Source organism: Schistocerca nitens, chromosome 5 (genome assembly GCF_023898315.1).
Source record: "Schistocerca nitens isolate TAMUIC-IGC-003100 chromosome 5, iqSchNite1.1, whole genome shotgun sequence".
In the NCBI taxonomy this organism is placed as follows: domain Eukaryota; kingdom Metazoa; phylum Arthropoda; class Insecta; order Orthoptera; family Acrididae; genus Schistocerca; species Schistocerca nitens.
Window position 1 is genome coordinate 678,398,660 of NC_064618.1, and position 144,179 is coordinate 678,542,838.

Genomic DNA, 144,179 nt, shown 5'->3' on the forward strand with positions numbered 1-144,179 from the left:
CGAACGTCTTCCTGTCGGGACACCTTCGTTGTGGAAATCTGTCTCGATACAAAATTACCCCGCCACGGCTATTGCCCCGTGCTAATCCATACATCAAATGGGCATCTGCCAACTCCGCATTTGTAAACATTGCACTGACTGCAAAACCACGTTCGTGATGAACACTAACCTGTTGATGCTACGTACTGATGTGCTTGATGCTAGTACTGTAGAGCAATGAGTCGCATGTCAACACAAGCACCGAAGTCAACATTACCTTCCTTCAGTTGGGCCAACTGGCGGTGAATCGAGGAAGTACAGTACATACTGACGAAACTAAAATAGCTCTAACATGGAAATTAAGCGTTTCCGGACACATGTCCACATAACATCCTTTCTTTATTTGTGTGTGAGGAATATTTCCTGAAAGTTTGGCCGTACCTTTTTGTAACACCCTGTATATATATCTTTTCCATTGTTTTTACTCTACGTAACGTCTTTGTTTCATGTGTGTTCGTTGAGCAATATAATTAAAGATGCATAATAAAGTGAAAGAATTTTTACTCTATGAGTCAATCTATGTGTTTCCCTTACAACAAGTTTGGTCACGCTGCGACAGCGCGTAGCAGCAACAGTGAATGCGGTAATTTCACACACGCTCCAAAAATGTATGGGACGATTCTGACATTTTGTGTGAGTCTTTCATGCATCCAACACAGTGAACATTTATGAAAGGTGAATGAAAACTCCGATCTGAAACGCGAAAAGTATCCCAACATATGTTTATGCATGTAAAATACAAGTGGCTTTCAATAAGTAATTCAGCACATTTTTTTCGGCCAATTGCGGTTTAAAAAATGCGAAATTTATTGTAAGACTTAGTGGAATAATCGCGATTCAGCTCCTATGGTTTAAGTTGCGATAGATGGCGGCGCGCCGGCCGAAGTGGCCGTGCGGTTAAAGGCGCTGCAGTCTGGAACCGCAAGACCGCTACGGTCGCAGGTTCGAATCCTGCCTCGGGCATGGATGTTTGTGATGTCCTTAGGTTAGTTAGGTTTAACTAGTTCTAAGTTCTAGGGGACTAATGACCTCAGCAGTTGAGTCCCATAGTGCTCAGAGCCATTTGAACCATTTGAACCATTTAGATGGCGGCGCCATACGCAGCCTTCAAAATGCCGTCTTCAACGGAGGTGCGTTCCAGGCAGAGAGCTGTCACTGAGTTTCTTTTGATGGAAAAACAGAGCATCGCAGATATTCACAGGCGCTTGCAGAATGTCTGAGGAGTCCTGGCAGTTCATAACAGCGAGGCGTCTGTCATCATCGTAACAACGCCGCGCAAACCTGTCCGGTTTCACACGTGGCCGACCGCCAGTCACAGCTGTGACTACTGCAATGTGGTACGTGGGGACACTTCCACAAGAGGTGATAGACGGATCACATTCAGACACCTAGCTGCTCAATTGGACTTGTTGGATCCGGGCTTTCAAATAACTATGCACTCTCCTACTCAGAGTTGCAAATATTAAAGGTTTTGGCTGGTTTCGTTGTCTAGGGGCTGCGATACGTTGTTGCCGCATTACATGCCAAATACTGCTGAGTCTACAGAATACGATAAGAATACACACATGGATCGAATGGTCAAAGGTTTGTATCACTCGGCAACTGCGAATTACGAATGTAACATGTAAATTTATTAATGAAAAACTGCAATTAAATAAAATCTGCAGGTACTATTTTAACGACTTTAACACTCTCTGTACCAGGCCTATTTTATGCACCCGTCCCTAGAAACCGGGCAATTTTACCAATATTAAAAAAATTACTGCATCAAATCTACTGTTTGGATTGTGGCAAATTTGGTACCATCTTGAAGCTGCACATTTCTACTTTAATTCTGAGTGAAAGAAACTACTTTACAATGCACAGCTTTAAGGTACAGTTATAGAAATCACTTAGATGTTTTAAGAATTTAGAAAAAGTCATACGAATAAGGGAATACAATTGTGATTTATTTTTAACCAAAATTGTGGCACTACATTACATGTTTCTGATAGTATACAGTATTACATATAAATTTCACACAGAATCATATTGTTTTTTAGTGTGGAAAATTTTAAAGCAAGGTTCCAGGCAGAGTGCAACGCCACACTGTTCACATTCGTATCGTGTCTCTTTGCGAGAAGCCTTGCCACTCTGTTTCTTGCTCCTGGAACTGCACACGTGACACACACGAGCAGCATACTTCTTAGTAGTTGCAGGTATGTGCTGCAAAAAATGTCTCTTTGTTAGCCGACCTACAGTTCCTTCATTTCTTGGAATGAATTCAAGTGTGTCGTCTTCAACAAGCTGAACTGCAAGCACTGTTATAAAGTCTGTTATTGTAATTTTCTTCCTGTGCACTGCATTGTACAGCCAAAATGCATTTGATACTCCCATAAGCAGCAAATGGAAATATAATTTTCGCCACCATTTCACAGTTCTGTGCTGGAACGGATTGTACTGCAGGCGTTGGTCTCCAATATCCACTCCAATTTTATTGAGGTTGTAATCAAGTACCTGAAGTGGTTTCAATACTACAGACCCATTTCTCTTAGTATGCGTACCAAATGTTGCTTGATGCCTTGTAGACAATGTATACACATCTCTCTTATCTTTCCACTTCATTGCCAATACATTATCTTTACGCCGAAAAGACATTTCGCCCTTTTTCAGCTTAGCAGATACTAAATCTTTAGGCAATCCTTTCCTGGATTTGTTCACAGTACCAACAGCTCCAGTGCCTTTCTCTGCCAGTTGCTGAAATAGCTCTGGACTGGAATAAAATCGATCTAAATACACAGTGTGGCCTTTGTTCAGCAAGCTGCTGTCAGACAACAATCGCAAAATAACCGCAGACGAAGAATTGTCAACAATATGCTTACCAGCATAAACTTCAAAATTTACAACATAGCCACTACTGGCTTCAGCAACAGCATATACTTTCAGTCCATACTTATGAGGCTTATTTTGCATGTAAACACGGAAACTCACACGACCTCGAAATGGGCAAATTCCTTCATCAATTGTCACTTTTTCTGAGGGACGATATGCCTGGATACATCGCTCCTTCAAATTATTATAATATGGCAAAACTTTGTAAAGTGGATGAAATCCATCTTCGCCTGGTTTTTTCTGATTTGAATTGTCAACAAGATGCAAGCATGACAGTATCTGAGTGAAACGCAAACGGCTCATGACATGGGGACAAAAGTTACAACTAAGAACAGGATTAGTGCTCCAATGGTCCGCAATTTTTGGCTTTTTCGAAACACACATGTGGAAAATAATACCCAAGAAACGCCTCATCTCACTTATAGTCACTGGCTTCCACGAACTCAAAACTGAATGGGGCTTCAGATTATTTCCTCTTCTTTTCTTCTGTATTGTCTGTGATGCATACAAATTTGTCTGTCTCTTGAGTTCATTTACGTCACTGTCAGTAAGGAACACTTTACTGCAATCCAGTACAGAACTCGACTCATCAATATCCACTAGTATCTGCCTGGGTGTCGTGTTGACAGGCAGAGGTCGGTAGGTGTCAACTGCAGTCCACTCACTGTTCAAATGGTTCAAATGGCTCTGAGCACTATGGGACTCAACTGCTGAGGTCATTAGTCCCCTAGAACTTAGAACTAGTTAAACCTAACTAACCTAAGGACATCACAAACACCCATGCCCGAGGCAGGATTCGAACCTGCGACCATAGCGGTCTTGCGGTTCCAGACTGCAGCGCCTTTAACCGCACGGCCACTTCGGCCGGCCCACTCACTGTCTTTCGGATACGGCACAGCTGCTGGATTTGAAGCAACACCTTCAACATCATTCTCGTCTTCATCTGAAGACAAACTGTCATCAATCTCGTCTTCTAAAAAGAATATCACATTATGTGTAACTACATACATCGTTTACACATGTTCAACAGATATGTGCGTACTGCACAATTACGTGGAAAATTCGGAAATACGTACCTTCAAACACACCATTGCATTCAGAATCGTCTGAATCACTCTCTACATTATCCAGAGTGTCGCTATGATTGATCAAATCCGCAATTTCTGCGTCTGATAAACCGCGCCGAAACATGATGACAAACAACTGAATGATATACAGACTGAGAACGCAAAGATAAGTTTTAACATGAATTACAGCGCTGCCGTGACATCTATGGACGCATTTTGTTAATAAACATCTGAAAAACGTATAGCGCTGGCCAAACCCGTAGAAATAACGTTGCAGTGTTTTGAATGAAATTAAATGTAGCGGCCCGTAAATTTTACGGGCTTGGTGATTTTCGCGCGATCCCAGGCCCGTAAATTTTACGGGCTTGGCGCTTAGAGTGTTAAACGATGAGTGCGATAGTAGAAGTACTTTTGAGAGTGCGGTATATTGCTGTGAAACACTTGTTGGTGTCGATGGTGCAGCAATTAAATAAAACGTAATTTGAATAACAGGGAAACAATAGATTCCTACAGCACATAATTAGTTATGAACAACAACACAGCTCGCGAGATATTCACTTCTAAACGCACATTACGTCTTTACTGCAGAAGCCACGCAAATCACACAAGAGCACAGGTCGGCACTCCGAAATCTTTCTATCCTGTGCGACCACGAGCCACTGTCCAGGTCTTTCCGCCGACTGTCAGAACTACCTCGTGTCCTCCCCGGAGACAATCGCTGTGATTGGCTAGAGCGCTCCCGCCCTGTCTTCAAGCCTACACGCACTCACAAATATAATGAAACATACGAAATACTCGAGTTACATTTAAATAACTTGAAATTAAATAAATATTCCGGCAGTTGGACCATAAACACGATCTAACACACATTATTAGATACATAAAAAAATTAAATAAACATATATTAAAAGAATAGAACAAAAAGTAGGCCAGTAGCTTAATGTCTCTGTGCTTTCTAAAACACAGTAAATATTTAACCAGTTTCTTCATGAATAGCATATATCGGATACAAACAAAGACATAGATGAATATGTATATTTATAAGCATGCTGCTACCGTTTTTTCATGTGACTGTGGAGTACTTATGGCCTGACGCGATCGATAATAGTCGACCACTTTGATCGCCAATATCTCATGTACTATTTAAGTTACATGTCTGTAATACATAGCCGGCCGCGGTGTCCGTGCGGTTCTAGGCGCTGCAGTCCGGAACCGCGGGACTGCTACGGTCGCAGGTTCGAATCCTGCCTCGGGCATGGATGTGTGTGATGTCCTTAGGTTAGTTAGGTTTAAGTAGTGCTAAGTTCTAGGGGACTGATGACCTAAGATGTTAAGTCCCATAGTGCTCAGAGCCATTTGAACCATTTTTTTGTAATTCATACCAATTTAGGTTTACAGTAATAGCTTTCTGAAGACACAGCGATCGACGAAACCGGACGATGATGAAGCGTTTAGATTTTGGAAATTCGTTGCTGGGTGTCACTTGTATAATTTACTGTCAAATACTAAACTTTAAATTAATAAAGATATTGGAAATCTGATTACAGCATCAGAATCGTTGTGCAAATAATGGTAATGTACATGTTTCGTTTTCAGGTATCGTGATTCATCTGACTACTATTAATTTCTATACGAACTGTGAAATGTCTGCCATTAAGGTTTCACAGAGTCCGCCATCTTCGGCGCCCCTGGCGCACAGCGTCACCAACGAATTCCCAGCCACGTGCTTGACGGACTTCGCGCTCCGGCCGTTGTGAGGCACCACGCGGATGCTAACGAGCTCTGGCCCCAGTGGTGGCCGCCAACTCCGAACTTCGAATAATTCCAGGGCGCCACAACTCGCCTGTTACCTCACGTGGTGGAGCTGACACACTGGTCCACCAATTGTGGTTATCAAAGGTGTGTGCGCACTGGGTTGTTCGCAGCATAAAGGGCCGTCTGTGCGGAAGTGCTTGTGCGTTACGAGGTTTATTGCGAAATTTTTTGTCGAATATCATCACAAGTGATGAAACATGGGTTCGTCATGCAGTGGTTACACACCACGTCTCCTCTGAAAAAAAAAAGTTCAAAGTAGATTAGATTTGATTAGATAGATTATGAATACGTCACTTCGTAATGATGTGGAACGTGTCAGGTTAATAAAAGGTGTCTATACAAGATATTACATTACACAAAATATTACATGACACAAAAATTTTTTTTTTTTGGGGGGGGGTGTTTGGGGAAATTACCCACTTACTATATACAAAAATTCATCGAATGAGTAGAAAACGTTGCCATTAAGAAATTCTTTTAATTTCCTTTTAAATGCTGTATGGCTATCTGTCAGACTTTTGATACTATTAGGTAAGTGACCAAAGAATTTTGTGGCAGCATCATTTACTCCCTTCTGAGCAAAGTTAGATTTAACCTTCAGTAGTGAAGATCATCCTTTCTCCTAGTGTTGTAGCCCTGTACACTGTTATTACTTTTGAATTCGTTCGGATTGTTAATAACAAATTTCATAAGTGAATATATATATTGTGAGGCTACAGTGAAGATCTCTAGCTCTTTAAATAAGTGTCTGCAGGATGATTTTGGATGAGCTCCAGCAATTATTCTGATTACACTCTTTTGTGCAATGAACACTCTTTTACTCAATGATGGGTTACCCCAGAATACGATGCCATACGAAAGCAGAGAATGAAAATAGGCGTGGTAAGCTAATTTACTGAGACGTATATCGCCAAAATTTGCAATGACCCTAATAGCATAAGTAGCTGAACTCAAACGTTTCACCAGATCCTCAGTGTGTTTTTTCCAGTTCAACCCCTCATCAATGCATACACCTAGAAATTTTGAATAGTCTACCTTAGCTACCGATTTCTGATCGAGGTCTATATTTATTAATGATGTCATTCCATTTACTGTGTGGAACTGTATATACTGTGTTTTGTCAATGTTTAATGAGAGCCCATTTGCAGGGAACCACTTAATGATTTTCTGAAAAACATCGTTTACAATTTCACCAGTTAATTATTGTCCGTTGGGTGCGATAGCTATACTTATATCATCGGCAAAAAGTACCAGCTTTGCATCTTCGTGAATATAGAATGGAAAGTCATTAACATATATGAAGAACAGCAGAGGACCCAAGACCGAACCTTGCGGCACCCCATTCTTGATTGATCCCCAGTTTGAGAAATTACCAGTTTTTTGCATTTTATGTGTGCTGCTTATTTCAACTTTCTGCACTCTTCCAGTTAGGTATGATTTAAATCATTTTAGCACTGTCCCATTCATACCACAGTACTTCAGCTCATCTAGAAGTATTCCATGACTAACACAATCAAAAGCCTTTGAGAGATCACAAAAAATCCTAACGGGTGACTTCCGGTTACTCAGAGCATTTAATATTTCATTAGTGAAAAACCCTTCTGGAAACCAAACTGACATTTTGTAGAAACTTTATTTTTACAAAACTGTAAAGCTACTGTACAATACATTACTTTTTCAAGAATTTTGGATAAGGCACTCAAGATAGATTGGGCGGTAGTTGTTGACATCCTTAGCCGGTAAAGTCATGGCGACCGTCTTCTGGGACTCTGAAGAGGTAATTCTGTTTGATGTCCTCCCTCAAGAAGGAACGATGAACTCTTAAGTGAATTGCGCTACCCTTAGCAAATTGAAGAAACGACCTCAGCGTATTGGTCGCTACAAAAATGCAAACAAACTTCTTCTCCGTAACAACGCAAGGTCTCACACAACGGTCTCACACAACACTCCACACGCAAGAGGAGCTCACAGAACTTCGTTGGACTCTTTTTCCTCGTGCACTCTATAGCCCCGACCTCGCACCTTCCGACTTCCATTTGTTTGGCCCAATGAAGGATGCACTCCATGGGAAGCAGTACGCGAATGATAGGGAGGTTATGGATGCAGCAAGAAGTTGACCAATAGAGTGGTACCATGCGGGCATACAGGTCCTCCCAGTAAGATGGCGTAGGGCCAACACATTGAAGATTATGTTGAAAAGTTTGGTTTTTGTAGCAGGAAGAGTGAGGAATATTATGTCGGAACTGTGAATAAAACCAACCTGCTTTCAGAAAATACATGTTGCATTAATTCTTGAACGCCCCTCATATATATAGTGATAAAACTGAGTAGTCGTTTTGAAAATAAAGACTTTGTAGTGCTACGCACAAGTTAAAATTCATATAAAGTCTTTACCTCCATTCATGTAGAAGATATGGTCTTATCAAATCAGACAACATTTTTTCATACGCGCCGTGTATCACCGCAAAAGATGTTTCCAAAAGAGTGAATAAAAGAAACATCACAGTCCTTTGTAACTACTGTTAGCAAACTACTGTACGCAGGATGCTGCGAAATGTCCCGTTCAGATAGAGGAGCTAATCCGGAAGCTAAGAGCGCCAGCTATCGGCCCGTAGCGGGCTGGCGGAGGTCCGGTTGCGCGCGGCCCGCGACTGTACGCAATAAAGCCATGTCACAGTCTGCCGCTTCCATTACTGAATAAATTAACCCGAGCGCGATCCGCCGGAGTGGAGAGCGGGCGCCTCGCCGCGCAGCGCCGGTGCTGCGCTCTGCGGCCGCTGCGCGTTTGTTCGCGTTTGTCGCTTGTTTTGTCACGTGACACTCGGATTGGGCGGCCTGCCGGCCGGCGGCCATCCACTGGCGCTCGATGCGGCGCGGCGCGGCGCAGCTTGACCGGGCGCGACCAATCAATAAATACAGTGACGCCGGCAACGGCAGGCGCCATAGCTCAGCCCCGCGCGCGTCTGCTTCTGGCGGCAGCGCGAGGTCTTACCGGCGCCGGCGCTCGCTGCCTCTGGTATGGTAGCCTTACTGCAGGGAGTGTGGGAAGGTCAAGCGCCACTGGAATAGCTACATCTGAGTCTCATTGTTCTCAACGCCCTTTAAGTATAGCGTGTCTACTCTGCTTCCGAATACAAAGAAAGGCCTTCGAGAGACTTCCCGCTGAAATATCCCCACGTGATTCTGTCCAAATGTTTGTCTATGCACCAGCACCTCTCTCAAATAGGTCCATTGTATAAAGTAAATTATAATCGTTCAATGACAGCAAGGAGATGCAGAAAGGCTTCACTTGGTGTTATGAATGGCAGTACTCATTAAATGTGAATAAATGCGAGGTAACGACTATAACACAGACAAAAAAAAAAACAGGTAGTGTCCGATTAGAACAATGGTTCCCCACGCAAAACCGCATCTCGTGGTCGTGCGGTAGCGTTCTCGCTTCCCACGCCCGGGTTCCCGGGTTCGATTCCCGGCGGGGTCAGGGATTTTCTCTGCCTCGTGATGGCTGGGTGTTGTGTGCTGTCCTTAGGTTAGTTAGGTTTAAGTAGTTCTAAGTTCTAGGGGACTTATGACCACAGCAGTTGAGTCCCATAGTGCTCAGAGCCATTTGAACCCACGCAAAAAAGGTAGATATTAGCTTGAATGGATAATGCAGGATAGTGACAGGCTGCATGAAACCAACCCCCATAGAAAATCTTCACAGCGCCGCAGGTTTCACAAACCCTGACTCACGTAGGAAAGCCCATGAACATACCGAGAAGCTAAAACAAACCTTTGACGTCCGTCACTTAATATGTGGCCTAGAGTGTGGCCCCAGCAGACTCAAATCCAGACGCCGTTTCCTAAGTTGCGCCTTAGATGAGCCCCCCATCTACTATCCACTAAGAGAGGACCCACCAAGCGGCGTTTCTGTTGATTGGAAAACCCGGAGAATGCTTAACCGCATCAGAACTGGGGTGGCTCCTGTGAAATCTAATCTGATCAAATGGGGTTTGTTGGACGAAAATGACGACAAATGCGACTGCGGCACTCGACAGGACATGGAACATCTTCTACAATGCCCTGCCTGCCCCCACAGATGCACCCTCGACGATCTATGGCTGGCTAAAGAAGAAGCATTGGACATTGTCCACTACTGGGCAAACAAAATGTAGTTTCCGGACACGAAAAAGTAAAAGTAAAGTAAGGTTCCTAACCCGGGCAGTAGTGAGCAAGTATGAGAATGATAAAGTTAAATGACTCTACGCAATGGTATGCAGACCATGAATTAAAGATTTGCCGCCGGAAGTACACGTCAAAAAAATGGTTCAAATGGCTCTGAGCACTATGGGACTTAACTTCTAAGGTCATCAGTCCCCTAGAACTTAGAACTACTTAAACCTAACTAACCTAAGGACATCACACACATCCATGCCCGAGGCAGGATTCGAACCTGCGACCGTAGCGGTCACGCGGTTCCAGACTGCAGCGCCTTTAACCGCTTGGCCACACCGGCCGGCCAGTACACATCAGAGAAGCGATAGCACGAGGTATTGGATATAGGTCCAAACATCTGAACTTGTTATCTCAATGAGTATTAATGCGAATTACTCCATGAAAAATTAAATCACTAATCGCTTACTGATTTGTGAGTGTATCAGGCCGTGAGTGCTGACGAAAAGCGGACTGGTAATGAAAAAAACTTACTTTAATTTTCACCTTAAATACAGGAAGCAAAACTGAATCGGACTTGGTATTTAAAGATGGTAGTCTTACTCGGAATACAATGCCCAAACAGCAACACATGATTCGCGATCGGTTTTACTGGTTTCGAACAATGTACGTTACCCTCCCTGACACATCGTCTCTAAAACAGATAACACACAGCATAAAAACGTACATGAGGAATCTTTATGTGACTACAGTAGCGGTAGACACTTTTGACAAATATGGCAAGTTATTATTCAGTACAATATAAAATGCAAGATTTGCCAGTTACTCATTTCTACGTGCGCTTTGCCAGACAGGACAAATGAGGGCTAGTAATGGTAAGGAGCTTCTTCTCCCACCACACTTCTACCGTTTAACTACTGTCAGTTTTCTATATATCGGTATGTTTGTCTAAATTTTATTCACTTACATAAATACTCCTTGCCTTTTTCCTATTATTGGAGCGCCTATTTTCTTTTAGTGTTGCGTTTGGATGAGCGTACATTTCATCATGGCAGAATGGAGAAATTAAAGAAAATGTTACTTTATTTTTATTTCTCTGAGGGTAATTCTCAGCTGAAGGTTTAAATGAAATTTTCTGAGCGATAAACGCAAAATGGTTCGACTGTGTTTCGGGCACGAAATTAAACCATTTTTAAAAGATCATTACCATATTTGTTATTTCGTAAGACTCATACTGAATACGTAAATTATCAATAATTAATTTTTTTTCGTTCTAGCGTTAACGTGTAACAGTAAAACTGATACGTACCGGACACCTGTTCTTAAATGTCTCACGAAAATGCTTTCTCGGAGTTGTAGATAATGCCCCAACTTGACCAGAAATTGCTCCATTGTTCATTTTGCAGCAGATAAACAAACTAATTGACATCACAACACAAGAGCAACTGTATACGTCCAGCATGCTGTTTTTTTTGAGACAGCAACTCTTACTGAATTATGACGCAGAAAGATAGCCAGAGTTAAGAATAAACATCTATTTTATTCGAAACGCTGGTTGTCTTTTTGCATCATAACAGCTACTGTTTAGTGGTTACTTACATTAATATGGGGCCCTCACCGTATTAGTCGACCACAATGCACCTGAAAACGAGGGGGCTTCGGTCGACCCATGTGTTTTCATGTGCACTTGAAAACCATCGGAATGTGTTCTGTTGTTATGATAACCAGATAACTTGCTCGTGAAGCTATCCGATATTCCACAGTGTACACGAGAGTCGAAAAAACTGCTGTGATTTTTATTTACTGTGACGTCACTGCGTGTGTCCGACAACGGCCACGGAAGGCGAAGTGCAATACAGTAACATAGTGCTTGGGTAGTACTATCATTAATGTTGTTGCTGCTGTTAGTGACAGTGGTCAGACACAAGGCATTGGCAGCTTCAAGGCTTCTACTTTCTGTCGGCTCAGAAAAATGAAGTCCAGAAACTATCTATAGTGTACACGTTCTGATTTGGTCGATTTTAAATGGGGTTGCAGGGTTTAGGTGGAGCAAGCGTAACTGCAGAAAGGATGATGAAGAGAAAGCTTGTTTTGCAACAAGTGTCCACCCTCAATGCGGATAGTTAGCTTCCTTTTTTGAGAAGGAGCTGTAGGTAACACTATGCACTGAGAATTGCTTAAACATTCTGTTAAAAAGGTAATTACAAAGAAGAATTATCAGTTGGCTCTATGACTCACTAGTTCTTGACTTAATAAATTACCTATAAAAATTAAATATTTATACGTTGTTATATTAAAAGTAAGTGTTCAAATAAACCTATTTTTCATTCTGAAGTTTATGATGCTGTGGAGAGGAGGGGGGCGGGGGGTCACTAGCTAATATCATATCCTATTACAGTCAGGGTGAATGGGCTTAGGTTAGGAACGACATTAGGAGATTAGTTCTGAACACCTGGAGGACACCATTTGGTTTAATTATTTAGAGGGAATATTATGAAGCGATTTGAAATGAGACGAAAACGGATATTCACATATAGGAATGCATGTAGAAGTCAGTTTGATACAAGAGGTTTGGGGAAGTGCAGCTGTTAAGGAAAGCCCACATAAAACATAGTGCAACCAGTTCTCAGAATACTGATCCATTGTTTCTGAAGTTCGTACGAAGTCAGAATGGCAGCAGACATCGAATGAATTCAGCGGCGCGCTTCTAGGATGGTAACACCGCAGCGTACTCGACATGAAAGTGTAACAGTAATGCTTGGGGAAATTAAGTGGAAATCACTGGAAGAAAGGCGGCGTTACTCTCGAGAACCCCTGTTAGGTAGATTTAGAGATCCAGTGAGTCTGAGGGATGTTTCTGCTACCACCACAGAATATTTCGCATTGCGATAATGAGAATAATACACGTATAGAAAGTCACAGAGTCCCTCACTTTTGTGGGCTGGGCTGCCGGAGTATTCACATAATGATGTCTAGGCTTCCAGGCTTACGACACTGACACACGCGCTGTTACACTTCTCTCTCTCTCTCTCTCTTTTTTTTTTATAGGAAACTTGTAATTACGACCAGAACCAACTGACAAGAAAACGTACTGACATATGCTCTCGCTCTCTCCCAATGCAAACCAATAACGTGCACACCTGTCATCTCGCTCTTCTCGTTAATTCATTCCCATCTTTTTCGATCGAACTGTTAATATCGCCCTATGCTCTGCATCTACCAGCTTGCTCAACTCTACGGACACAACAGAATTGCGGGTCTATTTCCGTTTCATTTGCAGCACACACTGATCGTTTCTGCTCCATCCTCCATCTTTCACTAGCAGGTAACGTCATCCATACAATTTTGTTACCATCAAACTCTTGTTTCTTCATTCCAACTTCAGAACCACGTACGTGAAACGTTGTATGACAGTACAAAACTGACTCGCCCTTAGTCCCTCTCGCTAGCACGAAACTCTCCTGGGATACCTTTGTAACAGAGCATTAAGTAGAAGGGCTTGGGGGTGAGGAGGTAGGCGTAATACAACCGTTCTAAGCATAATTTTATTGTAACTAACCATCCAGTAAAATCCAGTGATACTCTTAAAAACAACACGAAATATTTGATTTAAAACAATATGTCGAAAAAACTTTACAATGAAACGTTTAATTTAATTTAATGTGGTACCTAGGCCAAGAAAATCTTTACAACCAGAGGTGAATATAACACATGCGCTCATCCTATCAAATTGCTGCAGTCCCTCATTCGTCTATCTTTGCTCAATGCAAACAGTTACAAATATCAGAATCTATCTCCGGAAGGGACACGAAAATAACAATCTGAATACAGTACATATGAGTAGCATGACAAGTTTTCGGACTCCCCCTCCCGCAGGGTTCTCTTAGTATTCAATGTACTAGTCTCTTTAACATAACGCGGCTCAGAGTCTCTATTCGAATTTCCACTCATATATCTGGAATGATTTGTAGCATAGCTGAATTACTCCAGTTTACCATTGGATGTATCTGACACATTCTGAGACTCTAGTACATTCAAAGTTGTGTCGCCTTCCACGGTGCATCATTCCCAGTCTTCTTTCTTCTGATTCTTCCTCCTCTTGCAGACTTCTCCTCTTGTGAATTTACCTTCGTCTCTAAATTGTTGGTTATTACAAGCCACACAATAGATATGCACATCAAAAAAGTTTTGCATCACCTCGGTTGCGAGAGTTCCGGAACCTGTACAGAGTATTGGAACAGAAATCAACATAAACATCATTTCCGCTCTTTTTATTGCCCATGAAAAACACACATAGCATGTTGTATCACCATACAGCGAGACCTTCAGAGGTGCTGATCCAGAATTCTGAACACACCGATACCTCTAATACTCAGTAGCACGTCCTCTTGCATTGATGCATCCCTGCATTCGTCGTGGCATACTATTCACAAGTTCAAGGCACTGTTGGTCCAAATTGTCCACTCCACAACGGCGATTCGCCGTAGATATCTCAGAGTGGTTGGTGGGTCACGTCGTCTATAAACAACCCTTTTCAGTCTATCCCAGGCATGTACGATAGGGTTCATGTCTGGAGAACATGCTGGCCACTCTAGTCGAGCGATGTCGTCATCCTGAAGGAAGTCATTCACAAGATATGAACTATGGGAGTGCGAATTGTCGTCCATAAAGACGAATGTCTCGCCAGTATGCTGCCGATATGGTTGCACTATCGGTCAGAAAATGGCATCCACGTATCGTGCAGCAGTTACGGCGCCTTCCATGACCACCAGCGGCGTACGTCGGCCCCACATAATGCCACCCCAAAACAGCAGGAAACCTCCACCTTGCTGCACTCTCTGGAGGTGTCTCTAAGGCGTTCAGCCTGACCAGGTTGCCTCCAAACAGGTCTCCGACTATTGTCTGGTTAAAGGCATATGCGACACTCATCGGTGAAGAGAACGTGATGCCAATCCTGAGCGGTCCATTCGGCATATTGTCGGTCCCATCTGTACCGCGCAGCATGGTGTCGTGGTTGCAAAGATGGACCTCCCCTTGGATGTCGGGAGTGAAGTTGCGCACCATGCAGCCTACTGCGCATAGTTTGAGTCGTAACACGACGTCCTGTGGCTGCACGGAAAGCATTATTCAAAATGGTGGCGTTGCTGTCAGGGTTCCTCGAAGCCATAATCCGTAGGTAGCGGTCATCCACTGCAGTAGTAGCCCTGGGGCGGCCTGAGCGACGCATGTCATCGACAGTTCCTGTCTCTCTATATCTTCTCCATGTCCGAACAACATCGCTTTGGTTCACTCCGAGACGCCTGGACACTTCCCTTGTTGAGAGCCCTTCCTGGCACAAAGTAATAATGCGGGAGCGATCGAACCGTGGTATTCACCGTCTAAACATGGTTGAACTACAGACACCACGAGCCGTGTGCCTCCTTTCTGGTGGAATGACTGGAACTGATCGACTGTCGGACCAAATGGCTGAAATGGTTCAAATGGCTCTGAGCACTATGCGACTAAACTTCTGAGGTCATCAGTCGCCTAGAACTTAGAACTACTTAAACCTAACTAACCTAAGGACATCACACACATCCATGCCCGAGGCAGGATTCGAACCTGCGACCGTAGCGGTCGCTCGGTTCCGGATTGTAGCGCCTAGAACCGCACGGCCACTCCGTCCGGCTGACTGTCGGACCCCTCTGTCTAATAGGCGCTGCTCATGCATGGTTGTTTACATCTTTTGGTCGGGCTTAGTGACATCTCTGTACATTCAAAGGGACTGTGTCTGTGATACAATATCCACAGTCAACGTCTGTCTTCAGGAACTCTGGGGACTTGGGTGATGCAAAGCTTTTTTTGGTGTGTGTATATCGGGAATACAAATGTCTCTTTATTTCTCAGTAGCACTGTTCTCGTCTTATATCTTCAACAAACCACATTGATCAAATCTCTTCCTTCTTCTCTTTCCAATAAACAGTTCTCTTCTCAATAAAATTGGAAAGTTTTTTCCTTAATATAATTACGTCTTACTCCTTCGCTGAACTCCCTACTCTGCCCTTCACTGTCTATCTCTCTGTTATGGGTATTAAGCACTGATATTAATTCTTCTGTGGGGTTGAGGTCTAGAATTACAGTGAAATTACATGTACATGTAAAATACCCAGATATACATTACACAAAATTATCAACACGGGAAATACGTAATGTAAAGAAAAACAATACAGATATGATGACACTAAAAAAAAGATAAGAAACACTAGAGAGGCACGCACAAATCCTCGGTAAAAATTGGCCCTTCGCACCACGAACTTCATAGTTGTTAGCAGGGTGTGGTTGCAGACGTAAGTCACAGTGCAAAATTTCGTTAACAGTGAAAACACAAATACCCGAACATGTTAATTTGAGGAAAATCTGTATTTTCATTATTGGGTATGGATATTTTACGCAGAAAGTGAAGAAGGAATACAGTAGCATTATAAACATTTCATACGAATTCCAGATCCTGAAGCAATTATTTACATCCTTCGGCTACTAATTAAACGAAGAGGTAGCATCCAAAATGTGTTTTGATGGAATATCGATAAACTGAATTCCTACCTGTTGGGAATATTTTAATGATATGAACCAATGCTTGATATTTTTTCAGAGAAGTCGACTCAAACACAGGATTGAAACCGAACAATCGATCAGTGCGATCTTTTCTCTTAACTGACGCCTGAAAACGCCTATTGCAGGCAGCGCTGTCATGTTTACTAATGAGAGTATAAAACCGAGCCGTTTCTTGTTTCTTAAAAATCTCAGGCAATGCTGTTTACGTTCCATTAGCAACTTCGTTTTTGAGGAGATCAAACTTGAATAGAAACGTATATAAGAATTGGAATATCTTGTAATTTTTGTGTGGTAATAACGAAGTTAATGTATACGGCAAGTGTGAGTTCTGATTAATTGTATCTCGAAACAAGGTACTTCTCCTCCCAGGCCGATATAAATATCGTTGATGACACAGTAAAGCACAAAAAAAAAATATGGTATAGGCATGCGTATTCAAATAGAGAGATATGTAAAGATGGAGAATACGGCGCTGCGGTCGGCAGCGCCTATATAAGACAACAAGTGACTGGCGCAGTTGTTAGACGGGTTACTGCTGCTACAATTGCAGGTCGTCAAGATTTAAGTAAATTTCAACATGGCGTTATAGTCAGCGAGCGAGCCATGGGACACAGCATCCCCGAGGTAGCGATGCAGTGGGATTTGGCCATACGATCACTTCATGAGTGCACCTGAATGTCAGGAACCCAATAAAAGATCAAATCTCCGACATCTCTGCGGCCGGAAAAATATCCTGCAAGAGCGGGACCAACGACGACTGAAGACAAGCACTCAGCATGACAGAAGTGCAACCATTCAGCAAATTGCTATGGATTTCGATGCTGGGCCATCAACAAATGTCATCGTGCGAACCATTCAACGAAACATCATCCACACGGGCTGTCGGAGCCGACGGCCTACTCATGCACCCTTGATGACTGGACGAGACAAAGCTTTACGCCTCGGCTGGGCCAGTCAACACCGACAGTGGGTTGTTGACGACTGGAAACATGCTGCCTGGTCGGACGAGTCTCGTTTCAAATTGTATCTAGCGGATGGACGTGTACGGGTATGGAGACAACCTAATGAATCCATGGACCCTGCATAGCAAGGGACTGTTCAAGCTGAGTCTCTGTAAAGGTGTGGGGCGCGGACAGTTGGAGTGATATGGGACCCCTGATACGTTTAGATACTACTCTGACAGGTGACACATACGTAAGCATCCTATCTGGACACCTGCATCCATTCATGTCCATTCTGTATTCCGACGGATGTCGGCAATTCCAGCAGGACAATGCGACACCCCACACGACCAGAATTGCCTCTGAGTTTAAACACTTCTGCCGGCCACCAAACTGTCCAGACATGAACATTATTGAGCAAATCTAGGATGCCTTGCAACGTGCTGTTCGGAAGAGATCTCCACCGCTCGTACTCTTAATGATTTATGGACAGCTCCGCAGTATTCAAGGTGTCAGTTGCCTCCGGTACTACTTCAGACATTAGTCGAGTTCATGCCACGGGGTTGTTGCGGTACTTCTGCGTGTTCGCGGGGGCCCTACGCGGTATTGGGGAGGTGCAGCAGATTCTTTGTCTCTTCAGTTTATGAGCGGTGATTTGTCCGTCATATGCACATAACGCGAAAGATTTAAGTTCTATGCGGTGGAGATCTTTCCTGAAGCAGTCGTAATCGAAACTCAGGTGTGTGAAAGCGGTTCTGGATCTTCTTGAACATGGCTTCTTGCAATACCTGTAAGCAATTATGGACGTCCGAACGTCTTCTATAATATAACAGATCGAGGATGGAAGATGGATACTGTAAAGACGCACAGTCCGAATCTTGTTATAAATCAATATACCAACAGCATACACGCTGACACACGTATATGCATGTGAGAAAGAGTATTTAACACAAAAAGTGAACAACGGTAACAACAATAGCAGAAACAATAACAAGAAGATAACAACGTTAATAGCTAAACGTACCTTTGAATCTGTTTGGTACAGGAATACTTCGTCTGCGCAGATGCTTCCTTATGGTTCTCTTTTCCTTTGCTGTAACACTACGCTTGGCCTGTGACCTCTTAGGCTTTCCCAGCGTAATAAGTCTTGAAAGTGTACTCGGGTTCGCTGCCGGGTCTTAAAATCAATGTGATTTAATATTTCGGTGATTTAACTGCCCGTCGACCTCAGGAGAATGCTGCTGCTTCTGATACGCACATATAACTGATGTCAAGGCTGCAAATCGTCGTCTTAAATTGGCCTCTGGCAAGCACACGGCGCATGCGCCGCCCATCACAGTTGCTGCCCCCCAAAGACGGGGCTGGTGAAGCCGTCCGCAGCAGAACACCGGCGGGAACGATATATCGCACTCAGAGACTATTTTCAAACACCGCACAGAGGAACGATCTATTTTCATGCGGGATAGTGCAAGATACCACGTCCTGATAAGAGAAAAACTAATGTCTCTTAAACGACACGCCTCCAGTACAGCCGGCCGCTGTGGCCGTCGGTTCTAGGTGCTTCAGTTCGGATCCGCGGTGCTGCTACGGTCGCAGGTTGTAATCCTGCCTCGGGCATGGATATGGGTGATGTCCTTAGGTTAGTTAGGTTTAAATAGTTCTAAGTCTAGGGGACTGATGACCTCAGATGTTAAGTCCCATAGTGCTTGGAGCCATTTGAACCTCCAGTACATGGAATGAAGGTCACAGATTTATGTGCCTCTTATGACTGGAAGAACTTGAAGGAGTTTTAACTTTAAGAGTGTGTTCCGTCCATCTTCCGAGATTAGAGCAGTACTCGGCTCTATGAATGATGATTTGGGGCTTAGGAAGCTTGGCTTATATAAAATTTCGTATCAGTGTGGGAAGGTTAACACTGGCCGTTCTATTCGCACTTTTCAGGACAGTGGCGTGGAACATTGTCGTCATACGAGGCTACAGCAGCTGCAACAATCGGCGGTAGCAGAACATTGGTTACACAAGTTCTTCCGTGCGGCCGGCCAGAGTGTTTACAAATAGTCTTTGATCGCGATATATAGTTGTCGCCAATGTTCCACGCGGGGCGGAGCCACCAGTCCAGTCTTGGAGAGTAGCAGCGGCGGTGGGCGGCGCAAACGCTGTGTACGGTATGGAGACATACACTGATCAGGCAGGACATTATCACCACCTGCCTAGTGGCCGGTACGTCCACCTTTGGCACGGATAACAGCGGCGACGCGTCGTGGCACGGAAGAAATCAGGCTTTTATACGTGGCTGGAGGGAGTTGGCACTGTATCTGCACGCAAAACTCACCTAATGCCCGTAAATTCCGGAGGGGCGGAAGTCCATGTCCATGTGAATGTTCCCCAGAGCACAATGGAGCCACCGCCTGTCTGTCTCCGTACCGCAGCTCAGGTGTCAAAGGGTTGGGTTGTTTGGGGGAAGACGCCAAACAGATGGGTCATCGGCCTCATTGGATAAGGGAAGGACTGGGAAGGAAGTCGGCCGTGCCCTTTCAAAGGAACCATCCCGGAATTTGCGTGGAGCGATTTAGGGAAATCACGGAAAACCTAAATCAGGATGGGCGGACGCAGGATTGAACCGTCCATGCGAGGCCAGTGTGCTAGCCACTGCGCCACCTCGCTCGGTCAGATGACAAGGAGCTGTTCCCTGGGAAGATGACGGATTCGCGGCCTCCCATCTGCATGATCGACCACTGAACGCTCTGCCACTGCGCCAACTTCCGACGCCGATGGTCACATGCCAATTTCAGTCGTAGCTGCTAATGTGGTGGTGGCACATGCTTTGGATCGTCGGCTGCGAAGGCCCATCGTTAGGAGTATTCGGTGCAATGTATGTTCGGACGCACACGTACTCTGCACAGCATGAAAGTTTGATGTTAGTTCCGCCACAGTTCGCCACCTGTCCCGTTTTACCAGTCATCCCAGTCTACGACGTCCGACATCTGTAATGACGGGTGGCCACCCAACCCCACGACGTCTGGACGTGGTTTCACTCCTCGAATACCCGGCAAGTCGTGCAGTTTCTGAAATGCTCGTCCTGAGCCTCCGGCCCACCACGAACTGCTCTCGGCCAAACTGAGGCACACAGGGTCAGCACGCTCACTGATAGAACATCCACTGTGCATGTGACTCACTAGCAGTCGTTCCTCCTGAGGTGACACTGCTATCGCCTGGACGGGTTTACATTGACAGTAGGTCGGTGGCCATAATGTTCTGACTGGACAGTTTATATAGGACGATGATTTGCAGCCTTTTCATCAGTTTTCAGTGGGACTCAGCCGCAGCAGCGTACTTCTGTTGATGGTGGACAGATGGATCGCTGAAATCCTGGATCATGTTGACTTTAGCGTCCGGTAGCAAACTCGAGTAGACTTTCTGTACATAGCCTATGTCCCAACTTCTAGAGAAAATTTTATCTCCAGCTGCTTCCTTATTCTCTTGTTCTACTTCGCAGTAATATATGCCTTCACGCTGTGTCTCCGATCACGTTTCACCCGTTAACAATAATAGACAGCTTACAAAGTAAGGCAAGAGCACTAGTTCAGTAATGAAAAATACCTCAGAGAAACAAGTTACAATATTTCAGTTCCGTTCCATTTGAAAAACTGTATTTCAGCGAAATGCGATTTCTTGCGGTGTCGGGAAATAATGGGTGGCCTTAGAAGAAATAGATTTATGCACGAGAGTGGTTTCTCTGCTACAGTGTTGTACCATTTCCAATGAAGAACCTTTCATGGATTCAGCAGCATATAGTGTACACTCCAGGGGAAGTCAGCTCTAATGTGTCGTTCATCTCTTACCAGTTCTCTAGTGTACAGTTTCCGTTTGTTTGCAATGAACTGAATTTGTATAAACTTATAGGCGGATCAGTTCATAAAACGAGACGTAATTTGTTATTTTAACTTACGTTAATACAGTATCCAGTTATTCTGTGAGTGAGTGTGTGTGTGTGTGTGTGTGTGTGTGCTTGTGTGTGGCGTGTGTGCGTGTGGATTTGTCATTAATTTGAAAGAATGCATGTGTGGTGTCTGTTCTTTATTCCTTGCGGATGCACAACACGCGAGAACTCTTATGGGCCTCGGCGAAATGCCTCTGGCAATGAGGGCAATGGGAATGGGAAACTTCATCTCTAGTGTGTGGAGAAGTTGAGAATTTGGGTCTGACGGAAGGGGTGCCAGGGTAATCCGTGCTGTTGCAGTGACTTCTGTGTCGAGATGGGACAGAGGTCAGAGCATTTGTGTGCAAGCAAGAGACCTGGGTGGAACACCGGTCCGGCACAGATTTTCAACTTTCACTATCGATTTAATCAGTGTCCACTGGCAGCTAATGTCCTTAATCGCTTTGTGTCTTAATCTGAATAAAGTTAGAAGAAAAGTATGTAGTCACATTTATTCTGCATTAAATTAATGAAATACACTGCAGGCAGGCTCGTAAACTCGTGATAAATAAGCACTTTACCAATATATGCGTCATACCTTACCTTCGTAAATAATAATTCCTAAGCTAACGATGTAATACCAGCGAAATGAAATAGCTGAATATATCCGGAATGAAATGGTAGGAGACGAGGTACTTGCAGAATTAAAGGTGTGGCGTGTCGTTAGTCGTGCTTGGGTAGCTCACTCGGTAGAGCACCTGCTCCCGGAAGCCGTAGGTCCCGAGTTCGAGTCTCAGTTTGGCACACAGTTTTAGTCTGCAAGGAAGATTCATACCAGCTGAATATGTATTTAACGTTAAAATAGTTATATAAATTCGTTAATTACATTTACAGCAATCTACCGTTGTTCGTACTGTACATTTTATTTTATTTATTTTTTCCAAATCCAACGATGACGAAATACTTTCTGTAACAGTAAGGCTTTCAAATAATGGATTATAGACATATTTTTAAAAATCTTCTGTAATCAACAATGAATGAATACGCTATAATAATACTTCTTAGCATTTCAGCAGAGCAATATTTTCTTTCTGAAACAAAATATGCTAAATACGCCTAATTTTGTGTTAATGATACATTACCTATTATCCCCACAACGTTTGCCACGTTAAAGTTTTGTCATTGGTACAGTATATTGCTTTGAAGGAATGTACACGTGCCGTAGAAAAAAATATCATCGTGCTAGTGTTTCCCAACTTCTGTAACAGACAAGGTAAATTTCGATTTTCTTTCCAAGCAAGCAATTACTGGTATTTTTTAACGACTGTAAAATGTGTCGAATAGACAGGGAAGCTACATATGTCACTTTTAATTTAACATATATAAGTAATTATTAATTTTTAAAACCTATTAATGATGAAAGACAGTTTCAAAATTAATTGTGTACTGCTTGCAGATGATGTTGGAATTCTGACAAACACTGTAGATAAAGCATAAAACAAATATAAATACGTAACCAAGTACGAAGAGAAGGCGACTACAAATCTCCTTCTGTAAAAGTTGAGTAAAAGTGTATTATTGAGATTGCAGCATCAAAATTAAAAAAAAAAAAAATACTGGAGTACCATTAGAACAGATAATGTGAAATATCTGGGAGATAGCATGCAAGATATTGAAAGGAAATAGTCTATCATAATAGCATTACATAAATGGATTTTGCATTGTATGTAGTATAACAATTTTTAAACAAATCTCCCGATGAAGACATGCATTTTCATCACTAACAGACAGTAATTTAGCTGGAATGCACATACGCGTAAATAACATTACCTTTATCATCGATAAAAGAAAGTGAAGAAATCAGGAAAAGAAAGATTTATTGGAAAGATGATGTTGGAATTCTGACAAACACTGTAGATAAAGCATAAAACAAATATAAATACGTAACCAAGTACGAAGAGAAGGCGACTACAAATCTCCTTCTGTAAAAGTTGAGTAAAAGTGTATTATTGAGATTGCAGCATCAAAATTAAAAAAAAAAAAATACTGGAGTACCATTAGAACAGATAATGTGAAATATCTGGGAGATAGCATGCAAGATATTGAAAGGAAATAGTCTATCATAATAGCATTACATAAATGGATTTTGCATTGTATGTAGTATAACAATTTTTAAACAAATCTCCCGATGAAGACATGCATTTTCATCACTAACAGACAGTAATTTAGCTGGAATGCACATACGCGTAAATAACATTACCTTTATCATCGATAAAAGAAAGTGAAGAAATCAGGAAAAGAAAGATTTATTGGAAAGATATTAGGAAAAACAGCAAGAGAAGATATATTTAAATCGAAAATAAGAATATATAAATATTATGTCGAAATATCTGCAAAGGAATTTAAGAAGAGAGGATTAATATTCTACAGGCAGATCCAAAGAATGACTTCTAGCAGAAAAAATATTGTACAAGATTTTGGAAAACTAAAAGGCAGACAAAGGTGGCTGAAGAAATAACACGAAAATGTAGAATGAATTAGCATAATTAAGCTAGTTGTTGAAAACAGTATAAAACATAGAAAGAAAATTCAATAGGAGGTTTTTCAAGACAAAACAGTTCCTAGAAGACAGTGAAAAAAATTGATAGCAGAAGAATGAAAAAAGAAAAGAGTTTTGGAAAAAGCGTGAAGCTGACTTAGGAGTTGAAACCCGTCGTGTAGGTGGCCTATAACGAAAAAAAAAAAGAAGAATGATATCAACGTTAAATAGAATTTTTAGTGTACCCTTTACTGCCAGAAGCGTTTCATTTTTGAATGAATTTCCTTTAAGTGACCACATACCAATATCATGACGACCCTTTGCCACAGAAAATGTCACTTTACAAGAGACATACGGAACTGGGATTTCCTTTGTATTTAGATGACTACAGTTGTTTGCGCTTCTGTCAGAGTGCAAAATTTCGGTGTTTTATGTGAGCAGGGGCTGGCGCAGTAGAACTTATGACGATGAAAGCGGATTTGTGGTTTCGAATTTGACGATTTGGTAGTCGTTACTGCAGTTCTCGAGCGATTGTGTACACATTTTTCAACCGGTCGACACTGGCACGGCAATATATCATCATAGACACACGCCGCAAAGCAGCTGAAGTAAACAATGAACTGAACGTCATTTTGCCGCGCACCGCTTAGCAAGATTAAACAGATGGTGTCACAGATTAAAAGAAATAAGCGACACCACACCACCACTCCCGTTCGCAGCGTGTCACGTTTTTATTCCAGTTTTGTTTTTCTTTTTTTTTTTCCACTGTAACAAAACACGGTGTGGCGGACAAGCAGCAGCGGCCGGCGCGTGCGCGCGCTCGTCATATATTAACAGGCGAGCGGCGATTAATCACGCTCATTGTCTGTTTACGCGTTTTAAAAACGCTCAGAGGCGGCGGCAGCGCGCATGCGCCAACAGAGCCCGGCTGGCTGGCGCGCGTCTGCGTGCACGGCGCCGAGCGGCGCGATACGCTAAGCCGATTGACGGGCGGACGTGATCAATACGCGCATTAGGCAGGTCACGCCGCCAGCTAATCGTCCCACATTACTGCCGATGCCGCATCACGCAACAATTACGCTCTGCATCATCCGCCGCGACGTGCTGCTGCTGCTGCGAAGCCCGTGGCGAATGATTTTTAACTTTGCGAACGTTTACTGTACCATTCCTTGCAAGTGGTACTAAACAACTCTGTTAATCAAAAAATTTGGCGTCCACCACTCTTAACAGCAACGGCCTTGCCGCAGTGGATACACAGGTTCGCGCCAGATCACCGACGTTAAGCGCTGTCGGGCATGGCCGCACTTGGATGGGTGAATGGAGGTAAAAATAAGAGGAGTTGTCATGACGTCACAAGCTTGAAGCCGACCCAAGTGAAGATCCGCCATGTTAGCTACCGCAAAACATTCGCTTCTGGTGGTTTGATTCCGTGAAGTCGTGAAGTGTTTTGATAAGAAATGCTGGCTTGCGTCACTTACGGGTGTACTAATCGTTCTGATTGTAGTCTAAACTTTAAACAAATCCCATTTCATTCGTAAGTGGGATTATTTAAGCGCTATTTTCTTATATATACTTGAAATTCTGATGCACTGTAAAGCTTTACAGTATGATCTTATTTCTGTGATTTGACTTTAGATTTCATATCAATCCAACGCGAAGAGCTCTCTGGAGGTGAGCAATACACTTGGTTTTCATTGGTTATTCCCAAGTAACCGAAAAGTCCTGGCAAGAAATACCCTGGAAATGGGAACTAATGTCTTAAAATGCAAGAATTTAATATAAAAGTAATGTAACTACATTTAGTTAATTAAATTTTCAGTAAAATGTGTAGAACACCTGTAACAGTGGTTAACTTATAAGTACTTAAAGGGTTACATATTTGTTAAAGCAAAGTTCCCTATCTAATTCCAGGCTATTTGGAGCATTACATTAGACACTGTGTTGTCGTGTTCCCCTGTAAACTGCTGTTATCTGCCACACTGAACGTCACTTGGTAGCTACAACTTAAAAACAAAGCAGATGTGTAAACTAGAATGGGTCTGACAATCTTAAATTCAGTTCTTTTTCTTCGTAATTTAGCGAATCTTTTACTTTGTTGACATGACAGCTGGCTTGTTTGTATCATCCCTGCATACATCTATGGGACACCAAAGGAAACGAGGTAAGTTTCTTGCAAACAGGAACATTTAAAATTTGCATTTGACTTGAAAATACAACGAATTCAAATCGGTGCCTCTAAACTAACAATCATTGCGTTTGGAGTTCTGGCTTTATCAATTATCGACACAAACACGATGAAAGTGAGTAAAATGGATTACGAAACCACGCTTTTCATAGCACACACTTCTCTTCTCGGTTATTCGAAGTGTATAAACAAAAAGGAATTACAGTCCTGAGGCCAGAAGCGTCATACTTTCGTGTCGTATTGCTGTATCGAATGCGCATTTAAGACCAGAAAAACGTTTGAACTTGCGTTCCTTATGCTTTGTTGTTCACTCAAACAGTGTAACATTTTCTATATAACACGAATATCGCGTGCACACGACAGAAATAGCGAACAAGATGCAATTTTAAACACTTGTCTGCTAATGTTTTGGGGGACCCAAGACGGCGGCAGGCCCCGCCCGCTGGCTTCAAAACATCGTACAGTGTAAGTCTGTAGCGCCATCTCCCCTTATTCTACCTCCATGGATGGGTGACCATCCGGGCTACCATGCGCTGTTGCCATTTTTCGGGGTACACTCAGACTCGTGATGCCAGCTGACGAGCTACTCGACCGAATAGTAGCGGCTTCGGTCAACGAAAACCATCGTCACGAACGGGAGAGCGGTGTGCTGACCACACACGCCTCCTATCCGCATCCTTACTGAGGATGGCACGGCGGTCGGATGGCCTCGGTGGACCACTTTCGGCCTGAAGAAGGCGTGCCATCACTCTTAACGCAAATTTGTTCAGGACCACAAGCAAAGCCATTGTCACTCACCCGTCCGACTTGCTTTTACCCAGTTCTTTTGCGGTGGTTCTGCTGCGTCTTCTAACTTCTTGGATACTTCGATTGTTCTCTCGAAATTTTCCCGTCAGTTGGTTTCTCGTGCAGTGAGCGTTAGGCTATTTTCCCTCGTACTCTTTGCTGTGGATGTATCTTTGAGAGCACGCCGTGGGTTGTGTGGTGGCTCTCCTCGGGGTGTCGCGATTGACGCGATCGGTGACGAAAGGCGTCGGGGCGGTAGGACATAGTTTGTAAGGTGGCTGTTACTTGTGTGGCTTGCCGTTGCTAGAGCCACATGTATCTCGAAGAGCTTTATTAGCATCCTGAAGACCAGATCAGGAATCTATGTGCTACGAGGGTACTCCCAAAAGTAAGGTCTCCTATTTTTAAAAGTACACAGACCTGTTTATTTCTACAATGGTTTACATCAGTCTACAGCTTGAACATTTAGCTATTTTTCGACATAATCACCATTTCTGTCGATGCACTTTTGTAGACGCTGTGACATTTTTTGTATGCCCATGTCATACCATCTCGCCGCCATGCTGTTTAGAAATTTATGAACCTCTTCTTTCACCTCGTCGTTGGAACAGAATCGCTTTCCTGCCAAATGCTCTTTTAAGCTAGGGAACAGGTGACAGTCACTGGGCGCCAGGTCAGGACTATAGGGTGAGTGGGTGATTATGTTCCACTGAAACTGTTGCAGGAGAGCAACGGTTTGTCGAGCGATGTGTGGGCGAGCGTTATGGAGAATGTGTACGCCCTTGCTCAACATTCCTCTTCTCCGATTCTGAATTGCCGATTTGAGTTTTTTCAGGGTCTCGCAGTGCCTGTAAGAATTATTTGAGGCCCCAGCAATTCAGCTCCGACGACGAGGTGAAAGAAGAGGTTCATAAATTTCTAAACAGCGTGGCGGCGAGATGGTATGACATGGGCATACGAAAACTGTCACAGCGTCTACAAAAATGCATAGACAGAAATGGTGATTATGTCGAAAAATAGCTAAATGTTCAAGCTGTAAACTGATGTAAACCAATATAGAAATAAACAGGTCTATGTAGTTATAAAAAAAATAGGAGACCTTACTTTTGGGATTACCCTAGTATTTTAGAGTTCTATGCACCTTGTCCTTGAGGAGTCAGTAATGAGTTGGTCGCATTGTTCAAATGTGTGTGAATTCCAACCGAATCAAACTGCTGAGGCCATCGGTCCCTAGACTTCAATACTCCTTAAACTAACGTATGCTAAGAATAACACACACACACACAAACATTCCCAAGGGAGAACTCGAACGTCCGGCAGGAGGGACCGCGCAGTCCGTGATATGGTGACTCTAACCACGCGGCGACTCCGCGCGGCTTGGTCGCATTGACGCAGCCTATTGTGGAAGTCTTGTCAATTGTTCTTACTCTGGTATCTTGTCACCATTGTGTTAATCCTAATTGGTAGGCATAACTAAGCTATTTGCCGGTGTTTTCCATCTAACGACTCCTCCAAAAACCGGGAGAATATTTGTACTACTTATGTTGTTCCTGCGGCCTGGTTACATTTGAAAGCCGAGTTATGTTTATTCTCATGTCAACATCTGAATAGAGCTGTGACCTCTGGTTGCTCACATTCTAATTAATAGCTATTACATGTAATAAGTGGGTATGTTTTACAATGAAGTGGCAAAAAAAACTGGTATAAGCATGCGTATTTAAATACAGAGATATACATATAAACATTCAGAATACGGCGCTGCAGTGGACAACGCCTATATAAGGCAACAAGTGTCTGGCGCAGTTGTTAGATTAATTATTCTGATACAGTGACAGGTTATCGAGATTTAAGCGAGTTCGAACGTGGTGTTATAGTCGGCTCACGAGCTATGGGACACACAGTCTACGAGCTAGCGATGAAGTGGGGATTCACCCGTACAACCATTTCTCGAGTGTATCGTGAATATCAGGAATCCGGTAAAACATCAAATCCCCCACATCGCTGCGGCCAGAAAAAGATCCTGCAAGAACGGGATCCACGACGAATGAAGAGAATCGTTCAACGTGACAGAAGTGTAACCCTTCCGCAAATTGCTGCACATTTCAATGCTGCGCCATTAACAAGCGTCAGCGTGCGAACCATTGAACGAAACATCATCCACATGGGCTTTCGGAGCCGAAGGACCTCTCGTGTAACATTGATGACTGCACAACACAAAGCTTAACGCCTTACCTGGGCCTGTTAACACCGACATTGGAATGTTGATGACTGGAAACATATTGCTTGGTCGGACGAGTCTCAAATCGTATCGAGCTAATGGACGCTTACGGTTATGGAGACAAGCTCATGAATCCATGGGCCCTGCATGTTACCAGCGGACTGTTCAAGCTGGTGGAGGGTCTGTAATGGTGTGGGTAATGTGCAGTTGGAGTGATATGGGACTGCTGATACGTCTAGATTTGATTCTGACATGTGACACGTACGTAAGCATCCTGTACGATCACCTGCATCCATTCATGTCAACTGTCCATTCCGACGGACTTGGGAAATTCCATCAGGACAATGCGACTCCACACTTGTCCAGAATTGCTACAGATTGGCCCCAGGAACAATCTTCTGAGTTTAAACACTTCCGCTGTCCACCAAACTCCCCAGACTCGAATATTGTTGAACATATCTTGGATGCCTTGCAACGTGATGTTCAGAAGAGATATCCACCCCATCGTACTGTAACGGATTTATGGACAGCCCTGCATGATTCATGATGTCAGTTCCCTCCAGCTCCAGACATTGGTTCAAATGGCTCTGAGCACTATGGGACTTAACATCTGTGGTCACCAGTCCCCGAGAACTTAGAACTACTTAAACCTAACTAACCTAAGGACATCACCCACATCCATCCTGCGACCGTAGCGGTCACGCGGTTCCAGACTGAGGCGCCTAGAACCGCACGGCCACACAGGCCGGCAGCTCCAGACATTAGTGGAGTCCATGCCACATCGTGTTGCGGCCCTTCTGGGAGTTCTCGGGGGCCCTACACGATGTTAGACAGGTGTATCAGTTTCTTCGGCTCTTCAGCGTAGTTATATTGTTTACTTGTGGTAACAGATCTATGGTTCAAATCGCTCTGAGCACTATGGGACTTAACAGCTGTGGTCATCAGTCCCCTAGAACTTAGAACTACTTAAACCTAACTAACCTAAGAACAACACACACATCCATGCCCGAGGCAGGATTCGAACCTGCGACCGTAGCGGTCGCGCGGTTCCAGACAGATCTATGTTTCGGGTATTCCCACACAATTGTTCTTCTTTTTTAATGGTTTGTAAAGGCCACCTTGGTAACTGATGTTTTGTTAAAAACGCAGGGAGCGGCAGTTTCACAGTAGGGCTTGCACCTGTGTGTTATTATTTGGAACCAGGCACTTAAGTTCAAATGGCTCTGAGCACTATGGGACTTAACATCTATGGTCATCAGTCCCCTAGCACTTAGAACTACTTAAACCTAACTAACCTAAGGACAGCACACAACACCCAGCCATCACGAGGCAGAGAAAATCCCTGACCCCGCAGGGAATCGAACCCGGGAACCCGGGCGCCAGGCACTTAAGTAACTTGGCTTTTAATTTGTCGTATTGTAAGACAGTCAATATTTTTTTTTTGAACTACAGATAGATAACGTTTGAAAAATCTGTGTGCCTGAGATTTACGTTGTTTGGTGTCTGTGTATTTAATCCTTAAATTTGAGAGTGTTCAGTGGCCGAAGTTATGTAATAACTGTTGCGCCTTTCAAAAGTGAACTTTGTGATAACGTCTTAATAATTTGTATTTTAACTGCAAGTTCATTCTTTTGGAATTAAATTAAGTCAGATTTCGCGAATGGGCCACTAAGTTTTGTAGCTCAGGCTTTAACTTGTATAGTTGTTACTTCAGCTCTTTGACATTTATGTTAGTTTTGAAACATTCTTTTCCTGAGCGATACGTAGCATGTAAAAATTGTGGTTTCATATGCGTCAGCATCACACTGTTCAGTGTTATTTCTTGTGGCAATATGTCATCATAAATTGTAATATAAAGTACATAGCATGTGTCATTCATCCTGTGAAAGTTAAAACAATGTTTCCGGGTTTTGATATAGAAGTTCGAATTGCTGTTTGTTAAATTATTTCAAGCAAAACGTGTAGTATAATTTCGGCACAGCGACTCACCACTTCCTTCCCGCTCTTACCACTACCGTCATCACGTTCCACAAACATCTACGTAACTACTACACAGTAACTGTATACATACAATATACCAAAAACATTTTCCCGATACCAGTTCCATTCAAGGTTGGTTAACGAAAAGACAAACTGTCAGTACCCCACCGTATAAAATGAGTCTCGTAAGCTGTTAACATCCCATATTTTCGGAACTGTGAACCTTCGTGTTTCATAACATCTACAGCACCTTGGGATACAGAGCCTACATGGCGACGCACATGTGTTTCTATCAGCAATGAGGCAGCTGCCACTATCCACAGCAGACAAGTGACGTCTACATCTACATCTACACATAAACTCCGTTGGTCACGGTAGGGTAGCTGGCGGGGGTACCCCATACCACAACCAGTCATTTTCTTTCCTATTCCACTCGCATATAGAGCGAGGGAAAAATATTCTCTGTATGCCTCAGCAAGAGCCGCAATTTCTCATCTTCGTGGTCCTTACTCTAAACTTACGTTGGCGACATTAAGATCGTTCTGCAGCCAAGTTCAAATTACAGTTCCCTAAATTTTTTTCAATAGTGTTCCTCGAAAAGAATTTCGCATTTCCTCCATCGATTTCTATCTGAGTTCACGAAACATATCCGTAGTACTTGCGTGTTGTTCCAACTTCCGGTAACAAATCGAGCAGCCCTCTTCTGAATTGCTTCCATGTCTTCCTTTAATTCGACCTGGTACGAATCCCAAACATTCGAACGGTATTCAACAATGGTTCACAGCAGTGTCCTATATGCAGTCTCCTTTACACATGTCACGCTTTCCCAAAATTCTCCCGATAAACCTTAGTCGACCATTCGCCTCTCTACTACAGTCCGTATATGCTCGTTCCATCTCATATCGCTTTACAGCGTTACTCCTGGACATTTAATCGACTTGACTGTATCAAGCGGCACACTAGCAATACTCTATTCGTTTTTTACAGGTTTGTTTTTCCTACTTATCTGTATTAACTTATATTTTTCTTTGCATTTAGAGCCAGCTACCATTCATGAGACGAAACAGAAATTTAGTCAATTTCTGTTTCGTCTCATGAATGGTAGCTGCCTCTAAATGCAAAGAAAAATATAAGTTAATACAGATAAGTAGGAAAAACAAAGCCGTAACGAACGAATAGAGTATTGCTAGTGTGCCGCTTGATACAGTCAAGTCGATTAAATGTCCAGGAGTAACGCTGTAAAGCGATATGAGATGGAACGAGCATATACGGACTGTAGTAGAGAGGCGAATGGTCGACTAAGGTTTATCGGGAGAATTTTGGGAAAGCGTGACATGTGTAAAGGAGACTGCATATAGGACACTGCTGTGAACCATTGTTGAATACCGTTCGAATGTTTGGGATTCGTACCAGGTCGAATTAAAGGAAGACATGGAAGCAATTCAGAAGAGGGCTGCTCGATTTGTTACCGGAAGTTGGAACAACACGCAAGTACTACGGATATGTTTCGTGAACTCAGATAGAAATCGATGGAGGAAATGCGAAATTCTTTTCGAGGAACACTATTGAAAAAAATTTAGGGAACTGTAATTTGAACTTGGCTGCAGAACGATCTTAATGTCGCCAACGTAAGTTTAGAGTAAGGACCACGAAGATGAGAAATTGCGGCTCTTGCTGAGGCATACAGAGAATATTTTTCCCTCGCTCTATATGCGAGTGGAATAGGAAAGAAAATGACTGGTTGTGGTATGGGGTACCCCCGCCAGCTACCCTACCGTGACCAACGGAGTTTATGTGTAGATGTAGATGTAGACGTCACTTGTCTGCTGTGGATAGTGGCAGCTGAGTGTCCGTAGTCACTCAACGACGACACCTTCCCGTCAACAAACAATCGCAGCCTGCTATTGACAGGCCGGCCGAAGTGGCCGTGCGGTTCTAGGCGCTGCAGTCTGGAACCGCGGGACCGCTACGGTCGCGGGTTCGAATCCTGCCTCGGGCATGGATGTGTGTGATGTTCTTAGGTTAGTTAGGTTTAAGTAGTTCTAAGTTCTAGGGGACTAATGACCTGAGAAGTTGAGTCCCATAGTGCTCAGAGCCATTTGAACCATTTTTGCTATTGACACCGTTCGCCAGATCATTTATGTATGTAGAATCGAGCCACTCACATATCTATGAACCTATTCCGTATGATCGTGGCTTCACTAAAAGTCTAGAAATCTAAGAATATGATATCTGTCTGTGGCCCTTCATCCATGGTTTGCTGGATATAGTGTAGAAAAAGGGCAAGCTGAGTTTCGGACGAATGATGCTTTCTAAAACTGTGCTGACTCGTCTATCTCTTCAACACTCTTATCCATAGAGCAGGTACTATCGCAACCTGCGTGAGGTACTTCAATATCTCAGTCAACAGTTTCGAGATAACAGCTACATGCCACAGAAATTCGTAACCATCTACAGTTCAAACAGAGGGTGAGCGTCTTGGGTCAATAATCTGAAGAGACAAAGGTTTATTCTCTGGTCTTCCTATCATATTTTTGGACCCATTCTTCTTAAAAACATTTATGAGCCGTAAATTTATCAACACTTGCTTAATAGTGTAATGGTCCACATTTGGAAAGCAATGGTTCAAATGGTTCAAATGGCTCTGAGCACTATGGGACTTAACATCTTAGGTCATCAGTCCCCTAGAATTTAGAACTACTTAAACCTAACTAACCGAAGGACATCACACACATCCATGCCCGAGGCAGGATTCGAACCTGCGACCGTAGCAGCCCCGCGGTTCCGGACTGCAGCGCTAGAACCGCACGGCCACCGCGGCCGGCGGAAAGCAATGCAGCAGTGAATCTGCGCGACGTGTGTTCAGAGAATTCGTTGGTAGATTTACGGAGGTATGATGCAGTTGCCGTAAACTATGGGCTGGCCATTTGTGGTAACAGATTTTGCGTGAAAGGCGGTGCCTCTGCCGACCTCACGGCACTGTCTTCGCACCGATCTAAGCCCAGCGCAGTAAATCCAGACTGGCTGTTTGCAGGCGCTTTTATTTCCTCCAAAATCTCCATCAAGGATCAAAAATCCCCAGACAAACAAAGGTCGCCACTAATGCCCATACCTTCATCGTTAGTAACAGTATTCGTCTACGCCTCCATAAAAGTCGGTGCACACAGACAACCTAAGGGAGAGGACACGACGAACATTAGAAGACTGCCCTGGAAGCCTCATCAAAATAGCGAGTCCACAACTGCACCACAGTCTTCAGTATACAAGAAGCTACAAAATCTGTGAACCAAGTTCGTTGCTCACTTTGATGACGAGCCGTCAGTCCAACATAGAAAGAAGCACTTACTGTTACTGCATTTGCCGGGTTAGCTGCTCTCAACATTTTCAATTTTACCCACCCAGCTGTATCAATATCTCGTAACCATCCCATATAACCTTATGCGCAATAGACATTTGCAGCGATGAAGATGGGGTTGAGACATATTGGTGGCGATTCTTTCTTTGGATTATCGTTAGGATCTGATGCTACTGCTTGTTCTGTATTGCTGGCAACATTCGACGAGATTATACATTTTAATAGGACACAATATATGTAGGAGGAAAGGTACATGGTTTGAGAAGTGATACTAGTGGTGACTCTGAACAAAAAACTCCTTTCGTAACCTTTTCCGGGTAAACGAATGAAAACAACTAGGAACAGGAAACGCGTAGCGTCGTTCTTACTAACCATGTCAGTACGCAGTTCACTTCCGCATGGTGCAGTTGTTTACTTTAAGTCTCAGTCTGACAGCGCTTGTCGTAGTGCACGGTACTACAGTTTTGTGTAGTTAAAATGTCACGGATCTTCACACATGCAGGATACGCTGAAAGGTGTTTGTCTATGGTTTGTCCGATAGGAATTCCAGAGCTGCTGTGCTAGAATACCAACAGCGATTTTCGAATAGCTGAGTGGCAGATAGCAGGGTGTTTCACGGACTGCGTGAGCGTGGTATGCTTCCCAGCGTAAATGTTGTCTCTGAACGTCCCGTACAGCAAACTCTTAATGAAGTTGAGAACATTCTTCAAGTAGTGGAACGCAACCCTACTACTAGCTCTAGAAGAATTGTTGTCCAACTTGGTATTCCACAAACACGAGTGATACGCGCAGTACACGAGCACAGTCTGCGTCCCCTTCATTGGCAGAGTGTACAACATCTGCATGAAGGTGATGCTGCCGCCCGACGAGATTTCTGTCAGTGGATCATTGCCAATGAACGATTAATTCCACGTATTCTGTTCACTGATGAGTCAACATTTACGGAATCAACAACACGCGCAACTCTCATGTAAGGGCAAATGAAAATATGCACGCTACTGTGGAAACCAATTTTGAGCGGCGTTTCTCAGTCAAGGTGTGGAGCGGTATTATTGATGACCAACTCATCGGTCAAATTGTTTTAGATAATAGTCTTACTGGGACACGGTATCTTGAGTTTCTTCAAAATGTGTTACCAGAATACGTGGAGGATATCCCTTTGGCAACAAGAGGTCGTATGTACTTTCGGCGTGACGGAGCTCCTACACATTCCGTACCGTCATTGACACTGTATCTGAAAAGAACGTATCCCGGTCGTTGGATCGGTCGGCGTGGAGTCATTGCTCGGCCACCGAGGTCACCCGATCTTACCCCATTGGATTACTGTTTGTGAGGGGTGTCTGAAGAGCGACGTCTACAAGCGCAGAGTGGACACAAAAGAGGAACTTCTCGCTCGCATTTTACGTGCTTGTGCCCAGGTAAAGGAATGCAAAACTGAGCGCCGACCGGCGACACACACCTGTCTACAAGAGCAGCGACATGCACTGAAGTTCACGGTAGACTGTTTGAACATCTTCTGTGAGGAAACGTACACAAGTAAGCAAACCATAACATAACAGTATCTTAATTTACCGTCACCTACAACTTTATCGTTCCTAGCAGTTTTCATTAGTTTACCTGGAGACGGTTAAGAAAAGGCCACAATCGATGACGGAACCGAAGACACACGTGAAACTTTCCACTTCTCATTTACATATAATTCACAGTCCCCTAGTTGCGGGGAGACTAGGCACAGCCTTGTTGCCACTCTTCAGGCTTTCGATAAAAAAAATTGAAAAAGTAAAATCCACCGTTAAAAATAAAGGCAAAGGTCTGAAGCTTGATTATTTGCTCAAGCGTATCCGGACACGCATGAGTGGGCATTAATATGGGGTGTGCGCCCCGTTCTCCTTTGTGACGGCTTGAAGTCAGGTGGAAGCACTTTCAGTGAGGTATATGAATGGCTGTGGAAGAATGACAGCTCATTCTTCCTCAAGAACTGAAACCAGGGAAGCTATCCATGTTGACACTGTGGTCTGGGGCGAAGTCGCCGTTCTAATTCATCCCAAAGGTGTTCCATTGGGTTCTGGTCTACTAGGAGCCATCCAATCCGTTTCAGAAAGGCTGTTATCCGTAAACCACTGCTTCAAAAGAGGCGCTTTATGACATGCTGCATTGTCACGCTGATAGAAAAACAGTCATCGTCTCTGAACTATTCCTCTCATGTATGCAGTACGCAACGCTGTAAAATGTTTTCATACCCTTCCGCATTTAGCGCTTTGCTACCACACCCTTAACACGAAAAACTCCACCGCACTGTAACACCATGTGCTCCGCGTCTCACTCCCGGCACTACATGTGATGGCAGGTAATTCTCCCGAGGCATTCGCGAAACACAAAGTCTTCCATCGGAAGGCCGCACAGTACAGCGTGAATCGTCCCTCCAAATCACTCGTTTCCAGTCAGCCACTGTTCAGTGGCATCGATCATTGTCTCACTTTTTTTTTTAAAACTTTCTACCAACGGCCTTTGTGCTAGGTGGACTGTTGGTAGCACCTCGGAACTCACGAGTGACTGTTACCAATGATTTCATGCGATTTTTCAGCCACCTGTCGCAATGGCTGTCGGTCACCTTCTGTCGGTACGTGACTGTATGGTCTTGGTTTAGCTGTGGCCGGCCGGAGTGGACGAGCGGTTCTATGCGCTTCAGTCTGGAACAGCGTGACCGCTACGGTCGTAGGTTCGAATCCTGCCTCAGGCATGGCTGTGTGTGATGTTCTTCGGTTAGTTAGGTTTAAGTGGTTCTAAGTTCTAGGGGGCTGATAGCCTCAGATGTTAAGTCCCATAGTGCTCAGAGGAATTTGAACCATTGTTTAGCTGTGGTTGTCCCTTCCACTGAAAATTCACATAATCAACCACTCAACAGGCAACTTCACAAGGGTTGAACTCTCCCTAGTGGATTTGTTACGCAGGTGATATCTACTAAACAGTCCACACACGAAGTGACTGATCTCTCCGCCGGCTGAAGTGGCCGTGCGGTTAAAGGCGCTGCAGTCTGGAACCGCAAGACCGCTACGGTCGCAGGTTCGAATCCTGCCTCGGGCATGGATGTTTGTGATGTCCTTAGGTTAGTTAGGTTTAACTAGTTCTAAGTTCTAGGGGAGTAATGACCTCAGCAGTTGAGTCCCATAGTGCTCAGAGCCATTTGAACCATTTGACTGATCTCTCCGGAATGACCAGTACTGCTATCACTGCTTCTCTACTGGTAACACGATACACCCCATTTCCTTTCAAATTGATCAGTCCGCTGTTTGTGATATCTAGTGGACAGTTTTGCATTACACAGAGGTGTCTGGGTACTTTTGATCGGATGGTGTATGTTAATGATGAGAGTAATCACCTTATGTTGCTAATAATTTGTGGGTAAGAGATTTGGGTGCAAGTGGAGTTGGAGAGAAGGTGATATGTTAAAGGATGTGAGGTGGGTGTTGGGGAGGTCAAAAGACAGAATATGGGTGGTAGGAGGCGGTTAGGATTGATTCATATTGGGAAGCTTTGGTCTGGAGCCTTCATTTGGAATCAAAGAGGTAAGGTGGATTATAATCCATTGTACAGGTAGATTTTAAGAATTATTTTATGGTCTCTGAGGAGCAGTCGTTTGAAATTACCTGATGGAGGACACAGGATGAGGGGAGATGCATGGCAGGTGCGATGTGACAGAGGTGTGAAAGTAACAGATGGTTATCAATAATAGGAGATACACTGTGTGATCAAAAGTATCCGGACAACTGGCTGAAAATGACTTACAAGTTCATGGCGCCCTCCATCGGTAATGCTGGAGTTCAATATGATGTTGGCCCACCCTTAGCCCTGATGGAAGCTTCCACTCTCACAAGCCTACGTTCAATCAGGTGCTGAAAAGTTGGGGATGGCAGCCCATTCTTCACGGAGTGCTGCACTGATGAAAGGTATCGATGTCGGTCAGTGAGGCCTGGCACGAAGTCGGCGTTCTAAAACATTCCAAAGGTGTTCTATAGGATTCAGGTCGGGACTCTGGGCAGGCCAGTCCATTACAGGGATGTTATTGTAGTGTAACCACTCCGCTCCAGGCTGTGCATTATGAAAAGGTGCTCGATCATGTTCAAAGATGCAATCGCCATCCCCGAATTGCTCCTCAATAGTGGGAAGCAAGAAGGTGCTCAAAACATCAATGTAGACCTGTGCTGTGGTAGTGGCACGCAAAACAACAAGGGGTGCAAGCGACCTCCATGAAAAAAAAACCACATCATGACGCCACCGCCTCCGAATTTAACTGTTGCCACTACACACGCTGGCAAGTGACGTTCACCAGGCATTCGCCATACCCACACCCTGCCATCGGAACGCCACATTTTGTACAATGATTCGTCATTCCACACAACGTTTCTCCGCTGTTCAGTTGTCCAATGTTTAGGCTCCTTAAATCAAGCGAGGCGTCGTTTGGCATTTACCGGCGTGATGTATGTCTTATGAGCAGCCGCTCGACCATGAAATCCAAGTTTTATCACCTCCCCCCTAACTGTCATAAAACTTGCAGTGCGTTCTAATGCAGTTTGGAATTCCTTAGTAATGGTCTGGATAGATGTCTGCCTATTACAAATTACGACGCTCTTCAACTGTTGGTAGTCTCAGTCAACAGACGAGGTCGGCCTGTACGCTTTTGTGCTGTACGTGTGCCTTCACTTTTCCACTTCTGTATCACATCGAAAACAGTGGACCTAGGGATGTTTAGGAATGTGGAAATCTCGTGTACAGAGGTATTTCATAAGTGACACCCCATCACCTGACCACGTTTGAAGCCCGTGAGTTCCACAGAGCGCCCCATTCCTCTCTCTCACGACGTCTAGTGACTACTGAGGTCGCTGATATGGAGTATCTGGCAGTAGGTGCCAGCACAATGCACCTAGCATGAATAACGTATGTTTTTGTGGGTGAACCGTATACTTTTGATCGCATAGTGCATAATACACTGTTAACATTCAGTTTTGCCTTTGACATACGACTTTTGACGGAATTCCAGGTGTTTGAGGTATGTGTACTTTACAGGTTAACATCTATGGTCATCAGTCCCCTAGAACTTAGAACTACTTAAACCTAAGGACATCACACAACACCCAATCATCACGAGGCAGAGAAAATCCCTGCCCCCGCCGGGAATCGAACCCGGAACCCGGGCGCGGGAAGCGAGAACGCTACCGCACGACCACGAGCTGCGGGGAGTGTATGGCGCTCAGGGTTTTGGAAAGAAAGGTGGAACTTCGGATGAGCAGAGATCGAGGTAACATTTGCGTATGTGAGGATGGGCTGAGTGAGTGTCTTGCCGTTATGTATGGTATTCGATGGGCTTAGTCCTCAAGTTAAGCTCTTCAGATGTGTTAGGCTGTTGAGGACTTCCTTTTGGGTAGAAAGTGAGGGTTTAAAAATACTTTTCATCGGGTGGTACTCCAGTGTACTTTAGTGAGAAGAGTTGTGGAATGAGAGAGGATGGACTCTAGGTCGTGGGGCAGGTTGGTTCCTCCATCAACTATTGCCTGAGGTTTTGCAGGATTAATGGAAAGGTAGCACTTGTTACACCAGACTTTGGTATTGGTGAGATGGAACTTCATGGTTTGCATGTTGTTTGGTGGACTGCTTACTGATACACATACACATGTGAGGGGGCTGGCGCAGGGTGAGGATTGTTGTAAACGTTCGAAGTGTTCGTACGCTTCTCAACAACAGATTCGGTGACCGATGGATTGGTAGAGGCGGACCAATTCTATGGCCTCCACGCTCTCCTGACATCAACCATCTTGACTTTCATTTATAGGGGCATTTGAAAGCTCTTGTCTACGCAACCCCGGTACCAAATGTAGAGACTCTTCGTGCTCGTATTGTGGACGGCTGCGATACAATACGCCATTCTCCCGGGCTGCATCAGCACATCAGGGATTCCATGCGACGGAGGGTGGATGTATGTATCCTCGCTAACGGTAGACATTTTGAACATTTCCTGTAATAAAGTGTTTGAAGCCACGCTGGTACGTCCTGTTGCTGTGTATTTCCATTCCATGATTAATGTGATTTGAAGAGAAGTAATAAAATGAGCTCTAACATGGAAAGTAACCGTTTCCGGACACATGTCCACGTAACATACTTTATTTCTTTGTGTGTGAGGAATGTTTCCTGAAAGTTTGGCCGTACCTTTTTGTAACACCCTGTATAGATGCGATAAATCACTTTAACGGGGACCAAATGAACAGTTAAAGTCAATATAATTCCAGTAAACCTGCAAAAGTAAAAACAAATTATTGTAGGGGCCTACATAGACATCGCGCATCTGCTTGATGCCCACGAAATACGTAATTTTGTTTTGAAGCTGACAGCCAATGAGGAAATAGGTGCAGTTTTTAAGCAACATCAGATGGTAATATACGTAATTTTATGGTAGCTAATTTTATTATACAAAACATAAAATATGTACTCCCTCAAAAAGAAGTTACAAACAAACATTAAAATAAAATTATAATGAGCATCAAAATGTCTGAGAAGAATTTGGAAGAAAAAATTATTAATTGAACTTTAACTTGGCAGGTTTTCAACATTGTCAACAAAACGAAATAATGGAAAGGATATTTATTGGAGATAAAGAAGTCTGAACTGAACGTATATATGTCTTTAACAAGTCAAGTTTGTCATACGTTTCACTAAGCTTTTCGAGGGATTGTGTCTACACCATCTACTCGATTTCTGACAATTAATGTGGCATGCTTTTTTGGTGTATTAGACGTTTGGGAATCTAAGACACTGTCTTTCAGTGGTATACACATGACAGGTACGTTTACGGAAGTGTCACAGGTTACCCAAAATGTCTTTATACGAAGGGCGTTCAGTACGTAATATAACACCACCTTTTCTCGGCAAATATCGGTTGAAGAAAAGCAGAATTTGTTATGAGACTTTGTGGGATATTCCTGCTTCAGCTTCTACAGTTTCATGAAATTCCGGTAGGTAGTGGCACTATCGTCGCCTTCAAAATGGCGTCTGTAACGGAGGTGTGTTCTAAGCAGAGAGCTGTCACTAAGAATCTTTTGGTGGGAAACAGAGCATCACAGACATTTATAGGCACCTGCAGAATGTCTACGGAGACCTGGCAATGAATAAAAGTACGGTGAGTCGTTGGGCGAAGCGTCTCTCATCATCGCATCAAGATCGCGTAAACTTGTCCGACTTCAAGCTCGCCGACCGGCCGCACACAGCTGAGACTCCTGCAATGTTGGAACGTGGGGACGTGAGGGCACTTTCGTTCTCGGCGATGACAGATCACAGCTAAACACCTCGCTGCACAACTGGACGTCTCTGTTGGTAGTCTTGACACACCCGTCCACCATTTGGGATAATCGAAGGTGTGTGTACGCTGGGTTCCTTGCCGCCTAACAGAGGACCATATGGAGTAGCGAAGGACAATCTGTGCCAAATTGCTTGTGTGATTATTATGATAGTTTTTTGTCGAACATTGTCACAGGCGATGAAACATGGGACCATCACCTCGAACCGGAACTAAAAGGCAATCCATGGAGTGGCGCCTCACCATCTCTTCTCCGAAAGGAAAGTTCAAAGCTCTCAGGCGGTGAAGTCCTGACCACGGTCTTTTGAGACTCTGAAGGGGTTATTGTTGTTTGATATCCTACCTAACAGTGAACAATCAATCCTGGGTGGTGTTGTGCTACCTTCAGGAAATTGAAGAAACGACTTCAGCATGTCTGTCGCCACAAAAATGCATTCGAGCTTCTCCTTCTCCGTGTCAACTCTGGGCCTCAGACGAGTCTGTTCAACTGAGAGGAGCTCACAAAACTTTATTGGACTGTTCTTCCTCATCCACCCTACAGCCCGGATATCTCACTTCCCGACTTCCATCTATTTGGCTCAGTGAATGATACAGTCCGGAGGAAACAGTACTTTTATGATGAGGAGGTTATTAATGCAGAAAGACGGAGACCTTGACGTCGACCAGTAGAATGGTACCATGCGGGTGCAGAGGCACTCCCGGTAAGATGGTGTAAGGTCGTTGCATTGAATGGAGATTATGTTGAAAAACTGGGTTCTGTAGCCAGAAGAGTAAGAAATAATATAGTGTATTGGAATGCTGAATAAAACGAACCTGCTTTCAGATCAAAAAGTGTAACAATACACACTGAACGCCACTGGTACATCCATGCCTCACTAACACAGATCGACCTCTTTGTGGAGATATAATCTTCCGAAAGGCTTAGTTGAAACTGTAATGTCGTAACTGTGCCCGATCGGTGTGGCCGAGCGGTTCTAGGCACTTCAGTCTGCAACAGCGCCACCGCTACGGTCGCAGGTTCGAATCCTGCCGCGGGCACGGATGTGTGTGATGACCTTACGTTAGTTAAGTTTAAGTAGTTCTAAGTTATAGGAGACGGATGACCTCAGAAGTTACGTCCCATAGTGCTCAGAGCCATTTAAACCATTCATAACTGTGACTGCTTACAACAGTCTGTTCAAAAAATGTTCAAATATGTGTGAATTCCTAAGGGACTGCTTTGGTCATCGGTCTGTAGACTTGCACACTACTTAAACTAACCTATGCTAAGAACAACACACACACTCATGACTGAGGGAGGACTCGAACCTCCAGCGGGAGGGGCCTCGCAGTCAGTAACAGTACGCCTCAAACCTTGCGGCCACTCCGCACGGCTCAACAATCTGTATTTTCAGATGACGTGCACAGCTGTCACACCCAGACCTAATCTAAAAGGTCCGCATTTAAATGTAAAGTAGTGTACATGCAGCAGTGGGTTGTAACATGCAGAAGTGTGCTTCTTTATTGATGCTGATAATGGACAATTAGTCAGAACAAGTATGATTAGGAGGCTGTAATTGTCTGTAAGGTAACTGTAGATGGTCAGATCCTTACGTATTCGGGTTCTTAAAACCCTGCGCTACGTTGCTCTTTCCTCCGGTGAAAAATGTAGTGTAGTACGTGCTTATAGGTACTACAGCTCGTGATCCACGTTTACACACTGCCAGCAGCATGGACGTGAGGCGGCTACATGCTCAACTTTACCGCAGCACAGAAGCACAGCTGGTCCGCCGGCATTCTGTGACTGGCCGCAATTTCTGGGCGCGGCTTCGCCCCTTGAGCCGTCTTTTATCGCGTCGTAAAGCGGCTAGCTGCCCTCGCAGGCGTAGTGCCGCCTCCTGCACTTATAAAACGCTGCTACTGCGCGATCATACTCTGCTACGCGTTGAACATACTGTTTCAAAGTGCTCGCAAGTACAGCTCTTATTCACTTGACAGTTGCTCGACTGCGTTGTTTGTGTTGCCTACAGAAGGAGAATGAACAATGCTTGATGCTAACATCAAAGACGTTTACGGCAACAAACATAAGCGGAACTTTCTCTTGACAGTTCTCTGGGCAGAGACTGTGCGTTTCTCCAGTGAGCAAATAGGATAAATCTATTCCCTTAATTCCCTCTTCCATCCGTTATTCGTATGTGGACTTTAAGGACGCCTTCTAGGAGAACAGGCGACACCACACATTACACGCTTCCGTTTCAGCCACCTACATCAACAGACACGCTTAACAGATTACCCGCACACACCCAGTGGATACGGGCATCGTGGGCTGAGGAAGAAAACCTTGTCTAATTAGACGGAATCTATCCTTCCAGGTCTCCAAACAACAACACCATGTCACTTTCTCTCCACGCGTAAAACCATCAACTGTTTTCGGAAATTTACTTGCTAGTGAGCATAGAGGTCGAAATCAACTGATTGCTTTCAACGTATACGTCTTTGTGAAATAATTATGCTCTAATAAATGAGCATGATGATATTTCATAACAATGAATACAAGATAATGTTATCAAGCCTAAGAAAGTTTTGTTGTTAGAATTACTATATTTTCATTTATTATTGATGATCTGAGTGTTTGTTGAATCATCATTTGAAGTTTTCTTTAGCCTTCCACTGTAACTATTATGGCATTCTGTATTATCCTGATTGTTTTGTATATTACATTTCTCTCATTAAAATCCACCAAGGACTCGTTCTATCCTACGTTTTTAGTATTTCATTTAATCACACACTCCATTTTTCTATATGTTATTAATACGCCGTGATCTGCCCCTCCTGTGTTTGCTTCACAGTCCAATATATGCTTGTCGAACCTTTGTTTAAACATGGTGTAGTTCATCCGACATCTTTCTGTACCTCCTGATCGTTTGAAGGTTTACATTCTTTAATTTTGGGAAGAGAGTTTTTCTTACGAAATAATAATCTTTATCCTCCCTCCCATTTCCAACCCCGATCCATATTCTCCATTAATTCTGCATTCCCCCCTTGTATCTCCTACTACATCATTCCACACACAAAGCCCCTCTCATAAAAAACGTTCTTCACATAATCTGTCATATCCTTTATTACGTGATATGTCTTTTTAAGTTCGTCATAGCCATTTTATGTCCTGGGAACGAAGGCCTGTTCAGTGGTGGTTGGAGTTGAATCCCATTTAGTTCCAAGAATAAGAAGAATTCAGTCTCTGTGTTGCGCATCTCGCCTCAGTTCTGTTCTCCTCCTTTTTGTCACGGATACTAAAACGATACCTGTTACAGACTTTATTGGTACACTTGTTATTAGCCTAAAATCAAAAGGACAGGATTCTCTAATGTTTCCACTTCACTTTACTTCAGAAAACCCCACTAGAACGAAATGTAGCCTGCTCGTAGTGATTCCCGATTTTCCAGTTTCCCAACTACATTCAAATTCGTAACAAACTTTGCTTCAAATTGAGTGTCAGTCTTATTTGGCCTTAATCTGATAAACCTCCCCTTGCAAGTCTCCCCTTTGAGATTCGAACGGGGATAAGTTTGCCTTCGGAACTTTTTGCCGAAGAAGTTACCATGAGATTATTTTCGAAGGCTGCGAGCCCGCCGAATGTACTTCGTGTTTTTGACACAGACTTTTACATTGCCCTCATGTTTCTAGAGCTACGTATTCTGCCTTGATGAACGGTTTCCCAGTATAATGGCGAAAGGGTGCTCTGAAACTGGATCTGCTTTTCCGCTCATTTTAACAAGACTGGTAAGGAAACGAGGGCAATCCATTCGATCGAAAGTCTGCGGCCGCGGTATATTACGGCTCACATTAAAAATTTTGGCAATGCCTGGGGCCAAACCCAGGACCTTTGGGTCAAAAATTAAAAAAAAAAAAATCTAACTCTTGGACAAAAGCGTTGATGCAACAGTCATTATCCCCCATAATCGCAAAAACTCTAATGTGAAATATAACCTTTAAGAACCGGTTTTCTTATATTATTTAATTTACTTCAGTATCATTTACCTAACAGAAAAAGAGTATTGAGGTATTTGCTTTTATGCTCAGATAAAACTTCGTCGAAACGTAATATCATTTAATGTTCGGCAAGGTGATATGTAGCCACAGGGTAGAAAAGGGATTTTAAGTGTTGCATTAAATCAATCCTTCTGACCTACTCTTACTCTATTGACAAATTTGTAATTAAAAGCGAGAACAACATGTAATATAAGAGACAAAGTATCATACTCTATTCTCAAAATGCAATGTGTCGTCAGTTACAGGAGTAGCGTCAGACACCAATGTGTTCCATTAAACTTAAACCACTGTACCATTTAGTAATTCGTAAAATGCTAGCTTGCAGCAACACACACACACACACACACACACACACACACACACACACACACACACACACACACACTCTGATATACATATTCATTACAGCGTATGGTATGTACTGAATAGGACATTTTATTCCCCGGAAGGATGTTTTGTATTGAGATTTTTGAGGGAGAGGACATATGATCTGTAAAGATCAAGGATATGTAAGCTTTGTTGTGTCTGCTTGTCACTGTGAAGTGTTCACCGTATTATGCACCTCATTTCATTTTTATATTATTACCACTAACAGAACCTTTTCTCTCAAAGGTTAAAAAATGCTATGAATCACCCACAGTTCATCTTTTTACATTTAAGGCTGGGATGTAACGTCACCCGTCCGTGAAAAGGCAAGATACTAGTAAGACGGATTACCACCTCTTTTCGGTGTGAATGACTGTAACAATTTCCCTGTCATATTCCACGGTCGCTGTGTGGGAACAAAATATGCTGTTATTAAAATAATTGAAAAGCCACGATCGCTTCGATATCATTTACTAGATGACCTGTTTCAGCACTCTGAAGGTGCCATCATCGGATCTGAAACGTGTATTAACATTTATGCTCAGATCCGATGATGGCACCTTCAGAGTGATGAAACAGGTCATCTAGTAAACGATATCGAAGCGATGGTGGCGTTTCAATTATTTAAAAACGGAGTGATCGCCCCACGACACCATGTGTTCACTGCAAAATATGCTGTGTTCACTGATCTGATCCATGAATCGGACATCAACCTCTTCGATTTTCTCCTGTGAGTATAACTAGTATCGATATGTTTTAAACCACAGCAGACACAAATATTTAACTAAATTTAGTGATTTTAGTCACCTTTCGGGCTTCAAAAAAGTCGGGGATATCTGAGTTCTGCAGCAATATCTCTCGTACGTCGACGTCCATTGTGTCCTGAGGATATCTATCTCCTTTTGAGGAACTCTTGTTCCGTACGAGGTTATTGCTTCAAGTCCGAGGAAGAGGTTATGCCTCACACACACAATATTTATTTGTTTATTTGGAAGTTAGTGTAATGACGTTAATCAAGTAAATAACGTGGAATTAAAATAAATTATGTATTATCACAAACTGTTCGTATTACGCACAGACACATTTAAACACAAAGCTTCCTAAAATAACCTTTCTAAGCAAATAACAGTTGAAGAAGATTTCTTATTCAGAAATCTTTGTTTCTTCCGCGACTTGAAGCTTCTGTTGCGTTCGCGAATACACACTCACCACCTCGGCCACAATCCACGCCACTATAAAGGCAAACTATACAGGGTGTTACAAAAAGGTACGGCCAAATTTTCAGGAAACATTCCTCACACACAAATAAAGAAAATATGTTATGTGGACATGTGTCCGGAAACGCTTAATTCCCATGTTAAAGCTCATTTTAGTTTCGTCAGTATGTACTGTACTGTACATGTGTGGGCTGACAAGAATCCGCACGCAATTGTGCAATCACGTCATCAACACAGATTTTCTGTGAATGTTTGGGCAGGCATTGTTGGTGAGGTCTTGATTGGGCCCCATGTTCTTCCACCTACGCTCAATGGAGCACGTTATCATGATTTCATACGGGATACTCTACCTGTGCTGCTAGAACATGTGCCTTTACAAGTACGACACAACATGTGGTTCATGCACGATGGAGCTCCTGCACATTTCAGTCGAAGTGTTCGTACGCTTCTCAACAACAGATTCGGTGACCGATGGATTGGTAGAGGCGGACCAATTCCATGGCCTCCACGCTCTCCTGACCTCAACCCTCTTGACTTTCATTTATGGGGGCATTTGAAAGCTCTTGTCTACGCAACCCCGGTACCAAATGTAGAGACTCTTCGTGCTCGTATTGTGGACGGTTGTGATACAATACGCCATTCTCCAGGGCTGCATCAGCGCATCAGGGATTCCATGCGACGGAGGGTGGATGCATGTAACCTCGCTAACGGAGGACATTTTGAACATTTCCTGTAACAAAGTGTTTGAAGTCACGCTGGTACGTTCTGTTGCTGTGTATTTCCATTCCATGATTAATGTGATTTGAAGAGAAGTAATAAAATGAGCTCTAACATGGAAAGAAAGCGTTTCCGGACACATGTCCACATAACATATTTTCTTTCTTTGTATGTGAGGAATGTTTCCTGAAAGTTTGGCCGTACCTTTTTGTAACACCCTGTATTTTTCCTAATTGTTTTCTGTATTACATTTCAGTCATCTTAAACTGATATTTTTCAGGTACGCAGAGGTTACTTCCTGAGGTAATGTCTATCAAAGTCTGATTCTGTCCTAAGTTTTTAGTATTTCATTTAATCATACACTCCCATTTTCCTAAATGTTCGTACGTTATGATCTTCCCATCCCGTGTATGCTTCACAGTCCAGTATTTGATTGCTGACCCTTGGTTTAACCACGGTGGAGTTCATTCGACATCTTCCTGTACCTCCTGAGCCTTCGAAGGTTGACATTCTTTAATTATGGGAAAAGAGCTTTTGTTACGATAAAATGAAACCAATCTCAAAATTCTCGTACCTCTCATCCCTCTCATTTCCAACACCGATCCATATTCTCCATTACTTCTGCCCACCCCCGTTGTACCTCCCACTGTAGTATTCCAGTCACACAGATCTCTCATAATTAAACGCCCCTTACGTATTCTATCAGTGCATTTATTTATTCATACGTCTTCTTTAGTTCGTCATAACTATTTTATGTCCTAGGCACGTAGGCCTGTATAGTAGTGGTTGGAGATGAGTCCCGTTTAGTTCAAAAAAGGGGAAATAATTCAATCTCTCTGTTGCGCATCTCGAATCAATTCTGTTCCCTGCCTTTTTGTTATGAATACTAAAAGAATACGTGTTACAAACTTTACTCGTGGGATTGTTATTAGCCTAAAACGAGGTGCGGCGCGCGAGACACATTACACGACTTACTACTCTACGGGTTTAATCGGAAACGAGTTTGGGGTACACGGATTGTCTACAGCGCCGCACTATCCCGATTAAAGACGGATTGCCATCCTCGCTTTGATCCACGAGAAAGTCTTAAACTTCACATCTCAATAGCCAAAAACCTCGATAGCTAACCAACTAGTTTAAGGTAAGATTCCTAGATCCGAAAACAAGTCTGGAAACACTTACTGCTAACAGTCCAATAAATCACCTTCAAGTGGCTATCAGGAATTGCCGTTGATGATTATTTGCACAGAAAGCAGTGAATTTTATTGAAAAGTAATAATGCTGACCAAGTACGTCTCTTCACTTAAACTGTACCAAAAAGATAGCTATTGACTCCATGAAAGGCTCTCAGATCTCTCTTTTCACCATACAAAGTCAAGTAACACGCAGTTCTCGCCGGGGAAAACAAAAACAGTGCGCGAGTAGAGTTCTATGCGAGTGGATGGAAACGCACTTCAGATTCCCTCAGCGTCCTTTATTGCACTTAGTCACTTCGTTGATCATAATAGTCACCTAACTGCGACTCCGGAAAATACAGCGTTTCCGAAAGAACGTGCAAAATTTTAACGTGACATGGAGGATGCTCCACTGAATAATTTGAGGTAGGGAACGTGAGGTCGGAGTAGCCAGCTTAACGAAATAATCGGAATAAAATCACATTACTGTGTACTTTATTATTTACATTAGTTACAGTTAACGGCAAATACCATCAATGAAACCGAGCGAGGTGGCGCAGTGGTTAGCACACTGGACTCGCATTAAGGAGGACGACGGTTCAATCCCGTCTCCGGCCATCCTGATTTCGGTTTTCCGTGATTTCCCTAAATCGCTTCAGGCAAATGCCGGGATGGTTCCCTTGAAAGGGCACGGCCGATTTCCTTCCCCATCCTTCCCTCACCCGAGCTTGCGCTCCGTCTCTAATGACCTCGTTGTCGACGGGACGTTAAACACTAATCTCCTCCTCCTCCTCCATCAATGAACGTCCCACTTTCATCTCACGAAATCTGTTGAAACTTACGGCCATCAACCTGAATGTAAGCATGACATCGGCGAACAAGAGTCTGACGCACCCTGACAAATATCCCTGGTGTGTTTTGAATCACATCACAGGCAGCTGCAATTCTGGTAACTAATTCCATCACCTTATCCACTGGCGTCTCATGCACAAATGACTTTAGATGTCCCCGTGGGAAACAATCAAGGGGCTTTAGGTCACTTCAACACTGAAGTGAGGTGGTGTACCGTCATGTTGTATCCACATCCTCTCACGAACAGCAAATGTAAAGACATTGCTTTCCCAGAAAGTCGATAATTTTTTTTTCTTTTGTGCATTACCTTGTCATAGTACGTATGTATCATTTATTTCAAGTATTCTTTATCTGTTAATACTTCACGTTGTTTCTTCAATCATTTTGCTACTGTTTTGTATTATACGAATATGAATGTTCTGCTTTTATATGGTTTGTAAATCTTTGGTTAGGCTAGGAGAAGTACCGTGTCAGAGAGAGAGCGAACGACTATCGATAGAGAGCGTGCGAGTTTGTGTGGTACGTGGCCGGTTCGCGGGTGAAAAAACCTGCCAAAGTTCAGCGTGAAAGACGGTGATACGCGGAGGAACAATTAATTTCAGTGCGTCCGCTGTGTTAATAGGAGATCTTGCATTATGAAGTGAACAGTAAAACCTGAAAAGTATATCGAGTGACGATTTTACATACTTGTGACAATTAGCCGCGAACCAGACACCACTGTCGTGTGGAGACACTAACCGTTAGAATTGCGTGAAAGTGGAACAAACCAAAATTTTAAGTAAAAGAACAGTGCCGTGATTTGATCAAGAAACATTTACTATATCGTCCAAACTCTCTTAAAGACGACGACGTAAATTGAACTGATGTTTAACGGACTGTTATAGTCATAAACACATGTGACTGTTTTCCTGTGGCAACACGGCGAAAGAACTGTGCCAAGTATTGGCATTAACCGGCTATATATCGTAAATAATAAAGACATTGCATAATTCCGACCTACCCGCACCGCGTGATTAATAAACTTTTAATAATAAAACGTCGCGCGCGTAACGACAACGCACACACTGGAACTATTATTATCGCGCTAGTGATGCCAGCTGATTCGACTACATGGGAGACGTGGACCACCGCTGTAACTGGAATATTAATGAAACAGGAGGACACATCATTATCTTCAAGCCACGAACCAGGATTTACTTCACACATCGTCCGCGCGGACCACCGCTGTGTCATTGCACTGCCTGCAGCAACAGTTAAGACATTAAAAGTAAATTATTACGCTCTCTCTCATTTCAAAATTAAAGACAATTGCAGTTAAATTAACTATTTTAAAGTTACTGTCACAATATCTCGATTTTGTTTAGTTCCAATAAATATCCTTCCCATTATTTCGTCTTGTTGACAATGTTGAAAACCTGCCAAGTTAAAGTTCAGTTAATAATTTTTTCTTCCAAATTCTTCTCAGACATTTTGATGCTGATTATAATTTTATTTTAATGTTTGTTTGTAACTTCTTTTGGAGGGAGTACATATTTTATGTTTTGTATAATAAAATTAGCTACCATAAAATTACGTATATCACCATCTGATGTTGCTTAAAAACTGCACCTATTTCCTCATTGGCTGTCAGCTTCAAAACAAGATTACGTATTTCGTGGGCATCAAGCAGATGCGCGATGTCTATGTAGGCCCCTACAATAATTTGTTTTTACTTTTGCAGGTTTACTGGAATTATATTGACTTTAACTGTTCATTTGGCCCCCGTTAAAGTGATTTATCGCATCTATACAGGGTGTTACAAAAAGGTACGGCCAAACTTTCAGGAAACATTCCTCACACACAAAGAAATAAAGTATGTTACGTGGACATGTGTCCGGAAACGGTTACTTTCCATGTTAGAGCTCATTTTATTACTTCTCTTCAAATCACATTAATCATGGAATGGAAACACACAGCAACAGAACGTACCAGCGTGACTTCAAGCAATTTGTTACAGGAAATGTTCAAAATGTCCTCTGTTAGCGAGGATACATGCATCCACCCTCCGTCGCATGGAATCCCTGATGTGCTGATGCAGCCCTGGAGAATGGCGTATTGTATCACAGCCGTCCACAATACGAGCACGAAGAGTCTCTACATTTGGTACCGGGGTTGCGTAGACAAGAGCTTTCAAATGCCCCTATAAATGAAAGTCAAGATGGTTGAGGTCAGGAGAGCGTGGAGGCCATGCAATTGGTCCGCCTCTACCAATCCATCGGTCACCGAATCTGTTGTTGAGAAGCGTACGAACACTTCTACTGAAATGTGCAGGAGCTCCATCGTGCATGAACCACATGTTGTGTCGTACTTGTAAAGGCACATGTTCTAGCAGCACAGGTAGAGTATCCCGTATGAAATCATGATAACGTGCTCCATTCAGCGTAGGTGGAAGAACTAAAATGAGCTCTAACATGGGAATTAAGCGTTTCCGGACACATGTCCACATAACATCTTTTCTTTATTTGTGTCTGAGGAATGTTTCCTGAAACATATACACTGACCCCAGGTTCCCTACGTCAAATTGTTCAATTTAGTATTCTCTACGTCCTGTTACATTTTTGCTCGCTCTTACGGAAATACCCTGCATAACGGGCGATCAAAAAGTTTCAGATTAAGGCATTGCTCCAGCGTATATGCAACCCAGCACGATTGCGATGCTGTCATATTAGCACCGACATGTAGGCAAGGGGTTAGTGTTGAATTAGAACGGAAACTTCTGTATTGCCCCTTATACTAGACTTCTGCATCCTACGAGGGTCGCCGGCCGACTGCCACGTTTTTGTGAGCTATCCGCCGCCTCACAAATGTGTTAAAGAATAAGCCTCTTAGGCAATCAGAAAACCAGAGAAAAAGTATGAAATGACAATTAAATCAAGACCCTAAGCTGTCGACAGGCGTTGATATACATCAACGGGGACAGTTGAAAATGTGTGGCGTGACCGGGACTCGAACCCGCGGTCTCCTGCTTACATGGCAGACGCTCTATCCATCTGAGCCACCGATGGCACAGAGGATAGTGCGACTGCAGGGATTTATCCCTTTCCACACTCCCCGTGAGACCCACTTTCTCAACCTAATGTCCACACACTACTTTCGTAGTGCTCCTGCCCATTACACTCATTGCTCGCGACAGACAATCTTTCTGAGTCCCGTAAGAGTTCGCGCAATGCGTGTGCATCCATCACATAAGAAGGTCAATGGCCGGTTAGCCTTAACTATATGAAGATGGTATCTGTTCTTTCGGACATGTTCGAAACAGGTTAAGTAACATACATGCTTCTAGTCGAAGCTGCAAAACATTTTTCTGTTATAAGTAATACGGAAAAACGATTTGATTATCTTGCTATTGCTGGTTTTGCACCAATTCGTTTAATTTTACGCAGGGTCTTCCACGAGGAGGCGTATTGCCTCAGGTTTTATGTTATAGGCACTAATACCACATATTGCATTCTTGTAATCTTTCCATCTTTGAAACTTGTCACCTATTGCTTCATCAATCCCGACATAAACTTTTCTTCTTTTTGTCTTTGAGGAATGAAATGCAATTATCTTCTCGAGTGACAGTACCACAAGAAATATGTATACATGTGGGCTGCAGGACTGGAATAGACTATTGTGGCTTCTGTAGAAAATTCCACGATAATTGGTGGTTTCTGTCAACTGCAACCGAGCTCTTCACACATGGATGGAAGAAAGAGAGCGTTTCTGTCTGTATACGTATCTACAAAATAGTTAGAGAACATGAGAGTTTTTTACAAACAGGCATCGTTGGCTTTAAGTCCTCGACAAAACTGTCACCAATCATATGAGGACCCAGCACTGGCAAACCAAATATTTAAGACAGAAACTGCCTAACTCCAGTTTTGGGATAGTAGCCATCTACAAGTTTCAATCTTTTTGTCATTCATCACCCGTTCTGTATTAGATGAAATTTACGACGTTGGATTCTTGCCTTAATCCAGACCTCACTTCCATATTCGTTATACATCCTTGAAGCTCTGTAAACATTGCTGACACAGGTAATTTCAGACATACAGTTGTTGGAAAGACATGCTGATAAGGTGAAGTTTTATTATCGTTCAACAAAGTAAAACCTATTGGAATAGAATGACCATTAACAGTCCCATGGGCCCAACGTTGACAAAAACTTTGTGCAATACTTGAAAGTTCCATCAACACATATTGGTCGTACTGACTAAGTATTTTGAGTTTCTCAGCGTCACAGAGTATTACAACGTTCTTGTCAATATCATATGTAACAAAAAAATCCCCCCAATCTGTAGAATTCATACTTAACGTATTCAGATCCCCATAAACCTCCTGAACACTTGCAGGTAATTTCGGTACAATTTTCAGTATACTTTCGTCAATGGATTTGCGAAAGCTGTCGACATCTTTAATAGTTACCTCTTCCGCGTGTTCTCCGTTTGTTGATTATACAGGTGGTGCCTGAGATATTCTGTGGCTTCCCTCTACAGATCACAAAGTATTTTCCGCCACTGAATTTTATCACCAACTATTTGCGCATGGTTGAGGTCTTCTTGACTACCCAATGGAGGCAGTTTTAATACAACTTTTCTAAATCTTAGAGTTATAGGCCCACCACGCTACACTACCTATTAACAGTTATAGAAATACTAAAGCGTTATCTTACTGAAGTAGCACTTTCTTTTCCATTCCATTCACAGTAATTGCAACAGCGTCGGAGGACATGTTCATTATGAAGCTGCTGTAAACAGAAGCCTGAGTCGACAAACTACCACTCAGAAGTACGGAAGACCTCTGCTCTCTGCCAGGCCAACCTGTTTAAGGGAGGCCTGGGTCCTGAGCATCCGGACATCAGGCTGAAAATGACTTACAAGTTCGTGGTGCCCTCCATCGGTAACGCTGGAATTCAGTATAGTCTTGGCCCAACCTTAGCCTTGATAGCAGCTTCCACTCTCGCAGCCGGCCGAGGTGGTCTAGCGGTTCTAGGCGCGCAGTCCGGAACCGCGCGACTGCTACGGTCGCAGGTTCGAATCCTGCCTCGGGCATGGATGTGTGTGATGTCCTTAGGTTAGTTAGGTTTAAGTAGTTCTAAGTTCTAAGGGACTGATGACCACAGATGTTAAGTCCCATAGTGCTCCGAGCCAGAGAGAGCCACTCTCGCAGGCATACGTTCAGTCAGGTGCTGGAAACGTTTCTTGGGGAATGGCAGCCCATTCTTCACGGAGTGCTGCACTGAGGAGAGGTATCGATGTCGGTCGGTGAGGCCTGGCACGAAATCGGCGTTCCAAAACATCCCAAAGGTGTTCTGTAGGATTCAGGTCAGAACTCTGAGTAGGGCAGCCCATTACAGGGATGTTATTGTCATGTAACCACTCCGCCATAGGCCGTGTATTATGAACAGGTGCTCGATCGTGTTGAAATATGCAATCGTCATCCCTCGTCCAATAGTGGGAATCAAGAAGGTGCTTAAAACATCAATGTAGGCCTGTGCTGTGATAGTGCCACGCAAAACAACATACGGTGCAAGCCCCCTCGATGAAAAACACGACCACACCATAAAACCACTGCCTCCGAATTTTGCTTTTGGCACTACACACGCTGGCAGATGACGTTCACCGGGCAATCGTCATACCCACACCCTGCCATCGGATCGCCACATTGTGTACAACGATTCGTCATTCCACACAACGTTTCTCCGCTGTTCAATTGTCCAATTTTTACCCTCCTTACACCAAGTGAGGCGTCGTTTGGCATTTACCGGCGTGATGTATGGCTTATGAGCAGCCACTCGACCATGAAATCCTAGTTTTCTCACCTCCCCCCTAACTGTCATAGTACTTGCAGTGGGTCCTGATGCAGTTTGGAATTCCTGTGTGATGATCTGGATAGATGCCTGCCTGTTACACATTACGACCCTCTTCAACTGTCGGCGGTCTCTGTCAGTCAACAGACGAGCTCAGCCTGTACGCTTTTGTGCTGTAAGTGTCCCTTCACGTTACCAATTCAGTATCACATCATGAACAGTGGTCCTAGGAATGTTCAGGAGTGTGGAAATCTCGTGTACAGACGTATGGCACAAGTGACACCGAATCACCTGACCACGTTCGAAGTCCGTGAGTTCCGCGGAGAGCCCCATTCTGCTCCCTCACGATGTCTGATGACTACTGAGCTCGCTCATATGGAGTGTCTTGCAGTAGGTGGCAGCACACTGCACCTAATGTGAAAAACGTAGGCTTTTGGGGGTGTCCGGATACTTTTCATCACATAGTGTAGCGCTTCGCTCATGCGCTGCTCCCTGGCAGGACACTAACTGACTTCATGGGGAAAACTCTCGCCAAGCCCAGCTTGTACGCTCCGACCGACCTGTATAGCAGGATTAGGTAAGTGTGACAGCTCCAGGCTGAATACCCCCCCCCCCCCACTTTTCTCCTGAGACTGATACCGCCGACTGTGACTGAAAAGGCGAAAAATACATAATCGCCCAGGAAATGATATTCTATAATTTACGATTGTTATTTACACAGATTTGTAGGACTACCCCCTATGCTTATTGTGGTAGTTGTTGCAGGAAATTTAGCCTCTATTTATTGTAGAATAGGTCTTGAATAGAGGAAATATCTTTTTTAATAATCACTGCTTTCTATTCACTTTATCCTTCAAGAGCTTTAATTCATGTAAAGTGCCATTTTCGGAAGTTTCTATCTATTTGTACGCGTTCATTCATTAGTCACTTTACACTTGCCACTGCGTACAGTTATCAGAACAGTGCACATGTCAACTGCGCCAAAAAACTGGCATAGAATCAAAAAGAATACAATATAATCCGATCATGAAAGCGTATAATAGCGTACCGCTTTAATAGCTTCCACATCACTTTCATGCAGTGAAAAAAATTTAATTAAATAGTGCAATCACATGTGCGCTGAGATAGTAATTCGTATCCAGAGAGTATTTCACAAAAGGAAAATTAATCAAACGCAATTCATACAATTGCCACTACAAAAAGTGAACGCCTTTGTGAAATGCGTGATTATCGGCGGGACTATTTTGCGCAACCGTGAATTGAACATGTATTCTTCAAACAATGAACGATCAGCAGAGAATCAAATTGCATTTGAAAATATGTTACTGTGGTGCATAAAATGATGAAACGTCAAATAATTTATGTATGCAGTACAGACAACGTATGCTGAATAAACAATGACTAAGCATTCAAATAAAAAAAATGACTTTTGCATAATCTTTTGCAACTACGAATTCACAGCCACAATGCTAGAAGTAAAACTAAGTTTCTTTTAGACTATACATTCCGGTCTAAGGTTTGTAATGGAGTCTTATGTCCTAATGACAAAGGGTGCAGGTTGATAGAGGGCATTAAATGGGCTCTGAACAAATATTCAAAAATAAATGAAACGTGGCATTTTAGACACCTTGTTTTTCAGAATGTTTCTGCAGGTCGATATTCATGTTACGCAAGTTACGAAGTTTCCAATTTATAGATAGCTGATAGTGTCCTCTGAAATCAGGGAAGATACAAGAGTGCTAAGCATGAAGTGGTGGATTAAGTCAGCAGCTGACTAGCTAAGAGGAAAAGTTGTGGTTCGGAGCAGATTGGTCAAAACTCACAGCTTTAAAGACTCAGTGTCACTAAAAAATTGTTTGCAGGACTGGAATCGTGTCACATATTACATCAAATTTCATCATCGATTAGTTATTTGCGAGAAGTTGGCATTCACTCGGAAAACTGCTTTTCTTAGGCAACGTTCGTTCTTCGAGTATTTTTGCTCTTTTCTTAGATTTTTTCCATTTGCCCTTCCAGCCCATCTTACCGTCGGCGTTAACACTTGGTTAAAGAAATAGGTGTACATAAAGTCAGAGAACACTTTCAATTATTTATTGCACAAGAACCAAAAATTGTACAGATATCATACTATGTCATTTTGAAGAGAAAACCTAAAAGTCTTTTTCACCTATACCGCCAAAGCGTAGTTTGGTAATCTGCCGATAGTCAGCGCTAGTCGCAAGCATGGCCGTGCTACAGAAGGGGACAACTGCATCATGAAATGGCCTCCCAGTCACCAGATCTCTTTTTGTGTGATTTTTCTCTGTGGGGACACATTATAGATCTGGTGTATGTGCCGCCTCTACCGCGTGATATAGCAGAACTCCGGGAGAGAATACGGGAAGCGACTGCCACAGTCGACGAAGCCATGCTGTGACGAGTATGGCAAGAATTCGATTACCGAATTAACGTCTGACGGCTCGCTCACGGTTCGCATATCGAAAAATTGTTAAAAAAAAGTTTCTCTTCAAAATGCAATATGTATGGCATCTGTGCAATAAATAACTGAAAGTGTTCCCGGACTATATACAGGGTGGTCCATTGATAGTGACCGGGCCAAATATCTCACGAAATAACCATCAAACGAAAAAGCAACAAAGAACGAAACACGTCTAGCTTGAAGGAAGAAACTAGATGGCGCTATGGTTGGCCCGCTAGATAGCGCTGTCATAGGTCAAACGGATATCAACTGCGTTTTTTGAAACTGGAACCCCCATTTTTAATACATGTTCGTGTAGTATGTAAAGAAACATTAATGTCTCAGTTGGACCACTTTTTTCGCTTTGTGATAGATGGCGCTGTAATAGTCACAAACGTATAAGTACGTGGTATCACGTAACATTCCGCCAGAGCGACGGTATTTGCTTCGTGATATACTACCCGTGTTAAAATGGACTGTTTACCAATTGCGGAGAAGGTCGATATCGTGTTGATGTATGACTATTGCTATCAAAATGCCCAACAGGCGGGTGCTATGTATGCTTCTCCGTATCCTGGACGACATCATCCAAGTTTCCGGACCGTTCGCCGTATAGTTATGTTATTTAAGGAAACAGGAAGTGTTCAGCCACATGTGAAACGTCAACCACGACCTACAGCAAATGATGATGCCCTAGTAGATGTTTTAGTTGCTGTCGCTCTAATCCGCACATCAGTAGAAGACAAATTGAGCGAGAATAGGGAATCTCAAAAACGTCGGTGTTGAGAATGCTACATCGACATCGATTGCACCCGTACCATGTTTCTATGCACCAGGAATTGCATGGCGACGACTTTGAACGTCGTGTACAGTTCTGCCACTGGGCACAAGAGAAATTACGCGTCGATGACAGTTTTTTTGCACGCGTTCCATTTACCGACGAAGTGTCATTCACCAACAGCGGTAACGTAAACCGGCATAATATGCACTATTGGGCAACGGAAAATCCACGATGGATGCGACAAGTGGAACATCAGCGATCTTGGGGGATTAATGTATGGCGCGGCATTATGGGAGGAAGTATAAAAAATGGTTCAAATGGCTCTGAGCAGTATGGGACTTAACTTCTGAGGTCATCAGTCCCCTAGAACTTAGAACTACTTAAACCTAACTAACCTAAGGACATCACACACATCCATGCCCGAGGCAGGATTCGAACCTGCACCGTAGCGGTTGCGCGGTTCCAGTCTGTAGCGCCTAGAACCGCTCGGCCGCGCCGGCCGGCGGAGGATGGATAATTGGCCCCCATTTTATCGATGGTAATCTAAATGGTGCAATGTGTGCTGATTTCTTACGTAATACTCTACCGATGTTACTACAAGATGTTTCACTGCATGACAGAATGGCGATGTACTTCCAACATCATGGATATCCGGCACATAACTCGCGTGTGGTTGAAGCGGTATTGAATAGCATATTTTATGACAGGTGGATTGGTCGTCGAAGCACCATACCATGGCCCGCACGTTCACCGGGTCTGACGCCCCCGGATTTCTTTCTGCGGGGAAAGTTGTTGTATATTTGCTATCGTGATCCACCGACAACACCTGACAGCATGCGTCAGAGCATTGTCAATGCATGCGCGAAGTTTACGGAAGGCGAACTATCGCTGTTGAGAGGAATGTCGTGACACGTATTGCCAAATTCATTGAGGTTGAAAGACATCATTTTGAGCATTTATTGCATTAATGTGGTATTTACAGGTAATCACGCTGTAACAGCATGCGTTCGCAGAAATGATAGGTTCACAAATATACATGTATCACATTGGAACAACCGAAATAAAATGTTCAAACATACCTACATTCTGTATTTGAATTTAAAAAACCTACTGTTACCAACTGTTCGTCTAAAATTGTGAGACAAATGTTTGTGACTGTTACAGCGCCATCTATCGCAAAGCGAAAAAAGTGGTCCAACTAAAACATTCATATTTCTTTAAGTACTACACGAATATGTAATAAAAATGGGGGTTTCTATTTAAAAAAAACGCAGTTGATATCCGTTTGACCAATGGCAGCACCATCTAGCGGGCCAACCATAGCGCCATCTGGTTTCCCCCTTCAAGCTAGACAAGTTTCGTTCTTTGTAGTTTTTTCGTTTGACGCTTATTTCGTGAGATATTTGTCCCGGTCACGATCAATGGACCACCCTGTATATATATAACTGAAGAGTTTTCTATGGATGTCAGTGCTTTTTGAAAATAATAATAATAAAGAATAAAAGAGTAATTTGGATAATACTTTTTTTTGTCTGTTGCTGTTTTGCATTGCGTTACTTGCGTCACTTGCAAAAAAATCGCTTTGAGCACTATGGGACCCAACTTCTGAGTTCATCAGTCCCCTAGAACTTAGAACTAGTTAAACCTAACTAATCTGAGGACATCACACACATCCATGCCCGATGCAGGATTCGAACCTGCGACCGTAGCGGTCTCGCGGTTCCAAACTGCAGCGCCTAGAACAGCACGGCCACTTCGGCAGGCTGTCACTTGCAACTACAAACAGTATTACAGAGTGAAAATTCGTCTTGAAAATAATCCTCCGTGGCAAGAGGTTTATCTGCAGTATGCTTTTTTCCGGTTGGTTGGTTGGTTGTTTTGGGGAAGGAGACCAGACAGCGAGGTCATCGGTCTCATCGGATTAGGGAAGGACAGGGAAGGAAGTCGGCCGTGCCCTTTGAAAGGAACCATCCCGGCATTTGCCTGGAGCGATTTAGGGAAATCACGGAAAACCTAAATCAGCATGGCCGGACGCGGGATTGAACCGTCGTCCTCCCGAATGCGAGTCCAGTGTCTAACCACTGCGCCACCTCGCTCGGTTTTTTTTTTTTCGTGAATGCTAGTCTCATAAAACTTGTAGGAGAACGTCTGTGACATTTGGAATTCAGGTAGGAGGCGATGGTGGATGTAAATTTGTGTGGGGAGGTCATGAGTCGTGCTCCGGTAGCTCAGCCGGGAGTGCACCTGCCCGCGAAATGTAAAGGTTCCCGGCTGGAGCGCAGTTATAATTTGTCAAGAAGTTCTACGCTGGAAGAATTTGGATGCTGATGTGTTAGGTACAGTAAGAAGTATTACTTATTGTAGGTTATGCTGCTAAGTAGGTAACACATGAAAAAGGCAGGTTAAGCGTCCACAGCTATCACATCTGGCTGTAGGAAACATCTTCCACTTGAGTCTCAGAATGTCTGCTCGGAACAACTAAACTTTTTTTTTCAAAGGTCCGGTTCCATAACTGTCTTTGTCTTTGCGCATTAATATGCGAGCATCGGTGGCAACAACGTGACACCGAATAAATGTATGAAATTGTGTTAATTTACCAAAAAATATCAATCGCATGTGTTTGATGCTAATTTTGTTAGCGCTTTCGGTCAGCAGACAAACATCACAAAACGTTTGAGGTCTGAGACCTCAGTTCAGCGTACGACTCATATCACTCAGTGTTACCTGGAAGCTCCCGCTCCGTACACTTATATGTTGTCTATTTATGGTCTACTGATCGAAAGCGCCAAGATACTTAACATTAAATAAACGCGAATGACATGTTGTTACATACAGAGCTGTCGCTGTGGTTACATAGGTATTATGTTTGAAGCGACATGATTGGTGCTAAATTCAAGTTTCCTGACTATGATTTCTGTAAAAGTTTCGTAATGTGTCTTCTTGATGGGAGCTACTAAGATGTTTTGTGTATTGCTCCAGACTGAAGTCAGTTCAAGGAAAGGGAGGAAAGTTTTGCAAGCGGTAGATTTCTCTCTGCCATTGTCATTTTCTGGTTTTAAATTCACTTATACACGTCTCAGGGACCTACGCCATTGGTTGCTCTATATTCCTGCCAAACTCCACAACAGATCTTTCCAAATGTAGCATGACTGTCACTGCTGGGAGAACGGACTCGGATTTCTGTTATTATCTTCGCCTAACGAAACCAAGAAAGAGAGTGTCATTTTTACTACAGTATTGCATTATATCTTCTTTCTCATGAATTTTTTTCTAGATAGTACGTTACATAGAGAAGGTATTATGATGTCTTTAATTAATTTGCTAGAAGAAAATAACTAACTTATGATTTTTTAGTCCAACTGAAATTAGTGAGAAAGGGGTTATTAATGCTCCCACATAAAGCTCTTATCACGTATCTAATGACAAAGTGTCTTACAGGTAGAAAATTTAAATTTCAAAATGATCTATTCTCATAGAACACTTTATATTTTGCAACTTTGAACTTATACCTACTGAAAAAGGATTACACATAGACTTCCGTTATGAAACTACTCGTACTTTCTTGGATCGTGGAAGTTCATCTTGTCAGTGCGCAATCATAACTAAATAGAAAGTAGTTAATGTCTTCGTTCCAAAGTAGCTCGTTCAACGTCATTCCAGTGTACTATGTTCGTGATGCATGGACCAAGTTACTAATTTCCACAAATCGTCCACGCAGTTACGTTAATCTTTAGCCAGATTGGTGGATTAATTGTTCGTGACAGTTGTATAAAAGGGAATACCATGATAAGCCACCTCGCTAATAAGCGGTCCACCTTTAGGAATCAGTTTTGCGTACCAAAGGCCTTGATACGTTGCCGAAGGCATGTAGCACCACATCTCCACATACAGGTCACACAATTGCCGTAAATTAAGGTCGGTACTGTCTGGGTGCAGAGCTAGTGCTCGATGGCGTCCCAGATGTGTGCCATTGGGTTCAAACAAGGCGAAAACATCAACGTGTGTTTATTATCATGCTCCTCAAAACCACTATAGCACAGTTCTGGCCTTCTGACAAAGGCAGTTATGGTACAGCGAGGTATGCGTTTCAACCTATCAGGCGACATGTTTCCTTTGATCCACGGTCCAATCCCGATAATTCTATGCCTGGCGCAGTCGTGATTGTTCATGTTACTGGGTCAAGATGGGGTCACGTAGAAGTCGTTTGCTTCGGAGGAAGTGATGTTTAAAATAAAATTTACTTCAAGAAAATTTCATCTCTCTTTGCAGTCCGGCACCAAACAGTGTGTAGGATTCCATTAATCGGGCAATGCTTATAACATCGTCTCAACTTCGTAAAGTGTCGCAATTTTAATGGCCAGTAGTGTATTATTGTCTCAGAATTTCCTGTACATCTTTATAATTTCTGCCTCTCTTAACGAAAGCTTCAGCCGGTTTGTTTAGAAGATTCAGTGGTGCAGAAAGTAGCGATGGCATCGGGCGTCTCCAGTTTCGGGACGATTGCGGCTGACATTTATTAGCTGGATAAAAGAGCATTTATTTGCCGGTACCACGTTTAAAATTAACAGCGGTGTATAATGAAAAGTATTTTATGCGTATCGTGTTATTTATTCGTTTTCAATATTTATTTTAATTATGCACTTGAATACGCTGCCAAATGTTTCGAATAATTTTATTAGTCCGTATTTCCGAGGGTCACATATTACACGTGCGATACATTCGGTCCACCGTTCTTTTATTTTTGGATGTACGGGTCAAGTACTCCGAATTCGTTTGAAGTTGCCTTTTATTTCGTTATTGAAAAAATTAATATGCAAGATTTTTTAGTCAACAAAGCTTATTTTAGTACCAAGAATTTTATTTTGGTTCTACGAGGAACTGTTCGGGAGCAATAGTGTGAGCGATGCTAAGTAATACTAGTAGCGTGGTGCTATAACGCCCAGTGGCCAACGCAAAGTACCTAGAACGCCGCACATAGTAAACTAGCATATTGAAAATATATATCGTAGCAACTGGCAGCAAATAAATATAGTCAAAGATGGGAGCACAGCTCCCCCGTTTGCCATGGTTCCTCCCTCTGAGATGTCAGTGTCTGTTGGTGAATCAGTATCTGGATGACTTGGGATGGGTCATTTACCATGACCCAATAGGTTTCTTTTTTGCTGTCGTGAAATATTTTTTGTTTTTATTTTCTCACGGAAAAGACAGGTACTTTATTTCAGTTTCTATAGTAATGTGTCACATCACCAACAACTTTAATCTTGGCACAATTCGGTGCACGGACAAAGACTCTGATTCATTTACTTTACGACGATTCCTTGTCCTAAGAACCAACGGCATTGTAGACTGTAACACCATAGCTCTAATGCTCTACTGATTTATTTTGCCTTTTGTTTTATTTAATGTTACATCGTTGAGCTTCTGTAAACGTGTTTGATTGAATAGTAGCACAAAAGTGTTCGCTCTTTCCTTTGCAAAAACTTTGATGCCGTTGTTTGATTCTATGCAATGTAGTGTATCTATCATTTAAATTCTTTGTCTCATTTGGTGGGAGACAAAGCTTATTGTATATATATTTGGAATTTGGGTGAATAATTTTTAGTATGAATGTCAATATGTGCAAATGTTCTGTTTTATTGAATATGTTTGGTTACTGTTATGTAAACTACTGACCTTCACTTAGGGTTCTTAGTTATTTCATATGTAAAAGGTGTTGTGGTTCCCCTCGGGAACGAAACTGTGTTGCGCGCGCAAAATGTGGTGCGCATGGATAGAAAGGTGGTACCAAGAGTCAGTCGGGGACGAGCGACCAAACTGTCAACTACTCATGTAAAAGTTGCGTATTGTGCTGGCTTTTCCTGACGCTTTCCAGTGCCTCGGATGGATGGATAAAGAGCTGGAACTATTCTGAAATTGGTATCTATCATCGCCACCAAGAAATGACACAGTCCAGCAATTCTACCTGCAAATCCACCTACCAACATGCAATCGCCACCACATTGCGCAATCACTGTAATGGAACACTACAGTTATGTACAGTGAAGGATCAGCTCATAGGATGTTATAGTGTACTCAAATATAAGATAATTTATAAATGAATTTATGTACCTACCTTTATTTTTTCCTTCAACATCTCTCAGGTTCCTCTCCGTTTGAACTGAAGTGATTACCTAGTGTCATTTATTGAAAGCATATTAAAATTAATATGGCAACAGAGTGTGCTAAATTTAATATTGGTTTTTGAAAGGATCTTACAAATATCTCAAATTTGAGTTTCACTAAACTACAAGTTCAGAACTGCAACTGTTGAGAGTTATATGTACATGCTTGTTAAGTACTTGTTTCTCTAATGTATTGAAAGTGTGTTTAGTTTGCTCTGCTACAGTGGTCAAGGTTAAGGGCCTCCCTTCATTGAAAGTAGTTCAAATGCACCAAGTTACTTAATTACAGAAAGTTTTAATTACTCTTGCTATTCAAGTTAAATTCTGTACAATATTGGGTTCCTCTTGTGTATTGAAAGTGCATATTAATAGCGTAATAGGATCCACAGTTTATCCTTTATGTTCATGATAAATAACAATTAATTGAAAGACCAGTATCTATGAAAACAGTAACTTTTTTTATTGAAAATTCAGTGACAAGTAATCTGTTAGTGAACTCCATTTAATTTTCATTCTAAGTAGAAAGGTGTTTAGTATTGAGAGACTTAATCTATGCATAATAACTAATTTTGCTGTGAACCATATCCATATTTGATATCAGAAAGGAATATGTTTGAAAAGTAATATTGAGCCTATGCCCAGTTTACGATCCTGCATTGAATATTAATAGTAACGTTATTGAGACCATCCAGTTTGACTAAGTCCTCAAGGTAATAGTGTTTTTTGTTATCTGTTATATTTATGCTAATAGTTTGTTCTGATCTGGTAGCTCCAATCTTAACGTGAACATACTGTATTCAGGTGCCAGAGTTCATTGCACTCGCGTGTGGCAAAGTATAGGTTGTGTTTGTCCATTAAAGTTACTCATACTTGAAACTTCCTGGCAGATTAAAACTGTGTGCCGGACCGAGACTCGAACTCGGGACCTTTGCCTTTCGTGGACAAGTGCTCTACCAACTGAGCTACCCAAGCACGACTCACGCCCCGTCCTCACAGCTTTACTTCTGCCAGTCTCTCGTCTCCTACCTTCCAAACTTTACAGAAGCTCTCCTGCGAACCTTGCAGAACTAGCACTCCTGAAAGAAAGAATAATGTGGAGACATGGCTTAGCCACAGCTTGGGGGATGTTTCCAGAATGAGATTTTCACTCTGCAGCGGAGTGTGCGCTTATTTTCAGTTCTTGAATAAGAATGTTACTCATTCTCTTGCCTAGTTTGGCTAGCGACCGGTTTCTTTATTCTTTGAACAGTGTAAATAGGTAAAACATTGTTGGTTACTGTTTAAATATTTACGTAATTTGGACTTTCTCTTCCGATGAGGCGCCCCCGTTAGGTACAACACGGTCAACGTAACGAAACTCCTCTCAGAGGGTAACACTGCTCTGTTGCTCTATACCATAATTGCTTGAATAAAAATAATTTCATTGTACGAAGTGCCTCCAACTCTAAGGTTATGGTACAGCAGTAGCGGACAGTAGTGTTATAAGACATATAGTAAGATGAACCATGATCTCTGTTATACACTTCGCATATCTGAAATGTACGATAAGCAATATAAAAGTCTCCAGCCCTGATACAGTCTCATTTCCGACATAGACATGTCGTGATACGCTGATTTACTTGAAATGATAGTGTTGTTGTTCCTCGTTCAGTATGTGAGAAATCCCTAGCAAAGTAACTCATACTTGTGCTAGGGATCATTGTAGTCCCATCTAGAGTAACCTTAGAAATCTTGTAATGCTTTAGTTTCCCTCAATACATTCTTAGCGTGAAACTTATCTGTTGCCCAACAAACAACGCTCAGTTTTCTGGTATTGAACAGTCTAGTGAATGACAAATGGGTGCCTACAGTTGGTCCTGAGTTTTAATTTTGAATGTACAGCAAAACCTAGCTGTTCCCTGATGTTTCACACACAAGCTCACTTTGCAGTATGTTCCCAGTTTCAGTGTGCTACGAATCTTAAACTATATCAACACCCCTTTTAATACGAAATAATGGTCTCGTAGAGCCCATATAGGGTAGGTGAAGGCAAAGCCCCACAATTTTCAGTTTTTCCAACATCGAGGACAATTAGGGGTACATTTTGCTGTAATTTGAAATTGAAGTCATAGGTCGGGTTGTTACCTACAACCCATCAAAATTTCAGCTCTGTTTGACTATTAACTTTAGAGAAATTTACTCATTAGCACAAAAAGTGTAGGGTTTTACCACAAAAATTGGCGTAAAACCCCGCTGTGTGGGTGTTTGCCCCATTTGAGCTAAGCATTGATAACTTTTACTACAGCAAAGTCATACTTCCTTGAAGTCACAGGCTCTCCTTGTTCTTCAACTTCTTCTTCTTCGTATAGTTCTTCGCGAAATAGTAATTCCACGTTTATGTGTCAGCTATTGTCATGACGTGGAAAGTCTGATCTGACCCTAAAGGAAAATCAACTGGTTGTTTGACCTGTTTTCTTCCTTTAATGAAATATAGATTACGTTGTTTTGTTTCTGTAGCACGTTCTTTTCCTTCTTTTGTACATCCTTCTTCCTTGGTACAAGCTCTCCGTTTCCCATGCATTATTCTTCCACTCGTTGTTTATTGGATGTCGACCTTAGAAACACAGATTTCAATGATCTGCCAGAACATTTCCCCTAAATCTCTGTTTCAGACGGCGGGATTATACCTTGAGGTGAGATAATCTCACTCATTCTCGGTTGATCATCTTTTGCGGGGGCTATTACTGAAAAATTTTCGTCGCATTATTGGAACATCGGGGATTTACCCCAAAACGTCTGCATGGATTTGCCTCATTTCGCCATTTTCTGACTAATACATCTTCCGACAAATGCGACAATTTATGACAAATGCGACATTTTCTGAGAATTGCGACAATTTTTTATTTCGGAGACTAACTGGAACAATTATTTTTTCGTGAAAGTGAAGCTTAAATGTTGTAGCGTGAACGAGTGAGTCGTTGATTCTTCTTTTCAAACCCTACATTATATAATTTTCAAGTAAAACATTAGAAGAGTTACATGTAAGTAGTAAAAAGCAGACGTACTTCATTTTCTCACTTCTGGAGCGACCAGCTGGGACGAACTTTCATGGAACAATAAGTTGCACTAAGACAAACGTGCCACCTGGTGGTCGACTTCTGAATCGATGACTCTTTGTCTAAAATCTCGGTGCGTGTTTTGACGCCACGCGACGTCTTACCCCCAGCTGCCGTTAGCGCCCGAGCTTAGTGTCGCTTGCTACTGATTAGAAACCCCCGGATTCGATTCGTAGTAGGCACTGAAGAATTTTCTCACATGAGAAGGTCGCGAGTGGGGTCAACTAAGTCGCGTAAGCCCAACTGAGAAACTTGTTCAGTAAATAAGCTCCGAAGTCAGATTCAAGCTGCGCTTATGAAATCAAACCAAACGGCCTCGAAACATTAGACTCTGATAAAGTTTTAAACTTATAGTAAATACTTCATTCTTTTAGCACCATACCACCAGTAATATAAACTGATAATTTTTTCCTACTGATCGATATGCAGCTTGCACTCACAACAGTATTAGGATATCTTTTGGTGACACACAACGTTAATACAAATAATAATATTCCACCACGCATTTTCTACCTGTACATTTACATCTGTATCTAAATGTATACTCCACAAGCCGTCTTACGGTGTATGGCGGAGGCTGCTTCTACTACCACTCTCTTTTCCTCCTTCTTCGATTAAACACACGAATGGTATTCTGGAAACTTGTGGTAAGAGCCTATGGGACCAAACTGTTGAGGTCATCGGTCCCTAAGCTTACACACTACTTAATCTAACTTACCACGCGAAGAACTAAAACGCACACCCATTCCCGAGGGAGGACTCGGACCGTGACAAGGCGCCTCAGGCTGCGCGGCTACCCAGCGCGGCTATCACGAATGTTGTGTGGAAGGAATTACAGTCAACAAATCTCCGTATACACTCTGATCTGAATGGTTTTCTCTTCGTCGTCATTTCACGAGACACATATGGCAGGAAATTTATGAATTTTCATGGATTGTACATAGTCGAAACTTCCACAGTAAGCTCCGTGAAGCACAACACACTCGGCCACTGGACATTGTTGACCGTCATCGTAACGGCCTTGCGCCCAGTAAACATCTCGTGTCGAAACCCTCCACTCTTCGTTGGGTCTCTAACTCATCTATCAATAGTACTTTGTAAGGACCTAAGATTGATAAGAAATACTTGAGTATCATCGAACAAGTGTAGATGAATCACAATTTCTTAAGATTCTACCAGGGAATCTGAGCAAGATATCTGCTTTTCCTAGTATTTAAAATAAATAATACATGTAGTCATAAAACATGTAGTCATTCAACTTTAGGTCCTCCAGCTCAACTACGACAACACGAACACCGTTTTTCCCGCTTTGTTTGTCATCAGTCTTCTGACGGGTTTGATGCGGCCCACCACGAATTCCTCTCCAGTGCCAACCTCTTCATTTCAGAGTACCACTTGCAACCTACATCCTCAATATTTCCTGCATGTATTCCAGTATCTGTCTTACTCTACAACTTTTGACCTCTGCAACTCCCTATGGTACCATGAAAGGCACTTCCTGATGTCTTAACACACGTCCTATCATCCTGCCCCTTCTCATTATCGGTGTTTTCCACCATTTCTTTCCTCTTCGATTCTGCGCAGAGCCTCCTCGTTCCTTACCTCATCAGTCCACCTAATTTTCAACAGTCCTCTGTAGCACCACATCTCAAATGTTTCGATTTTCTTCTTTTCCTGTTTTCCTACATTCCATGTTTCACTACCATACAATGCTGTGCTCCAAACGTACATTCTCAAACATTTCTTCTTCGAATTAAGGCCTATGCTTGATACGAGCAGACTTCTCTTGGCCAGGAAAGCCATTTCTGCTAGTGCTAGTCTGCTTTTGATGTCCTCCTTGCCCCGTCGGTCATTGGTTATTTTGCTTCCTAGGTAGTAGACTTACTTGACTTGATGCACTTTGTGACCATCAAGATGGTTCAAATGGCTCTGAGCACTATGGGACAGAACATCGGAGGTCATCAGTCCCCTAGGACGTAGAACCACTGTAAAGCCCCCTTAGAAAAATTAATGAATTACTGTGCTGATAAACCCCTTACGTTATTTGATTTTCAAACAGATGAGCAAAACTGAACGTGCACAGACATTTCTCACTTTACTTATTCAGATCATCAATAAACTGGCACACAATATTTTTAGCACAACGCAATCTTACTTTCAATAATCCCTACAAAAGAATGGACCTGACTAACAATAACCATACCTTTCATGAATCACTTACCTCTCAAAAATCTTCGTTACTCGAACTACTGCAATACAGCGAGCGCCAATACTGCCAGCTAAATAAAAGATTCTAACTACTGAAGGCACTAACTACTGATAGGCTTAGTTAGCAAATGAAAGATTTCGATAGAGAACAAACGATGTATTTCCCTTAATAGTGTTGAAAAGTCATAAAATTTATATATATATCAGTTCATGACATCCAGTCTTAAAAATTACTGTCTCTGATGGCAACACGTCCAGATCATCCGCTCTCAAAACTCCGCCATCACTCTCCCCACATCCACCACTGCTGGCGGCTCACGTCCATCTGTGCAACGCTACGCGCTGTCCACATCGAACTGCCCAACAATACAATAGCAAATTCCAACAATGCAAACCAGCCACAGACCGCACACAGCACAGTCAGTGACCCTCATACAGAGCGCCACGTGACGTTACCATCATAAAAACCTAAACAGCCTATTTACATAGCCCCCATGCTCCCCACAAAAAATTTTACAAGTTGTTATGGGCACTGGCCGATACGTATTTGTTAAAAAAAATTTATAATTACCTTAACAAAGAAATCAAATGCACACACTTATTTATACAATATTGGTCAAAAGCTAAAATTTTTTCACAGTCCATAAAGACAGTCCTGATCATCCATCACAGTAAAATTGCAGTGGTTTCTTTTTCTCAAAGTCTGAGCAGTAAACGAAAATGGACATGGAAGTAGTGGATTTCCATGCATCTTGAAGAAGTAGTGTTGTCCTTCCAATGGAAAGACAATGCTGACTATTGACATGCAGACAGGTAATGGGCCACAACAGAGCAAACCCACAGCGAAGTCAGTCGAAGTTTTGAAGAATACTGGTAGGTAGGTCATCACAGAGCAGACCACTGTAGTCCTCTTATAGATTATGGTATTAGTGGGCCACCAGAGGTTCAGACCCACTGCAGTCCCTGTAGAAATAATGGTATTGGTGGGCCATCAAAGATGCAGACCCACTGTAGTCCTTGTAAAGACGGCCAGCAGCCATCTGTTGTGACTGTGCAGGTGCACAATCACCATCGAAGAGTCTTGCGTACAATATAGTAAATCCATAAACCACCACTTGTGCACTCACAAAGTTTTTGGAATTGTCCTTACAACCAGCAATGCTGTTAACCAGTCCCTTGCTGAATTATTAACACACGTGCAATCACTAACAGTCCCAACTTCTTACATATTGTGCAAATACTATGACCAACAGAAATGTGTGCAGTGAAATGAAGGCTTACAAGTTACTTAATTTGATGAACTGGTGTCAATTACAATTTTATAACATGAGAATACAATTACATATGCACAGAAAACATCATTAAAACATAATAATACAGATAACATTTGTAGTAGTACAGGCTTTACAAAAGAATAGAAATAAACATATACATCAGTGTTACAGGAATTAAAAGATACGTAAATACATAAAAGATCAGAATAGCTTTTGAAAATATTGTCTAAACTTCTTTACAAAGTAAATGACATATTATTAATGCAAATTACATTTGAGGATAACAGTATTCCTCATCATAGTGAATGTAGCTTAGTATTAGAAAAATTCTACAACATAAATGTTATTAGCTAAACACATAAAGACAGGAAAAACACAAATACACAAGGCTACACAAACACATAGCGGAATAACACAAAAGGAAAGGACAGGGTTTGTTATCAGTGTAACATTTGGTACTGCAGTCCAACCCAAAACTTCATTCCATAGAGCTTTCCTCTTATTTCAACATTTCTTCCCACAAAAAAATCCTATCCAAGCATACTTTCTGTATTCTATTCATATTCTCTTTCAAAATAATTATTTCTCATTGTGCAATATTCATTTTGGCCCAAATCTTTTTCATATAACTTCTCAATGCAGTCTTTCCCTATTCACCATAGTTAGTTTCTTATACAGTTTCCCCCCTCTTAAGCTAACTTAAATCTACTGAGCTCAGGTATATAAACTAAGGGACGAGACAATGCAGCAGTACAAAACAATTAACACAAACAGCAATGACAAAAATGCAAATTTGCAAAGCAAGCAGCAGTATATCTAAATTAGCAAAGCATATGCAACATTACAACTAATATGAGCCAATGTGCAGCAACAAGAAAAATAAATCAGTTGTAAAAATGGCTTAATACAATGTAAAATTCAGTAGAACTATGCCTGACAAACAGCAGCAGAAAATGCAATAACTTATATCTAAACATGACAAACCCACAAGCAGAAAAAATAGTACATGAAAGACAACAACGCAGATGAGGAAAATATCTATTCACATCTTAGTGTCTATGTCATTAAAGGGGTGCACCACAACAACTTATTCTACAAAAAAATTACCAAGTACTTGAAAAGAAAATTATGTGTGTAGGTACTGTTATTAGACCCTTCTTATTGTTCTTTCCTTTCCAAGTGCTCCTTTTTAGAAGAATGTGGATCATAAGATTATTATTTAATAGATCTGTTGACAGAAAGTGTTCACATTAGCAAATGCATTTAATTGTATTTTATAAAACCAATGCTGCAAAACAGCTGGAAACCAGATATCTAATGAAATAAGCAACTATGTACAAGGCAAAGCATAAAAACATCATTCAATAGCCATGTGGCATTTCATAAGTCAGTAGAAATTCTCTCAACTCTCGTAGAAAGATACTTGTCATAATCAGGTGTGCTGATGTAAGAATATTTCCCATCAGATCATAAGCATTTCAGTAAGTAGCACCAAGTAAGTGCTCCACAGTATAATCATATGTTTCCAAGTAATAGCATGTGATATTTGCGATTCTGTCTACAAAGGAATGTCAATAGCGAGGTTAATGGCATCTTTTTCTTCTCCACCTAATGGCTTTTTCTCCAGGTGGCTGGTGCAGCTTGGCACCCACAATGCATTATGTCAAGGTCACTTAGCTTTCTTCTCGAAATACTTACGACAGCAGTTTGCACTACAGTGTCAGTCTCATATAAAAAAAAATTCACAGATTGAAAAATTATAGTAGAAATGTGTAGAAACGAAATCCCATGAATAGCAGTGTTGTGATACATTCATGCATGGACACACAAGTCATAACTCTTAAAGTACGATTCTTGGTTTCCAACATCCCTTTTCACAAATCAGAGTCCCTAACCACTACTCACTATGCCTTACTTTATTACACATATACATATTCGTCGACACTTCTTCAATATTTCATCATAATAAATACGTAGCATAATCAAATTCCTCATATAGCATCAGCTTATTGATCATAAACATATCTCAACAGCATAATAGACATCGTCGTCCTAATAAGAACATCATAACACCTCAGTCAAATCTCAAAAACGTCATAGCTTTCTGCAATAATTAAAAAACCTAAAAAAAAATTCACTGCTCATTTCAATAATTTCGACTAACTCACATGAACTTTAAAAATCAAGATCCCATACCAAATACACCATTCAAAGCTCTCATAGTATCACAATGGTTCCAAAAAAATATGAACAGTTCACACACTACAGACAAAATACTATTCCATAAGTGTGAAGTTATCCAACTGTGCAATTGAGTAAACGTGTGTCACCGATGTAGTAAAAAAAATGTTTGTCTCTCTCAGTTAAATGATCAGATAGCTGTGTAATTTATGTGTTAGAGAAATATGGTACCGATGTGTAAAGTTGTATAAGCAAATACCATATTAGCTAGGGCTCCTAGCGCTCGCTACACACTTAGTACACAATGCAAGCGTGTACCCCTCTGAGGATTAACGTAATTATAGCCTCAGGTGTTACAGATTACAGCAATGGAATGAAATATATCACGGAAAACCTTTGTATCTTTGTAATTCAAAAATCTTTAAAAATAAATATTTTAAGTACACAATTAATCACTCAAATACGTGTACTGTAGCGCTAAACTGTGTGTCTTGTAAGATAATTCTGTCGAAGTGTCGTAGTTATCGTCCTCTGTAAGCAAAGTTCTGCAGAAGTCAATGTACTTACCTCATAATAAACCAAAGTGAAATGCTATGTGTATAGATATCGTAGTTATTACGTACATTACCATGATCAAGAAAGTGCTATACTGTAATGTATTGTTGTGCTACGGAAAACGCTGTCTCATTGTAGCTATACCAAAAAAGTTACTACTAAAACATGTTTTACTTTCCAGAAGAATTCAGAAAAACTGTGCAGATATAAAACAGATACACTGCAAAAGCAACAACGTAAACTGTGTCACACATTAGTAGCGTAATGGTATAATCGTGTAGCTGTCAAATAAACTAACCACTGTGTCATCTGGTGTCTCTCAGAAAGTACTTTAAATCCAGAATGTTGCATTAAAATCTCATTAGCAGTACCGGTATATGTTCTAAGTATGTGAGCCTTATAGTCGTTACGTAATCGTGCAACTAACAAGCAAGAATGTACACACAATAAACTGTGTCGTCTGTTTACTATAACAATGCATTCGTAATTACTTTCTAAGTAAGTTGCCCAGGTTCTTGACTGGATAGTTAACTTTAAATCATTGTTACATGTTAACAGTTTCTAAGTGTGTCAAAGCGTACTAGTAATGTGAAGTGAAAAATTTTATGGCAAAGACTAAGTTAAAAAGCAGATTATCTTTCAATAAACGGTTTTACATGTGAAATATGGTGTAAACCTTTACTATTCCTAGTATGGAGAGTTTCAACTTCAAAGCAATTATCATGTTGTATACGTCGGTAAGGTGTGCTAAAATTTTTCTCAAGGTTAGCGTGAGCCAGCTGGCGCACGTGGCTGCCTGCGGTGTGAGTCATTGCCTACTGACTCTTTGTTGGCGCGCATCGTTATTGGGATTAGGAGACCTAACTTCTACAAATTCCCCTTGCCGAGAGGGTCTTGCCCTGTTTGAATCCCTCCAGTTCTGATGAAATTCAGGTCTGTCGTTATGCTGGTAGTTTCCATAGTTTCTCGTTTGTCGGTCATGTGGTGGAGAATTTCTCCCGGAATCGTAACTGCGCGGTGGAGCATCGCGTCTGAAAGTATTCTGTCTCCCTTGATAATAATTGTTTTGGTTCCCATATTGTCTGTTTCTCTGATTGTCTCTGTCATAGTCATTAATGAGGACAGGTGATCTTTCCCTGTAATTATTACTACTCTGCCAACAGTTGTCATATGGGTGGTGTCTCTTTTGTTCACGATTTGCGTTGTAAAAATAGCCTTGTCGTGTCCAGTTGATATTTCTTTCATCGCAGAATTGTGACGGATGTGACCTGTAATTGTTGTGTTCCTGTTTTCGCGTCCCGCGATTGTCAGCGTCAATTTCCAATTCTTGTAAGAGTCCCTGAAAGACTTCAATGTCGTCTTTGCAACGTCCTGCCAAAATAATATGCCATAAATGTTCAGGCAGTTTAATTAAGCAAATGCATATGAGTTCTGAGGGGCTGTATGGGTTTGCTAGGTACTGATTCTTGTGCAACACGTCTTCAAAATATTTCACAAGACTGGAAAATTCAGATTGTTCGAAATGATTCATCCTTATGATGCTATGTTTTACTCGGTCTTGTGTAGCTTGAGACCAATATGCTGAGAGGAAGGCATGATAAAATTCTCCTTCACTGTTACAATCGAGAATGATCGATCCCATTCTTACAGCTGTTTCATTCTCTAAGTAGCCACACATAAATTCTTATCTGTGCTCCAATGACCAGTTGGGAGGAAAACAATGAGAGAATTGATGAAGTCACGCTTGTGGATGGATGTCGTTGCCGGAATTCTTAAATGTTTTGAATTTACGTGTAGTAATAAACAGCTTATAGTCAAAATCATCATGTTGGCGAGTCGCATGTCGGTCATTGTTCGTCGTTTCGGCGGTTCCATCTCAAAATTCGGTGTACCTTGCCAATTTCTTTCATAATTTCCGAACTTCCCTGTGTTATTATTTTGTGGCTGTTCCGTATTTCTATGTCCCTCTTCCCATATTGGAGCGCGGGTCTCCTCTGAAATATTTAATTCTTGTATTGCGTGTGCCAACTGATCTTGTACTTCCCGGATTTCTCTTTGGTGTTGCGTATTAATTTGATTCTGATTTTGTTTGAATTTCCTAATTTGTTCGTCATTCAGATTATCATCTACCTCTGTAGATAAATTATTTAGCTGATTCGAAAGTTCGACTACTTTCTCTGATAATGAACTAATTTCCTCCATGTGTCTTTCTGAACGAATTTTCAGAATATCTACTGTGTCCTTTAAGTTTTCCTGAGTTTTTGCAAGTTGCGTAACCGAATCGGTAGATGCAACTGAGTCAGTTTTAGCCTGCAAGGTCTCGTGATTTTCATGAACAATAGTTTGCAGTTCTTTTATGGCTGCTTCGTGATTCTGTAATGCATTTTCATGACGCGAAAAAATAGGTTGAAAATGCTCACAGATTTCTGTTTTTACGTCATTACAGACTTTTTGACTTTTCGATTCGATTTTAAGTAACTCAGCAGTTAAACCTTCACGTGTTTGTTCAAGCGTTTGTTCGATTGAGTCAAACTTTAGAAGCTATTGCTGTGTTTGTCTCTGATTTTGTTCCATTGTTGTGTCTAACGTTTGAAGATTTTGTTCCATTGTGTCTAACTTTTGAAGCTTTTGTCCCATTTGTTGCATTAATTGTAATAACATTTCACTGGTGTCTGAAACATGTTCCTCAGTGCTATTCGGCAGTGCATTTGAAAAGCCAATATTCGAATTTTGAAAAGCAGAAAATGTGTCTTGGCTTGATTGAGAAACGTGTAATGACGCAAAACCTGAATCTACGGTATTTGCAAAATTTTGTCCTGTCATTTCGGATTCCTGAGGCGAGCTGTCGCCGACCGATCGATCGATAATGCTTCCCTGTTCACTAATTGTTTCACTGTCTACACCATTATTTGCCACCCGCTCCATTTCCCTATGCACAATTACCAAATTACAATGTTGAACATTAGTTAATTCATTACACGGTGGCGCTAACACACTACTCTCGTCTTCACTGTCATTTCTCAGTTTACTTTGGAGCCTAGTATTACGTTTTTCACACGGCATAACTGTCACAATATTTCACACGGTTACACATAAAAGCACAATTTGAAGCGTAAAATAAGAAAAATATTAAAATAGCAATGAAAATAATATCTAGTTAATCGCAAGCGCAGCTGCGAAATACTTGGTGCTAATCTACTTGCATGCCACAACTGTTTTACTGTACAACAATGAAAGACTACAACTACAAAGGCGATTCTCTCTACAACTACGCGCTAGCAACAAACAAAAGCTACACTAACTACACAAACTACAAGAAAAAATCAGAAGATTCCAGTGAGGTATCCTCAGCGAAGGGTCGACATATTTAACGTCCCTTAGAAGAATTAATGAATTACTGTCCTGATAATTTGATTTTCAAACAGATGAGCAAAACTGAACGTGCACAGACATTTCTCACTTTACTTATTCAGATCATCAATAAACTGGCACACAATATTTTGAGCACAACGCAATCTTACTTTCAATAATCCCTACAAAAGAATGGCCCTGACTAACAATAACCATACCTTTCATGAATCACTTACCTCACAAAAATCTTCGTTACTCGAACTACTGCAATACAGCGAGCGTCAATACTGCCAGCTAAATAAAAGATTCTAACTACTGAAGGCACTAACTACTGATAGGCATAGTTAGCAAATGAAAGATTTCGATAGAGAACAAACGATGTATTTCCCTTAATAGTGTTGAAAAGTCATAAAATTTATATATATCAGCTCATGACATCCAGTCTTAAAAATTACTGTCTATGATGGAAACACGTCCAGATCATCCGCTCTCAAAACTCCGCCATCTCTCTCCCCACATCCACCACTGCTGGCGGCTCACGTCCATCTGTGCAATGCTATGTGCTGTTCACATCCAACTGCCCAACACTACAACAGCAAATTCCAACAATGCAAACCAGCCACAGACAGCACACAGCACAGTCAGTGACCATCATACAGAGCGCCACGTGACGTTACCAACATAAAAACCTAAACAGCCTACTTACACTACTTAAAGCTAACTAACCTAAGGACATCACAAACATCCATGCCCGAAACAGGATTCGAGCTTGCGACCGTAGCGGTCGCGCGGTTCCAGACTGAAGTGCCTACAACCTCTCGGCCACAATGGCCGGCCGTGACCAGCAATCCTGATGTTAAGTTTCTCACTGTTCTTAATTCCGCTACTTCTCATTACTTTCGACTTTCTTCGATTTACTCTCAATCCATATTCTGTACACATTAGACCTTTCATTCTATTCAGCATATGATGTAATTCTTCTTCACTTTCAACTCAGGATAGCAATGTCATCAGCAAAGCATATCATTGATATCCTTTCACCTTGAATTTTAATTGGACTCCTACCTTTCTTTAAATTCCATCATTGCTTCTTCTATGTACAGATAGTACAGTAGTGGCGAGGGACCTCACCCCTGTCTTACTTCCATTTTAATCCGGGCGCTTCGTTCATGGACGTCCACTCTTTTTATTCCTTCTTGGCTCTTGTACATTTCTCATATTATGCGTCTCTCCCCATAGGTTATCCCTATTTTTCCCAAGATTTCGAACATACTGCACTATTTCACATTGTAGAACGCTTTTTCCAGTCGAACATTCCTGTGTACGTGTACTGATTTTTCTTTAGTCTTGCTTCCATAATCAACCGCAACGTCAGAATTGCCTGTCTTGTACCTTTACCTTTCCTAAAGCCAAAGTCATCGTCATCTAACAAATATTCAGTTTTATATTCCATTCTTCTGTATATTTTTCTTATCAGCAACTTGGATGCATGAGCTGTTAAGCTGATTGTGCGATAAATCTCGCACTTGTCAGCACTTGCAGTCTTCGGAATTGAATGGATGATATTTTTCCGACAGTCAGATGATAAGTCGCCAGACTCATACATTCTATACAACAACGTAAATAATCGTTTTGTTTCCAATTCCCCCACTTCCTTAGAAACGTGGGTATGTTATGATGGAATGTTATGTTTTCCTTCTGCCTTATTTGATCTTAGGTCCTCTGAAGCTCTCCTAAATTATGTTATTATTGATCCCCTATGTGTTCTAAATGGACTGCTGCTTCCATACACACCAATTAGACAACCAATTCCTTTCACCATGCTAGCATGAGATACATCTTTAAAAACAGCATTGAGAAACAAAGCAACTATCAGCGCCATACGTTCATTAGAAAACAGCAAAACAGTCTCCAATTTGCGATTTAGGTTATTTAATAATTATCATGTAGATTTTTGGATCTCTTATTGCTTCTGTGTTTCCGAAATGATTACTTTTTATAATAATATGTTCCGAAAAATACCATTTTTATTTTATTTTCTTACCCATATGTGTATTAGCACCTATATGCCATTTTCTGTTGGTCTAGCTTCATTTGTGTAGAAACATGGTTCAGATTTGACTAGTTTTCTATGTTGCTGTTACCGATGGAGAGCTATAAGTGTGTCATAATTTGATGTGGTTTCTGACCTTAAAATATATCATTTAAGACTTGCATTTAATAAAGTTGTACGTTGTTGTACAAATACTGTTTACTGTCTTATCGTCGTCTGCTAAGTAGTGAGGAATAGTCAGTCTATTCGTCTCCAAACCAATTGCTTGTGTAGAATTCTTTGTTTCGATAGTAGCATTTGTGGATATTACGATATTAAGGTTTATTTTCCATATCGAGCTTCCTTGGCGTGTTACTTTTGATATACTATCTTAGCTTGTGTTACTTCCTTATTGCCCTCTAACGTTAATTGCTTTGTTATTGCTAACTGACATTAAAAGCGACAGCGCAGTTATAAAAGGAGTGCTCAAAAACTGCATGATAACACAACTAATGTTGCACGCCGAGGAAGCGTCTCACGTGCAAAGAGTTCCTGCTCGATGTCCGTAACGTCGTATTCCGTCAAGCAGCTTCCTGCATAAGTTATTGAGCACAGTAAAGGAGAGGAATCTCCAACAGTGCATCGACCTGAAACCGAATTTCCCAAAATTCTCCGTGGGGGATATCGATTTGAATACGGAAAACGTCCTTCCGTAACTGGAGATTTGACAAACATCTTTTAAACGAATGAACTTCGATTTCTTTTGTAAATCCTTGGGCAGTATGAGCAATACCAAGATATTCAGTTATGTAATCAAAGGGAAGAACTACGAAGGTGATTGTGAAGTCATATTTTAGCTGAGCTTGATTTCGTAAAATGTTTGTTGCTCTGTATGTAATAAAGGTTAGGCAGCAGTTGACGAAAACTGCATATGTTCGTAGGTGTATTTCAGATCATTCCAAATTTAACGTAAAGCAGTTATATGAAATTGTCATGAGGCACTATGTAGAGCCAAACTGATAACGAAATAAATTATCTCCTACGTAAATAAAATAGTGTAGGTATTAAAAAATAAATTACTGACTCGAGGCAGTGTACGCACTTAGGTCAGTAGCCGATAGCATAAATGCGACTGAAGTGGGAGGTCATGAAATACAAGTTAACGTTAATGAGTGCATAAGGCAGCATCTTATGTAATTCATTATCTAGTATGACAAAAAACTATGAAGAAATTAAAGAAAAGTACGGACTAGGGATAAAAATGCAAGGCTAACAGGAACCAATAATGGACTAAGGTATGCAAACGATGTAACTCTTCTGGCCCAATCTAAGGAAGACTTAGACGATCAAATGGATTCAATGAAACAGGGTGCTCAGCACATATAGTAATGAAAATGAGTTTAAAGGCTTGAGTGTTTCTAGGAAAATTAGCAACGTCGTTCTCAATATTTGCGTACAGTGTATATTCATTAGGCTGGAACTCGGTATAAGGCTGTCGGGTCTATGTCGTGTTAGTGTGTGTGTGTGTGTGTGCGTGTGCCTTTCCTGCAGATAGGAAAGAGACACCGTTAGTGACAATGCGTATTGTGTATATAAACTACGACTGAGACATATTCACGCGGAAAACAGCATATAATGAAAAAACAAAAATCGGCGCGTAGAATCTCTAATCGTCGAATCGCCAAGAAGTTGAACCGTTCAAGTACAGTGATTCATATTTTAGTTATATTCTGGGCACGACGTGGAGAGAAAGGAAAATTTGGGCAAAGTAAAACAGTATCTGTAGCATTGAAAAGGTTACTTCTAAGCAAAGAATGGTCCACAAACCACAATAGTTCTTAACTTGTTGCTGATTTACATTTGAAGTAACTGCCAGACGCGTACAGCAAATTTTATCAAATGCAGACATCTTGCATTCAAGAAGCAACTGTAGAAACCTGCTCTAACACTCAAACATAAACAGGCTAGATTGGAGTTTGTTGAAAAACATATGACGTGAACTTAAGAATGGGACAAATTTATCTTCAGTGATGAGAAGAAGTTTAATTTAGATGCTCCGGATGGATTTCAGTATGACTGGCATGAAATGAGAACAGAGCAGCAGGTAAGAATGAGCAGAAATTGAGAGCTGGTTTCTCAGGATGGGGCAGGATAGGGTTACGATTGTGGTCGGGGTCGTAATCGGTTACTCTCGGTTGCACAACCAATACGTAAACTTTATTTGGAGAAAGTAAAATTTTAAAACAATCTCTTTTAAAAACGCAACTGACTGTATGACGGCTGAAGGCCTCATCCCGAAATAATTCCACAATTTTCCGAAGGCCAACAACAATAACCTCAAACAACAAACGGCTGAAGGCCTGAATTAGAAGTCAGGAAAACAATTGCAAATAGCACTTTTAAAATAAATCCTTGCGTTTATAACAAGTTGGCTTTAAAAAAAGCTTACTGTAACACGGCTGATGGCCTTATCACGAAAGAAGTGAAATTATTGCTCGGCTGAAGGCCACACCAACAATAATTAGAAAATTACAAATGTCCTTAAAACAAACACCACAATCTAAGGAATCAGGACAAGCGGTTCTCAACAAGTGTTCCAAGGGTCGCCTGAGAAGGTAAGTCAAACATAAGGTAAGGTGAGTCAGGCAGCCAAGAGCAATACTCACGTAACAAATGGTTCAAATGGCTCTGAGCACTGTGGGACTTAACTGCTGTGGTCATCAGCCCACTAGAACTTGGAACTACTTAAACCTAACTAACCTAAGGACATCACACACATCCATGCCCGAGGCAGGATTCGAACCTGCGACCGTAGCGGCCGCGCGGTTCCAGACTGTAGCGCCTAGAACCACTCGGCCACCCTGGCTGGCCTCACGTAACATGGTGGCAACTCAAACTAGGAGCAGCTTAAGCTCCGACCGACCGACTAACCAATCCGCCTAACGTCCGATCACCGGTACAGCGATGGAATATTTTTAGACAAGGGCGAAGGGCAGACAGCACTATGTCTTCAGAAAACACCCAAGGCCGATGGAAACACTAGAACCAAGGTAGACCTCCAAAAAAAAATATTCACAGTACAATACAAGAGGCTTTCGAACTACACGCCGTGTCGGACAGCATCAACACGACGAGGAAAGGCACAAGGCCGGTAAAGTACGCTAACCTCCAGGGCAGGTAACTGGGGCGTTAGCGGCTGGAAGGCAGAAAATACCGCAAGTTGCGCTTCACTAATTCGAATTATATTAATTCAATGATGAATAACTAATAGGGAAAGACGACTGCAATATTTCTCCGCCTCGAAACACTTCACTCGTTGCCGCCAGGCTGAGCGGCCCTGAGAGCAACAACCCGCCGACCAAAGGCGAGATCTCAGAAAAGTCGACGTTGCATTAGCAGATAACTCTTCACTCAACTTGAACGTCCAGGGTTCGGTGTGCAAGGAAGTCGTCGCTCTCGCCGCTATTCCTCCTCGATCCGTCAGTGGCAGCACGCTGCCAGCGGCCCTAGCTTGCCATCGCGCTGCACGAACCTGCTCGCTGCTGCGCCCGCAACCGACCCACACCAAACCTAGTACGCAAACAGCATTAAAATAACTGCTCATTCAAAACCACAAGACACACACAAATCCGGGAAATCAATTCCACCAACATCTCACACTGTTGAACAACACGGACGCATTATAAGTCGGCACAAATACAGAGAAGCAAGAAGCGGTCCGAAGACCATATGCATGTCGTTCGCTGCGACGACCGACCGAACGACCAACCAACGGTCGTCCCCACTCAAGTCAGACACGGGAGAGATCCTAGTGTAAATCGTTGACTGACAACTTATTACGCCGGCCGGTGTGGCCGAGTGGTCCTAGGCGCTTCAATCTGGAACCGCGCGACCGCTACGGTCGCAGGTTCGAATCCTGCCTCGGGCATGGATGTGTGTGATGTCCTTAGGTTAGTTAGGTTTAAGTAGTTCTAAGTTCTAGGGGACTGATGACCTCAGATGTTAAGTCCCATAGTGTTAAGAATCATTTGAACCATTTGAACAACTTATTGCCATGAGGGCACTTCGACTGGCGAACGCACACACACAGGTGAAATGTGCGCTACTCGAATATCACGGTCCATTCAACTCCAACTCGCTGAATCCGGTCCTTAACGTAGTCGTGCACTCTCGCGACCACATCCTTCCTTCGGACAGTGCAAGTATGTCGCCAGCGGTCGGGCGAGTACTGGCTGTCCTGAGCTCGCTGCACCACCGTTCCAACTCAACTAGCTCGACACACGACGACACGGAAATACTAGAGGCCGCTCCAAAGATGGTATTGATATTATTATAAATTACAGTTTCATTGAGTTTAGTTACACATTTTCTGCCCCATAATGCCCAAACTTCTTATGAATATAATCAATTATTAAATTCACATGTTGATCAGGAAAACAAACCTTCCATTGACTATCAGTATTTTTTCTCCGACGGAATAAAACCCCTTGATGTATCTTATAATATTTGGCAAGTTTAGGATAAGCTGGATTACCTAAATAAATATTTACTATTTTCAAATTGTCATCTTGGGTCTGTTCCCTTCTTAATTGTTTACACACTTATTTCAACTGTCCCTCTTCCTCAACTTCATCACAATTGCAAATACATGATCCCTTCTTTGTCTGTTAACATATTTCCATTATCCTCATTGTCTTCTACCTCCCTGGATAATGCATCAGCCACCACATTCTCAGATCCTTTTATGTACTTAATTTCCAGATCGTATTGTTGCAAGTATAGCGACCACCTAGTTAGCCTGGAATGTTTTAATTTGCACGTCTGCAAATATGTCAACGCCATATGTACTATAAGTACTATAAGTACTTTATGTCCCAACAGGTATTGTTAAAATTTTTCTAATCCAAAGATAATTGCTAATGCCTCTTGTTCTGAAATGCAATAATTTTTCTCAGACTGTTGCAATGATCTGCTCGCAAATGCCATGGTTTTATGAACCTCGTTATCTCCTTCATCATACACTTGAAACAGCTCTACTGCAATCCCGTATCCACACGCATCTGCCATTAAGCAAAAAGGTTTGGAAAAATCAGGATGATGAAGTATTTGGCTTTCACATAAGGCTTTCTTTAGTTCCTCAAATGCAATTTGACATTCATTGGTCCATTTGTATGGTAGGTCTTTTCTCAACAAATTTCTTAAACAGGTTGCGTTAAATAATTGCCCTGGTACAAAACACCTGTAAAATCAAAATAATCCAAACATCCCTTTTAAACTCTTTCTACTATTCGGAGCTTTGCATTGCATAATAGCCTTCAATTTTTCTGGCTCCGGCATTATTCCTCTCCCACTAATGATGTGACCTAAGAATTTTAATTCTTTCTGAGCAAAATCAGTTTTTTCCAATTTCAGTTTCATTCCCCTTTTTCAATAGCATCCAAAATTTTATTTAACAAAACACAATATTCTTCCCATGTGGCAGATGAAATTAATATATCATCTACATAGACTGTGACATGGCTGTGACAAAAGCACACACCTATATTTATATTGATAACATCTGCCTTCAAACAGAAAAGCAGTATATTTTCTGGATTCCCTGGCCAGCGGCAGATTCCAGTAACCAGAGGTCACGTCCATAGATGTAAAATAATTAGATCCCTCAAATTTTTGCAGTAAGTCATCAATGTTTTCTGGCTGGTCACTTTCTGGTAACACAACTTTTATTCAAAGCTCTAGCATCCAGCACTAGTCTTACAGATACATTCTTCGTTGTAACCACGATGACCGGATTATTATATACACTCACAGCCTTTTCAACAATCCCCCATTTAATCGTATTCTGTATAAGGTCCCTAACAGCTTCCCTGTATCTTTCAGCGATAGGTATAGGTTTTTTGAAAGAAGGAGTGTCATCTTTTACAGTTAAGTAGCATTCATACCCCTTGAGTAAGCCAAGTTTATCAGAAAAAACATTTTTATGATCTAGTAACACTACTCTTAACCGGTCCCTTTGATCGTCCTCTAAATCTGGCACCTCTTTCACTGTTTGCTCTATTTTTTCTTGTACCACCCACATATCCTCAGGGTCCACCCCCATATCATCTCCATACTCATTGTAGTCTCCCAAATCCTCTGTCCTTCTACAATACTTAACTGGTATACTGGCTACTTCTTCATCGATCACATAGTCTTTTAGAAAAAATGGCACAACCACATCTTTCCCATTTACTTAAAAAATTATCACACTTTCTTTAAAATTTGATCTCTCTTTGTAATGGTTAAAGAAATCTACACCAATCAGGAATTATAAGGAAGTTATGGAATACTTCCACCCCATTTATTTTCACTGGCAACAGAACATCATGTCTAATAGGTTTTTTCACTTTTACAGTAGCTACAATAATCTGTACCCCCATTACTGGCATAATTACAAGATCATTCCCTTTTGCAATGATTCTAACCAACCTTTACTCACAGCACATAAATCACTGCCTGTATCTGCTAAACACTGTACCTCTTCATCACACACTTGCAGACTAATTATTGACTTTCCTTTCCTTGCTAGTACCACCACCCTCCTCCAACAAGTCGTTCACAACCTCTCTTCTATCGAAACCTTGCCTGTTTCCGGAAATTACACAGATTTTGGCAGAATCACTGTCACCACTTTTTCTCCCCATACTAAGTGTTCTGTCCACTAGTGACAACTCAAAAATCCCTTCTGGCGCTTCGCTGTTCTCCATTATAGCCTCTCTCTCATCCCTTTCTCCACTATTAATTAGTCGACCCCCACTTTGGTCACCATCCTCCTGCTTCTCCCTATTAGCCTCACAAATGTCGTTATTTATAGACGCTAATATTTCCTCCACACTGGCATCACTAATTTCCTGTAATTCTGCAGCCTCTGTACTTTCTCCTTCCTCAGAACATGACTCAACTTCAACTTGGTTGCTAACCACTTTCTTGCAGTCGGATTCCGTCACATATTCCACTAATACACCATGCCTCTCGTCTGCAATACAGTACCTATCTTGTTTATGTCTATCCAAAAAGTCCTCTAAACCTCCATTAAACCTACAGATTTATACGTAGCTCGTTTCGTCTGTTGCTACTACCTTCTCCTGTACCTCCCTTACAGCCCTTGTCTGGTTACTGTAACATATACCAAAGATTTTGCTAGCGGGCTCAAACTACTACTTCCCGTCTGGTAAATACTAGCACTTCCACAGACGGCATTTAGTTTGATGGATTCTGTAATTCGGTATCCTTTCTTACATTTACCACTCTCTGCTACTGCCTTTGCGCAACATCATTCTCTCGCACTGGAGAATACGATCGATAATCGTGCACCTGTTCCCCATTACTTCGCCTATCACATGCAGGATAGCACCACCTCGCGGCACCTCTGCCCCTGCAATTTACACGGAACACGCCAATTCTGTTAATGTTTACATTATGTCGCCGTCATGCATCATTTGCTAGTCTGTCATTACGATTTGCATATTCATCCTCATGCAATAACTTCGTAACCCTCTCCAAATGACTAATGAACTGAATCACATCATCCCTCAGCGCTGAAATAAGTTTGTTCCGCCAGTGCATAGGTAATTCCAAGTCTATAACAATTTGCTTTGGCTCGATTTTGTTGTTTAAGTATGACAAATTTGTCATCCACTTTAACGCGAACTTTTTTACACTTTCCTTTCTGGGATTAAACTTTTCCCCCGCCCAGAAGCTATTTAATAACTACATCTGTTTTTGCTTACGCCAATATTCTTTCAAAAATGCCTCTTTAAATTTATCCAAAGTATCGTACTGTTCAGTAGCAATAACCCCCCAGTTCTGGCCTCACCTAAGAATTTTGACATAATAAAACCTATTTTTTGTTTGTCTGACCACAAACTAGGTAATACACCTTCAAAATCATTCCAAAATGCTTTTGGATGCACATTTCCTGTTGGGTCAAAACGTAAAATCTGTCTGTTATTGACATATGAAATTTCAGAAGATTCTACCACAAAACTACACCCACTACTGTTAATTCCATGGTTGAGGTTAGTTTCAACTTGGCATAGTCTACTGCCATGCTCATCCAACCTACTTTCCACCTCTTCTACTTGGTTAGTTAGCTGAAGAACAATTTTTTAAGACTCATCCACTCGTTCTGAAACAGTTTTTACTTCTTTCATACATTTGTCAGATTCAGAACTGATTTTGCTGGCTAACACTTTGTGATCAGTTTCTCATACAGAATCTACAGCCGCTATTTTAACCTGTACTTTTTGTATACCTTCTTTAATTTCATCTACTCTTTGTTTGTTTCCAATAGCAACTCTATTCAAAGCCTCTGTTAATTCACCTTTAACAATGCTAAAAGATCTTTTGCAATTATTCTCAACTCGAGAAATTTTGTCATCTACTTTATTTTCTAATTATTTCAATTCATTTTCCCACATTTCTTTTAAAACAACAGTCTGCTTTTCAAGTTTTTCATTAAACCCACTATTAAGTTTACTAATTTTTTCATTAAAATCACTGTCAAGTTTACTAACTTTTTCAGTAAAACCACTGTCAAGTTTTTCGAGTTTACTATTAATTTTTTCAGCCAAATTAGATTGTCCTTGTATAGAGCCCGTTAAAGCGGCAAACATTTCCTGCATACATCCTAGTTCCATTTTTGGCACCACTGTTTCTTGTTTACCTTGATCCACCGGAACTATACCAAATTGGTATCCACATTTGACACATTTTACCATATTTGATTCAGTAACATTACTAACACTATCATCACACAACTGATCGTTACTGAGTTCATGCTTAATGTCACTTTTGGGATTAGTATTATCCCCACTAATTACATTAACAGACATACTTGAAGCAGACTCAATTCCACTGTCCGTAAATAACATAGAAATATCATCAAAAACATCCCCTTTTATTTTAACATCTACTCCTTCTCTCTGTTCAGGTGTGCTAGTGTATGAAGCACTCACACTGAATGAAAGTTCTTCTTCCTTCACCGTATTCACAAAATCTTTATCACTTGCCATGTTTCTTAGTCTTTCAGCACACACACAACAGATGTAACAATGTTGACTTATCTTTTGTCGAATGCTGCTGCCTCGGCGTGTTGAAACTGCGAGTCCGATCCCCTGCGGCTGCCGTAACAGTTTCCGGGCCCCCGCTCGTCGTGTAGGCTGGCCGCACTGCCCCGTTGTACTTATCGCCGCCACCGCTAAGATGCCATCTGCTGCTTCGCTGCGCTTCCGTCGCTATTGCAGCCTTTGCGTATCATCTTCTTTCTTGCAACTCCGGCAACTCGAAACGGGTTCCGTTCAAACTTCTGCTAGTACCGATTCACTAAATTCTTTCACTAAAGTTCACTGTTCAGTCCATCAAAATCTTTCTCTCGATCGCGGATACAAAATACTACGGCTTTAGTGTTTCCCGGCACCGATGCACCACGTGCGGCGGCGGGGTTCTTTCCGTCCCTTTGCGACGGACCTGCACCCACCTGTTAACATTGTCTCAGCAGATCATCAGCAGGAAAGCCGAGTGAAACCTACTGTACTTCGACGTGAACCGGGATGCAATTTAAGTCACTAATCTACGTTTCGGAAGAAAGTTTTCACACAAATGAAAGTATGGAAATTTTGTCCTCAAGTAATGTATTCTGAAACTTAGGTGAACAAGTATCACTGCCAAGCCCGTGCTAGTCTTAACACAGTCACTCATAATCCCTTTCACTCACGTTAGCAAGTTTATGGTGCTGCATTTCCCGAAAACGTAATAGCTACAAAAATACTGATTGTTTTTGATTGAGAATGCTCGCCATATATTAAGTCTACCGGTACCTAATGCAGTCACAGTTCTTAGCCACCGACCTGCTCAATACGCGACGCGGAATATATGTCTTTTCTCGTCACAAAATTCACTTAAAAATTCCGAAATTTCTACGCACATCGGAATAATTATGCCGTCACTTTGCAACACTTTTGATGTATGAAACACTGCTAGATCGGGCAACTTATCGTTTCCATCGGAACTACTACTACACACGTCCGATCTGTTTCCTGGATAGACTCCGACTCTTCTCTAGCACACTCTCAGTCTTCTCTACCAGAAGAGAAAGGCGCGCGAGGAATATTGTGTTACCATTGGTCAGTTTACTCAACAGCCAATAACAAAACAACATTCTCCGCGTCAATCCGCGCTTTTCATCAATAACCAATCGCAAAATAGTAAACCTAACGACTGCACTTTTTACCGACGTAATTATCTAACATGCTGAAGTTTTGCTGATGCATAAAGTTATTTTCTATTGTTATTTATACCTGAATTAACTTTCCCTTTACCATAAACTTACTTTACAAATCTATTCTACAAAAATCCCCTTTGTTTATACCCATACTTCTTCAATATGTTCCCACACTAAATTCTACTACGTATCTCGTTTTACAATTATCTTCAAATTAACCTTAAACCACACTCACGCATCATTCATACTGCTAAAACACATTTATAACATTTTACATACACAAAAAGAAATAATAACACTTTATGAAAATCCTAGAACAGTTTATGAAAAACATTCTATTACTTTAGTGCACTCTAGTGGGCACAATTGAAACTAAAATCACAGTCCCCCTATACAATATTGTCCTCTATCGGCTGATACATAAACTACGTGCACGTCCAGTCTCGCGTCACCATCTGTCACTATCCAGCTCTGATACACATCTCCCACTTAACCGCCTCCAAGGCAGGATCGTTATACGGCGCTACGCCTCTACAGGTGGGGCCAAGAAGGAAGAGGAACAGATAGTTCTAAAATAAATGAGACTTTGGTAACAAATGCATGTAGTGTTACACACCTCTTAAACAAATACGTTATTTGTGTTACTGACAGCTTGGGGTTATCAGGTTTGGTGAACAGTGCAATGGAGTATCTGAGACAATTATTTAAAAATAACTTCTGTAACATGGAAATGACACTCACATCCCCCAAAGAAGTAGCATCCATCATAAAATACTTAAAAGCTAAGTATTCCAGTGGGTATGATAACATATCAACGAAGTTAATCAAGGAGTGCTCACGCGAGCTGAGATCTGTCTTAATTTATTTGTGTAATCAATCTCTTATCAGTGGAACATTTTCAGACTGGCTAAAATATGCTGAAGTTAAGTCTCTTTGTAAGATGGGGGATAAAGAGGTAACATCAAACTATCGACTAATTTCATTTTTGCTGACTTTCTCAAAAATATTTGAAGAGTTTATGTTCAAGTGTCTCCTTAAGCATCTGACTGAAAATAATATATTGTCCAAGTCACAGTTCGGATTTCTTAAGGGTTCTGATATAGAGGAAGCTATTTAGACTTACAGTGAGAATGTACTTAATTCATTAGATAATAAATTAGATGCTACTGACATTTTCTGTGACCTGTCAAAAGCCTTTGACTGTGTAAACCGTAGCATTCTCTTAAGTAAATAAGAATATTATGGTGTCGCCGGCAATGCTGCGAAATGGTTTGAGTCTTATCTATCTAAGAGGAAACAAAGCGTGTCGTTGCAAAATACCTGTACAGCAAGCACTCAGTCGTCATCTGATTGGGAATTAATTACATGTGGTGTTCTTCAAGGTTCCATTGCTTTTTCTTGTGTACATTAATGACCTCTCGTCTGTTACATTGCCAGATGCTAAGTTTGTTTCGTTTGCAGATGATACAAACATTGCAATAAGTAGGAAGTCAAGTAAAGATTTAGAGATAGTTGCTAATCAAATTTTCACTGACATTAATAAATGTTTTAAAGCTAATTCACTGTCATTAAACTCTGAGAAGACCCACTATAAGCACTTTAGAACCAGTAACCGATTTCCTTCCAGTTTGTGTACAACATAAGAAGACATGCAGATCGAAGAGGTTGACAGTGTTAAATTTCTGGGATTACAAGTCGATAATAAATTCAGCTGGGAAGGGCATATCACAGAATTGCTCAAGCGCCTAAACAAGTCTGTATTTGCAGTGAGAATGATGTCAGATGTATGAGATATAAATATTAAAAAAATTGCATACTTTGTTTACTTTCATTCTATTATGTCATATGGGCTCATAATCTGAGGTAACTCATCAAACCAAGCAAAAGTTTTTAGGGAGAAAAAGTGTGTGATAAGAATTATTTTTGGTGTAAATTCAAGAATATCACGTAAAAACCTGTTCAAAGACCTTTGTATTCTAACTACTGCTTCTCAGTATATTTATTCCTTAATGAAATTTGTTGCAAGTAATATATCTCTATTTCCAACCAACAGATCAATACATAGTATCAATATTAGGAATAAGAACAATCTACATAAAGAGCTAAAATCACTTACCTTGGTCCAAAAAGGGGTTCAATATTCAGGAATACACATTTTCAATAACGTGCCAGCGGCCATTAGAAACTTGTTTTCTGATAAAGCACGGTTTAAACAGGCAACTCCTTCTACTCTATAGATGAATATCTTAACGGAGACTGTTAAGCCAGCTTAAGTAAAAATGTCTATCAGATTTCAGTACTTGGTCACAACAGTCAAGATCAGGAATTTTGTTTATGATAAATTTATTAACAGTGCATACCAGTGTTTCATTCTTACAGCGTGTTAATTCTGTAAATATTAGCTGCTCCAGTTTACTGCACTGTAATCACCTGTTTCGACCATTTCTTGACAAATGATCAGGGTAGTAAGTATTATATTCAAACGTTTTACGTTTTTATGTTATATTTTCTGACATGTTCCACACCCACGAGGATCATTACATTTTTCGGTTCTATGGAACTAAAACTGAGTCTAATTTAATCTAATCTAATCCGTAAGGCTTCATACGCAGGCGTCGTTTCAGAACACGCTCACCGTTGTTTGGGGAAGTTAAACTTCCTGGCCTGTCCAGCTTGTGGACTTCAAAGGACTCCATGCGAACGCATCTCGGATACGCTCGACATTTTCATCAGACGTGCGTGGCCCACCAATGCTCTTTCCTTTGCGTATGCAACCAGCTTCCAAGAATTTTGTATGTCAGTCATAAATCTGCTTGTGCAGAGGAGTCTTCTTGCTGAATCGACGGCAGAATACACTTCGCACTTCAGCAATGTATTGATTTCGCACAAATTTCAACACACAGAACTATTTCTCTTGTAATTTAGTTGCCATGTGCTACAAACAAACAACAGCTCAGCTGTGTCAAAATTTTAAATCTTCTTGTATCCAGTGACATGCGCAATGTGTTTCTGTCTTTTATAGTTTGTCTGCAGTAAACGCTTCAGATCTGTTCTTTCTTTTTGAATCACCCGATATTCAGCACTCCCGTCGATACGGTTGATGAACTGGAACAGCGAATAGAACAGTACTGTAAAGAGTTTTGAGATGACTAGAGAGTGTTAGAAGGAATTCGTAACTGAATAATAAAACGAGTGAAGTATTGCATTCAAATGCGGGAACGACTCAGTAGTCACATCCCTAACAAGGTATGAGTGTACAGCAAACTCTGACAAGTAACTTACTGAAGTAGTTTTGTAAGGGGATGGCATACCGGCGTCACAGCGCCGTAACAGGCCGCTAGAGGGGGAAAAAGGAAGCCCAATAATGATAGTGGAGATTTTTTTTGTATGTGTGTGTGGAACGGTGGTTTTGGGAAAACAGACGTACCTGCAAACATAGAGTAACTTTTCAGAATGAATGTTCACTCTGCAGTGGAGTGTGAGCTGTATTGAAACTTTCTGGCAGATAAAAACTGTGTGTCGAACCGGGACTGGAAATTGGAACCTTTTCCTTTTGCCATTCTCTGTCCCGCAGACAGTTTTAATCCTCCAGGAAGGTTCAAACAAATATTAATTATGTAACTTCACTTTTGTAGGTAATAATCAAAAGCGTATGATTACTTCTCCTATTTCATATTGAATTATGCCGTTAGATGGCGACTTAATCAAAAAGGATGCCTTTCAAATACAGTGGTAGGGAAAACTTAAGGACGAAGGTAATTTTTACAAATAACTGCTAGAGTATATTAAAGAGAGTAACTGAAACAAATACGCAGACGAAGAGGAATTGCACCTTCCTTGAAAGACAATTGCACTGTGTCACCGTGATTCTAGGTGGTCTAGTGCACATTAAAAACGATGGGACATGGTTTTTAGTACGTCGTGTAATTACCACGCACAGCGATGAATTCTCTGCAACGTGCTCCGAAGTAGGTCAAACCGTTGATAAGGACATCTTGTGGTAGAGCGTTCCATTCCTCCACGAGCACTGTTGAAACTGTTGAATGGTCATTACGCATATAGACGTGCTGCAACAAGTATCTCGAATGCATCTCACACGTGTTGGATTGCAATGGGTAGGCCATCCTTTCGCCGTATATTATCACAGTGCAACAGCTCCTTCGCGTGCTAAATTTTATGAGCTCGCACATTATCATCCATAAAAATGAAATCATGGCTTAATGTACCACTGAAGGAGTAGTGTCAGAATATCGCTCACTTATGGGTGTACTGTGTTCATAGATTTGCAGGTGAGTACACCCTTGCAACACAATTTCTCAGCACACCAGAACACCTGGACCACCAAAACGATCATCTTCGACAATGTTTCGCGTACTCTTATACGAAAAGATATGGAAACACGTAATGCACCCAGGAACGTTGGTAAACAACGATGGTTCTGGTGGTACACGTGTTATGGTCTTGGAAGGCATAATGTTTCATTGACGTACTGACCTTCAAATCCTTGAACATGCTACCCTCATCAGTCTTCATCTACATCTACATGGATACTCTGCAAATGACACTTGGTAGAGTTTTCATTGGACCACCTTCAAAATTATTCTGTATTATTCCAATCTCGCTTAGCAAACGGAGAAAACGGGCACCTATATCTTTCCGTGCTAGCACTGATTTCCCTTATTTTATTACGGCCGTCGCTTCTCCTTATGTAGGTCGGCGCCAACAAAATATTTTCACATTCGGAAGAGACAGTTGCTGATTCAAACTTCGTCAGAAGATTCAGCCTCAAAGAAAAACTCCTTTTTTAATGATGTCCACCCCAAATCCTGTATCACGTCCGTCACACTCTCTCCCCTATTTCATGATAATACAAAACGTGCTGCTCTTCTTTGAACTTTCTTGATGCACTCCCTTAATCCTATCTGGTAAGGATCCCACACCACGTAGCAGTACTCTAAAAAAAGAGGACGGACAAGCGTAGTGTAGCCAATCTCTTTAGAAGATCTGTTAGATTTTCTAAGTGTGCTTCTAATAAAACACAGTCTTTGGTTTGCTTTCCTCACACCATTTTCTGTGTATTATTTCCAATTTAAGTTGCTCTTACATGTAATTCCTAGGTATTTAGTTGAATTTACGGCCTTTAGATTTGACTGATTTATTGTCTAACAGAAGAACGGATTCCTTTCAGCACTCATGTGAATGACCTCACAGTTTTCATTACTTAGTGACAGTTGCCTATTTTCGCACCATACAGATATCTTTTCTAAGTCGTTTTGCAATTTGTTTCGATCTTCTGATGTTTTAACAAGACGATAAAAGACAGCATCATCTGCAAACAACCTAAGGCGACTTCTCAGATTGACTCATAAATCGTTTATGCAGATAAGGAACTGCAGAGGGGCTGTAACACTACATTGGGGAACGCCAGAAATCGATTCTGTTGAACTTGATGCCTTTCCGTCAGTAACTACTATTTGTGACCTCTCTGACAGGAAATCACGAATACAGTCACATAACTGAGATGATAGTCTATAAGCATGCAGTTTCACTACAAGTTGCATGTGTTGTACAGTGTCAAGAGCCTTCTGGAAAACTAGAAATACGAATCAATTTGAAATCCCTTGTCAATAGCAGTCAACACTTCGTGTGAGTAAAGAGCTAGTTTTGTTTCACTAGAAATATGTTTTTAAATCAGTGTTGATCGTGCGTCAATAGATGGTTCACTTCGTGGTAGTTCATAATGTTCGAACGTATTTCCCAAAACTCTACTGCACATCGATGTTAATGATATGGGCCTGTAATTTAGTGGATTATTCCTACTACTTTTGTTGAATATTGGTGTGATCTGTGCAATTTACCGCTCTTTGGGAACGAATGTTTCGTCGAGCGAGTGGTTGTGTATGATTATGAAGAGTGGAACTATTGCGTCAGCGTACTCTGAAAGGAACCTAATTGGTATACAGTGTGGACTGGAAGACTTGCTTTTATTAAGTGATGTGAGTTGCTTCACTTATCAGAGGATATCTACTTCTAATTTGCCAGTCAACGTTATTTTGCCAATGTACACCTTCCCCATATGCGTCCTTTGGGGTGTACTCAGCCCTGGCTTCATTTTCATGGATGACAATGGGCGAACGCATCGAACAACGCAGATGAGGGTGAGACAAATGAAAACCTTAAATATTTTTTAAATTTTATTTATTGTGCAGAAATGGTACAAAGCTGTATCACTTTTCAACATAATCTCCCCCACGCTCAATGCAAGTCCTCCAGCGCTTACGAAGTGCATAAATTCCTTTAGAAAAAAATTCTTTTGGTAGTCCACGCAACCACTCATGCACTGCGTGGCGTACCTCTTCATCGGAGTGGAACTTCTTTCCTCGCATTGCGTCTTTGACTGCTCGAAACATATGGAAATCACATGGCGCAAGGTCTGGTGAGTATGGTGGATGAGGAAGACGCTCAAAATGCAGGTCTGTGATTGATGCAACTGTTGTACGGGCAGTGTGGGGGCCTTACATTGTCATGTTGCAAAAGGACACCTGCTGACAGCAATCCACGTCACTTTGATTTGATTGCAGGCCGCAGATGACATTTTAGGAGATCAGTGTATGATGCACTGGTGACAGTGGTCCCTCTAGGCATGTAATGCTCCAAAATGACGCCTTTTTCGTCCCAAAAGAGAGTCAGCATAACTTTCTCTGCTGATGGTTCTGTTCGAAACTTCTTTGGTTTTGGTGATGAGGAATGACGCCATTCCTTGCGCGCTCTCTTCGTTTCCAGTTGGTGGAAGTGAACCCAGGTTTCGTCCCCAGTAACGATTCTTGCAAGGAAGCCATCACCTTCTCGTTCAAAGCGTCGAAGCAGTTCTTCACAAGCATCAGCACGTCGTTCTCTCATTTCAGGAGTCAGCTGCCGTGGCGCCCATCTTGCAGACATTTTGTGAAACTGGAGCACATCATGCACAATGTGGTGTGCTGACTCGTGACTAATCTGTAAACATGCTGCAATGTCATTCAGTGTCACTCGGCGGTTTTCCTTCACTATGGCTTCAACTGCTGCAATGTTCTCTGAAGTCACAACTCGTTGTGCCTGACCTGGACGAGGAGCATCTTCAACTGGAGTCACACCATTTGCAAACTTCCTTCTCCATTCATAGACTTGCTGCTGTGACAAACATGCATCACCGTACTGAACCTTCATTCGTCGATGAATTTCAATAGGTTTCACACCTTCACTACGCAAAAACCGAATAACAGAACGTTGTACTTCCCTGGTGCAAGTCGCAAGTGGGGCGGCCATCTTTATACTGATACTGCGACGATATGTGTACATCTGCACTATGCTGCCACCTACAGGCCATTCTGCATGCTGTTTGTAGCACGCTTACCAAATTACAGGATAATGGTGAAAAATTTCAATTTGTTATTACAGATTTAAGTTTTTCATTTGACTCACCCATGCAGAATGAGAGGATACTGGGCGAATCGGATGCGCTGGGCAGGCCAAAAATGTTCGAATGTGTGTGAAATCTTATGGGTCTTAAATGCTAAGGTCATCAGTCCCTAAGCTTACACACTACTTAACCTAAATTATCCTAAGGGCAAACACACACACCCATGCCCGATGGAGAACTCGAACCTCCGCCGGGACCAGCCGCACAGTCCAAGACTGCAGCGCCCTTGACCGCTCGACTAATCCCGCGCGGCGCTGGGGAGACCGTATCGAAAGAACCGTCCAGCAGTTGTAAACCGCTCTGGTGGAGGAGCGGAAGGTCCTATCACAAGAACTCCATGCCTGTCTTGTGGCCAGTATGGGAGCACGTGATAGAGCAAGCACTACCATCCGTGATAATCACACACCATATCCCGCCGTTTGTAAGATCCACAGCACCACTAAGAATCGCTGTGACTTCAGCGTAACTGTCTTTGCATAAAAGTGTCATTGCTGTTCGTCTCACTGCGTATTTATTTCATTTATCTTCTTCCCTTCGCTGCAGCAGTTCTAGCTATGTATGGCTCAAGTCTCATCGAGTTCTGTGACTCGTCAGTGTGAAAGTTACGAGGGTTGCGTAGAAAGTAATGCACCGCATTTTTTTTATCAGCCGAAAACAATGCTACGAATGCGAAAAGTTACTTATGTATTATTTGAATTCTCCTGAGTGAGCGCGCCAAATTTCTGTCACTTCCGACAGATAGCGTAGCTGCAGGACAGTTTGAAAATGGCGTCTGCAGATAATGTACGTTATAAGCAACGCGCCGTCATTGAATTTCTCACCGCAAAAAAAGAAACTGTGGGGAATATTCAGAAACGCTTGTGCAAAGTCTATGGAGCATCTGTTGTCGACAGAAGTACAATTAGTCGCTGGGGACGGAGTTTGAGGTGATCAGAAGGCGGTTCGGCGGAGCTCCACGATTTGCAGCGGTCGGGGAGACCATCCACGGCTGTTACACCTCACACACCTCACCTATCCCCACGGACCTGTTTGAGCCATTGAAGGGTGCCATTTGTGGAAGACATTTTGAGGACAATGAGGTGATTCACACAGTGGCACTGGCTCCACCACCAGGACAAGGATGGGTACCGACAGGGCAAACACACCCTTGTTTCGCTCTGGAGGAAAGCCATACAAAGGGATGGAGATTGCGTGGAAAAATAGGGTGTGTAGATGAAACAATTTTTTCGTGTGTATAATTCTCATTATGTTCGATAAAGAATTGTTGGATAAATAAATTGCGGTCAGTTAGTTTCTGGGCAACCCTCGTAGTTTCGACCTTACGTTTTGCACTCCGGTGTACTTTTCTTCCAATAAGGCAGTATTTCATATTGAAAGTGATGATCAGTTTCACTATTATATTATGTATCCTGTACTTTAAGCACCAAATACACTATTGGCCATTAAAATTGCTACACCACGAAGATGACGTGCTACAGACGCGGAATTTAACCGACAGGTAGAAGATGCTGTGATATGCAAATGATCAGCTTTTCAGAGCATTCACACAAGGTTGGAGCCTGTGACGACACCTACAACGTGCTGAAATGAGGAAAGTTTCCAACCCATTTCTCATAAATAAACAGCAGTTGACCGGTGTTGCCTCGTGAAACGTTGTTGTGATGCCTCGTGTAAGGAGGAGAAACGCGTACCATCACGTTTCCGACTTTGATAGAGGCCGGATTGTAGCCTACCGCGATTACGGTTTATCGTATCGCGACATTGCTGCTCGGGTTGGTCGAGATCCAATGACTGTTAGCAGAATATGGAATCGGTGGGTTCAGGAGGGTAATACGGAATGCCGTTCTGGATCCCAACGGCCTCACTAGCAGTGGAGATGACAGGCATCTTATCCGCATGGCTGCATCGGTTCGTGCAGCCACGTCCCGATCCCTGAGTCAACAGATGGGGACGTTTGCAAGGCAACAAACATCTCCACGAACAGATCGATTACGTTTGCAGCAGCTTGGACTATCAGCTCGGAGACCATGGCTGCGGTTACCCTTGACGCTGCATCACAGACAGGAGCGCCGGTAATGGTGTACTCAACGACGAACCTGGGTGCACGAATGGCAAAACGTCATTTTTTCGGATGAATCCAGGTTCTGTTTACAGCATCATGATGGTCGCATCCGTGTTTGGCGACATAGCGGTGAACACACATTGGAAGCGTCTTTTCGTCATCGCCATACTGGCGTATCACCCGGCGTGATGGTACGAGGTGCCATTGGTTACACGTCTCGGTCACCTCTTGTTCACATTGACGGCACTTTGGACAGTGGACGTTACATTTCAGATGTGTTACGACCCGTGTCTCTATCCTTCATTCGATCTCTGCGAAACCCTACATTTCAGCAGGATAATGCACGACCGTATGTTGCTGGTCCTGTACAGGCCTTTCTGGATACAGAAAATGTTCGACTGTTGCCCTGGCCAGCACATTCTCACCAATTGTAAACGTCTGGTCAATGGTGGCCCAGCAACTGGCTCGTCACAATACGCCAGTCACTATTCTTGATGAACTGTGGTGTCGTGTTGAAGCTGCACGGGCAGCTGTACCTGTACAGGCCATCCAAGCTCTGTTTGACTCAATGCCCTGGCGTATCAAGGGCTTTATTGCGGCCAGAGGTGGTTGTTTTGGGTACTGATTTCTCAGGATCTATGCACCCAAATTGAGTGAAAATATAATCACATGTCAGTTCTAGTATAACGTATTTGTCCAATGAATACCCGTTTATCATCTGCATTTCTTCTTGGTGTAGCAATTTTAATGGCCGGTAGTGTAGCATCCTTGATATGTAAGTCAGCCTATGTAGAGTATCACTTGTTACATAATCTCCTGGTACTATGCTAGCAGGAACGTTCGCCGTTGGTTGCCGGCTACACGTACGCTAATGACCGAAACCGCGGTGTGCTGGACGGATAGTAGTGATGCCACAGGGGGTCGATACACCTCTCCCTCATTCTCTGTTTGTGCCTCGCACCCTCTCGGAACTGCGGTGCGCCCTCGCCTCACCTTCCTTTCCGTCTCCGCGGCCAGCAGCCAGCAGGCAGATAGCAGTAGCGACACAGGGGCTGCGGGTGTCGGCCGTGCGGGCCGACCGGATTGTCCACAAGGGTGGCCGCAGTGGAGTGCCTCTGTGCTTGGCAGCTGCAACAATAACACGCGCTGCTTGCAGCTGACACCCGCCGGCTGCCGATCCAGCTATCCGCTACCTGCGCCACTCAGCTGAGCGTATGCGTGTGTGCGTGTTGATGGGCGAGCTCTTCGTCCCCTCAGTGGTACCCGAACAGAACAGGCGCTGACTCCTCTACAATGTCAGAGTAACGTGACTCCTCCAATATACGCAGGACTCAGACAGACGCTACTGATACGCAGATGAAACGAGTCTGATGTCGTTGCGTACCCCCTTTGCACTATGGAAGAACAGGGAGAACAGGGAGAACATTGAAATGACAACTTCTGCTGCCGACAAGAAGAGTAACAAGTTGAAGAATATTTCTGCCAGTGAACTCGTCGAAGGACCCTGTGTGTTTCGTGGTTGCAGACTCAATTTTAGTATTGACTTGAATGATACTTTTTCACATGGCAATGGATGGCTAACAGTAGCCATCGTAAGAGGTGGATCTGGTGTTCCTGCAGTTGGTGGCCTGGAGAGTTTCGTCGATCGTGATGTCATCGCCTTCCGCACGTATCATATTGCAGAATTGGCTAATAAAGACTTTGGAAAATCTGTATATACCTCACCTTCCTCACTATCCCTGTATACTAGAAATAGACGTAAGGTGTCTGTTAATGAATCTGTATATATTTGGATTAAAGGTAAAGGATGTTGTGAATATATAAAGTTTGTTGGAGACTGTACTGTATATTTCCATAAATAAAGTGCACTATGGAAGAACAGGGAGTTGTAGAAAACTGTACATTTTCTGGTGTAATATCTGTAGCCACAGTGAAACATAGCAAATGGGAATTAGCCCGCTTGTAGTCATTCTACTACTTTAAGTATCTGATTTATTTTCTATTCTTGCAGCTAACTCTGCCCGTATAAATATTATGTAAATACTATGTGTTCAGATGGCTCTGAGCACTATGGAACTTAACAGCTGAGGTCATCAGTCCCCTAGAACTTAGAACTACTTAAACCTAACTAACCTAAGGGCATCACACACATCCATGCCCGAGGCAGGATTCGAACCTGCGATCGTAGCGGTCGCGAGGTTCCAGACTGAAGCGCCTAGAACCGCTCGGCCACTCCGGCCGGCTAAATACTATGTGTTCCCAAGATTGCCAGCTAATTATTCAAGAGGTGTTGCAAGTAATATTAGTATTCGCTTCACAATTGATAATCTGTTGATTCCAGTGACAACATCAGTTTTCTGTAAAACATTTTTCTTTCAGATGAATTAGTAATGGGAACTGTCCGATTACCATGTAATCATCATAACAGTATGAGCTTACAAGTTTCAGCAAAGAAAGAGCTTAGTTCACAGCCTTAGTCTCACACTTTTTAAAAACCAATTCCATTTTACCTGAAATTCTGTCTTACAAGGAATGATCCAATCCGTAAAGAAGAACTTCAGTGTGCGTCACACACCACAGAGAGTTAAGGAATTGTCGCTTGAATAAACAGAACAATAACTCTGTTCACAGAGACACTACTTCACACACACATTGTGGTGAAATCAACTCGTCTCAAATTCTATCTTCCAAATTCTCCACTGTGGGCCTCGCCAGCAAAGTCTCTAGGTCGATCCCCAGAAGCAAGTGGACATGCGCCTACCTTTTCGCTCAGGCGAAGAATCCCAGTGGCTGTAGCAAAAACATTACTACATAGGCCTTGAATCCACCAGCCAATCGCCTGAAGCTCTTATTCGTTTCAGGCGATTTTTTGGAAATTTCCGTTTCCTCTCCTACGTTCTTAGTACTCCACCAATGAGACACTCATGTTTTTCGGTGGGAGCGTGTCCTGGCGCTTCCCATGAGAAGATTCCTCGGAGGTCCTTTAAATTAAAAACGTGTGTCTTTTCACCTTGTTCCGACCCCGGCATTCTTCTGCCAGGTACGTTATTCTGAATTCTTTTCAGCCCACCAGAGTGCAACTACCCACCCACGCTGTTGCGCTATGGGGGTTCTGCAGCCACCAGCATTGTAGACGGTCCCGTCCTCGCATTGTTGTCTCTCACGGGAGTATATTCCCGCCCTACAGAACACAGCAACTCTCTTCCCTACCCCTCTTTAGGCGAAAGTGGCTTCTCCGGAATGTGTTGCCTTTCTGTCAGTGCTCAGCTGTAGTTAACTCCCGGTTCTGCAGTGCTACAGCAATTGTTAGTACATGGTGTTAGCCAGTATCAGCCAATGAAATGGTTAATAATCCGATTGTGAATCATAAACAGTAACCTAAAATAAATAAAAATCAAAAAGAGCTTACAGATTATTATATGTATGGTGGAAAAATCTTGCTGACTTAAACTGTCTCACAAATGCTACAGCGGCGGCGAGGTCTATTACAGAGTCTCCACCACAAGCACCTCCTGACGATAGCTTTCATCCCCGTGTCTCCTCTAATTCCTTTAGCGGAGAGCCTAAGGTACCACTCGACTAGTGGCTATACATTGTGCTCAGTTCGACAGTCATTTGTCTCACTGAACCACTGCTGCATTGATGTACTATATGACCAACACCAAAGCCAGAATATGCGCGAGAATTGGAGAACATCAAATTATCTTCCATTAGGAAAGTGTAATGCGATCCACGAGCGTGATATAACATTGAAGACGGTAAAGAACAGCAATCAGGCGTCGTTTCCGATCTAGCTGTATTAGAGCAGATCCAGATTTCGGGTAGTAACTAGCATTGTCAATGCTGAAAGTACAAAAAGTACATGGTCAGGGCTTCGTATTCAAAAATTACAACTCATGACATAACATGTATCGCCTGTAGGACTACACCTGCTGTTAAGGCTCTTGAATAGTTAATTAAAGATTACCATGCAATGAAGATAGATTGTGCAGAGAACTCATCGATTGGCTATGTGGCGCCCCCTCTATGAATTACATAATACAAAATCTCCATAGGGAAGCAAAGTTAAAGGTTGCATAGGAATAATATAAATAAAATATAAGTAACATTATTGACGTTAGTTGACGATTTACTGCCACATTTAATAGTTAACATTATAATATAAAAAATACTAGATTCACTTCTTGTGAGCCAATGATTTTCTTAATCTTTAAAATCAGTGTTAAATTCAGTTCCATAAAACTTACGAACAGCTAGGAGACACATGATGTATGCTGTGACTATTGGAATTGTTTATTTTTTATTTTTTCTGTATTTTAATCATCTTGACGAGGCATGTGCCTTATTTTACTTATTGAATGGTTCATAGATGGTGCCAACTATCACCAAGATAGATCGTTGCTGTGATTTGCCAAACTGTAACGGATGAAGAGCGTATTGATCGCTGTCAACTACACAGAAATTTTAAATTTTTCATTTTAAGTGCAATAAAAATAAAATGCTGAATTCCTACTAATGTCAATGTAGATGCATCTGCATTTTCAGGGAACTGTTCTTAGTGTGTTAACAAGGTGACTGGCTCACCCATGTTTATTGCATGTGGTCAGCCGGTCACATATCCCTGTACCGTTGCTTTAGCTCCTCTGTTATATTACATCTGCTTTAATTCCTGGTGTAGCACCTTTCATGCTTTCTCCATTGTCTTAAGGCGAGTGAGAGAGAGTGATTGTGTGAGTGAGGCAGGAGTGAGTGCATGAGTGTTGTTTTGTAGGCTTCATTCTCACTGTGTGATACAATTTTAGTGATTTTATCCATATTCTGTCCGTTTAAAATGTATCAGAGCGCTGATAACCTTATCGTCCACAAAGTCAAAACACTCTCTCACTGAACAAAAGGTGTAGAGGTACTGGGACATGTACAACAATTCGCAAACACTGGTATGTAACTTAATGTACAAGCGATATGGGTTATGAGTTGTAATTTTTGTGTACTTTGCCCTGAGATCTACTTCTTATATTTTTAGCATTGAAAATTGTTAGTTACTAGCCGAAATTTGGATCTGCTATAACAAAAGCACTCCGTCTTCAGGCCACAAGTGGCCCATCCCACCGCTGTGTCATCCTCAGCTGAGGACGCGGATTGAAGGGGCGTGTGGTCAACACACTGCTCTCCCGGTCGTGACCACAAATTTCTTTATTCGGTCGAGTAGTTCCTCAATTGGCATCACGAGGCTGAGTGAACCCCGTAAAATGGCAACAGCACATGGCGGCCCGGTTGGTTACACATCCAAGTGCCGGCCACGCCCGACAGCGGGGATCTCACGGAACCGGTGTATCCATTTTCGGACCCTGTACCTGATGATGAAAAATGCTATATTTACAATCATCTATCGATCCTGCCAATTTTGAGTCGATTGTTCGTCATGACCTTTAGGGGTGATTTTCTCAAAATTGTGGGCTTGTTGACCCAAAATATCTTAGATTCCTTCGTTCTAGGTTGTACACAAGCGACCTGCCAAATTTGAGCTGAATCGGTTGGTCGTGTCTGAGGCCTTCCCCTTGTCAGACATGGAAATAAGACGTCGCCGGATACAGGCCAAGACGTCATTTCTTATTCTATGTATGAAGAATACGAAAGTTTATCTATACCATATTGTTACATCTTCCATGTTGCTCGTATAAATTGGCAGCAAAACGTCCGACAATACGGATTCTTTTACTTACGTTCAGCCAAAAATAGAAAAACTTTTAAAAACAGCTTCACAATACGTTTTCTCCCATAATAAGTTCTTCATTACCGGCTATTAAGACCTATAAACAAAGTTGTAATCATGTATACAGAATCAACCAGAACTCAATAGCCAAAATTTCTAAATAGGTTTGGTTTACTGACGGACAGTTTGCACCTCGTGTATGAGTCCAATGAAGGGAATGAAAGAGCGACCCGACGGCACTTACTGAGGTGTATTCCCATCAACGGCAATCCCAGTTATGCTACTTTTGCATCTGTTTCGCGTTTGTTGCATTAATATCTTTTCTGTAATGTATTAGATTTTTTCACTGTTCTGAAGGTATTTTCGCACGAATAAAGGTAGCTGGGACCTCAAACGTGTTCTAACATGTCGTTTTCCGGTAATAACATGTTCTACCTCTAACCACTTAGGCCGACGAGAGATGTTTGTGTAAACCGGAAACGTTGCTTAGGTAGTATTTAGGTGTGGAACAATCCACTGTGAGTGCTCTGGTCCGCCTTATGTGCAGATTCGGTACAAAAGCTGTCAGCACAGAACATCGACAAGTTGCGACGGCAAAGCGCGCGTTTCCATCTGCTGAGGTGGCCCGCTTAAACTTCGGAGTTGCGATTTGGCGATGCCTAGGAAGCCACGGAGCAAAGTGCGCGGGCTACGGTGTGAGTGCCGAAAGAGGTGAAGCTTGTACATGAGAAGAGTTATTATGTAATGTCAAATGAATACAGCAGTTCATGTTACGATCTGTTGAGAGCTTCAAGTTATGAGCGACCTGTATCACTCACAATTGTAAACGAAATTGTGCATGAAGTTGAATAGATCAAAGCTCTCTTTCATCACCCGCCCATTGCAGAAGGTGATGAAGTAACACGTCACGGTCTAGTGGCACTGTATAGCAGGTCCACAACTACTAATAACTTCAAGAACGGCGACCGAAAGATACCCGTAAAGTAAAATTTGGGATAAATATCAGCAGGATGACGGATTCTGTATGGAGTGGAACACATCATAATCAAAACCCAACCAGCTACTTTCCACAAGCTAAATAAATCATAATTACATGATTACCTGCAGCAAGCCACTGGAGACCACTAGCAGCTTATACAAAAGCACCAAGAAATTATCCATGAACGACCTCTGAAATTTTGTCAGTGCAGCTCTGGTCCACTCTGTATAGCTTGAGCATTACAAATGATCCACACTATTCCCTGCTAACTTAATTCTTTTTACTGAAGAAGCAAAATGATAACAAAATCTATATCTATCACATTTTTCCAATACAATTTTTTCTACACTTAGGACTTTTTTAAGAAGGAAACGAAAAGAAAAAGCGACAGTGAGCGAGGGTGGAAGAGGTGGACAGAGGAAGAGGAGGAGAAGGAGATGCAAAGACAGCAGGGGGATTGGACTCTCAAAGAGAGGGGAAGGAGGACATGTACGGAGGGGTCAGGCAGAGGCAGGAGGAGGAGACAGTCAGAGAGAGTGGGGAGGAGCTGGTGGACAAAGAAAGGGGTGGTGGAAGATGGACAGAGAGTGGGCGTGGAGGAAGTGGGCAGAGAGTGGGCGAAGGAGGAGATGGAGAGAGAGAGAGAGAGAGAGAGAGAGAGAGAGAGAGAGAGAGAGAGAGAGGAGGGGATGGACAGAGGGAGGGGAAGGAGGAGATGGACTACAAAAGATTACAATAAACACATAATTGGGCAACGCCGGGTGCTCAGCAAGTAAGCTCTATGATTTTACCCACGCCAACTTTTTATGCTTTAACCAGGTTGCCTTCACATGTCGACAGTCTTGTCAACTGTAATATTTTTATTGTTTTTATATTTTTAATGGTTTTGGCGTTTTCTTGAAGATTTTAATTAAATAATCAGTCTTCATCGTAAAAATATATATTTGTTGTCCGGTTTAGGTAATGAAAAACAGTTCTCAAACCATAAGGTATCACCATCGGTAAACCGCTGAGTGGTGGTATTGTGTGTGCCAGAAGTCACCGTCATCTTCTGCTGAGACTGCTCACCTTAAACGAAATATCTTTCTTGCGATGAAGACATTAATTTATGAAAATTACGTTTTCCAAATAGGTTGTCAATAATTATTAATTTCTGAAAATGTTTTCCACAGTTTCATTAAAGGCTGATCTACCATATGTTTTTGTTACGTGACAGCATTCTTATATGTAGGTATTTTTTCATAAAGTTCTCAGAATGTTCAGTCTTTGTCTCTTTGTTTAGGCTTTGTTTAAGAAAATGTATAGTTTTTTACAATGGTACATTTATTAACGTTGCCAAATGTTAGGGACATATCTACACATTTGCTGCGCTAAGTGCAGACCTTGATCACTTCGAGACGAAGGTTCAAAAATGGCTCTGAGCACTATGGGACTCAACTGCTGAGGTCATTAGTCCCCTAGAACTTAGAACTAGTTAAACCTAACTAACCTAAGGACATCACAAACATCCATGCCCGAGGCAGGATTCGAACATGCGACCGTAGCGGTCTTGCGGTTCCAGACTGCAGCGCCTTTAACCGCACGGCCACTTCGGCCGGCCCCTCGAGACGAACGTGGCATACAACAATTTAAATGTAAGCTGGTCGTAGAAAAGGGTATGTCACTATATGAGGAGCACTGTGGAGTAAACGAAAGGAAGTTAGAGTGCTCTTAAAATTGGTGTCATTTACGTCGGAAGCTGTGTAACGTATTCGCCGTTAGATGTCACGTCGCCATCACACAACGAACGTGAGGGATGCACCTTGCCGTCTCCGTAGCCCTTGCCTCTCTCTGTGAATGATACAAGCCTCTCGTCTAGGAAGGAGCCTCAGGGCTTTCCACCTAGCTCAGTTGTATGTCAGCAGAGCAAAATTCTCGGCGATTTGCTTGCGATCCTCTGCTGCTGAGAAGTGTGACAGGGACCTGACCCCAAAACACATTGTCAAAGTGGCAAAGTGGATATAAGAAGACGAGCAGATTGCACAGTGAAAGAATTACAGTTGCAATAAACATTTGTACAGTCTTCCTTTCTTACTGTGAGAATTGTGACCGGTACAGAATAATTCAATAGGATGTTGAAAAATAATTTGATTGACCAGAGGAAGAATATGAGATGAACAACCTGGTACTGGCAACGCCCAGGGAGAGAGCTCTCGAGATGGCAAAGAGGACACTTCCTGGTGAAAGTTGGGAGAGTTCACTTCTAGTTGAGACGGCGAAGAGTATCCTTCCTGGCGAGAGGGGACACATCGCCTCGTCTCCGCTGTCAAAGCCAGGCATTCAGCTCCGCATGCTGCCAAAGACAAACCTCGCCCACTGAGTTCATGCCACTGCCCGGAGGTACAGTTCGTCATTTTCAGCAGGTCTTCTGTTGTGCCGACCGCAGTCTCACCTTCGACTGGTAATTTCCCTACAGCTCTCTCGTCAAAATCTGCGTGCGAATTCCGTTTGTGCCTTAGCAACCACGACTCAAAAGACTCGCAGCGACTCTGAGAATCTTGTTACTGATAATGAGCAAATTATAATTTTTTCACCAGTATTGCTAGTTTGTCAATTGTATTCGTATAACCCTGCTCCATAAGCACTTCTGTCTCTACAAATAAATGTTTGTGACTAATCTCTTTGCATTCTTGTGACTGGCGCCCTCTAGCTTTTTATTTAACCCTGGAGCTGGAGCGCCGATTTTCCTAACGTGAGCGGGCGCGCGGAGTACTTCATACATATGTAAGGATAGATGTCTTTATGTTACCACGGTAAACATATATGAGCAAAATCATTGTTTAATCTTAGATAAACAACAATAAAATAAACTTATATTATATGAGCTAAATCACTGTTTAAGTAAACAATAATAAAATAAAGTTTCATTGTATGATTCTGTTTCCGCGTAGAAGTGTTAACCGACAGTGTCGACCCACTAAGAGCAATTAACAGCGCAGTTGCATCAGATTCCCGCCAAACACTTATTCGACTACTACTTATCTCGTAGGCAACTGCCTCATAAGGAGATTGTACTGCTAGTTCCGAATCTGGGTCATTTCCTTGCAAGATCATAATTTTTTTCTCACTTGGCTCGCTGTTTGTTTTATATTACTGCTGCACTCTTGGGCGCATAACGTCACAGCTTATCACTGCGTTAGCTGAAGAAGTAATGAAGGAATAGAAGCAGGTCCACAATCGTAAAACAACAATGGAACGATATAAACGATGTTATTTGTGATTGGCGCCCTCGAGGGTTAATACGCAAATGCTACACTCAGATACCATTTAATATGTCATAATTATCAAAAGTTAAAGAGTCGTACCCTACAACCTAGACTGCTTTTAACTATTTATGCTAAAATTACTTGTAAGTAACGTGTCCCATTTTAAATGTACTTTTATGCTACCTGGGCCATTATGGTAACACAAAGCAAAACATGTAGATTGCTTGGTTAGATGTAACAGATGGTCTGATGACATTAATATTGCCAGGATAAGTAAACTAACAAACAAAAAATAAACTACAATGTTACTCCTGGATAATGGTTGCCATCCTACTGTTTGTCCACCAGATGAATCCTTGGAAACAAGTCGGGAGGGCGGTGGGGGTGGGTAGCGTGTGTCCGGAAGGGGGTGAGTGGGGGTAATGTGTTAGTGATTAGCAGGGCTGCGAATGACGCGCTCGTGGAATTAATTCGCACCATTAACGACGCGCAGCTTCAGGCACGGACAGAGAGGGAGCATGGAAGTGTGCACGCACGGGGTCACCAGCTGCCAGGTGAGTCTGTGGCGTGCGGCTGACGGGCTCCTTGTCACACGCAGCTGCCTATCTGCAAGGCGCCAGCCGGCCACAGCCCTGCGCTCGGCAAACACAGTTTATTACTAGCACATCGTTCATGAACTCGCTGCTAGTCCGAATATGTAATATGTGCTTGCACATAGCCACCTTCATACGGAACCATACGCAACCCCCCCCCCCCCTTCCGTACTCCTTGTTCCTATCCTGACAATATATTCTTACGCGAGGTGAAGATCTTACTGAAAGCTGTCATTTCCTGCCGTGCCACCGCTGTAACTCTGCCACGGGCCAGCAGGACAAGTAATACACTCGACAACATTACGAATTCGTGTGATTTTAAACGAGAAAAAAACAAACTGTTTATCTCAGAAAAGCGACTATTTATGTCCTGGAAACCTATTTTGAGACAAGATAATGTTTTTCGATTGTTTCCTTAGGCCTTAGTCGCAGAGTCCGCAGGCTAACTTATACGATTTCACAAGGATAATGTGCAATTTCAAATGAGTAAAATGATGTACAAGGGGCAATGAAATGAAAACGATAAAGAGGGCAAAAAATTAAGTAAACTATTTATTATTCCAAAATAATCGCCATAACTGTTAATACTTTTACTCCACTCTGGGACTAGACGGTCGAAGTTCTCACGGAAAAAAATGTTTGCGGTTGCATATGGCACCATGATTGAAACAAATCGACGGCCATGAATGTTTCCTTCAGGATTCCTAGAAATATGAAAATCGCATGTGGAGAGACTGAGACTGTCTTAAGTGTAAGGGCTTCCCAGAAAAGCCTCTGCAGTGTAGCCGAAATAACTTTGGAATCATGTAGGTGAGCCCACATGTTTTATTGCCATTTTGGGGACCGAAAGTCAATATAGATGAATACAGTTACCCAGACTACGACCTTGTGAAACTCAGCTCGCTCTGGTGGGTTCACGATATCCAGAAGACAGCAGATAATGACGTCCAGGTTACTGCTGAGTTATTTGATTTCAAGAACGCTTTAATACAGTTGCACCATGCGAATCAAATACGAATATATGTATTCATGGTTTTCTGGCGGATGGAAGACAACACGACGTTCTTAACTAGGCGAAATGGTGAGATGGGGAACTAGCTGAGATAAAAAAAAAAAAAACTGATTTTTGTCGTACACCACCAAAGTGTTGTAGGTCCATTGCAGTTCACGAAGAGGACTATATAGTTTACGGACGACGTGGGAAGCTCCGTGTTCTTGCAGGACGATGGTATTGTAGCACCAAACTGTAGCGAAATGCAGCAAGACCTACGGAGGACTGACGCTTTGTGTCGACTGGCAGTTGACGCTCAACAAGTACGTCTAAAATACTGCACTTAATTAAGGGGGAAGACTCATCGCCATTTGATTACAAGACTGGCGAGTAATCGGTGGAATCACTAATAACCGTAAAAATATCTCACAGTACGTGTCCGCAACAACCTAAGTTGGAATGACCACATGAAACCTGTTGCAGGGATAGCTGACACCAGATGATATCCATTAGAAGACTCTTAAGAGAGTGCAGTAGGTCACAAAACTCTCAGTCGGCTGAGTCTTGGCTGTTGCTCGTCACTCTGGGCCTTTTACCATGTAGTATCAGAGGATAGAGAAAAAGGGAAAACGTTTCGTCAGATGTTCATTTAGAGCTGTGAGACATGGAGATGCTCTTCAATTTCCAGTGGCAGAGGATACAAAAGAGAGACTGCCCATCACGGAGAGACTAAGGTCCGAGGCGACACGACATGCGATACGGCGAATTATGATAAAGGTCACGCAACGCGACGGTTCTACTTGCAACGGACGTGTACCTACAGGGAAATATAAGCAACAAAACTCAGCAAGTGACAATAGCCTCGTGTGTAGTGCATTGATGCCAATCTTGTCTTCGACAAATTCCAAATGTGTCACATATTTATGTGTAAGAGAGTGAAACAGGAAAGAGGTATGACTCTCCTTACAACATTAAAAACAATGACATGATAGTTACATGTGATATGCAGAATTGTAAGACCTAAAATGCCCAAACGTAAACTTCGTATCGAATACATTTTTTGCTGCATGTTTTTCAAAATATCCACTGTCTGTTACTTGATTTAGAAGTGACACAGTAACTACAGGGGTAGCAACAAGGAAACCAGTGCATTATCAAACTGTGATATCAGTCTATAATCTGCAACATAGTATTTTTTTACCAAACCATTTCCTCAAATCTAATTAGAAATATTGCACAGAGGAGAACACACAAATCCCAAAACAGCGGTTTTATAATATTTAACATGAAAACTGAGAAAGTTGCTACAGAGGTGGTAGCAACATTTTAAAAACCTGCATAAAATAATTTTGTGAGGCAGACAGGATGACATGAAATTACCATCTCTATGTATCACATATGGAGCAACCGACACTCCGCGGTGCGCCAGGTGGTATGACAGAGATGTGTGTGTGAATTTCTAAGAGACTAAACTGCTGAGGTCATCGGTTCCTAGACTTACACACTACTCAAACTACCTTATGCTATGAACAACACACAGACCCATGCCCGTAAGAGGACTCCAACCTTCGGCTGGAGGGGCTCTCAGTCCGTGACATGGCGCCTCAAACCACGCTGCCGGTACGACAGAGAATCGTATCGATGTTGGATGTCTGTCATGGCAGTGTGAACCAATTAAGTGGATCAGCTACGGTTATAAGCGCTCTACCATTGATGGTTACTTCTTCATTGTATCGTGAGTAGCATCGCGTATCATAGAGCATATTGTTTCGCCTCAGAGAGCACATACATTCGAATGCCCCACAAATCTGTACACTGTGTGATTCGACCACGTAGCCGAATGGGGACCTACAAAAAATCCCCTTTCCAACTCTGGCAAGTGTTGATAATGAAACTTCCTGGCAGATTAAAACTGTGTGCCGGACCGAGACTCGAACTCGGGACCTTTGCCTTTCGCGGGCAAGTGCTCTACCAACTTATTTATATTTTATTTTTTTATGGCACATAAAAATTGTGGGACGGACGAAGGATCGAACCTGAGACCTTCGTATCCGTTTTTTTTTCTCCTAGATCTCTTCCTCTTCAGGCGTTGGCCCCTATCACCCATATCACCTCCAAATCCTATCTAACCTAACCTAAAAAAAAGAAAAAAAACCTCGTGCCACCTCCACTTTCGCCCTAACCTACTTTTTTTTATAAATAATATATAAAGAAACTGAATAAATCTTCTTTCCATGACAAACTGTCCAATACCCGCAAAACAGAAGAACACGAAATCAGTCAAGCACTTCTGATTTGTTTTATGTTACGGCTTCTGGCAAAATTAGTTTTCCTGAGGCACTTTGACGTGCCGTAGTATAAAAATAAATAAATAAATAAATAAGTGACAACTTCATTATAATGAAGCAAAATTACTATAGACTCGCTGTAGTTTTGTGCGCCAACCAAAAATTACCGCTTCATTATGGAAAAGTGTGAAGTAAGAAATTTTGAAACAAAGCTTTGTATTTACGACTCGTTTTAAGGTTGTGGCGCTAAATGGTTCAAATGGCTCTGAGCACTATGGGACTTAACATCTGTGGTCATCAGTCCCCTAGAACTTAGAACTACTTAAACCTAACTAACCTAAGGACACCACACACATCCATGCCCGAGGCAGCATTCGAACCTGCGACCGTAGCAGTCGCGCGGTTCCGGACTGAGCGCCTAGAACCGCTAGACCACCGCGGCCGGCAGGTTGTGGTGCTCTTCCATTATATACTGTATGTACTCGTCTATACGGGCATGTGTATTCGTAGCTGCAAAATATGCAAACTGGCCGATAATCCAAGTGTAGCTATTGTGCTTTGCTGCAGGAAACAAATGCCAGTCTGGTTGAAGTACATCTTTAAGTGTTATAGCAGAGTCTGTAGTTATAGTAATTACTGCGAGTTTTTTTTCTAGTCCAGTTCCATGTATGGTATTGGTCTCGGCAGATGAGAATGTGTGCCAAGGTATCTACAGTACGGCAATGATCGCAGTATGGACTCTGCTCCATTTTGATATTGTGCAGCTTTTCACCTGTGGGGACCTTCTCGTTTACAATGTCCTACCATGTGGACACTACTCTGGAGTGGAGGATGGGATTATTAATGTTTTTCCAGACGTTACTCCAGTTGACCACTGGATATTTCGCTTCCATTGGGTTTTGCCTACGGTGTCTCGTGAGGTGGTAATAGGTCCTTCTGGCGTTAAGCAGCTGTGTAGCATCTTGAATATAGCTCATTTCCAGGTAGTAAGTCCGGACGTGATCGAGTTGAGCGCTGAAGCGACCAACATCGACTGGGGCCTTTTTGCTCGTTGGGGCTAACCTGTTGAATAACGTTTTCGTAATTGTCGGATGGGGTGTCTGCAGTATTTTGCGGATTCAGTCCATATATATGGCAGTGCATTGGTTCTTGATGTCTTTGACGCCCAAACCACCAGTGGCGCGGGTTAACACCATGGTTGGCATGGTGACTTTAAAGATGTTTCCGCTCCATATGAACCAATACGCTGCAGCTAAAAGCTTTTGCGCTGTATCCTTGGGTACTGGTAACACTGCTGCGATGTGATATATTTTGCTTAGCACATAGTTGTTAATCAAGAGAGCTCTCTGTATCCGATTGAGTGTTCTAGTTTCGTGTTTACGGAGGGTAGCCCTGAATATATTTAGTCAATGGTCCCAGTTGGCTACTGTCATCTCTCTTGGGTTGGCCATTAGCATCATACCTAAGTGGTTCGCCTTCTCTGTCCTTTGTAGCCATATTCTTTGAATGGTCTTCATATGGGGTCCGAGAGGTAAAATTTTCGATTTGTGTTAATTGAGTTTGGCTCCGGAAGAAGTGGCGTAAGCGTGGATTATTTGTCGAACGACTTCAATTTCTGTGTGCGTGTTAACTACTACACTGTCATCAGCATAAGCGTGACACACGGTTTTTGTACCCAACACCTGTAGACCTTGTAACCTGTGATGCAGGTTTAACAGTAACGGTTCTACGGCGATTGCGTATAGTACCATAGAAAGGGGCAGCCTTGTCTCACTGACTACTTGATCGGGACTGGTGAACTTACCTGACCATTAATTCTGATTCGAGAGGAAGTTCCGACTATACATTTGCGTACGATTTGAATAAAGTGAGCACTGAATCCCATCCGTTGCATTACAGTTAGTAGAAAGTGGTGGTTGATGCAGTCAAAAGCCTTATCGAAGTCTAAAAATATGAGACCAAGATTGCATTTACATAGCCAAGACAAATATATTATGTCCCTATATTCATATAATTCATTCGACATTGATCTCCCTGTGACAGCACTCATTTGATAGGGGCCAAGTACTTTCGGCAGTACCGTCTTCAGTCTACAGTTTATAAGTCAGGTGAAGATTGGTTGGTTGTTTTTGGGGAAGGAGACCAAACAGCGTGGTCATCGGTCTCATCGGAGTAGGGAAGGATTGGGAAGGAAGTCGGCCGTGCCCTTTCAGAGGAACCATCCCGGCATTTGCCTGGAGTGATTTAGGGAAATCACGGAAAACCTAAATCAGGATGGTCGGACGCGGGATTGAACCGTCGTCCTCCCGAATGCGAGTCCAGTGTCTAACCACTGCGCCACCTCGCTCGGTGTCAGGTGAAGATTTTATATTCGGAATTGACCAGTGTCAGTGGTCGAAAATCCTTCAGCGTAGTGCTACGTGGTTTTTTGGGGATCAGGACAATCAGTCCTTCCGTAAACTTAGATGACATCTGCACATCTCCCAATAATTCATTGCATGTTTTGATGAGTTCCGGTCCTATGATGTGCCAAAAACAAGCATAAAATTCTATGGATGGGCCATCTAAACCAGCAGATTTCTTTGTAGGCGAATCTTTGACTATGGCACATACTTCTTCCTCAGTTATGTTGGCTACAAGGTCGGCTTTGTCAGTCGGATGGACAGTGGATTGAATGTTGGATAAAAGCGGCTCACTTGTCGTCGAATCAGTCGCCGACGCGGAGTAAAAATCTGTATAATGTTGCACCACGTAGTTTTTTACTGTACCTTGATCGTATTCGTTCGCTTGTTCATCACTGAGAGTGTGGAGTAACTTTTGTTTACCACTCTTGGCTTCCCGTATCACGTGATATACGGACGTATTCTCCTGCGTCAGTTCAATCGAAGGACGCGATCGAACTTTTTTCCCCGCCAGTGATTGTCGTAGCAATGCCGTTATTCTCGCTTTAGTGTGTGTTATTCTAAAGGTGTTTGCTACTAATCCCATGGGGTCATCATATAGTTCGCGGAGGCAAAGAAAGCGATACTCTAAGGTGCGTTTTCGCCAGTATGCTTTCATGCGATCATATCGTGCGATGCATTTTTTTATCTGCGGTTTCGCAGACTGTAGCCACCACATGATGCGTATTGGATATCTGGATTGCGTCCGAAGACAACGCTGCCATGTGTCTTGGATCTCCTGTTTCAGTACTGCGTCGTCCAAAAGTGACACATTTAGCTGCCATACGCCCCTTCCCAGGAATGTTTTTTGTTTAGTGTGCTGCGCGGTTATATGAAATGCGCAGTGATCCGAGAAGTTAAGAGGCCATATTTCGCAGTCAGTGACAATATGGATAAACCCTTTGTTACACACAGCCTGTCTAGTCTGTTTGCCGAAGTACTGGATACGTACGTGTATCCTCGGGTGTGCGGGCGAGGATAGCACCAAGCATCTATCATATCTAGTCAGTTAATTAACATCAACAGCTCCTCACAAAAGTTGAAGTTCGGGACTTGATCTTCTGGACGCAATACACAGCTAAAATCTCCACCCAAAATTGTGTGCAATCGAGGATCCGTTTTTAATGGGACAATTTCGTCCCGGAACAGGTTGCCCCTTTCTCGTTTTCCGCTGGATCCAGAGGGAGCATATGTATTAACAAGAAGTAGATCATGAATTTGTGCAATTATGCCTCGTCCAGATTCAAGTATTGCTTTTGCTGTGCATGGTATGCCGTGTTTGAACAATATTCCCATTCCACATTCATTGCCTATGTTTAAAATCACCTCATATCCGTACACATCCGCTATTTTGGTCGAAACTACCTCTTGTAACATCGCTATCTCAATGTCAGCGGGACATAATTAGTCCTTTACAGATTGTAGATTTACGTCCGAAACTATTCTGTTTACATTGAGCGTGGCGATTTTATACCCCTGCGTCATTCGGTAGTCCAACTAAGCGCATTCAGTGTCGTCAGACCATGCTGTCTCCGTATCAGGTCCACAGCGGCCCTTCAATTGGAGGGGCGAGGTTCATCTGTACGTCCTCATTCGGGTTGGGGATGTCTTGTTTTCCGATGTCCACCACGCCTTGCTTTCCGCTTCGATCTGTTTCAAGAATTTTTTTGGTACGTGAGAATTTTTTCTCCTGTTCTTGAATCTCTCCAGGGCTCTGTTTTCGTGTTTGCCGTTAAGTGTCACCGGCTGCCGTCTGATGTTGTCTTCCTCAGCATTCTTCAAATCTTCTAAGCGGTTGGTGTTTCGAGCCGAATTGAGGACCGTGCTCTTGGTGGATGATGGTGTCAATAGAGAAATCGGTTCACTATGAGGTTGCTCATTCCGGGATGGTTCTTGCATGTCATTTTTAACAACAGAGGAATCGGAGAATTTGCTGTGGCTCCCAATATCTTTCGCTGTCTGTTGTGTTGAAACCGTTACATCTGTCACGATTTCCTTAGGTTCGGGAAGTCTAGCTTCTGTTGTGTCAGTGGTGGCAATCTAGGCTTCTTCTCGGGTTGGATGATACTCCGTGTTCGAATTAGGGCTTGTGGTCAGGACTTGGCCGCGGGCAGCCGTAGCGTAAGTCGCTGGCAGCGCAGTCATAGCCGGCGGTCGCGGCGCCTCGCCAGCCGGTAGCTGCGCCACTCGCCGCTGTAAACACTCAGCGCGGGCGTGGCCGGGAGAGTTTCACGCCGCGCACGTCCTCTGCTGACTGTCGCATATAACGATACCTCGGTATCCAAAGACGCTGATGTATGACGGTACATGCTTGTGCAAATCGACCTTTAATTGTCTCTCTCCGCTGTGAACTTGTAATTTGCGTGCGTGGGACCAGCGTTCGGCAAAATTGCTGAGAACTTTACCGTACGGCGCTATCACTGCGTTTATTTGTTCCGCTGCTACTTCGAATGGTAGTTCGAATATCCTGATCGTTCGTATTCCAAACCCTGCATGTGTTACGGTGACTTCGCCTACGTTTCCATCACAAAGTTTAAACTTCATAATTCCTCCGCAAGACTCAACTATTTTTTTTTCCACAAATACAGCGCTGCTCACTATCGAAAGATGCATTCCACTGACATCCTCTGAATCAACTTTCACTTCGTATTCCAACCAATCTTCGATTTCGTGTAGTTTAGGTCGGGCGTAGTTACGATCAAACGAGAATTTCAAAGTATTTTGTCTGTTCAAGTGGGCCATCACGGATTCATATTTCAAATTTCAATATGCGTAGAAGTTATGCAAGGATGCAAGAAGCACTGCGTACCTCGTCTCCTAGCTTCCAAACTTTACAGAATTTCTCCTGCGAACCTTGCAAAATGGCTCTGAGCACTATGGGACTCAACTGCTGTGGTCAGCCGGCCGAAGTGGCCGTGCGGTTAAAGGCGCTGCAGTCTGGAACCGCAAGACCACTACGGTCGCAGGTTCGAATCCTGCCTCGGGCATGGATGTTTGTGATGTCCTTAGGTTAGTTAGGTTTAAGTAGTTCTAAGTTCTAGGGGACTAATGACCTCAGCAGTTGAGTCCCATAGTGCTCAGAGCCATTTGAACCATTTTTTTGCTGTGGTCATCAGTCCCCTAGAACTTAGAACTACTTAAACCTAACGAACCTAAGGACGTCACACACACCCATGCCCGAGGCAGGATTCGAACCTGCGACCGTAGCAGCAGCGCGGCGCCGGACTGGAGCGCCTAGAACCGCGCGGCCACCGCGGCCGGCGCGAACCTTGCAGAACTAGCACTCCTGAAAGAAAGGATATTGCGGAGACATGGCTTAGCCACATCCTGGGGGATGTTTCCAGAGTGAGATTTTCACTCTGCAGCGGAGTGTGCGCTGATATGAAACTTCCTGGCGGATTAAAACTGTGTGCGGACCGAGACTCGAACTCGGGAACTTTGCCTTTCGCGTTCAAGTTCTCTACTAACTGAGCTACCCAAGCACGACTCACGCCCCGTCCTCACAGCTCTACTTCTACCAGTACCTCGTCTCCTACCTTCCAAACTTTACAGAAGTTCTCCTGCGAACCTTGCAGAACTAGCACTCCTGAAAAAAGGCAGTTTAATCTGCCAGGAAGTTTCATATCCGCTGCAGAGTGAAAATCTCATTGATGTGTTGATAATGTTGTCTCACACGAGTCTCTGTGTCCGTCAAAATCATGGGTCTGTAATTCAGAGGATTACTGGCATTTAATTCTTCAGTATTGGTGCGACCTGTGAAACTTTCCACACATTTGGTACGGATCTTCCTTTTGAGCAGCAGGTGGTATACGACTGCTACGTATGGGGCTACTGTATGAGCATACTGTGAAGGATCCTTATTGGTACGGGATCTGGACAACAAGGCTTGCCTTTATTAAGTGCTTTAAGCTGCTTCACTACACTGCTTCCAAGATACTCATGTTGGCATTTGTTCTTGATTCCAGTTCGGGAATATTTACTTCGTCTTGTTTGGTGAAGGAGTTTCGGGAAACTGTATTTAATAACTTCGCTTTAGTAGCGCTGTCAGCGTGCTTGTATCGCGCAGTGAAGGTGTTGGTTATGTCTTCCCGCTGATGTACTTTAAATACGCCCAGAATGTTTTTTGAATTTCTGTCACATTTCGGGGCAGAGTTTCATTGTGGAAACTATTAAAAGCATCTCGCGTTGAAGTCCATACTAAGTTTTGAACTTCAGTAAAATATCGCTAATATTGGATATCGTTTGTTCTTTTGAATTTGAAACGCTTATTTCGTTACTTCTGCAACTGTGTTCTCACCTGTTCTGTGTTTCATGGGGGATCAGCACCATCTTTTATCAATTTTTTCGGTACAAATCTCTCAACTGTCTCCGATATTCTTTGAATTTAAGCTACATATCAGCTACAATTACGTTGTTAGTTGGGAAGGAGTGTAGGCTCTCTCTTAGCATCCATTCACATTTGGAACGAAAGAATGACTGAAGGCCACAGTGCGCGCTGTAATTGACTTAATTTCGCTCTCGTGCTCTTAGGAGAGTGATACGAAGAGGAGTGTAATACGTTATTAGATTCAGCATTTGAAAATGTTTCTTGAAACTTCGTAAGTGGGCTTTGCCGGGAGAGTTTGCGGTTATCTTTCTTTGTCTACAAAAAAAAAATAAAAATGTTCAAATGTGTGTGAATGCCTAAGGGACCAAACTGCTGACGTCATCGGTTCCTAGACTTCCACACTACTTGCACTAACGATATGCTTATCACAACAGACACACCCATGCCCAAGGGAGGACTCGAACCTCCGGCGGTAGGGGCCGCGCAATCGGTGACATGGCGCCTCTAACCACGTGGCCACTCCGCACTGCTTGTCTACCACTGGTTTAGCATCGCTGTAACACATTAGTAAACGTTTGACCATTCGCGCACTCTTCTCTGTATACGTTCAAATCTCCTCCTCACCTGTGCAAACTCTTCATCTTAGAGTAGCACTTGCAACATACGTCCTCATTTATTTGCTGTGTGTTTCCCAAGCTCTGTCTTCCACTACAGTTTTTACCCTCTACAGCTCCCTCTAGTACCATGGAAGTTATTCCCTGATGTCTTATTAGACCTCCTATGATCCTGTACCTTCTTCTTGTGAGTGTTTTCCATATAGAGTAGAGGAAATAATATTAGCAAGAGCTGTAAGGACAGATGAGCAATATGGGTAATATACAATTAGGGATGAAGTCTTTCGCCCTTACTGTTCAATCTATACATCGAAGAAGCAATGAAGAACATAAGATACAAGAGTGGAATTAAACTCCAAGGTTGAAGGACGTGAATGATAAGACTCGCGGATGACATTGCTGCCCTCAATGAAAATGAAGAAGAATCATACGATCTGCTGAATAGAGTGAACAGGCTACTGAGTACAGAATATGGATTAGAGTAAACGGAAGAAAGACGAAAGCAATAAAAAGGAGCAGAAATGAGAACAGCACCAAACTTAACATCATGTTTGATGGTCACCAAGTATATGAAGTTAAGAAATTCTGCTACATACGCAGAAAAAAAAACCATGACGGACAGAGCAAGAAGGACACCAAAAACAGACTAGCACTGGCAAAAAGGGCATTCCTGGAGGAGGGCAGTTTACTATTATCAAACAGGACTTAATCTGAGGAAGAAATTTCTGAGAATGCCCGTTTGGAGCACAGCATTGTATGGTATCGAGACATGGGCTGCAGAAAAACAGTAACAGAAGAGAATCGAAGCGTTTGAGATGTGCTGCTACAGAAGAATGTTGCAAATTATATAGTCCGATAAGGTAAGGAATGAGGAGGTTCTTTGCAGAATCAGAGAGGAAAGGAACACAGCATATCGAACATCTTGCATCATTTTACATTGTCGACAAACCTTACGAATATGCCTGTATATTATTCTTGTCAGCAAATTCGTAGCATGAGCGTTGAAGCTGATTGTGTGATAATTCTCGCCCCTGTAATTTCTTGCACTCTTGAGTTTGTATGGATGATATTTTTCCGAAAGTCAGATTGTATACCGTCAGACTCATACACTCTATACACCAACGCGGATAATCCTTTTATTGGCAATTCTCCCAATGATTTTTGAAATTTTGATGGAATGTTATCTATCCCTTCTACCTTACTTGATCTTGAGCCTTCCGAAGCTCTTTTAAATTCTAATACTGGATCCCCTATCTCTCCTCTATCGACTTCTGCTTCTTCTTTCGCCACATCACACGAATCTTCCCTCTCATAGAGGCCTTCATTGTACTCTTTCCACGTATCCGCTCTCTCCTCTGCATTTAGCAGTGGAAGTCCCATTGCAATCTTAATGTTAGCACCCTTGCTTTTAATTTCACCGAAAATGTTTTGACTTTTAGACTTTTGTATATGGTGAGACAGTCCTTCCGACAGTCATTTTTGTCTTCCTGGACTGCCCAGGACATTTTTGGTACTTCCTTCTTTCATAGTTCAAGTGAAATATTTCTTTCGTCACCCATGGTTTCTTCTTGATTATCTCCTTTGGACCTATGTTTTTCTTTCCAAATTCTCTGACTGCTCTTTTTAGAGACATTCGTTTCCCTTCCATTGCTCTGCGTACTGAACTATTGCTTAGCGTGGTATCTATAGCCTTAGAGAAATTGAAGCTTATCTCTTTCATTAGAAGTTCCATATCTCACTCCTGTGCGCATTGATTCTTCCTGACTAGTCTCTTAAACTTAAGTTTACTTTCATCATTACTAAATAGTGCTCTGAATCTATATCTGCTCCTGGGTACAGCTCATAGTCTAGTATCTGATTTCGAAATCGCTCCATGACCATGATGTAATCTAACTGAAATCTTGCCGTATCAAATGGCTCTGAGCACTATGGGACTTAACATCTATGGTCATCAGTCCCCTAGAACTTAGAACTACTTAAACCTTACTAACCTAAGGACAGCACACAACACCCAGTCATCACGAGGCAGAGAAAATCCCTGACCCCGCCGGGAATCGAACCCGGGAACCCGGGCGTGGGAAGCGAGAACGCTACCGCACGACCACGAGCTGCGGACCTTTACGTATCCCCTGGCCTGTCCCAAGTACACCTCCTCCTCTCGTGATTCTTGAACAGAGTATTCGCTATTACTGGCTGAAATTTATTGCAGAACTCAATTGGTCTTTCTCTTCTCTCATTCCTAGTACAAAGCCCATATTCTCCCGCACCCTTTCTTGTACTCCTGCCTCTACAACCGCATTCCAATCCCCCATGACTGTTAAATTTCCATCTCCATTTACGCACTGCATTACCCGTTCATTATCGTCAAATACTTTCTCTATCTCTTCATTTTCAGCTTGCGACGTCAGCACGTATGATATATTTGAAAAATCGTTGCCTTTGTTGGTTTTCTGTCGATTCTTATGAGAACAACCCTATCACTGAATCATTCACAGTAACAAACTCTCGGCCGTACTTTCCTATTCATAACGAATCCTACTCCCGTTATACCATTTTCTTCTGCTTTTGATATTACCCTGTACTCATCTGACCAGAAGGCCTTGTGTTTTTTCCATTGCACTTCGCTGGAGCCCTCTATATCTAGATTGAGCATTTCCCTTTTCAGATTTTCTGGCTTTCTTAGAACGTTATCCTTTCGTCGGTTGTCCCATCTTTTTCTTATAGCCACCTCCTCCTTGGAAATCCCCTGCCGGAGATACGAATGGGGTTCTATTCCGAAATCTTTTGCCAATGGAGAGACACAGGCCGCGTGCTCCGTGGATACACATTCGTCTCTTTTTTTTTGCCTTCTGCATCCTCATGCCGTTGGTCATTGCTGATTCTACTGCCTTTAGGAGCAGTTTCCAACCCTAATGGCAAGAGAGTGTCCTGAACCTCCGTCACCTCCTCCGACCTCTTCGACAAAACTGTTGGCATAATGAGTGAGACTTCTTATACCGGAAGTCTTCGGCCGCCAAAGGTGATGACTTGTATCCTGATTTTAAATGGCGGTGCGGTTCGAACCCGGGACCGAAGACGTTTTGATTACTAATCGCAGACACGATATCCCTACAAATATTTACATCCAAGTATTGGTATGAGTTGAGTAATTCGATTGAACGGTTGCGTCTCGTTGATACTGTGATCGTGGGCTACTATATTTCTTCGTTTTGTGGAGTAGAGAATTTTACATTTATGATCATTTCAAGCAGTTGTCAGTCTTTGCACCACTTTTAAATCATATCAGGGTCCAACTGATTACTTTTAAAGATTTTTCCGGCAGTGCTTCATTACAGATAATTGCATTATCTGGGAAAAATCTGAGGTTACTCTTAATTCTGTAGAGACGTTCATTAACGTAGAAGATTACCAGAAATTATCTCAAGCCATTTCCCTGGGGTACATCTGAAGTTGTTTCTACATCTACCGATGACTGCATCTGACGTAACAAGCTGTATCGTCCGTCCCAAAAAATCCTTGAGCCACTCACCAACTGCAGTTTTGCGATCGTACTTCCTAAAGCAAACACAGAATGGGTACTGAGGCAAAAGCGTCTCGGAAATAGAAAAATCATGGCATCTACGTGACCTCTTGTTCCAAGGCTTTCAGAATGTCATGTGAGTTGCTGTGCTGGTTGACATGGAAATATTTTTTCTGTTCCAGGTACCTCATTTACCTTTGATCTCACACTACGTTCCAAGATTCTACAACAGAGAGACATCAAAGATATTGAACGATAGTGTTGTGAATCACTTCCGTTATCCTTCTCGCAGATGACTGTGATCTCCGGTTTCTACCAGCTACTCGGAGCGATTTTTTGTTCCAGAAATCTACGGCACTTCATGGTTAAAAGATAGGCTAACTCAGAGGCAAATTCGGTGTAGACTATCATAGGAATTCCATCGGACGCGGGAGCTATGTTCAGTTATAGTGATTTCGGCAGCTTCTTTTCATCGATGACGTTAATCTCTATTTCACTCTAAACTGGATTGGTGCTAGAATTAAAACAGAGCTACAGTACTAGATTTTTCTGTGTGTAAAAACATTTGAGCAAGTTCATCATTTCTGTTTTTGTTTGCTACCATCTCGTTCAAGAGAGTGTGGACACTAGTTTTGGTACTACTGACAGATTTACCTATGGTCAGAATTTCTTTGGGTTTTGTGAGACATTATTCGATAATATTCTTCTCTGTCCCACGTACTGCCCTCTTACATCCAAGTGCGTTCCATTTAGCAATCTCTATAGCCCCACAGTTCGTTTTACTCCTGTAGTGCAGTAGCTTCTTTTTCTTTAGAAGGTTCTTTGCAGTAACTGTATACCATGGAGGGTCTTTCCCATCATGATCTGTTCTACTTTATATATATTTGTCAAATGGGTGATCAATTATTCTTCTAATCCTGAGACACAACTCTTCTACATGCTCCTCTCCTGAGCAGAATGTTTCGTGTTCCTTCTGGAGAAAGGTCACTACCGCCTCCGTATCTAGTTCTCTGTAAATATAAATCCTTCTATGTGTTTTAGTTGCCAATCATTCTTTGGTAATCATTGTTGTTACGGTTGCCTCATAGCCACGATACCATTTGTTAAGTGGGTATCCTCAAAGAGGTGAGGTGAATTTGTTGCTAATATATCTATCACATTTCAATCCTGAGTGTGATTCAGAACAGTCTGTTCTATGTATTTTTAAGATAATGCATTTAGAGATTTTTCGCAGGACTTCTGGAAACGCCTTCACACCAAAACTGTACTTTTCCCAATTGATGTTTGGATTATAGACTTCTCTGTCGATGACTTTGTGGTTGGGGAACTCACGCAATAGTGAACTTAGCTTTTCCCTAAACATTTCTATTACACTGAAAGTAATTTTGGTGGTTGCTATAAGAATCCATTTACAAGTTTATGCTGACCCTAGATACTGAGTGTTGTACATATCGTCTGGCATGAAGTTTCAGTTTATATGTCTGTGAATCTGGGTTTCTTGTCTGCTGCAACAAATACAGAACTTACCTTTACCATCAGCCTATTCTTTCGATACACACAGAATATTACCAAGCAAAAAGTCATTACTAACAATTTCAGGTGTTAACGAGCTTCGTGTGCTTAGTATTTCGTGAGCTGCTTTTTAGAAGGGCTTCAAACATCGGCACTTTTTGCGCATGCTTCGGCAGTTAATCACTAGGATTTTCATACTTTCGCTTGTGCGAGGCATATCTTTGGAGCTTCTAGAGACATTTTCGGATCCATTGCAGCTCTCATATTTAGGCTGGACGATAGTTTACATAATCTAAAAACCCTTTTGTGCACTCCATACACAGTAAGCTACCAAGGCAAAAGTCTCTGATGTGTACGCATGTCCAAAATATTTTGAAGATTATTATAATTTCCGTTCTGGTGTCCATTATTCTGTCTACTGTTCGAATTATGTGCCTTGAATTTCAACGTCTGTTCAAGTATCTCATTAAAAGCTAAAAACTGGTCAATGGAATTTGTCGGACTGTGGGCAAGTTCCCATAGTAAAAATTCTGGTAGTCGTCTCTTGAGCGTCGCAGTCTCCGTCAACACTCCCAGTCGACGATTTATGTGTGTCAAGTGAGATAGTTTACGCACACAAAAATCCCGCATCGACCCACTTCCGCGTCAGAAACATGGTTCGTTTAAGAATACATTATGAAGTCGCGTTTGCTTTGCTTCACTCCACAATTTATTCAGGAAGTAATTCTCAGACACTTCAAAGATATGAAATGAAGCATTCATTAAATTTGCCGATGGTCGTGCATTGCCCTCAAGATGTCTTTTCGCGAATTTAATTTTTTTCCTCTTCCGATATTCCTCTCACAAAACCATCTCTTCGCGCAGGAAGAAAGTCAACTGGGTTTTATTTCCCATCATCTCCAAAACACTTTGTCGTTCCTGAATTACCCCGCGGGACATCCATCACAATAGCAGCCTGAGTCACCGCTAAAGCATTGAATTCGGCCCGTACATTTTTAATCTGCTGTTCCCACTGCAAAACTTCGTTGGTAATCTCTGCTTCCAACTCTGTCTCTTTTACACCACCTTTTTTTTCACGCTCTACCACTCCACCACACAAATTATAATACACTCAGTGGTCACTGCCTCAAGTGCATTTTGTCTAAGAACGTAATTCTTAACATCGCACCCAGTTCGTCCTGTATCTTTTCCAACCTGTCTCCGAAATCTTTTTCCACTGTGTCCACTCTGGTTTTACGCAGGCAACCTCCTCAGAAACTCTTCCTACATCTGCCCTTACAGCTTCTAATTTCGAGTCAATCATTGTTTCTATATCTGGTTCAATTTTCTTCACGTCAGCATTTACCGCTTCTGATGCACTTGTCCCTACTGAAACTAACTCTCTTTTTATTGAACCTATCTATGTACCCAGAATTTCCCATTGAATCAACCGCAATTACATCTTCCTTCTCTGATTTCGCACTATTTGCCCCACTAATATCGTCCCTATCACCACGTTCAGATTTGGACTACCCGGCTCGGTAACATCGTCCGAACCACACATGACGGGTGGTAGTTTAATCGTTGGAAGCTGCATTACTGACGGTAACCCTGCGGGATCTCACATATTACGGCTATCGGCGGCAGTCCTCGTCTTACCGGTCATGCTGGCTGCTTCTGCAGTGCTTGTGTCGATGTTAACAAACTCGCAGTCGCCGCCAGTGGCTCGCATTGCCGCGGCCGTCACTGCCGTTATGCTGCTGTCGAGGTCTCCGCTGCTGCTGGTCGCCGCAGACTCGAACTCAGCATGGCTCTGCGCAGCCTGCTTCCTCTTTCTTAAAGTTCCGCGGCGAACTTCCCCACTCATAGTTTTAGCTACCGATTCTAAGGCACACAACTGGTGAAAAATCTTATGCTCAGACCCCCAACGCAAGCTGCTTATCATACAGTAGATTTGGGACCTGGCTCAAAAAATTTAATAAAGTTTGATTGAATTCTCATGGTTGGGATTCACATTCATATAATATTTCTTAAAAGACATCATAGTTGACGTTGATTGTATAAAATATTTATTATTGCGATTACAATTTCGGCCTCATGGCCATTTTCAAGTAACACTGCAAAAGCTACCTAAACACAAAAAATACAAAAGTGAAGCACAGGGTGCATATATATAACAAACATTTCATTAAGATAGTAGCGCAATTATAAAAAATAGTTGAGAACTGACATGAGTACATGTCGTCGTCAAAATGCAGCCTTTTGACTGTGAGAGTCCAACAAGATCCGATGAGTAAGACACTTATTACATCGTAATATGTCATTAAATATGTACTGAACTGTCAATGTTACCATCTTTCTAATAGTGTATCACACATACAAGCTCAGGTGCACTGACAACATGTGGAGCTAAGTTCGTTGGTGCGAAAATACATTTACTAAAGATACTGCCTGTGCACGTAGCAAAGATAGTGCACACCAAGGATACAATTTATAAGCTTTATATCGTAAAGTATTTTTATCTGTCGACATCATACAGCTTTCTAAAAAGTGCTATGATTGTAAGGGGCAGTAGGATAGGATGGAAATATTTATTTATAACATAATAGAGGATAATACATGTGTTATCTGTTAATAAACTCTCTCATTGACTTAAGTGCTCGTAAATGAGATGAAGACAGAGCTCTGATATATAATACTTTGTATGTGTATACATTTTAATCAAACTCAATGCCCCCATGACTACTCAGGATCTCATCGCTACACTCCGCACGAAACGCAACACCGCTCCTGGTCACAATCGTGTCACCTACCGCCACCTCCATGCAGCTCCTGCGTCCTTCCTCTCCACCCTGGCCAGGCTCAACAATGTAGTCCTGTACACCGGCTACTACCCCGACCTGTGGAAAACCTCTCGCATCCTGATGTTCCTCAAACCCGACAAACCGCCGTCCGCTGTCTCCTCCTACCGTCCCATCAGCCTTACCTCGGTCTTCAGCAAGGTCCTGGAATCCATCCTTACCCGACGCATCCACCAGCATCTCCGCCAGCACCGCCTCCTTCCCGTTACCCAGTGGGGCTTTCGGCCGTCCTTCTCTACCGATGACCTTCTCCTTCACCTCAGTCATCTCCTCTCTGAACAACTTCATTCCCGTCGCTCCGCTATCTTCCTCTCCCTTGACCTCGAACGCGCCCATGACCGTGTGAGGCATTCCGGTCTCCTCTTCAAGCTCCAAACCTTCGCCCTTCCTATTAACTACGTCCGTCTGATCGGGTCCTTTCTTTCCCTACGTCCTTCCTACGTCACCATCCATAACACGGATTCCTACACCTTCTTCCCCTGCGCCGGTGTGCCCCAAGGTTCCGTCCTCTCCCCTCTTCTGTGTCTTTTGAATACGGCGGACATGCCGCCACCTTCACCCCCCATCCACCTTCTCCAGTACGCCGATGACACCGCCTTCCTTGCCCTCGCCCCCACCCTGCAGCGCTCCCAACACCTTCTCCAATCCCATCTTGACCGATTCACCACTTGGTGCAAACAGTGGTTGCTTAAGGTCAATCCTTCCAAAACCCAGGCGATCATTGTGGGCAAAACCACCCCTTCCTTCCGCCTCCTCGATTCCCCCACCCTTAAGTACCTTGGCGTCACCCTCTACCGTCGCCTCTCCTGGACCCCTCATCTCCGGACAATCCAAGCCAAGGCACGCTCCCAGATCCGTCTCCTCAAGCTCCTTTCTGGCCGTCTGGACTCCACCATTCTCCACACCTATAAATCTCTCATTCGCCCTATGCTATGCCCATCCTGCCTGGACTCCACCCCTCCTACGTTTACAAATCCTTCAAATCCTTGAACGTCATGCTCTCCGCCTCGCCTATCGTATCTGTCTCCCCTCCCCCATGCGGATCCTATATGATCTTATTCCGTTCCCCCACCTCCTCCTCTTCCTCAAATGGATACGGATCCTATACACCTCCCATAAACTAGATCCCCCTCACTCGCTTGCCTCTCCCATCCTCTCCCGCCCCCGTCCGCTGCCGCACCTGTATTTCCACGTCCCACCTGCTCTCCATCTCTCCACTCTCCATACCCTCTCCCAAGGTGGCTTCCGCCAGCTCCCCCTCCCTGATGATGCCCTCCTCCCCTCCATCTACCCCTCCTACCAACTTTGATACTCCCTCCCTCTTCCTGTGTTTGTTCCTATGGGCACCCTCTCTCCCTTCTCTCTCCTTTCCCTCCCTCCTCCCTCTCTCCCCCCTCCTCCCCCGGGCGTCCCCTACCCCCTTACCTTCATCCCTCCCCCCATTCCCTCTGCCCTTGGCATCTTTGCTCTCCCCTCTCCCTCCCCCTCCACCCTCTTCCCCTCATGGCACGTCACCGGACTCGCACACGCTAAGTGGATATTCGCGCGCCGGAGACCATCGCCATCAGTTTCTCGTATGTGTGCCATCATGTTTGTGTTTAGTGTTCTTCACCGTCACGCTTCTTTGTTCAACTGTGCCGTCGAAGTCGTCAGTGTTTGTGCGCCGTGCCGACAGTTTTTAGTGTTTTTTTCGTCGAGTGTGAAGGGCTTCGTGTTATTTGTTTCTGTGTCTACAGTTTTTTTTCCTCCGGCTTTGTATTGTATCTTCTGTGTCTCCTTTGTATTTTCATTGTACAACTTGAGGCTGAAGAGCAGCGTAATATGCTACTGCCAGCCCACCTTATGTAAGGTGTTTAAATAACAATAAAGGAAAAAAAGGTATACTTTTACGAATATGAATGGCGTAAAGCGCTCGGCAGCAAACCAATGTGCAGCACCACAAATTGGGACAAAACATCACAATACCTCTGCACAAATACAGGATGCATCCTTCAACCAGGCACTATTATAGCAAACACGACTAAGTAAATATGTATACTATTCCATCAAAATTGCTTAAAATATTTTCGATAAATGTCTAAAATAACTATACAGTTCTACGAATCACTGTTGAAGTAGACTGATACAATAAATCACATTCTTCCGATACAATGAAATGTCGAGGCTACATTTCATTTATAAAATATACAAAAATAAAATACATTGGAGCATGATTTTCTTCCCTCGTTATAGTCCATAAACGTTTCTTTACAGTCAAATACGCCAGGATTACTGATAAAATTTGTTACTTATGATTTAAGACAAAACTGGTCAGATACATCACAAAAAATTGGCGATCTTTATTTAACATCATATTACGATGTCACAAGTGTACTCATCGGATCTTGTGGGACTCTCACAGTGAAAAGGCGCATTCTGACGACGACATGCACTCATGTCAGACAGTCTTACATTCTGACAGAATGCAAGTAATGTACATTTCTCACCAATTTTTATAATGCGCTACTATCTTAATGAAATGTTTGCTTAATTACATATACTCACTGTGCTTCACTTTTGTATTTTTTGTGTTTAGGTATTTTGCGGTGTTACTTGAAAATAGCCATAAGGCCGAAATTGCAATCGTAATAATAAATATTTTATACAGTCAACGGCAACTATGATGTCTTTTAAGAAATATTGGAAAGTGTTAGAATTACGGTTGCAGTTCTAAAGGGATTAGACTTATATCCCGCACGAGAAAACTCCAATTGCGGCGGTATATAACGGTTGCTGCTGCTGAGTTTCTCTTCCTAAACAGCATCCCATAAGAGGAAACCAGTTGCCAGTTGCGACTTTTACTCAAACAGTCGAGACACGCATGTCTGCTTTCATGCTCCGGTGCTAACTGGCTGCAATTAATAATCTGTAGCTGTAATCCTGCAGCCAAATAGTTTATGCATCAGCTAGAATTGCGAATTAATAAAAATGCTCAGAGATATGAAACAGAAGATAAGTGAATAACTTAATAAAAGGGGTGCTATTATAACGTCTGTAATTGATGCAGACGACAGAGAATTATGCTGAGTAATGTTTGTTCAAGAAAGGATATCACAAACAGATGGGAACTGGCATTACGATATTCAGTTATAATACAGACAAAAATACCCTTACAAATGCAGTAAAGTTACGTTGACAGCGTTACAAGAATGGTAGCAAAATCCGCACACTAAATGGTCTCCAGATATGCGCGAAAAACTAAGTCCATTTCATAGAAAATGTAAGAAATTGTCACCAGCTCAAACTTGTTCAGTGTTCAGCCTGATGATTCACAAATTAGCACACACGATACAAAGAATAACTACTATATCTATTCTCAGTTCCTTAAATCAAGCAGAAATAGAGCCCTACTCTGGAGCACATTCAGACCTCTGGAAATACAAAGGTCCTTCAGAAATTGTAGTGTGGTAGAGGCCGTTCTCCGCCCAGGATCAAACACTTATACAACCGAATCACGCACGTGACTCTAGGGTTTCTGCCTTCTCAAAGAATTCGACATAAAGTGTTCCGAATCGCACCTTGAGCCCTTCACTCGAAAAGTTCCAGTCTCCACTTCACTCCCATAGTGTTTCGCTGCAGTCTGCTGTGACTTGGCGGAAGACCGCCCGCACCGAAAATACATCGTCTGTAAGCTCTACAGACTTGTTTTATCATGACCACTTTGCGGCACTAAACAATTAAAACAACAATTAAATAAAAGAAACATTGTCAACTTTCGGTTACATTCAGCTCATTTACAATAAATATCAGTAACAGTTGGTTCATAAATAAATAAGCCAGTGTTCTTTCGCAAGTGCGCTCACGTTAAATGACAACAAATCGTCGTTAAATATTATTTAAACAATTATTTGCACCTTCTAGATTGAAACGTCATTTGGTTCTCTTTTTAATTGTGGTGTCCACTAACACGTGCTGCTGACCGCTTTTAAATTAGCACAGTTTTTAGTTTTTTAATAGCGGTCGCAGTCAAGATTTAAACAACGTTACTGACACAATAGTAAACTATTCATTAAAGAAAAACGCAACAATGACCAAATATGAGGTATGTATGTATGTATTGAACTGTAGAAACGACGGAGAGGCTTCGTCCCCGCCGTAACCCTCAAAGGTACACAACCCCACAAGAGGACACAGCAGTCCACGCACCCCACCGCAGCCCCAAACGGAACCCAGGGTTATTGTGCGGACCCCCCCGCCCTCCCCTGGAACGTCTCATTGCAAACGAGTGTAGCCCAAATGTTTGCGTGGTTGAGTAATTATGGTGTACGAGTACGTGGAGACAGTGTTTGCGCAGCAATCGCCGACATAGTGTAACTGAGGCGGACTAAGGGGAACCAGCCCGCATTCGCCGCGGCAGATGGAAAACCGCCTTAAGAACCCTCCACAGGCTGGCCGGCACACCGGAACTCGACACAAGCCCGCCGGGCAGATTGTTGCCGGGGACCGACACGCCCTCCCGCTCGGGAAGCAGTCAGTTACACCGCACGGCTAGATGGGCGGGCCACATATGAGGTACTGATGCTGTGTTCATTTGCTGTGTAAATGTGGTGAAGACAATGTTCTAACAAATATTTGCATAATGAAAATGATACAAAAGGCTCTGCAGTCAATAAATAAAATACACTCCTGGAAATGGAAAGAAGAACACATTGACACCGGTGTGTCAGACCCACCATACTTGCTCCGGACACTGCGAGAGGGCTGTACAAGCAATGATCACACGCACGGCACAGCGGACACACCAGGAACCGCGGTGTTGGCCGTCGAATGGCGCTAGCTGCGCAGCATTTGTGCACCGCCGCCGTCAGTGTCAGCCAGTTTGCCGTGGCATACGGAGCTCCATCGCAGTCTTTAACACTGGTAGCATGCCGCGACAGCGTGGACGTGAACCGTATGTGCAGTTGACGGACTTTGAGCGAGGGCGTATAGTGGGCATGCGGGAGGCCTGGTGGACGTACCGCCGAATTGCTCAACACGTGGGGCGTGAGGTCTCCACAGTACATCGATGTTGTCGCCAGTGGTCGGCGGAAGGTGCACGTGTCCGTCGACCTGGGACCGGACCGCAGCGACGCACGGATGCACGCCAAGACCGTAGGATCCTACGCAGTGCCGTAGGGGACCGCACCGCCACTTCCCAGCAAATTAGGGACACTGTTGCTCCTGGGGTATCGGCGAGGACCATTCGCAACCGTCTCCATGAAGCTGGACTACGGTCCCGCACACCGTTAGGCCGTCTTCCGCTCACGCCCCAACATCGTGCAGCCCGCCTCCAGTGGTGTCGCGACAGGCGTGAATGGAGGGACGAATGGAGACGTGTCGTCTTCAGCGATGAGAGTCGCTTCTGCCTTGGTGCCAATGATGGTCGTATGCGTGTTTGGCGCCGTGCAGGTGAGCGCCACAATCAGGACTGCATACGACCGAGGCACACAGGGCCAACACCCGGCATCATGGTGTGGGGAGCGATCTCCTACACTGACCGTACACCACTGGTGATCGTCGAGGGGACACTGAATAGTGCACGGTACATCCAAACCGTCATCGAACCCATCGTTCTACCATTCCTAGACCGGCAAGGTAACTTGCTGTTCCAACAGGACAATGCACGTCCGCATGTATCCCGTGCCACCCAACGTGCTCTAGAAGGTGTAAGTCAACTACCCTGGCCAACAAGATCTCCGGGTCTGTCTCCCATTGAGCATGTTTGGGACTGGATGAAGCGTCGTCTCACGCGGTCTGCACGTCCAGCACGAACGCTGGTCCAACTGAGGCGCCAGGTGGAAATGGCATGGCAAGCCGTTCCACAGGACTACATCCAGCATCTCTGCGATCGTCTCCACGGGAGAATAGCAGCCTGTATTGCTGCGAAAGGTGGATATACACTGTACTAGTGCCGACATTGTGCATGCTCTGTTGCCTGTGTCTATGTGCCTGTGGTTCTGTCAGTGTGATCATGTGATGTATCTGATCCCAGGAATGTGTCAATAAAGTTTCCCCTTCCTGGGACAATGAATTCACGGTGTTCTTATTTCAATTTCCAGGAGTGTAGATAAAGGTATGCAGTGCTATCATCTGAGATATCGTTTGTTGAATTCGCGTGAGGCGATTAAAAGTTGTTAATTGGGAGGATCGTTGTGAAAATGTTTATTTTCTGTAAGATACTAACTACTTGTTTTAATGATATTGAGATATTCTTGCGTCACTGGGTGCGTCTCATTTTTCTGCGATCGCAAATGTAGCCAGATTTGTGTTACTATTTGATGTGAGTTATTGTCGAATTTCAAAGAGCTGTAACTTGACCGTCTTTAGGGGTTTCTGAGACTCAGCCATTTCCTGTCTGTCTGTTGCCCAAGGGCCGTGCAAGCCACAGCCGTCCAAATTCTCAGCGTTGGATGTACCTGTAGCTGGTGACGCTGCTCGTCTCTGCACACAGATGACTGGAAACGGTCAAGTAACCAGCGTGGCCACGCCGCGCTCTGTGTCCTGGGACCGCTAGTGTTCAGCCGTACAACAAATCCGTATTACCCTGTACCAATACTGATCAACCGATTAGCTCGCCTAAATAACGCGTAATGTTGCGAGAGGTGGAAGGAAACACGGAAGGTAATTAGGGATGAGACTCTTTCATTCACATTCTGTATCCCGTTTTCAACAGATATAGCTAGTATATCACCAGACGTTAGCGCAATAACTGATTCCTTGATTAAAATCATTGTTACTCAATCAACACGAAGAGTCCTACATTGCTTATGCTGTTGGCAAGTGTAGGTTAAATTTCAGGTCCAGATGATACAAAAAACTGAAATTTGATGTTCAAATAATAAACTTTCTTTTTTTTAGTCTTCAAGCCCAGACAGAGTAAGTTACAGAACAGAATATATCATTTCGCTAGATTTCTAGTTTACATGTGGCTGACGTTCTGATAATGGTATCTTCTTGTGACACGAGCTAGAAGTTCTTGGTAAGTCTATTTGACGGTTTTACATCAGAGGATAAATAGCAAAAATATAATGAGAGATTGTGTAAAATCCAATGGCGTCCATACTTCTTGCAGAGTACTCAGTTTTGAAGGCAATTTGCGATTCTCAAACTGCCAGTAGGAACAATTTACTACTCATGTTGTTACACTGTTCGCTCTTCTTATTTGCTATGAATTATTCTTTTTAGCACTGTTGTATTATCTAAAATAAATTTAGCCGGCTGCTCATTCTTCTTGGAGGCTGGCTTTGTTCTGGATTTGTCCAAACTTCCAAACGTTCAAATTTGTGTTAATTCTTAAGGGACCAAACTGCTGAAGGTAATTCCCTAGACTTACACACTGCTTAAACTAACTTAACCTAACGTCTGCTACGAACAACACACACACACACACATCCATGCCGAGGGAGAACTAGAACCTCCGGTCGCAGGGGCCGCACAATCCGTCACATGGCGCCCTAAACCGCGCGGCCACTCCGCGGCGCTCAAACTTCCAGAAATAGTTTAGCATTAAACCGATGTCACGGAGAGCCGACAATGCAACACACCTGCCTTGTGAGCGCATGTGATAACTTTCTGTAACATCCATAACTAAACAGACTCTTACCTGTATTATAAAATACTTAATGCGCCAAAAGAGCACAGATATTACCTGCCTCTTCATTTCAACTGTTAAAATTTATATTATGTTAGTTGAACTTAATATATGTGACTCCTTGTGAACATAGATTTGTAATATAACAAAGAACACAGAAACGAGAATTGTTAAAGATGGATTACAAATGGTGTGACAATGCTGACCTAACCTGAAAAAATTAGAAGAGAGACTCTTCCACTACCCCTACTACATGGTCTCGAACAGATTTTTGTTGATTTAATGCGTTCTTCAAAGTGAAAGAACGTCAAGCGTTTGTATCTAGCATCGGCATATGATTGCATAAATTGGTTGGCCAAGGTTCCGGACTCTCTTTCAATTCACGCCATTAAGTCTCTTCAGAGTGTAGCAATGTCGATCACTGTGGATCGATCTTCCGCTGGCCTTGCGAGGAGTTTCATTTGGTGTCTTCGCTAACAACCGTTTTGCTATTGGTGCAGTTTGCGTACTAGCTTTCATCTTACACTTATTTCAAGTAACCCCTATTTCACTAACAATGTTCAATCAGTGTGAGGTTTCCCATTTGGTTGAACCAAATCTCCGGTTTTGAGCGTATGTGTAATGCAGAGCGTAGAGCTGTGTGTGTGTGTGTCAACTCCTAAAGGACCAAACTGCTGAGGTCATCGGTCCCTAGATTTACATACTATTTAAACTAACTTATGCTAAGAACAAAACACACACCAATGCCCGATGGAGGACTCGAATCTCCGGCGGGAGGGGATGCGCCGTCCGTGACATGAAGAGCTGTGGTTACTAACTTGTTTCAGAGCAGGAACATAAGTCTGTCTCACTATATGAATGATCGCCTTTCCCATCTGAGAACCGTACTGTCGCCGGGATCACAGGCTTTTCTATTGTGTCTAACCGTCTAGCAGTAATAAGGTAGTGTTTTTCACCTTCCTTTGATCACTTGTGTAAGGATGTTGTACATGTCGTGCTATTACAGTTTAAGATAAAAATATTTCATATATACAAGCATTTGCACACTTACTTATATTGCTTACCAAGTATGGGGCATGTAGTCGGCCATGGCCGTACAGTAGGAATCACGGCGACATTTGTGCGGAATAATTTAGGGAAATCACGAGAAACCTAAATTAGGGTTGGCCGTTTGGCATTAGAGGTTGAATCTCCTGAATAAAAGGCCAGTCTGCTAATAACTGCTAATAACATTGCAGCCATATTCGTCTTATCTCTGTTGTGCAATACTATTTTGTGTATGCATTCTTCCAGACCTATTACTTTATAATGCAAAAATCTAGTTCTGCACTGCTCATTCATTTCTCAATACCGGCCGCTGCACACATGTATTAAACACACACTCTCAGTGAAGCCAGGGTAAACACAGAGATACCCGACTTCAATTTTGTGTACCGCAACTTCCTATTTGTTTGCTTGTTGAAATGAGTCAGCATCCTTTCATAAATGAGCGAGATGTTGAGGTAAGAAAGAGGATAAGGCATTAATATTATCCATTGCAGCATTTTCCAGGGAAAAGAACTGTGATGTTAATTTGTTTTGTGAAGTGACAGTGATGTTTTACAATAATTCACTTGTGCTACATTTTGACCAAACTCCTACTCAATTGTCTAAGTAATCCTTCACTGTCTATAACGTTTTGCGTAACAAATACTTTTTTAACTGTCTTTTTGAATAAGTTCGTTTTAGAAACTGTGGTGTCACCGCCAGACACCACACTTGCTAGGTGGTAGCCTTTAAATCGGCCGCGGTCCATTAGTATACGTCGGACCCGCGTGTCGCCACTGTCAGTAATTGCAGACCGAGCGCCACCACACGGCAGGTCTAGAGAGACGTCCTGGCACTCGCCCCAGTTGTACAGCCGACGTTCGTAGCAATGGTTCACTGACAAATACGCTCTCATTTGCCGAGACGGTAGTTAGCATAGCCTTCAGCCACATTTGCTACGACCTAGCAAGGCGCCGTATTCAATTGATATTGAGATTCTATTAATGTATCATCAAGAGCGATGTTCTACAAATGTGGATTAAAGTTGAGTATTCCAGAAGCTACGTACTTTTCTTTATAGCATTCATTACGTATCCTGTTTCAGACCTCACGCCAGCCTGCGTGAGTTTAAGCGCGTGCCTTTCGGCTTCCTCTCATTGTGTCTAGGCTGTCTTCTCTAGACACAACACATTTTGGCGACGAGTCTCAGAAGAGGATTTAGCGTTCGTATTGCCCTAATTTACTTGTGTCATGGCTTCGCCACAATCTCCAGATGTACTGTCCGAATTTTATCGCTTACAGAATCAGCAGACGCAGACGTTATTGGATGCCCTTGGACAGTTCGTCCAGGGTCAACGTGCAATGCAAAACGATGTGGCAGCTGCCGCTTCACCGCTCACGCAGCCACAACACGCAGTTGCACCACCTTTTCGGCATTTTGATACGGCCATGGAAAGCTGGACGGAGTGGTCACGCCAATTTGGATTCCATCTCGCCGCCTACAGAATTCAAGGTAATGAGCGGCAGCCTCACTTATTGTCATGTGTCGGCGTCCAGACGTACCGTGTGATAGTGAAATTGTTTCCCCGCCGCGACGTAGCAACTCTGTACTACGAAGAAATTTTGTCTGCATTGGATGCATATTTCAAGGAATCAGTCAACGTAGTTGCAAAAAGGTATACGTTCTATCGTACAAAACGTACGGCCGGTCAAACTAATCGGGAGTGGGTTGCAACTTTGCAAGGCCTTACTAGGGATTGTGCTTTTGAGTGTGAATGTGGACTCCCTTATTCAGATACTATGGTACGTGATGCAATTGCACAGAACATTTCTGATGTTCGTATACGGGAGCAAATTTTGAAACTAGTCAATCCCTCCCTTCAACAAGTGATAGACATATTGGATAGGCAAGACACACTTGACTTTGCTCAGCAATCATTTGCAACTTCGCCGGCCGTGTGTCACATTAACCGGCCCGCCGGGCACGCTGCACGGAACAGTAAACAGCCCTCGCGCTCGTCCGCGCAGCTGCAGCCAAGCCCTCCGCTATGTTTACCGCGCAAGCAAGCAAATGCAGTGAAATCATGCCCGCGGTGTGCTACTACACATTCACGTGAGAATTGCCCGTCACGCCAAGCTATTTGCTTTTTCTGTACTAAAAAAGGACATGTTCAGAGTGTTTGCGAGAAAAAGCTCAGATCGGACACTAACAAACATTCCAGGCCCTTTGCTTCGCGCCGGAATCGAACGAAGAATACTCAGGCCCGTGAACCTTCGCCCATGGACATTCATGTAGTTCAATCCACTCCGCTCAGTGCTAATCCCTCTAACAGTGACTGTGTTCGTCCCACAAAAAGTGTGCGTCGACGTCGCCGGAAATCACGTCAATTAGCAAGTGATTCTGTACCAGTGTCTGTTCACGTTGCACGAGACAGTCGCTCTTGTCGTCAGCAGGACAATAAACTTCTTGTAGACTTGGACATTCTTGGCCGCGTGATACCAAAAAAATTTTACAAATGGCTCTGAGCACTATGGGACTTAACAGCTATGGTCATCAGTCCCCTAGAACTTAGAACTACTTAAACCTAACTAACCTAAGGACATCACACAACACCCAGCCATCACGAGGCAGAGAAAATCCCTGACCCCGCCGGGAATCGAACCCGGGAACCCGGGCGTGGGAAGCGAGAACGCTACCGCACGACCACGAGATGCGGGCACGCGTGATACCATTCCAGCCTCGATACCGGAGCTGCAGTTTCACTGATCAATCAAGACACGTACAAACAGCTGGGCTCACCTCCGTTGCGTGCTGCAAATGTTAAGCTCAGTAGTTATTCCGGACAGCATATCCCTGTGTTAGGACAGTGCAGCCTTCTTGCAACATACAAGGGACAAACAAAACTTGTGTCTTTTTACGTCCTTCGTTCTTCTTCTGCTGTGAACTTGTTTGGTTTAGATTTATTTCAGTTGTTTAACTTGTCTATAGTAAATCAGGTTCTATCAGTGAACCAGACGGTGCCTTCAGCCAGTGTTTCTAGACTACGTGAAGAATTTGCAGACATTTTTGCACCGGGCCTCGGTTGCGCTACGAACTATAAAGCACGTTTGGAACTGAAAGTGAACACGCAACCGAAATTTTTCAGAGCGCGCAATGTTCCCCATGCATTGCGTGATGAGGTCGCAAGAACATTACACGAATTGGAATCACAAGGTGTAATTGAACGTGTGCGGCTTCTCTCTGGGCATCACCCTTAGTAATTTTGCCACAACCTTCTGGAAAATTGAGACTTTGTGTGTACTTCAAGGCAACAGTGAATCCACAATTAGTGATTGCAACTTATCCTTTACCCCGCCCAGAAGATCTTTTTGACAACCTGTGCCCGGGTAAATATTTTTCGAAGTTGGACCTAGCAGATGCGTACTTGCAAATACCAGTGGACGAAGAATCCCAGCGCGTTTTGGTGGTTAACATGCATCTTGGTTTGTATCAATTCAAAAGACTGCCATTCGGGTGCGCATCCGCCCCTGCATTGTTTCGGCAATATCTGCAAACTGTTTGTGCGTCGGTCCCTACTGCAGCAAACTATCTGGACGATATAGTGATCTCCGGAAAGACGGAAGGAGAACATTTAGCCAATCTCAGAACATTATTTCAGGTTTTGCGACAAAATGGTCTTCGCTTGCGGATGGACAAATGTGTGTTTTTTGCTCGTGACTTACCATATTTGGGACATGTGATCAATGCACAAGGCATCAATCCGAGTGCAGAGCACCTCCGTGCCATACAGGACTTGCCTTCGCCGCAGAATTTGAAGCAGCTACAGAGTGTGCTGGGAAAAATAGATTACTATAATCAATATGTGCGCAAAGCCTCTTCCATTTCAGCTCCGCTTCATCGCTTACGCCGTAAAGGTGTTCAGTTCGTCTGGACGACGGGATGCGAACGCGCCTTTCGCCAGTTGAAATCGGCGTTGCTTTCAAATACTTGCCTTACGCCATTCGATCCCCAGAAACCCCTTTTGTTGATGGTCGATGCATCGGATTTCGGGATCGGTGCTGTGTTTGCGCACAAAGATGGATCGCATGATCGCCCTATTGCCTTTGCGTCCAAAATACTCTCGTCTGTGCAACGAAATTATTCACGGATAAAGAAGCCTTGGCTCTCGTATTTGGTGTTACTAAGTTTCACGATTTCTTGTATGGTCGTCACTTTACCATCATCACAGACCACAAACCTTTGACATTGCTTTTTCAGCCGAACAAGCCTGTACCTCCACGTACAGCGCAGAAATTCATTCGCTGGTCTATTTTCCTCTCGCAGTACCGCTGCGATATCTTGTATCGGTCCACTGCTAAGCACGGAAACGCCGATGCGTTGTCCCGTTTGCCTGTTGCTGAGGATAGAGCGTTCGATTCTTCCGAACTTGCTTGCATGTTTATTGATGCGGAAACCAATGACGTGGTCGAATTGTTTCCGATTGATTTTCGTCGTGTAGCTACAGCCACAGCTGCTGACCCTTCCCTTGCTACCGTTTTGCGTTTTGTTGCTACGCAATGGCCCTTGTCAGTCACGGATCGAGGATCCGTTGGTTCGCCGATTTTTTGTTCACAAGGAGAGACTTTTCGTTCGACGTGGTGTTTTGCTGTTGCGTTCTGATAATGATCAGTCCCGGGTCGTGGTCCCACGTTCGATACAGTCCTCTGTCTTACGGCTTCTCCACCAAGGACATTGGGGTATAGTGCGAACGAAACAACTTGCTCGTCAGCACTGTACTTGGTTCGGAATCGATGCTGCGATTACGAATATGTGCTCTTCTTGCATGGCGTGTGCCGAACAACAATCCGCACCACCGCGGAATTTCTTTGCATGGCCGGAAGCCACTTCCCCTTGGCAACGCTTACACATCGATTTTGCTGGTCCATTTTGGAATGCTCGATGGTTGGTTGTTGTAGATACCTTCAGTAATTTTCCCTTTGTTGTCAGGATGTCTTCCACGACGTCATCTGCCACCATCCAAGCGTTATCTGCTATCTTTTGCATTGAAGATCTTCCGCAGACTATTGTTTCCGACAATGGCCCACAATTCATGTCCGCAGAATTTCAGTCATTCTGCAAGGCCGATGGTATTCAACATCTGCCATCCGCGCCGTTTTCGCCTCAGTCAAACGGTGCCGCTGAACGATTGGTCCGGACTTTCAAGTCCCAGATGTTGAAAGAGTCACATTCTCGGGAGGACGCGTTATTGCTCTTTTTTCTTCGTATCGCTCTCAGCCCCGTGACGGTCGCTCGCCGGCTGAGTTGCTCCACGGTCGTCCTTATCGAACCTTGATGTCTTTGCTGCATCCGCCGCATCAGGTTCCTGTGCAGCGGCAGCCACCTGCTTTTGTTCCAGGCGACGTTGTATTCTATCGCAACTATCGAGGTTCACGGCGTTGGCTCGCAGGGCGCATTCTTCGCTGCCTCGGCCGCGCTATGTATCTGGTTTTGGGGGCCTCTGGTGAAGTGCGTCGGCATCTCAATCAGCTGCGCCTCTGTCGTCGCACGGGTTCTGCCGCTCCCCGTCTGCTTTCAGCGATGGTGCCGTCCGGTCAGCCCCGGGACCCATCTACTGGCTCGCCTCATCCCCAGGTGTTACCGACGCTGCCTTCCATTTTGCCCCATGGCGACGCGCCGCTGCCGCCGCCGTCTGTTCTCCCGCCGGCGCCGCCCGCAGTGGACGCTTCGCTGCAGCCGCCAAGCGCCTCCCTGGGTCACGCGCCGCCGATCGCTTCCCGTGACCAGCTGTCCTCCGACATGGAACTGTTGCCCGCTCCGGTCCAGATGTCGTCTTCGCCCGTCGGGTACCCCGACGCGATGGAGGTCGACCCTTCGGCCCCTCCTGTCTCTTTACGGGCGCATACACCGCATGTTGGCGTGCACCCTGGACTAGGTTTTCAGGCGTTTCCTCGCTCCCCTCGGACCGAATGGCAGGGTGCGGGTGGCACAGCCTCGCCTGTTGTTAGGCTCCCCACCTCGTCGCATACGTCAACATGGGGTCCTCCCCACAGCGGGCGGAAGCCTTATAACACAACCGTTCGTCGATTTGCGGGGGAGGAATGTGGTGTCACCGCCAGACACCACACTTGCTAGGTGGTAGCCTTTAAATCGGCCGTGGTCCATTAGTATACGTCGGACCCGCGTGTCGCCACTGTCAGTAATTGCAGACCGAGCGCCACCACACGGCAGGTCTAGAGAGACGTCCTGGCACTCACCCCAGTTGTACAGCCGACGTTCATAGCAATGGTTCACTGACAAATACGCTCTCATTTGCCGAGACGATAGTTAGCATAGCCTTCAGCCACATTTGCTACGACCTAGCAAGGCGCCGTATTCAATTGATATTGAGATTCTATTAATGTATCATCAAGAGCGATGTTCTACAAATGTGGATTAAAGTTAAGTATTCCAGAAGTTACGTACTTTTCTTTATAGCATTCATTACGTATCCTGTTTCAGACCTCACGCCAGCCTGCGTGAGTTTAAGCGCGTGCCTTTCGGCTTCCTCTCATTGTGTCTAGGCTGTCTTGTCTAGACACAACAGAAACGATTTTAAAACCTTTGGCAGTTT